Source organism: Cervus elaphus, chromosome 13 (genome assembly GCF_910594005.1).
Source record: "Cervus elaphus chromosome 13, mCerEla1.1, whole genome shotgun sequence".
NCBI lineage: Eukaryota > Metazoa > Chordata > Mammalia > Artiodactyla > Cervidae > Cervus > Cervus elaphus.
Genome location: NC_057827.1, coordinates 26,292,054 through 26,402,236, shown reverse-complemented (window position 1 = coordinate 26,402,236; position 110,183 = coordinate 26,292,054). Strand labels below are relative to the sequence as shown.

Sequence of the window (110,183 nt, the reverse complement as noted above, 5' to 3'; positions counted from 1 at the left end):
GGACTTGTGGGTGTGTTGCTCCTAGAGAAGGAAGAGCTCCAGATAGGGCTGGTGTGGGAGGGTTCCAGAGAAACTAAACCAGGAGGTAGGGAATTCCTGGGCAGCTGAAATGGGGCATCTTCAGGAGGGAGGGGGAAACGCTCAAGCAGCCCCTCTGAAGGGGAAGGGAGAGTGGAGCAGTTTATGGCTAGGGGGTGCCAGGGTCCCCTCTTGCCCTCCCCTGCCGCCATCACCTCTCTGCCCAGAACCTCAGCAACCCATGGGAGCTCCTGCACGGGGACATTCTACGGATGGAGACCGGCCCACTCTCATTGCCACTCTGAGTTCTCCTGTGGACTTTTACTCCAGCGTCTGTTCCTACCCTTTCTCCCATTAATCCCCTGCCACCAAAAGCTAGACCTTGACTTCCTCCTCTCATCCATTAGATCATGCCAGCCTCATCAGCCTGCCAGGAAGGCAGCAGATCTGTCTTCCCAACTGCCAGGAGGAACCTTAAGCAGAGTGCTTTATAAAATAGTATGATGGTGATGCTGAGGTAACACAAGTGGAACACTTAGGCTCAACAAACGCCCCTTTTGTCCCTACCGCAGTCCTTTATTTCTCCCCATTTACTGTCAGACCTCTACAACGTCTGCAGTAACATCTTAAAAGAGATCTGATACTATCATTCTCCTGTTCACCATTTTTAATAGTTCCCAGATGTTTGCAAAATAAAGGCCCTTCACGAACTGGGCCCAGGCTTGCCTTCTGCGGTATCAGCACGCATTATCCTCTGCCCTGGTCAGAAGGAGCCTCTCTGCTCTGCACTCCTTCTCAGCCTTCGCCTGCCCTCCCGCCTGGAACGCCACCTCCGTTTCCGTGCCTGCCCGGGGTTTCAGCCGGGGGTCCGCTCCTGCCCCAAAGACGCCCTCCCTGACCACAGTCTGACCCACCGCCGGGTCCCTCCTCCGCTCTCCAGGAAGTTTTCCTTTCGCAGTCTGGAAAGAGCGTTGGAAGCGGCTTCCCAGGGAACTACAATCCAAAAGGGGATCCCTGATGTCCTTGGAACTTTCCGGAATCCCCGGACGCCCGCGCACTCCAGCCCTGGTCCAGCACACGAAGCAGCCGGTCTAGGTGAGCGCGCCTGCTGGAACCCGGGAGTGGGGTTGGACAGGGGCGCGTCGCGCAGGCTCTCTCCAAGGAGGGGTTCTTTGGCAGAAAAGGAGCGTGGACACCGTAAAGATGGCTTTATTGACAAAGCGCGTTGCCGCCCCGTCGCAGGGGCTTGTGAATGGCGCTCTGTAAGGGATAAACTGAGGCCCTAAGAGCTAAAGGACGTGATCAGGGTCACTAGGTGAGTGGCAAGCTCCGCTTGGACCCCTGGACTCCTGGGGCGGGGGGCAGGGTGCGGGGTGCTGAGCGCGCCCCCATCAGGGCGCCCGGCTCTGGGTGGGCGGCTGAGCCCTCGGCCCGGCCCGCTGGAAGGGGCGGGGCCCCGGGCGGGGCCGACACAGGTGCTTCGCATCCGGCCGTGGGGGGGTGGGGGGGGGGAGCGGCTCGGCGGGGCTTTATAAGCTGCCGCGAGTGCGGCGCTGTGAGCGGCTCGCTGCAAAAATAGTGCCCACGTGTCTGCGCGTCCCTCGCCGAGGCGGTCAGCCGCCCGCCGGCCGGTCCGTCCGTCCCGCAGGGCCACGCCAGCCCCATGGCGTTCCCACTGGTAAGAGCTGCCCGCCGCCCGCCGGGGCGGGGTTGGGCGGGGCCGCGGTCAGGGCCGCGGTAGATAACGGTCCGCGCGCAGCCTCGGCCGGTACCGCGGTCCCCTCCTCCCCCGCCCCCACCCGTGCGCGCGAGTCCCGGGCGGGGCGCGGGTCACGTGCCTGCGGGCGTGGGGCCTCGTGGAGGGGTGTGTGGCGAAGGAGGGGTAGGGAGCCTCCTCGTGACTCAGGGCCTTTGGGCTTAAAGGCGCCGCGGCCCTCCGGGGGCGGCCGGTAAGGCCTCCGAGCTGCGCTGCAGACTCCTGTCGCCCTCGAGTGTATGTCCAGACGGGAGCTGACCAGACGGAAGGGCGCCTTCGCGCCCGGAACTTTTCCTTCTCCCGCAGCCGTCGCACGTGAGAGCCGAAGCCACTGGCGCCGGGAGCTGACTTGCCTCGCCACGTCCCACGCGAGCCTCGTTCGTACCCAGAGGCCAGCGGGGGAGGGTGGGGCGGGGCTGCTGGCGGCATAGGCCCTCGCGCTGGGCCTCGGGTCACGGGAGATCTCCACGACGGCAGTGGGCGCGGCTCCTTTAAGGCGGAGGGATTAGGCCCCTCGTGCCTTCTGCACGCGCTTCCCCCGGCCCGGGAGGTCACGTGGCTTCACACGTTCGGCTGGAGCTGGAATACTGGGGCGTGGTTGGCTAGGTGGGGTCCAGCACCAGTGGGTGGGTCGACCCGCACGTGCAGCGCGGCTTGGAGCTGGGGAGCCGCGCAGGTGAGCTGGGTCCTGGAGGCATAGGCACGGGTCTTGCAAGATAGGGAGGCGCCCCAGGCGTGGAGCCAAGCTAGGCCGTGCCAGACTCGTTTTCCCTAACCCGGGCTCTCTAGGTAGCGGAGAAGCGTGCAAGTGATCTTGGCCTTGTCATTCTCCCCTCAGCCCTGGACCGGACCAGGTGCCCAGACTCGCTTGGGAGGCTTGGCGCGGGACCCCGCTCTGGTTCCGGGTTTGCCTGAGGGGACAGCCGGCTTGCTTGGCCTGGCCAGTCAGGGGTTAGGAAGGCCTGTGCCTGCCTGGAACCCCGGGGAGAGTGGGGACGCAGACCCAGGAAAGTTTGCTCCCCGTGGGTTGTCCCACGTGGCCTCATTCTCTGGCTTTTTCCTCGTGTGGGTGGTGTTTACAGTCAAGGCGACCCTGACTTTCTTGCGTCATCCCCCGAGGGTCCAGGCCAGGGTCCTTGTAAGTGGCTCGGTGCCACCCCCGGCACCTAGAAAGTCCGAGCCGACCTTGGGGCTTTGGAGAACGTCCTGGTGTGCACGGGTTAGTTTTTGGTGGCGCTCAGTCCCCTGCGGGCCTTGCCCTAGTTTACACGATGTTGCCCTCGGGAGGCGGGTGGGAAGCACGAGGACTTGGGAAAGCAGCGCTCAGAGCCCCGGGGTGGGGGTGGGGGGCGGGGACGCGGAGGCCTGACACCCTCCCCCAGCCTCCCCGCGGGCCGGGCTGGGCTGTGCTTAGCGCTGCGTTTTGCTGGCAGCTGCCTCCCTTGGTCTCCCTGGCTACCGATCAGCCGCCTCGCTCTCTTGCTGGCACCTGAGTACGCCGCTGGCCAGCGTCATGTGCTGGTGAGGGGCGAATGGGTCGGAAATGGAAGCCCCAGTTGCACCGCCCGCCTCGGGTCTGCCCCCCAGGTGACAGCAGTGACATGTGTTAGCTGGCCGCGAGTGTCTCCCGAGGAGGGTGTGCACCCTTAGGCTCAGGTTGAGATGAGCTTAGGGACCCACGCTGGGCTAAAAACAAAAATACATCCAAATAAGCAGAAGGAAACCTTGGAAACCTCGGGCTGGCGGTGGTTTCCCTGGTTGGTTGGTTTTGCTCGTAGGTGGAAGGGGAGTGGAAGGCAGTTCTGCTTCTGGAGCTCCGCGGAGCTCTGGGCCGTCGGCTTCCACCCCCCCGCCCCCACCTCCGGGACAGGAGAGTTCAGGGCCAACCCTCCTCTTCGAGCTTGCCTGGGGCGACACTGTGTTCCCAGAGCCCCTTGCTCTAGAGTTTGGCTCTTGCCACGGTGATGTAATCTAAGCTTGAGCAGTGGTCTGGCCGCAGTACATGCTCAGTATGTTAGAAGGAGGATGTGAAGTTGACTGCCCTGTGTGTAGGTCACTCTTTGTATTAACGGTGTGGAAATACTTGCTTTCCCTCCTCCCGTGGGTGGCCTTAGGAAATCTCCCTGGCCAGGCTCCCCTTTGGGGAAGGGGAGCTGTGCCAGCCTGTGCAGCAGGCAGGAGGTTAGAGAGCTGGTGCGTGTGCTGAGGGATCGTGGAAACACAGAGCAGCTTAGATTGGGCCTTGAGGCACTCGATGAAGGCAGGGTTCTATGATCTTGTCTTTGCTATGATATGCACTCCAGTGTCTGTGAGGCAGGAGGTGGAGGAAGGTGATCACAGCAGTAAGACTCCAGGCTAATGATAATAGCGATCTTTGTAAGTATTTTCATGGGGTTACCCAAGTTATTCATTTTGTTTTGAATCATTAAAATGGGTTACAGACCCAAATCCCTACAGGGGCCTGAGGTAACATAAATGAGTATAGGGAAAGAAAGAAGAGCAGTGCCCCCTGAACTACAGAATTTGCGTAAACAGCCAGTAGCTGGTTGGCTGTGCAGAAATGTGGGGCCGGAGTTCATGGATCTTCTGTTTTTTCCTAGCTAAGCTGCCAGTCTCTTAATTCTTAAATGTAACAATTAAAAAATGGACAACATTGTCTGAATCAAAGTCTCTGAAGGTTGTATTCAACCTAAGAGCTAGTTGGGGATCTTTGTCTCAAAAGGTCTCTTTTAGATTTCCCCCTCCCCATTTTGCAGGTGATGAAACAGGCTTAGAAATCAAGTCACAAGGCCACCAAGTGAGAAAACTGGTTGTATGAACCTAGGTTTTTCTGGTGCGGTAGTTCAGCCTATGATACTGTGTGTATTCTAGTATGTTAGAGGGGTCAAGAGGGTTATTGGTGGTATATATTGTACAGAAAAGGTAGTGGTCTATGGGCTGGTCTCACTCACAGGCAAGAGCGAGCTTTAACTGCATTGGAGGGAACCTGGGTTGCTGTGGAAGTCAGTGTGGGTCTTCCGAGCATTAGTGCTGTGGTGCTGATGTCAAGAGGAATGTGCTGTGTCTATCATTCCATGATATGTGTCAGAGCAGTTTAGCCATTCTGAGAGAGCCAGAGGTCTGGAGAAGTCAGGCTCCTCCCACTGTGGGGGTGACCCTCCTAGTCCTCTGCACAAAAGACTGTCCTCTTTCAGGACAGTTAAATTTCAGCCACCTTTTTCCTTCTGAGAAAAGGCATTATGTGAAATCATACGATTGTTGCTGACTTGTAAAAGTAGAATGGGGCATATTAAATCTTAGCTTTTCTGTCTTAGGTAAAATTCCCGTAATCCTGTCTCTTAGATTCCCGGGAAGAATTAATAAGGATTTTAGCAGTGCGTGGTAAAATCTGGAATAAGCTCCTAGGACATAAAAAGAGCTCTGTACCAGAAATGAGGGACTGGGGTTTCATTCTGGACAACAGTTAGAATCCTTCTAGCAATGTGTAAGCCACACTAGCAGATGTAAAAAGATATGTGCCTTTATTTCTGTATCTTATTCCCAAAGGATTTAAACATAAAGAAGTAAAGACCATGTTCAGAGACTTGCCAAAGGGAATTTTTTTCTGTGAGAATGCAGACTCAAGTACAAACCAGATAACTTTTTTCTTTTTTAACCTGTGGTCTGGGAAGTTTTGGGGAAGATGAAAACTTTAAAGTGTTACCTGTCCCCTCCTGCTGTTTTAGTTACCTTTACAGGCCGCTCAGCCATGAATTCACTCTTGTGAATCTGGTGGTGGAGGGGAAGGGTGAGATGACTGAAGTAGGTCTTCCCTGGAATTTTAGTGTTTATTTGCTAGATAATAAGTGTGCAGAATTTCTTATTCATTGTTTTCAGCTAAATGACTGTTTCCTAAAGTTATGTGTTTGTTTAAAGGACAGGTTAATTAGTGGGTAGTATTTCTGCCTTTAAAGTTTGGGATAGAGATGCATACCAAACCCAGATATTCACATTTAGGCTTCTGTCTTCAGTAGCTAGTGGTTGAAGGCAGTGAGAGAATCATGAGATCAAATAGCAAGGTATTTTCTCTGCTGTGGAAGAGCTGTGCTGATCCCATCCTGTTCTGCAAATCTGCTTTTCCTGGGCAGTATCTAAGCTGTATGGACTCTGGGAAGAGCTTGCCAGAAAGCCCTGGGGTAGGGGATGCGGGATAGGAAAGAGGGCTGGGCTTAGAGGTTGGAGTGGAGGAAGTCACATAAAGAATTTTTGCTCCTCTCTGTTTGAATTAAACCAGGAGGCACTCATTGCACCCTTTCAGTATTTGCATTCTGCTGGCCTCACCTCCTTTGCCCCCCACACCTGCTGCTTTGGGAATGCTCTTTGTTTTCTTTCCTGCCAGTGTTGCAGCCTGATTTTAGTTATACCTGCATGAGAGCTTGTCATCCTCTGTAAGCTCACAGATTCCAAATGCTGGAAATTTTTATGTTCAAGATAGGACCGCCAAAATGAGGCATTTTTCAATTACAGTAAACTGGCTAAAATGATTGAACTTGAAGGTATATATAGTAAATAAACATATTTCATATTTCTCATAGGAAAATTATATGATTTCCCATAAAAAGCCATTTTCAAATTTGAGAGTGTTAATTTTACATTGTTGGCATAGTTTTCAGTTTCATTTTTGGGATTTAAAAAGGCTCTTGTTAGGGATTAGTTTGTCTTCTTAATATATTGGTTGGCCAAAAAGTTTGGGTTTTTCTGCAACATCTTTTTGGCCAACCCAGTAGAATGCAATTTTCACTAACGCAGGTGTGGAGGAAATATTCCTGATTAAGTAGGGTTGAGCTTTGCTTTCAGTGATGCAGAAGGACACTTAGGCATGTATAGCCTCTGCATTCTGCTCTAGTTTTCAGTATTTCTGTATGGTTAGAGTACCGTTTTCATTTTCGACTACAGTGAGTTAACACTCTCTTGTGATTTTTAAGGCATTTTGTGATGACTTTCCTTGAAGTAACTGGAGAATTCCCAGAGGACAGATCTGAAGATTGATTTGTGTGCTAAAAATGGGTCACAGTTGCACCTAGCTGCTGATTCTGGGAGTAACTTGACTTCAATAGTGCTACTGGTTTCCTTATTCTTGGCCAGCGTAATATGCTGACAAAGGTCCCATCCTGACAGGTTTAGCACAGTGGCCTGAAATCTCCTTTGATGAGGTGTGGGAGTAGCTCTCCCCTTGTGGAAGCAAAGCAGTTACCTTGAAGGGCAGGTTGGGGTTTTTTGGTGTCTTTTGACTGAACACTTAATCTCTTACTGCTTAACACCTGTGCTCTCTGCCTTCTGGCTTTGTGCTTCTGGGTCTGACACCATCTGTCTCCTGAGTCTGCCCTTTCTCCTGAGACTTTGTTTTTAAGCTGTAATTTTGGAATTGTTTTGAAGCTCAGGAGGTGTTGGAGACCTGCCTGCCTCCCTGGTATAACTGAGTTGACACCAAGTCCAGATGATGGTGTCTCACTATTTTCACGGACAAGAAGATTTAAGCTGAGAATGAAAAGGGGTGATTTATACAGTGAGACGATGATAGAGCCAAAACTGGAACCCAGGTCTCTCTATTTCCAAACAAGTGTTGTTTCTGGAATTCACGCACCTTGTCCTTTGCTATGTAGGTCTCTGATTATCTCATCTTACTTAAAACTTCCAGTTGGTTCCTAAGACTCAATGGCTTCCTTTTCCTAGTTTCTCTTCTTCTGTCTGATCTTTGCTTGGCTTGGCACTTACAGCCCCCCGCCCCCCGGAAGCCCACATTCGTTGTGGCTCATTCTACTGCTCATTTCTCTGCTCTTTCACAGGGGCCGGTGTATTCCTGTAGCACTGCTGCTCACGTTCTAGGCTGAACTCTATATAGTCCTGATTGTTCTCAAGAACCATGGTTCTGATTAGCCTGCTGAATGAATGTTTTTGTGAGGCATGTTAAATGCAGACGATCTCAAAACAGCCAACTTCTTCCCTTTCTTCTCCTCCTGGGGCCAATCTAATTCTGTCCCCTCCAATTACGAGTCTATTTTCTGACTAGATGCTGGTGTCCTCTTGGGGGAAAGAACTGTGGGTGTTTGGGTTTTTTTCCTTTTTTTTTTTTTTTTAACCCTGAAGGCCCCAGTGCAGATGGATACTAGGTAAATAAATAGCTATAGCTTTCCTCCAGAAACCTCTCCCCAGCTCCTGTAACAATAAAGCCTTGATGTGATCTAACTCTTGGCCCATGTATCCTTTCATCTGTTCTCCATTCCCATTGCTGCCACTAGTTCAGGTCTCCCTTGGATGAATATTTTCAGTCTGCTTTTCCTGTCTTCCTCCTTATTTATTCCTGCCTATTCACAGCTACCACTCTTTGTGGAGCTACACCATAGTAATGGCCATATTGTTCCCCAGACATATCCCTCAGACCCTCGGTTCTTGGGTCTTAATGGGTAGTTGTATCTCCCAAGCTGAATGGTAAGCTCTGGATCAGAGGGTCTTTTCCTGTATCCTTTCTAACCCCCTTCCCATCCCTGCACGGAGTAACTACTGAGGTGTCACTGATTAAATACAGGAGTTTTAAGAGGAAATTCAAACTTCCCTTGGATCTCTGGGCTTGAAGAGGCTGAATTTATTTCTGCCGGTCAGGCGCTTATGCCAGCTCCACTGTCCTGCTGCTTTTCCTGCTCCCAGTGCCCTGCCTGAGTTCCGGAGGTTCTCTTCCTGCTGAAGCTTCTGAATGTTTCAGAGGAAGCTGAGAACAGTCTTTCTCTGTCCTTGTAAGAGGCTCCCCCATAGCTTCAGAGTTGTTACAGAGCATTTCCCTGACCTGCTTTTTCCTGTCCTCCTCTCATGTTTCTCAGGCTGACTTGATGCAGGAGGAAGAGGAGATTCGTAGTATGGGATCCTGATTTGAGTCCTAGTACCTTGTTAAACATTGGTTTAAGGAAAGATTTTCAGTTTTGCTAAGCATGTCTTGTAATGAGACTGAGACAGGCTCCGTTCTTGTGATGAACACAAGTCAGAAGGCTCTGGGCGATTGGCCTTAGAGGCCCTGTTTTTGCCCTTTCTAGTTCAACTGAGCTTCGTTTACTGTCCCTTTTCTCTGGCTGTTGAAGGAGTGCCCTCCTCCCTGTCCAAAGAGCAGCTTTGTGTCCTGGTGTCCGTCTTCTCTGATACCTTTGGGACCTCTGGGTCGGTTGTCCCTACCACATGGTTCATCTCTGTCTCTAAACATGGTCATGTCTCTCTCACATTCACAGAGATGTGAGAGCAGTACGTCTTCCTGGTTCAGCAGCCTCCGCCAGCAACCAGCTTCACTGGCTTTCCTTAGCTTCCTACAGGGTAACCCTCCTCCAATCCTGACTACCTCACCCATTAGTCCTCTCTTAAATTCTTCACCTCTGACATCCTATGATCCTCTCTCCTCTCTCACATTCTATTTTGGAACTTTTTTTTTGTTTTACCGAGTTCATTGTGCCGTATCAAATCTTATAGATGTTTTGTTGAGCCTTTCAGGATGTTTGCATTCCTTCCGAGATGTTCTTAAAAGATCTTTGAAAAGTGCAAATTTGATCAGCTACTCCATAAGGCAGTGGTTCTCAAGCATTTTCATCTCAGGATTCTTGTACACTTCTTAAAATTTTGAGGGCCTCAAGAGCTTTTGTGCATGTGGATCATATCTGCTAATACCCATTAGAAATTTAAACTGAAAACATTTATCTACTAGTCATTAAAAAATAACATCCATTACATAGTAACAATTATATTTTCCGAAACAAAAAAAAGAATGAGAAAAGTGAGCATTCTACATTTTTTGCTAATCTCTTTAATATCTGTTGTAATAGCTGAATTTTGTAATCTGCCTTTGTATTTAATCTGTTGCCATGTGTCATTTTAGTTGATATATAGGGGGAAATTTTGCTCTCACACAAGTATGTAGTTGGAAGAGGAAAAATTTTGGAGGGTTACTTAATTTTTATTGGAGCGTGTATGTGTGTTAATCGCTCAGTCGTGTTGGGACTCTTTGTGATCCCATGGACTGCAGCCCGCCAGGTTTCTTTGTCCATGGAATTCTCCAGGCAAGAATACTGGAGGGGATTGCCGTTCCCCTCTCCAGAGGGACTTCCCAACTCAGGGATTGAACCCTGGTCTCTTGCATCACAGGCAGATTTCTTTACCATTTGAGCTATAAGGAAGTCCTTATTGTTGGGATGTAATTATTTTATAATGTGTTTCTGCTGTACAACGAAGTGAATCAGCTTTATGTATCTCCTCCCTCTCGGACACATACATATATCCCCTCCCTCTTGGACCTCCCCCTACCCCACACCACTCATGGAGGCCATCACAGAGCACTGAGCTGAGCTCCCTGTTGCTTTATGGCAGCTTCTCACTAGCTGTCTGTTTGACATGTGGTAGTTTACATGCATCAGTGATACTCTCTCAGTTTATCCCGCCCTCCTCTCCTCCCCTGCCTGTGTCTACATGTCTGTCCTCGTCGTCTGCATCTTTATTCTTGCTCAGCAGATAGGTACGTCTGTACCATTTTTCTAGATTCCACATATATATGTTAGTATACAATATTTGTTTTTCTTTTTCTGACCTACTTCACTTTGTATGACAAATTCTAGATCCATCCATGTGTCTACAAATGACCCAGTTTCATTCCTTTTTATGCCTGAGTAATATTCCCTTGTAAATATATACCACATCTTCATTTATCTATGAATAGACATCTAGGTTCCCTGGAGAAGGGAATGGCAATCTACTCCAGTATTCTAGCTTGGAGAATCCCATGGGTGGAGGAGCCTGGTAGGCTACAGTCCATGGGGTCGCACAGAGTCGGACACGACTTAGCAATTCTCACACACAGACATCTAGGCTGCTTCTATGTCCTGGCTATTGTAAATAGTGCTGCAGTGAACATTGGGGTACACGTGTCTTTTGAATTATGGTTTTCTCAGGATACATGCCTAATGTGGGATTGCTTGGTCGTATGGTGGTTTTGAAGCTTCCCACTTAGCTTAGTTGGTAAAGCATCTGCCTGCAACGCGGGAGAAAGAAAGTGAAGTCGCTCAGTCATGTCCGACTCTTTTCGACCCCATGAACTATAGCCTGCCAGGCTCCTCTGTCCGTGAAATTTTCCAGGCAAGAATACTGGAGTGGGTTGCCATTTCCTTCTCCAGGGGATCTTCCCAACCCAGGGATCAAACCAGGGTCTCCCACATTGCAGGCAGACTACCCTTTGAGCCACCAGGGAGAGCAATGCGGGAGACCTGGGTTCAATACTTGGGTCGGGAAGTTCCCCTGGAAAGGAAATGGCAGCTCACTCCAGTATTCTTCCCTGGAGAATTCCATGGACAGAGGGGCCTGGCAGGCTGTAGTTGATGGGATCACAAGAGTCGGACATGACTTAGCACTTTCTTTTTGCTATGGTAGTTACATTTTTAGTTTTTTTTTTTTTTAAGGAGCTTTAGTACTGTTCTCCATAGTGGGTGTATCAGTTTACATTTACCAGTGGTGTAGAAGTATTCCTTTATTTCCACACCTTCTTGAGCATTTGTTATTTGTAGATTTTTTTTTTTTTTTAATTTGTAGATTTTTTGATGATGACTATTCTGACCTGTGTGAGGTGATACTCTTTGTAGTTTTGATTTGCATTTCCCTAAAAATTAGTGATGTTGAGTATCTTTGCATGTGCCTCTTGGCTGTCTGCATGTCTTATCTGGAGAAATGTCTGTTTAGGCCTTCCGCCCACTTTTTGATTGGGTTGTTTATTTTAATATTGAGCTGCATGAGCTGCTTGTATTTTGGAGATAAATCTTTGTCAGTTGCTTTGTTTGCAAATATTTTCAAATATTTGCGAATGGGTCTTTTTCCCATTCTGAGGCTTGTCTTTTAATATTGTTTGTGGTTTCTTTTCTGTGCAGAAGCTTCTAAGTTTAATTAGGTCCCATTTGTTTTGTTTTTATTTTCATTACTCTTGGAGGGGGGTCAAAAAAGATCTTGCTGAGGTTTGTGTCAAAAAGTGTTTTTCCTATGTTTGCCTCTAAGAATTTTACAGTGTCCAGCCTTACATTTAGGTCTTTAATCCATGTTGAGTTTATTTTTGTATGGTTGGGGAGTGTTCTGATTTCATTCTTCTACATGTAGCTGTCCAGTTTTCTAAGCACCACTTGCTGAAGAGACTGTCTTGTCTTCATTGTATATTCTTGTCTCCTTGTTGTAGATCAGGTGAGCGTAGGTGTGAGGACTTATCTCTGAGCTTTCTGTCTGTCCCAGTCCTTGCGTTTCTGTTTTTGTGCCAGTACCATACTGTCTTGACTGGTGTAGCTTTGTGGTGTATGGTAGAGTCTGACATCAGGGCAGCTGATTCTGCCAGCTCTGTTTTTCTTTTTCAAGATTGCTTTCGCTGTTTGGGGTCTTTGTGTTTTTTAACAAGTTGTAAAGTTTTTTGTTCTAGTTCTGGGGAAAATGTCATTGGTAGTTTGATAGAGAGTGCGTTGAATCTGTATTGCTTTAGTTAGCATAGTCATTTTGACAATATTGATTCTTCCAGTCCCAGAACATGGTATATCTCTTTATCTGTTTGTCATTTTTTATTTCTTTCATCAGTGTTTTACTTTTCTGCTTTTAGTAGTTTTTTTAAACTACTTGTTTAAAAAGTAGTTGTAAAAAAAAGTAGTTTTTTACACTAGAAAAAGGTGGTGTTTTACTACTGTACTTTTCTGAGTAGAGCTCTTTTGTCTCCTTATGTAGGTTTATTGTTGGATATTTTATTCTTTTTGTTGTCGTGGTAAATGGGATTGTTTGCTTAATTTCTCTTTCTGGTCTTGTGGTGTTAGTGTATAGGAATGTAAGAGAGGAAGTGATTTCTTCAGTGATCTCTTGGTTTTTTAGTGGTGTCTTGTTTAGCCTCCATGTGCTTGTGATTTTTATATTTTTTCCCCTGTAATTGATTTCTAATCTCATAGTGTTGTGGTTGGGAAAATGCTTGATATGATTTTAGTTTTCTTAAGTTTCCCAAGACTTGATTTGTGACCCAAGATGTGGTCTATCCTGGAGAATGTTCAATGTGCAATTGAGAAAAAAGTGTATTCTGCTGTTTTCAGGTGGAATGTCTTATAAGTATCAGTTAAGACTGTCTGGTCTGTTGTGTCATTTAAAGCTTCTGTTTCCTTATTTTCTGTGTGGATTATCTGCTCATTGATATAAGTGGGGCGTTAAAGTCCCCTACTATTACTGTGTTACTGTTGATTTCCCCTTTTATGGTTGTTAGCATTTGCCTTATGTATTGAGATGCTTCTATGTTGAGTGCATGAATATTTGTTATATCTTCTTCTCGGATTGATCCCTTGCTGTTAATGTAGTGATCTTGTGTCTTGAAGCAGTCTTTAAAGTTTATTAATATGATATGAATATTGCTACTCCAGCTTTCTTTGGATTTCCATTTGCATGGAATATCTCTTTTTCCACCCCCTTGGTTTTAAGTGTATGTGTTCCTAGGTCCGAAGTAGGTCTCTTGTAGATAGCATATATACAGGTGTTATTTTTGTATCCATTCAGCCAGTCTATATCTTTTGGTTGGAGCATTTAATCCATTTACATTCAAGGTGATTGTTGACATGTATGTTTCTACTATCATTTTCCAAATTGTTTTGGGATTGTCCTTTGGGTCTTTTTTGGAAGAAGAGAAATATTTTAATAGCCTTTTCAGATAATTATGGTTATTGGTGCCAACAAGTGGTAACTTCTTAAAGGTCAGAGTTATCCTTCAGGGTCCAAGGGACATTGGTTCCAGGACCACTGTGGATACCAAAATGCAGATGCTCTAGTTCTCTACATAAAATGACATAGTATTTGCCTATAACATACATAGTCCTGTAAATGTTACACCAGATCATCTCTGGATTACTTATAATACCCAATACTATGTAAATAATTGTAAGTACAATGTAAATGCCAGTTAAATAGTTGCCACTGCACAGCAAAATCAGCGTTCGCCTTTTCGAACTTTTTGGACTATTTCCCCCAATATTTTTACTCTGTGGTTGGTTGAATCTGCAGATGAGGAACTCAGATATACAAAGGATTGACTGTGGTTGCAACATGAAATCTGAAGCCATATGGATGTACTGTTCATGTGGTGTTACATCAAAATGCATTGGTCCATGTTGCGCTTTGGGTGTCTGTCTACTCATGCCTGATTTTGTAACATCATCTGATAAATGTGGGTTCACTAAGTTATGTGGTTATGTCGAGCACTGGTTAATAGCATCACCAGTCTCCTCAGAAGAGTCTTCTAAAGTATTGAGTAAGGTGTCAAGTTCAAGTGGTGGCAAATCCAGGGTTTCCAGAATTCTTATTTTTTCTCCAAGGCTCTAGTTTTATCATTAGCAATAGATAGTGACAGTTACTTATCTTTTGAGGCTACAGGCTTACTCTGTTTTCAAGATATATAATGTTTGCTAAATACCCAAAGTTGATAACCATAGTGTGTCAGTTGTATTTTCAAGTACAAAAAAATGTTTCATTGAAAAAAAAATCTGTTTTAAAAAAATTTATTTCTGGTGGCACTGGGTCTTCATCACTGAACATGGACTTTCCACTAGTTGCAGTGAGCTGTGGCTGCTCTGTTGCTGTGTGTGGACTTCTCATTGCGGTGACTTCTCGTTGCAGAGCACAGGCTCTAGGCATGCAGGCTCCAGTAGTTGCAGCATGCAAGCTCAATAGTTGTGGCTCATGGGCTCAGAAGTTATGACACACAGGCTTAGTTGCTCCGTGGCATGTGGAATCTTCCTGACCAGGGATTAAACCTGTGTCTCTTGCATTGTCAGTTATATTTTTATCCACTGCACCACCAGGGAAGTCCTGAGGTTAATTCTTCTTGAAACTCAAATCACACACACTTTTTCTTGAGACCATGATTATACTTCAGTATCAAGCAGGGGCCTTATACTCTTGTTCATTTGTCTCATAGATATTAGGACGTGTACTCAAGGGTTGAGATTTAATAAAACTTTTCCTGTTTACCCAAGGAAATTTGTAAATAAATCTGGCTTTTTCTGGCAGTTCATAGCATAAAGAATACAGTAACTGCTGCTCCAGTTGGTTGGCATTGCCTTGATTCCTACTAAGGTGCCGGTTTTATCTACTCCTGTTGCTTTTGTACCGTCACTGCAAATGTCAGCATAGTGAAAAAAGAAGCTGATATCTTAGAATTACAAAAAGTTTTTCTGATTTGGTGGACCTCAGAAAGAGTGGGGCCATAGACCTTACTTTGAGAACTGCTGCCACACAATAAGGTCAAGCTCCTTAGTTAGCATACAGAGTCCATGATGGTGTGACTTCAGTTTAGTGGCCAAGTTTTAGCCCTGGTCTACAACTCCTTGAACTTTTAGAAAATTGAGTGAGGGACTTCCCTGGTGGTCCAGTGGCTGTGACTCCACACTCCCAATGCAGGGTTTGATCCCTAGTCAAGGAACTAAGAGTTTGCGTGTTGCAACTAAAACTTGGTGCAGCCAAATAAATACTAAAAAAAAGAAATGTTTAAAAAAATTGAGTGATGACATACTTGAAATAAAAGGCATTAGTTGTTACCGTATGGTTTGATCAACTTTTACATGTTTATGTGTTCTTTTTATGTATCACACAGATGAAGACACAGACCATTTCTAACACTCCTTAAGGCTCCTTTGTGCCCTTTCCACTCCAGGGCCCCACCCCATCCCACAATTAAAATACTTCTCTGATTTCCTTTGTCATCAGTTGATTTTGGCTGTTTTTCAATTACTTATAAATGAAATCATGTAGCATGTACTCTTGAGTTAAGCTTTCTCCCCCCACTTAATGTAGTATCTGTGAGGTTTCTGTAAGATGCGATGCAGTTGTCTTTCCTGTATAGTAAGTACTGCATTAGAGCTGTGAGTAGTTATCTGTCTAGTGCATGTTACAGATGTGGACGGCTTATCTGCACTGAAGCTTACGGATGTGCTGAAAAGACGTAACATGTCAGGCGTCATGGCTGCCATTTGACTAGTGTCTGGGAACTTATATTTTGAGTTCTCACTGTTCCAAGAACTGGTAAGAATGATTTAGTGTGCCTCAACTGCACAGGGAATATGGTTTGTGTTGAATGTCTGCTTTCTTTCCTCTTGGAGTCTGGAATTTTGGTACGTTACAGACACAGGCTGCCTCTGTTGACCAGCCCTCAGTAAAATCCCCGGGTGCCGTGCTGCTTTTGTTGGCAACACTGAAACGTGTTGTCACAGTGTGTTGCTAGGGAATTAAGTGTGAACTGTGTGATGCCCTTGGGGAGGAAGACCCTTGGAAATTTTGCATCTGGTATCTATCCCAGGCTTTGCTTTGCGCCACGTGCTGCTTCCCTTTGGTTTTGCTCTTTGTTCTCCGGCTGTAGTAAGCCTTCCTCATACATGCTGAGTACACCTAAATGCTGAGTCCTGTGAGTCATCCTCCTGAGTCATCGAACCTTAGGGTGGTCTTGGGGACAGGCATCAGTTTTTGTTTCTTTTCAGATTTTGAGTGTAGTGACTAAAACTGTTGTGACTGTTCTTGTGCATGCTCTTGTATCATCGATTTGTATTCATTTCTCTCTCGTACAGGAGACTGCGTGCCGTTGCTGGGTCGGGGGTAGTGTCCCTTGAATTTAATTTTAGCAGTCATGTACTTCCAGTCACCTAAGAGTAGTTCTGGCCTTTGTATGTGTTAACTCTGTCTTGAATGCCCTCCCCATCCTCAGTATGCTTGTTTGACAAAATCTTTTCATCTACTTCAGTTCAGTCGCTCAGTCGTGTCCGACTCTTTGTGACCCCATGGACTGCAGCACACCAGGCTTCCCTGTCCATCATCAACTGCCGGAAATTGCTCAAATTCATGTCCATCAAGTCAGTGATTCCATCCAACCATCTCATCCTTTGTTGTCCGCTTCTCCTCATGCCTTCAATCTTTCCCAGCATCAGATTCTTTTCCAGTGAGTCAGTTCTTTGCATCAGGTGGACAAAGTATTGGAGCTTCAGCTTCAGCACCAGTCCTTCCAGTGAACATTCAGGATTGATTTCCTTTAAGATTGACTGGTTTGATATCCTTGCAGTTCAAGGGACTCTCAAGAGTCTTCTCCAACACCACAGTTCAAAGGCATCAATTCTTCAGCACTCAGTTTTTTTCATGGTCCAGCTCTCACTTCCATAATGACTACTGGAAAAACCATAAGCTTTGACTAGACAGACCTTTGTCGGCAAAGGAATGTCTCTGCTTTTTAATAGGTTGTCTAGGTTGGTCATAGCTTTTCTTCCAAGGAGCGAGTCTTTTAATTTTATGCCCGCAGTCACCATCTGCACTGATTTTGGAGCCCAAGAAAATAAAGTCTGTCACTGTTTCCATTGTTTCCCCATCTATTTGCCATGAAGTGATGGGACCAGATGCCATGATCTTATTTTTTTGAATGTTGAGTTTTAAGCCAGCTTTTTCACTCTCCTCTTTCACTTTTATAAAGAGGCTCTTTAGTTCTTTGCTTTCTGCCGTAAGGGTGGTGTCATCCGCATATCTGAGGTTATTGATATTTCTCCCTTTGATCTTGATTCCCACTTCTGTTTCATCCAGCCTGGAATTTCACATGATGTACTCTGCAAATAAGTTAAATAAGCAGGGTGACAGTATACAGCCTTGACGTACTCCTTTCCCGATTTGGAACCAGTCCGTTGTCCCATGTTTGTTTCTAACTGTTGCTTCTTGACCTGCATACAGATTTCTCAGGAGACAGGTAAGGTGGTCTGGTATCCCCATCTCTTCAAGAATTTCCCACAGTTTTGTTTTGATCCACACAAAAACTTTAGGATAGTCAGTGAAGCAGAAATAGATGTTTTTCTGGAATTTTCTTGTTTTTTTCTATGATCCAAATCCAACAGACTTTGGCAATTTGATCTCTGGTTTCTTGGCCTTTTCTAAATCCAGCTTGAGCATCTGGAAGTTCACAGTTCATGTACTGTTAAGTCTGGCTTGGAGGATTTTGAGCATTACTTTGCTAGCATGTAAGATGAGTGCAGTTGTGCAGTAGTTTGAACATTCGCTGACATTGCTTTCTTTGGGATTGGATTAAAAACTTTTCCAGTCCTGTGGCCACTGCTGAGTTTTCCAGATTTGCTGGAAAGTGCAGCACTTTCACAGCATCATCTTTTAGGATTTGAAATGGCTCCACTGGAGTTCCATCACCTCCACTAGCTTTGTTTGTAGTGATGCTTCCTAAAGCCCACCTGACTTCGCATTCTAGGATGTCTGGCTCTGGGTGAGTGGGCACACCATTGTGATTATCTGGGTCATTAAGACCTTTTTTGTATAGTTCTGTGTATTCTTGCCACCTCTGCTTAATATCTTTTGCTTCTGTTAGGTCCATACCATTTCTGTCCTTTATTGTGCCCATCTTTGCATGAAATGTTCCCTTGGTATCTCTAATTTTCTTAAAGAGATCTCTAACCTTTCTCATTTTATTGTTTTCCTCTATTTCTTTGCATTGATCACTTTGGAATGCTTTTTTTTTTTTTTTAAATCTCTCCTTGCTGTTCTTCGGAACTCTGCATTCAGATGGGTGTATCTTTCCTTTTCTCCTTTGCCTTTCACTTCCCTTCTTTTCTCAGCCATTTGTAAGCCCTCCTCAGACAACCATTTTGCCTTTTTGCATTTCTTTTTGGGGATGGTTTTGATCACCACCTCCTGTACAGTGTTACGAACCTCCATCCATAGTTCTTCAGGCACTCTATCTATCAGATCTAATCCCTTGAATCTGTTTGTCACTTCCACCATATAATCGTAAGGGATTTGGTTTAGGTCATACCTGTATGGTCTAGTGGTTTTCCCTACTTTCTTCTATTTAAGTCTGAATTTTTATCTACCTATCTACTACTCTTTTAGTTGTTATGTGTATGTATTATTAGGCTTATGTGCATGCTAAATCATTTCAGTCATGTCTGATTCTCTGCAACCCTATGGATCGTAGCCTGCCAGGCTCCTCTGTCCATGGGATTCTCCAGGCATGACTACTCGAGTGGGTTGCTATGCCCTCTTCCAAGGGATCTTCCTGAACCAGGGATCGAACCCACGTTTCTTATATCTCATGCATTGGCAGGCAGGTTCTTTATGACTAGTGCCACCTGGGAAACCCAGGCTTACAATGTAGCATATAACCTGTTGATGTGCTTATGTTCCCACTGGACTAATTTCTTGGGAGCTGGGATTGTCTTCTTTATCCTCTGTCCCCAGAATGGCTCCAGGTGTGTGAGAATGAAATCAGTAATTATAATTTCTGGGTCCCTAGGCATGAGGTCATATTGTTCATGGGTTCCTTGTTTTTCATTCACGTGGAATTGTGTCTGCTCCAAGCTTAAAATCACAAATCCTGAAATGAGTGGCCAAGAGCTTTGACAGTGAAAAGAATTGATGAGTGAATAACGATTTTGATTTTGATTTTCTTGGGCAGTTTTGCCATTAAAATTTTCCTTAGTGTTCTTATAAGCCTGTCCTTGAAATTGTAGTATTTCCTTTTTCAGACTGAATTTATAGAGCAAAAGGAATATTGAGCATTAAATGCATCCTGTAGAAACCGAAGGATAATCAGAAAAGTAAAGGGAGAACCAGGAAGGAGAAAGTGGTTCCTGAATTAAATGAGTAGAGAATAGCTGAGGATCAGATCCCCAAAGATGCCAGGCAAAATAGATTTAAAGTGTGGGTTGGGTTTGGCAACTCAAGTGATTAAGCACAGTTGTGTGGTGTCTTTTGAAGGGGGAGAGGGACATGCTGGCAGGGTGTTGTGGGTTGAGAGGAAGGATGAACAAGAGGTTAAGAAATAGACGTATTTTCTAGGTGGTAGAGCAAAAGGAAGAAAACAGTGGTGTAAGAGAGTGTTTAAGTCAAGGCAGATGTGGTTTTTTGTTGTTGTTTTTTTAAGATGAGAGAGCCTTGGGCATTACTTAACAGACTGACGGGAAGGCACCAGTGGAGGAGAGAGGGACGTGAGATCATTAATGAAGAGGAGGGGTCTCTCTGAGTCTTTTGTCTGGTAATGGGCTCACTTTCTCTTTCTGGATGGATTCAGCTTTTCTTCCTGCAGGTGAGGACCTGCTGCCATTTCTCCTGCATTCCTGGCAAGCCTTCCTGCCCAGCCTGGCCTGCCTTTCCTTTCCTTGAATTTACTGTTCTGAGTCCACTCTGTGCTTGTTTTCTGCCTGTCTGTTATGTTCTTTCTCAGATTTGGCTTATTGAAATTCTGCTTTTTCATTATTCTTCAATTTAAAAGTCTGAGTTGTCAAATAATTCCAGATACCTTAATATGTTCCTCTCTTCTGCAGTGTTTTGTACAAACTTGTCTTCATTTCCACTTACCTAGCTGACTTTTATTCTTTTCCCCCACTTATCTAGTTCTCCCTAGGGCCCAGATTATGTTTTATTTATCTCAGTAATTTCAACATCTGACGTAGCAGGTTTTTTAGTATTTGTGAAATATTGAGCTATGTTAAGCTGTTATTTTGTTGGTCAGAAAAGGGAGGATATTGACAGTTTCATATGGATCAAGTGAATACATTTGTATTTCTTATATTCTTGCACAGAAGACTTGAGGTGAAAGTTCAGTTAAGAATGGACAAGAACCAAAAAGAAAGTTAGAGAAGCATTTCTTAACAACCGTCTAGTCATGTTGAAATTCAAGCAAAACTGGCTTCAAGTGACCAGTGACAAAAGCAAACATGGGAACTTGGCTAGATTTACATTTTCCGTGAAGAATGAATGTAAAGAAGATATATCAGTTCCTCAGAGGAAACTGGCATTTCTTGATCTTAGTCTGAGTGACACTTTTCTGAGTGGGTGGTCATGTAAGTGTTGTTCAAATTGTTGTAGACGACATCTTTAAAATACTGAGTTGTCATTACTTACTAAAAACTAAAATCAGATTTCCAAACTACCTCACAGAACCAGTGTTTTGGGGCTATCTTAAGTATATTACTTTCTACTGCTGTATAATAAGTTAAAAAAAAATGTTGGAAAACCAGTACTTTTTTTCTTCTTTAACTTTTTATTTTGTGTTGGGGTATAGCCAGTTGACAATGTTGTGATAGTTTCAGGCTAAGAGCAAAGGGACTTGGCCACACATGTACATGTATCCATTCTCCCCCAAATTCCCCTCCCATCTAGGCTGCGACACAACATTGAACAGAGTTCCCTGTGCTATACAGTAGGTCCTTGTTGGGTATCCATTTTAAATATAGCATGTGTATATGTCAACCCCAAACAGTTAGCAACCATACAAGTTCATTCTCTGAGTCTTGAGTCTCTTCCTGTTTTGTAAGTAAGTTCATTTGTATCATTTCTTTTGGTTCTACATATAAGTGATGTCATACGGTATTTCTCCCTCTCAGGTGCTTCACTCAGTATGACAATCTCTGTATCCATGCATGTTGCTGCAAATGGCATTATTTCATTCTTTTTAGTGGTTGAGTAATATTTCATTGTATGTATGTACCACATCTTAAATCCTTTTACTTTTTGGCTGTGATGGGTCTTCATTGCTGCATGGTGGCTTTCTCTGGTTGTGGCACATGGGGCTACTCTTTGTTTCAGGGCATGGACTTCTCAGTGTGGTGGCTTCTCTCGTTATGGAGCACCAGCTCTAGGCACTCAGGCTCAGCAGTGGTGGAGCACAGGCCTAGTTGCTCTGCGGCATGTGGAATCTTCCTGGACCAGGGATTGAACTGGTGTCCCCTTCACTGCAGGGCAGATTCTCAACCACTGGACCACTAGGGACGTCCTGTACCACATCATCTTTAGCCATTCCTCTGTTAATGGACATTTAGGTTGCTTCCATATCTTGGCTGTTGTAAACGGTGCTGCAACGAACATTGGGAGCATGTGTCCTTTTGGATCATGTTTTTCTCCGGATATATGCACAAGAGTGGGATTACAGGGTCATGTGGTAGCTCTACTTTTAGCTTTTTAAGGAACCTTTAAAAACCTTAAAAATCTATACTGTTCCATAGGGAGAGGGGTTTGGGATGGGGAACACATGTAAATCCATGGCTGATTCATGTCAATGTATGGCAAAAACCACTACAATATTGTAAAGTAATTAGCCTCCAACTATTAAAAATAAATGAAAAAAAAAGTTAAAAATGCAAATTAACATTTGGGAAAAAAAAAACTATACTGTTTATAGTGACTGTATCAGTTTACACTTCACACCCTCTCCAACATTTATTGTTTATGGATTTTTCGATGACAGCCATTCTGACTGGTGTGAGCTGCTATCTCATTGTAGTTTTGATCTGCGTTTCTCTAATAATGAATGATGTTGAATCATTTCATGTGCCTCTTGGCCATCTGTATGTCTTCTTTGGAGAAATGTCTGTTTAGGTCTTCTGCCCATTTTTTGATTGGGTTGTTTGCTTTGATGATGATAAGCATCTTGAGCTGTTTGTAAATTTTAGAGACTAATCTCTTGTCAGTCACATCATTTGCAAATATTTTCTCCCAATCCGTGGGTTGTTTTTTGTTTTGCTTATTGTTTCCTTTGCTGTGCAAAAGATTTTAGTAGGTCCCATTTGCTTACTTTTGTTTCCATTATTCTGGGAGACAATAAAAAAAGATGCTGTTTTGATTTATGTCAGAGTGTTCTGCCTATGTTTTCCTCTAGTAGAAGTTCTATAGTGTCTGGTCTAACATTTAGGCCTTTAATCCATTTTGAGCTTATTTTTGTGTATGGTGTTAAAGGATGAGATCTAGTTTAATTTTTTTACATGAGGCTGTCCAGTTTTCTCAACCCCATTTGTTAAAGAGACTTAAAGACCAGGGCTTTTAACTAAAAAATAAGTGATTAATTAGAAAATTTTATCCTCAGCAACACTTTTAGGATGAACAGTTTTGCCAGGGGCCTTCGTGGATTCCTGTCCATGGAAGCCCATGCTAAAACTCCCATCAGGAGATAAACCGCATGCCATTCAGTCAGCCTTCTGTAAATCTTTCACCTGGCTTTTGAAGACTCCATAACAGATGATTAACAGTAATAGTCTTGAAGTGGTCTGCAGTGTAGATATTTTTTGTTGTTGATTAAAGACAATAAAAATAAACCAGGGATAATAAAGTTGGCATTCATTTATGACAATTAAGTATTCCCAAACCAGGATTTTGACCTAAAATAATGGCCATTTCATCACCATGTTGATTGTAGGTTATATGGTATGTGAAAGCAAGGCTGGGGGTTTCTGAATAAGGCAAGTCTAGATTTGTAATAGCATACAAATAGGTATAACATTTTGAGATTTTATTCTTGAATAGACAAACATAGCTGCATGGTGAGGGTTCAGATTTTAAAGTATTATGAGTAGTTTCAAGCCACAAAGGCAAACAACCTTCAATTATGTGCTGCAGGCTTCTTGGTGAACTTGACTAGGATAAATTGAAAGAATACTTCTGAATAACAGTGATGGAGTTGGGATACATTTGCCCCTAATAAGTAATTGAGTGTTTTCAGGTACTTTATATATTTCTCATTATCACAAAATCTGCAAATAGGTAGCACTCCACTTTTGTACCTGAGCCAATGGAAGCTAGAGAAGATACTGAAGCGGTAAACTTAGTGTTTGTGTTCCAGGGGCTTTCTTTCTGCTTTTCAAAACAGTGATTCACAGTTCTGAGGGAGGATTCTTCCTTTGTGGAAAAGGGAAATGCTCTTTTCAGATTGTAGGCTGTTTGCCTTCCCCCCTTCCAGTTAAGGATTATTGCTAAAGAAAGCCACTGTTTCATGATGGGGGTGTCAGCCCTTTTCTATTGAAGAGGCAAAAACTGTGACCTGCCATAAAATAGCTTCTATTAGTAGAAATTCCTAGTGAACCATTTTTTTTCCCGATATGAGTAAATATAGCTATCAGTAGTTTTATCTTGAGCCATTTTTAGCTAGTAACAGTAAGAATTACTGTTTTTAACAAATTTATCTTGGAGTATAGTTGATTTGCAATGTTGTATGTTTTTTAGATTCTTTTCCCATATTGATCTTTACAGAGTATTGAGTTCCTGTGCCATACAGTAAGCCCTTATTAGTTGTCTATTTATATATAGTAGTATGTATATGACAATCCATCACATCCACTAGCTTTGTTTGTAGCGATGCTTTCTAAGGCCCACTTGACTTCACATTCCAGGATGTCTGGCTCTAGGTGAGTGATCACACCATTGTGATTATCTGGCTCATGACCAGAGGTCAAATTGCCAATATCCGCTGGATCATCGAAAAAGCAAGAGAGTTCCAGAAAAACATCTATTTCTGCTTTATTGACTATGCCAAAGCCTTTGACTGTGTGGATCACAATAAACTGTGGAAAATTCTGAAAGAGATGGGAATACCAGACCACCTGACCTGCCTCTTGAGAAACCTGTATGCAGGTCAGGAAGCAACAGTTAGAACTGGACATGGAACAACAGACTGGTTCCAAATTGGAAAAGGAGTACGTCAAGGCTATATATTGTCACCCTGCTTATTTAACTTATATGCAGAGTACATCATGAGAAACGCTGGGCTGGAAGAAGCACAAGCTGGAATCCAGGTTGCTGGGAGAAATATCAGTAACCTCAGATATGCAGGTGACACCAGCCTTATGGCAGAGAGTGAAGAGGAACTGAAAAGCCTCTTGATGAAAGTGAAAGAGGAAAGTGAAAAAGTTGGCTTAAAGCTTAACATTCAGAAAACTAAGATCATGGCATCTGGTCCCATCGCCTCATGGGAAATAGATGGGGAAACAGGGTCAGACTTAATTTTTTGGACTCCAAAATCACTGTGGATGGTGACTGCAGCCATGAAATTAAAAGACGCTCACTCCTTGGAAGGAAAGTTACGACCGACCTAGATAGCATATTAAAAAGCAGAGACATTACTTTGCCAACAAAGGCCCATCTAGTCAAGGCTATGGTTTTTCCAGTGGTCATATATGGATGTGAGAGTTGGACTGTGAAGAAAGCTGAGTGCCGAAGAATTGATGCTTTTGAAGTGTGGTGTTGAAGAAGACTCTTGAAGAGTTCCTTGGACTGCAAGGAGATCCAACCAGCCCATCCTAATGGAGATCAGTCCTGGGTATTCATTGGATGGACTGATGCTGAAGCTGAAACTCCAATACTTTGGCCACCTCATGCGAAGAGTTGACTCATTGGAAAAGACCCTGATGCTGGGAGGGATCGGGGGCAGGGGGAGAAGGGGACGACAGAGGATGAGATGACTGGATGGCATCACCGACTCGATGGGCATGAGTTTGAGTAAACTCCGGGAGTTTGATGGACAGGGAGGCCTGGCGTGCTGTGATTCATGGGGTCGCATAGAATCGGACACGACTGAACAACTGAACTGAACTGGTATGACAATCCCAGTCTCCCAGTTTATCCCTTCCACAATCACTTCTGGTAACCATAAGTTTATTTCCTACATTTGTAACTCAATCTCTGTTTACCAACATTTGTACCCACCCCCTTTTTTGAACATTTCACATATAAGCAATATCATATGATATATGTCTTCCTCTAACTTGTCTCAGTGTGACAATCTCTGGGTCCATCCATGTTGCTGCAAATGGCAGTATTTCATTCTTTTTATGGCTGAGTTAATACTCCATTGTCTATATGTACCGTATCTTTTTTATCCATTCTTCTGTTGATGGACATTTAGGTTGCTTCCATATCCTGGCTATTGTGAATAGTGCTGCAGTGAACATTGGGGTGCATGTGTCTTTTTGAATTAAGATTGTCTCTGGATATATGTCTAGAGAGGGATTGCTGAATCATATCGTAGCTCTATTTTTAGTTTTTTAGGGAATCTCCATACTGTTCTTCATAGTGGTTGTAGCAGTTTACATTCCCTCCAACAGTGTAGAAGGGTTGTCTTTTCTCCACACACTCACTCTCTAGCATTTATTATTTGTAGATCTTTTGATTGATGGCCATCCTGACTGGTGTGGGGTGATACCTCATTGTATATTGTTTTGATTTGTATTTCTCTAATAATTATTGATGCTGAGCATCTTTTCATGTGCTTTTTAACCATCTGTATGTCTCCTTGAAGAAATGTCTATTTAGATACTTCCCCCACTTTTTGATTGGGTTGTTTTGATATTGAGCTGCATGAGCTGTTTGTATATTTTGGAAATTAATGCTTTTTCTTTGTTTGCAACTATTTTTTCCCATTCGTAGGGTTGTCTTTTCATCTTGTTTATAGTTTCCTTTGCTCTGCAAAAGCTTTTAAGTTGATCCCATTTGTTTATTTTTGTTTTTATTTCCATTTCTCTAGGAGATGGGTCAAAGAGAATCTTGCTGCAATTTATGTCAGTGTTCTGCCTGTGTTTTCCTCTAAGAGTTTTATGGTTTCTGGCCTTATATTAGGTCTTTAATCCATTTTGAGTTTATCTTTGTGTATGGTGTTAAGTATTTTAATTTTATTCTTTTACATGTAGCTGTCCAGTTTTCCCAGCACCACTTATAGTATTGAAGTGACTGTCTGTTCTCCATTGTATATTCTTGCCTCCTTTGTCATAGATTAGGTGACCATAGGTGTGTGGGTTTATCTCTGGGCTTTTGTCTATATTCTGCTCCATTTAACTATATTTCTGTTCTTGTGCCAATATCATACTGTCTTGATTACTGTAGCTTTGTAGTCAGGGAGCCTAATTCTTCCAGCTCCATTTTTCTTAAGATTGCTTTGGCTCTTCGGGAGGTTTTTTTTTTTTCCCCCTTCGGGATCTTTTGTGTGTCCACACATTTAAAAATTTTTTGTTCTCAGTCTGTGAAAAATGCCATTGGTAGTTAGGGAGTTTGCATTGAGTCTGTAGATTGCTTTGGGTAGTATAGTTATTTTGACAATATTCTTCCAATCCAAGAATGTGGTGAATCTCCCCATCTGTTTGTGTCATCTTTGACTTCTTCCATCCATATGTTATCGTTTTCAGAGTACAGATCTTTTGTCTCCTTAGGCAGGTCTGTTCTTTGATATTTTATTCTTTTTGATGCAGTGGTAAATAGGGTTGTTTCCTTGATGTCTCTTATCTTCTGTTAGTGTATGGGAATGCAGTAGAGTTGTGTGCATTAATTCTGTATCCTGCAGCTTTACCAGATTTATTGATGAGCTCTAGTAGTGTTCTGGTATCATCTCTAGGATTTTCTATGTATAGTATCACACCATCTGCAAACAGGGACAGTTTCATTTCTTTGCCAGTTTGGATTGTATTTCTTTTTCTTCTGTGACTGCCATGACTAGGACTTACAAAACTTTGTTGAATAATAGTGGCAAGAGTGGACATCTTTGTCTTGTTCCTGATCTTAGAGGAAATGCTTTCAGTTTTTCACCATTGAGAATGATGTTTTTTGTGAGTTGGTCATATATGACCTGTATTAAAGTGAGGTAGGTTCCCTCTAAGCCCACTTTCTGGAAAGGTTTTATCATAAGTGCATGTTGAATTTTGTTAATAGCTTTTTCTACATCTGTTGAAATGATCACATGGTTTTTATTCTTGTTGATATATTTCACAGTGATTTGCAGATATTGAAAAATCTTTGTATCTCAGGGATAAATTCCACTTGATCATGCTGTGTGATCCTTTTAATGTGTTGTTGAATTCATTTTGCTAGTATTTTGTCAAGGCTTTTTGCACCTACGTTCATCAGTGATACTGGTTTGTAATTTTTCTTTTTTGTGATATCTTTGTCTGTTTTGGTATTAGGGTGATAGTGGATGAGCTTGGGAGTGTTCCTTCCTCTGCAGTTTTTTGGAAGAGTTTCAGAAAGGCAGGTGTTAGTTTTTCTCTAAATGTTTGATAGAATTTGCCTGTGAAGCCATTTGGTCCTCAACTTCTGTTTGTTGAAAGATTTTTAATAATTGTTTCAATTTTGGTACTTGTGATTGATCTGTTCATGTTTTGTTTCTTCCTGGTTCAGTCTTTGGAGGATATACCTTTCTAAGAATTTGTCCAGTTCTTCCAGGTTGTCAATTTTATTGGTATATAGTTGCTTGTAGTAGTCTATTATGATTCCTTGTATATCTGTGGTGTTAGCTGTAACTTCCCGTTTTTCATTTCTAATTTTACTTATTTGAATCCTCCCCTTTTTTTTTTTTTTGTTTGACAAGTCTGGCTAAAGGTTTATCAATGTTTCTCTTCTCAAAGAATGAGCTTTTAGTTTCATTGACAGTTGCTATTTATTTTCTTTGTCTCTATTTCATTTATTTCTACTCTGATCTTAAATGTTTTCTTTTTTTTTTTTTAAAGTATTTTTTTTATTGGAGTATAATTGCTTTACAATGTTAAGTTCGGCTGTACAACATATATCAGACATGTCTACATATATCCCAAGCCTCTGAAGCTTCCCCCTCCCCCATCCCATCCCTCTAGGTGGACTATAGTTTTTTTTTTTTTGACTTGTTTTTTTTTTTTTTTTCCAGTGGGTTTTGTCATACATTGATATGAATCAGCCATGGATTTACATGTATTCCCAATCCCGATCCCCCCTCCCACCTCCCTCTCCACCCGATTCCTCTGGGTCTTCCCAGTGCACCAGGCCGGAACACTTGTCTTTAAATGTTTTCTTTACTTATACTGACTTTGGGTTTTGTTTTCCTTTCTCTGGTTGCTTTAGATGTGAAGATAGAGAATTACTGTTTGTTTTTTTTTTCTAGCCCTACCAAGTAATCCTTCCTATTGATCCATGGTTCTCAGTAGTATTAATGTTTGTGTTCTCCTTTGAGTCTGTAATGTGTCTTTAAAGCTTGCTTTCCTGACTATAGTGAAAGATAAAGTTCAAAAAAAGCTGCACGTGATCTCACTTCATGGCAAAAATGCCACAAATAGCAGTGAAATCTATCAGGCAGTAGTAGAAAGTCAAGGAAAAATGTAATCAAATGATTACATTTTTGGTTATGGTAAAACATGGATATGAACTCAGACCTATAAATTGATCAGAGTTATTGATCAGAATATGCAGAGTAATGGGCCTGTTAAGGGTAGGGATGGATAAAATGTTTCTGTTTAAAAAATGAGAAACTAAGAATTATGTAACTGAAGAATTTTAAAAGGATCACTGTATTCTGTGGTAGGTTCAGCTTTTGGGCAGTTTGATCTTTTTTTTTTTAATCATGTCTTTAGTCTTTTTTAATTAAGTTTTTAAATTTTTATTTACACCATGCGGGTGGCATGCAGGATCTCAGTTCCCTTACCAGAGATCAAACCCTTATTGCCTGCAGTGAAAGTGCAAATTCTTAATCACTGGACCACCAAGGAGGTTCCTAATTAAGCTTTTGAAATCAAATGATTACAGAAATTAGGCATGGAAAGGCTTGGGGTCTTCAAAGGAATAGTTGACATAGGTTTTTAGTTGTTTTCTCCTTTTAGTGAGCAGGTAGATTCTTTTCTTCAAGGATCCTTGTGGCGGCTTCTAACCCCTTGGTATAATAATAACACTACTGAGAGCCAGCATTTATTTGTTCAGCACATAGTTATGTGCCAGGTATTGTGTGAATCACTTTATGTGTATTAAGTCACAAAAAGCCCTCTGAGATAATATTGTTACTTTTATCCCTGTTGTACATGTGGGGAGAGTGATACGTCTGTTCCCCAGTGGATGTTGCTGGATTTGATCTTTTTTTTTTTCTTCGGACCTAATCTGCCTATCCTTAGAATGCTACTGTGGACAGCAGGCAGTTGGTTAATGTATGTTAGACAGTGAATGAGTGAAGCATGTAGCCTTAAGGTATGCAGATTGGTTATAAATCCTTGTATCTTAGCCTTTGTGAAGTTGCCTTAGTGAAGTTGAATATTAACCTTAGAAATCTGCAGTTGTGAAAACGGCCTGTGTCAGTGGATTTAACCATTCTCAATGACACCTCTCTGGAGGGCTTGGGAAACAGAACTGTGTTCTGGTTATCTTCACAGTTTGCAAAGAATACCAACCAGTCTTTCAAGAGCTTGAAAATGATGTGGAATTCAAGTTTGTTCCTTTAAGGCCATGCTGCAGAGTTTATAGTCTTAAATATTTCTGGTCATTCTCATGCTTACACCTGGATTTTAATAAGTTACACAGAATAACACCAGGCTTTAAAAATTTTGTTTTGACGTGTTCAGCTACAGGGTCTTAGGTTCTAGTTTCCTTTTTTGTTAGTCGCTAAGTTGTGTCCAATACCTTGTGACCCCGTGGATGGTAGCCTACCAGGCTCCTCTGTCCAGGCAAGAATACTGGAGTGAGTTGCTATTTCCTACTCCAGAGGATCTTCCTGAGCCAGAATAGAACCTGCATCTTCTGTACTGCAGGCAGATTCTTTACCACTGAGCCACCAGGGAAGCCCTACTAGTTTCATTACTTGGACTTTTTTTGTTGTTTGTTTTTGTATATTCCCCAAGGTAATTGGGAATGATAGAAGCAATGAGTCTGACTCCCTTAGAATATTCAGTCTGTCAGCCAGTATTTCTTTGCTTACATATTGAATGTGGTTAGTGAGGGAGATTGAATAGAGAAGAATGGTACCTAGATTTCTGTCTCGGGCACCTGGAGGATGGTGGTCTTATTGACTGAGATAGAGAACACCCAAAAATCACTTGTGTGGGGGTTCAGTTCACTTTTATGTACCTGTGAGTCTGTTTTTCATTCAGTGATGTCTTACATGAGTTGTGGGCACTTTTAATGACCATATAGATTGTATCAGTTATTTAAACATCCCTTTGGGTGGTTTTTGAACCACTTTGATCCTGCCCAAGTCTTTTCCTGTAGGTATATCTTAAAGTGTAAAAATAGTAGCTACTGTATGCCAGCACCATGCTGAGTACTGTATACATCCCATCAAAAGGTTGGTAGGTACTCTCCCCCACTCTACAAGTGGGGACTGTAGCACAGACATTAGTAACTGCCAATAAATGGCAGAATCAAACTTTTGAAACAACTGTATTAATATATAATTTACATAATTGTAAGGTTCACTTTTCAAGGTACAATTCATTTATCTTTAGTATATTTATGGAATTTTGCAACCCTCACAATGATCTAATTTTAGAATATTTTCATCATTTGAAAAAAGAAACCTTGTACCCTTGAGACAAACTGGCTAACCACCTCCTCACCTCCCCAGTTGAAGGCAGCTAATCTGCTTTAGATTACCTCTTCTGTACATTTCATATAATTGGGCTCGTATAGTATGTGGTCTTGTGTGACTGGCTTCTTTCACCTCATGTTTTTGAGGTTTACCCATATTGTAGTATATATCAGTACTTCATTCTTTTATTGCCACATAATCTGTATAGGTAAACTCAGAATTTGAACCAGGTGTGTATGGTTCTTAATGCTCATGTTGCTGCCATTCTACTTCTATACAAGTCCCATTATGTTAGAAGGTTCTTATAGCTTACATGTCAGTGTTTTTTCCTCTTACTGTTCTCTCAGGGTACCTTGCTGAGAGTTAAGTATGTTAGTAAACAGGCAAGAAATTCAAGTCTTTGTTACTTTATCTAACTTGTATTGGGCTAGAGGAAAGGAGGTGTGAAGTCTCTATCAACAGGGAGAATAGAAAACCTAAACACCTTTTTTCTGTGTCTAGGAAGAAGAAGCGGGAAGGATAAAAGATTGCTGGGACAACCAGGAAGCACCTGCACTCTCCACGTGTAGAAATGCCAATATCTTTCGAAGGATAAATGCCATATTGGATAATTCTCTGGATTTCAGTAGAGTCTGCACTACACCCGTAAATCGAGGAATTCATGATCATTTGCCAGGTGACTTAGATTTGAAAACTTGGATGTGCTAGACATGCACGCATTGCTGTTTCTAGGCCGCTTCCTTGTGAAGTCTGTGAATGACCTTGAATCTCAGGTTGCACTTCACCCCTTTCGTCGTTTGTTTGCCTTGTGGATTGGGTCGCCAGTGGGGTGAAGACATCCTTTGATTATAATACCTTCACACAACAATTATGTGAAAAAAAAGTAGGTCAGAGGTGACAAGACTATTTATATATACAATTATGAGTTACATGTTACGGTAGATTTTCTTATAGCTACATTGGAAACATTTCAAAAAGTGATTAATACTTGATGTAACCCAACATAGTCAAATAGTGTGTCATTGTATAATCCGTATAAAAGCTGTTAATGAGAGATTCTTTTGTTAGTGTTATGACTTCAAAATCCAATGTATATTTTACATTGACAGTATAGCTCAGTTTGAATTAGCTACATTTCAAGGGCTCAGTAGTCACATGTGACTAGTGGCTACTGTACTGGATGGTGCAATTCTTGGGTACTTTAATTGCTTTTAAAAAGTGTGCAAGTCAACAAGCATTTGGTTTTCCTGATATTTAGGGTGTTCCACAGAACAGTGGAGGGAGAGGGCAGTGTCTCCTGAAGACAGTTCTTCTCAAGGAGGCTTGGATGTCCCAACAGTGTTTCATAATCTTTTTGTGGGAGTTGCAACATATTATAGGAATGTTGTTGGACTGTCCTTTGTTTGACTTATTTTAGATGAAAGCGAACATGTTTTTAATTTTTTAAATGGACCTTCAAAATGTTTGATAAAACAGGGATTTTCAGAATAAGGACTGGCAATTGCTGTTTATCTAGTTGTAAATTCATTGATTTATCTTTAACTTTGCCTTGGAAATAAATCCCACAAAAATGCAGAAGCATGTGAACATAAAGTAAGTGTTTAACAGGGAAGTTTGTTAGGAAGGAGATGGCCCCATAGAAATTTATTTATTAAATTGTGCTGGGAGAAAAGTGAGAGAAGAAAATGGGAACTGAGGGATAAAGGTGGGTCTTGTCTCTTCTGACTTCCAAAAAAGTATGTGTATAATATTTCCTGTTAATTGGAGTAAGCCATGAGCTAACTCTTATTCTTTATTAAGCTTCTGTCAAGTGAAAGATTCAGAGAACCTGCCTGGTTCCATGTGTGTGTTTTTCTCTTTTCAGAAAGTTTCTTGAGTTATATTCCAATAAGAATGACAGTCAACAGTGACTTAAATCTCGCTGGATTGCTTCAAACATGCTAGAACATTTATGGTTTATATCAGAGCGTTTTTCAGCTAATGCTAGGTTGTCAACCTGAGTAAGGGGAAGGACTCCTGGTCAGTGAGACAGGAGCTTTGAGGTGTGCATGTTCACAGTTGGCCGGGGCACCCAGTGGCCTCAGTGGTAAGACCCAGGCTCTGGTCACTGACTGGCCAAACTATAAGGTGTAGACTTCTTGAGCTCCACAGGGGGGCCTTTTCAGGGCACAGGTTCAGGAAGTGCAATGGGAAGAGTACCTGGAAGAATAAGGGAAACCTGGGTTGTAAGGTTGACCTTGGGCAGTGGGACAAAGGAGATAGATTTTTCCAGCTATAGGACAGGATGGTGCCTGCCCCAGATGCCTCGCAGGGCTCCCCTTGGTGGGGGCTGGTGGGGATGCTCAGTAAGGAAGCAGTGCTGCCGCTTGAAGGGACCTCCCGGAATTGTAGGAGAGGTTCTGGTCAAGGTAGCTGGTGCTCTGTGCCCTTTGCACGTACCTAGCCCCTGCTGTGTGGTCAGCTCTGTCATTGTCCCTGCCTCAGATGCTGGTTCGGAGTGTGGGCTCTGGATCTTGAGAGGTGAGGCAGGGCTGCTGGCCTGGAGCAGAGAGCAGCATTCCCAGGCTTCCGCAGCAGAGAAAAACCCACCTTGTGGTTAATGCACAAGTAAACCTGGATGTGTATTTTCCATGAAGCACTTTAACCTGAATTTGTAGCTTCTGGTCAGAAGTAATCTTGTTACCTAAGTAGATAATCAGCATTATAGAAACCCAAGAACAAGATTGGTTATAACCGTGTTACAACTAGGGGCAGTCCGGTGACAACAAAAGGTAAAGTAGCCATACAGTGGAATGTCCTGCAGTTATTAATATGTTTGTAGTAGACTACTTAATGATGTTGATAGTCACAGTACCTGAAGTGAAAAAGCAAAGTACAAAACAGTGTGGTCTCAGGGATGTATATATATATAGAAAGACTGGAATGATAAGACGTAAATGTAACAGTGAAGGTGTAATGGGCAATTTTTTTTTTTCTGTGTGCTTTTCCCCACTGATTCTTCTGTAACAAACATGTTTTATAATAAGAACAACTTGTTAAAAAAGAGTATATCTTGGCACAGTGTTTCAGCATTGATATTTGGATTTTGCATAGGTACATTTAATTGTGCAACTTTCTTCATATAGGTACACTTACCTTTGCAATAGTTATATGCTATTTGTTTTTTTCACTTGAGCAAATGTTTGGTTTATCACTTAGAAGGCTTGTGTTAGCTGTGACAGAATTTCATTGCATATAGTATGCAGTGAGAGTCATATCAGAACTTTGCAAGTCAGCTGATAAGGTGTTATTGGAAAAGTGCTGTGAACAAGGTCCAAGGAGGGAGAGACTGTTGGTTAGGGAGCGAAGAAACACTGTCTGAATGAAGCAGCATTTGAAATAAGCCTTGAAGAAGAAAGTTACTGCAGTGTAATTGGATATTGAGTAGGTTTGTTGTTGATTCAGGATTGACATTGGGGTCCAAAGCTGAGGTGGAAGATGTGTTAGATGACCTGTGGTACAGTGACAGTCCCCAAGAGTGGGAGCCAGATACCTCACTGAGGGCTTCCAAAGAGGCCACAGAGCTGTCCCTCTACCACAGACCTCACCTCAACCTTTCCCTGGGCTGTCTAGGAAGACTGCTTGGGGCGGGCAGCATGCAGGGTGACTCTCCCCGCTCTTGGTGGAGCACAGCAAGGCGGGCACTGCTCCCGCTGTCAAGCCATGTGAGGGGAGTGTCTCCAGAGAGGAGCATTTGTGTAGATGGAAATTGCTTCTAAGAAGGAACACAAGGTTGTTGAACCCCTTGTAAGGCAGCAGACTTGTCTGTCCTTGACTGAGGAGAGGTGAGAGAGAACTTGAGAGGATGATGTGGGGCAGGGAGGGTGGGAGGGAGGCTGGAGCTGTCTGAATGCCCCTCAGTTGACGCACAGGGAAACGGTGACTTCCCCTGGTTCAGGAGACATTAAGGGAGGCTGGAGTTCTCTGGCTGGTATTGTGTCAAGACCCTGGTTGTTGTGGGCGGGGCTGGGGTGGGGCTGGGAGGTTAGGCCAGAGCTGGACCCCTCATCCAGGCAGCTCCTCACAGAGGGTGCCTGCCTCCTCAGGGGCCCTTTCCCGCTCCCCGCCTAGTCCTTTAAAATTCTGAGGAAGGAAGGAAATGGGCCTAAATGGATATGTGATTGAAACATAAATGAACTGAGTTATTGTTAAGTGTCTGTCAAGTGTGAAAATTGTTAAGATGACATTAAGGGACTTGTTAACTATGGGATGGGCCTGAGGCAGTGTCTGGAGGGAAAAGTTTCATCTTAGCTCACTGAGATGAGACCTCTCAGAGACTAGTTAAAATAGTTGGAAGCTCAGAAGAGGGATAGATAAGTTAAAGTAGTTCACAGCAAGTAAGGTGTGGGACTGAAACGCTGATTAATATTTTTTTTTTACTGTAATACACATTCAGAAAAGTACACATCATAAGTGAAGAGCTCCCACTGTCTCCAGCTGAACACAGGCAGGTAACCAGCAATGCGGATCTAGATGAGCTGCCAACTTTCAGTTTAGGGCCAAAGAAGTGTATAATTGTAGCCGGATATATTGAATTTCTGGCTGAGATGGTTTCCTTTTTTATTCTGCGAGTATCATCACTAAATTATCTAAAAAGCTGTTCTGAAATAAATTTTAATATATTCAGTCCCAGCTAACAGGAGACAGCTGAAATTACTCTTGGGAAGTCTTACTTCCCATAAAATAATTTTTTTTTCTGAAACCTTTAATGTATGGCTTTAACAGTTAAATTTTTAACTTTCAGTCTGAGTATAACACTATATACAGAAAAGTATGAATGATATATACCTAAAAGTATGATACTTTTATTAGGATAAATATGCGAATTTAGTGAGATTTCACGCACTGAACAAATCTTGTATATCCACTTGTATGTAGAGATGGTAGACCAGAAGCCCCCGGCAGCTCTACAGTCTCTGAACTAGTGAAGGGTAAACCACTGTGCTTTTAAATGCGTATGTTCTGCCTGTTTCTAAACTTACATACATAGAACCATAAATGCGTACTCTTCAGCTGTGAGATTCACCCATGTCACAGCCAGTGGCTGTGGATCATTTGTTCCCATTGCTGTACAGTATTCTGTTGTGTGAATATATTCCAGCTTATTCTACTGTTAATAGACATTTAGGGCTATTCTGAGTAGTGCTACTCTGAACATGTGTTTTGGTGAACTTACTTCTATTGGGTGTATCCTGGGAGAGTGTTGGCTGGTAGAGTATCTGTGATTTCAGCATTAATGGATGCCAGTTTATCACAGCAGTTGCACCACTTTACACTTGTGACACTCAGACTGTCAGATGGTTTGGGTTAGTTCTACATCCTCACCAAGATTTGGTATTGTTTTTTTTCCCTTTGACTATTTTGGTGAGTATGTAGTGGCATCTCTATTGTGGTTTTAAGTTTCGTTTCCCTGATGACTTATGAACCTGAGCATCTCTTTATAATGTTTGTTGACCTTCACATATCCTCTTTCCTTAAGTGCCTCTTCAAGTCTTATATACTAATATTTCTTTAGAATTACCTGCCTTTTTCCTGTTTAGCTATAGCTATTTTTTGTATACTCTTTTATATATTCTACACTATGAGTTCTTTGTCTGATATATATAATAAACAGTCTTTTCTCCAAACCTGTGACTTGTCTTTATACTCTTAATTGGTATTTTTTAATAACATAATTTAAATTTTATGGAGTGCAGTTTATCAACTTTCAGTTATGGCTAATGCTTTGTTGTGTCCTGTTTGAGAAGTGTTTTCCTATTCCAAAGTCATGAAGATATTCTGCATTTCATTTAAAAAAACTTACTGTTTTACCTTTCAGTCTTAACATCTGCAACCTGTCTTAGATTTCATATTGTACACAATGTAGGGTGGAAGGTCAGGGTTCATTTTGTTCTGCATTGATAGCCAGTTGACCCAGCACCACGTTGGGGAAAAAAAAATCTCTTTTCACTGTACTACTGAAACCTTTCTCATAAGTCAGGCATCTGTATTACATGTGCACATCTGTTTCTGGAGACTTTTCTCTTCCATTGTTTATCTGTCCTCGTGTCTTAGAGACAATAGCTTTCTAGTTGATTTTGATACTTGGTTGTAAAGTGCTCTATCTTTGTCTTTCGTGATACTTGGTTCCTCTTGGACATTTGCATTTCCACATAGTCATGGGGTGAACGACATGACACTTCACAAGCTGAATCCATGACTATGTGAAGATGCAAAAGTTTTTGTTTATATTAAAAAATACTTTGTGTAGTTAAAAGAATACATGTAGCATATATGCTGTGGTATCAACCCTAAAAGGTCTCTAGAACGATGCCCCAGAGTTCTTTTCCTTTATATTGTCTGATGTGTTTCTATATGTTGTATAATTAAAATTGCCAACTTAGATGAAATCATGGCAGGAATGCTGTTCTGGTCCTTAATTGAATGTTCTCTACCTTTAAAAATCCTACCCTTATTTAAGAGTGACTTGGTTTTCATCTCTGAAAAGCTTCTCACATGTTCTGTTGTCTGTTTGGCTCTATCAGATGGAGCAGGATCATTCTTGGCTGTTGCAGGTTGTTACTGACCCACTATGTGATGTTATAAATATAAACATGTATATTCTCTAAGTGGGGAGGTTATAGTTTTGAAGAAAAGCATATTCAGTTTGCCCATCTCATAATAAACCTACACAAAGTAAAGTGCAGATTCTGGATGCAGGTTCCTTGAGAACAAATCCTGGCGGTGCTACTGACTTGCTCTAACCTTAAAGGTTAAGTTTTCATTACACAGGAGTAGTAATAGTACACATTTATAGGATTTTTGTGATGCTTGAATAAGATACGTGTATTGAATACCTAGAATAATGCCTGTAACTGCACTTACTAAATGCTGGTAGTATATGATTATGATGGTGTGTGTATATAGCATGCAGTCATGAGAGCATTGCTGTGTTGATGTATTTTTTTTTTATTGAACTTTTTTTTTCTTTTCTTTTTTTTTTTTTTATTGAACTTTTTATTTTGTAAAAGAACCCACCTGTCAGTGCAGAAGACAGGGTTCGATCTCTGGATTGGGAAGATCGCCTGGAGGAGAGCATGGCAACCCTCTCCAGTATTCTTGCCTGGAGAATCCCATGAGCAGAGGAGCCTGGCAGGCTACAATCCATAGGGTCACACAGAGTCAGACACAACTGAAGTGACTTAATAGGACACACACAGCTTATTAACAATGCTGTGATAATTTCAGGTGGGCAGCAGAGGGACTCAGCCATACATACACTTAAATCTGTTCTCCCCCAAGCTCACCTGGGTCATGTCTTTTTAAAAGGTGAACTTCTGAGCCTTCCCTGGTGGTCCAGTGGTTAAGACTCTCCACTCCCATTGCAGGGGGTGCAGATTCAATCACTGGTCAGAGAACTAAGATCCCACATGCTGTGCAGCGTAGCCAAAAGAAAAAATTTTTTATGTTAAATTCTGTTCGCACATTCAATGTTGATAACATCTAGGATTTTGTTTATTGTGGCAAAAATAAAATTTACCATCTAAAGTATTTTTGGGTGTACAGATCAGTGATACTAGATACATTCACATAGTTGTGCAAAAGCCACCACCATTTATCGGCCTAACCCTTCATCTTGTAAAACTGAAACTCTATACCTATTGAGCAGTAGTTCCCCATGCTTCCTTCCACTAGTTGTTGGCAGCCACCATTATACTTTGTCTTTATGGTTTTGACCAACCTCAAATATGTGGAATCATACACGTGTTTGTCTTTTTTGTGACTTGCTTATTTCAGTTAGGATAATGTCCTCAAGGTCTATCCATGTTGTAGCATATAGCAGATTTCTTCCTTTTTCAGGCTGAATAATATACTCCGTTGTACACATGCAGCACATTTTGCGTATCCATTCGTCCATCAGATGGGTACTTGGGTTGCTTGCACATTTTACCTATTGTGAGTAATGCTGCTGTGAATGAACATAGGTGTACAAGTATTTCTTCGAGATCTTGCTTTCAACTCTTTTGGGGTATATACCAAGAGGTGTAATTGCTGGGTCACACAGTAATTTGTTTTTTTAATTGCCATACTATTTTCCACAGGGGCTGTACTGTTTTTCATCATCTCCTAGTAGCCTAAGGGTTCCAATTTCTCCACACCCTCACCAACACTTTTCTCTTCTTTTTTTTTGATAGTAGCCATCCTAATGGGTGTAAGGTGGTGTCTCAAAGTCATTTTGGTTTGCATTCTCTTGTGATTAGTGTTGTTTAGCATATTTTCATGTGCTTATCAGTCATTTCTGTATCTTCTTTGTAGAAGTATCTGTTCATGCCTTTTCCCACTTTTAAATAGAGTGGTTTGGTTTCTCGTTGAGTTTTAGGAGTATCTCTCTGTATTCTGGTTGTCTATTTTCTTTTGTTACTTGTGCCTATGAAGTCATATTCAAGAAATCATTGCCAGACCCAGTGTTGTGAAAATTTTGTCCTATGTTTTCTACTAAGTTTCATTGTTTTGGGTTTTATATTTTGTTTGTTGATCCACTTTGAGTAAAGTGGCATTGGGTGAGAGTCCAACTTCATTCTTTTGCAAGTGGATGTCCAGTTCTCCAAGCACCATTTGTCGAAGGCTGTTCTTTCCCCTATTCAGTAGTCTTGGCATTCTTGTTAAAAGTCATTTGACCATGTCTGCAAGGGTTTATTTCCAGACCTTCTCTTCAGTCTGTATGTCTGTCTTTAGGCTAATACTGCACCGTTTTGGTTACCATATCTTTGTAGTAAGTTTTAAAATCAGGAAATGTTGAGTCCTGTTTTGTTGATCTTTGTCAAAATTGTTTTGACTGTTCAGGTTACTTGAGATTCCGTATGAATTTTAGGACAGGTTTTTCTGTTTTTATGACAAGTTATTGGGGTTTTGATAGGGATTTCATTGAATCATTTTGAATAGCATTAACATTTTAACAATATGAAGTCTTCCAATTCATGAATGTGGGATGTGTTTACATTTATTTATGTTATCTTTAATTTTTTTCAGCAGTGTTTCGTAGTTTTCATTTACAAGTCTTTTACCTTCTTGGTTACTTCCTAAGTATTTTATTCTTTTTGATGTTGTTATAAATGGAATTGTTTTTGTAATTTCCTTTTCAAATTGTTCATTGTGTATATGAATGCAGCTGATTTTGGTGTATTGGCTTGGTATCTGCTGGCTTTGCTGAATTCATTTATTAGCTCTAACAGCATTTTTTGTGGAGACTAGGATTTCCTGCATGTAAGAGTGTATTCTCCTCAAACAGATAATTTTACTTTTCCTTTCCAACTTGGATGCCTTTTATGTTTCTTGGTTAATTAATTGCTCTGGCTGAAACTTCCAATAATATGTTGAATAAAAGTGGTGAAAGCAGAAATCTTTGTCTTGTCCCTGATCTTAAGAGAAAAACTGTTAAATCTTTCACCATTGAATATGATGTTTTCTGTGGGTTTTACATATATGGTGTTTATTATGTGAAGGTAATTTCATTCTGTTCCTATTCTGTTAAAAAAGAGGGTTTGTTCAGGAATTTTAATAACATTTATTTACTTATTTGACTGCATTAGGTCTTAGTTGCAGTTAGGGTGTTGCTTTGAGATCTTTCTTGTTTTTTAATGTCATCTTTTCTAGATACAGATTTCCTTCATTGCACCGCTTTTGCTGTGGCCCTTAAGTCTTTGTATGTTGTGTTTTTGTTCTCATTTGTCTCTGAATGTTTCTCATTTCCCTTCTCAGTTCTTCTTTGATACCTTGGTTGTTTAAAAGTGTTACTCATGGAGAAGGAAGTGGCAACCCACTCCAGTGTTCTTGCCTGGAGAATCCCAGGGATGGGGTCGCACAGAGTCGGACACGACTGAAGTGACTTAGCAGTAGCAGTAGCAGTGAAGTCTACTACTACTTTATTTAGAGGATAGGTGTAAGTGATAGCAGGAGAGAGTGGGGTAGACACGCCTGTCCCTGCTTTCCTCATCCCATCTGGACCCTTCTTTGCCCTCGAATCTATTCCTCCCTTTCCCCAGCAGTCTATTTATTAACTAGCAAGAGGGCAAATAAGGGATCTTCTAGGATTGATTTTGCTAATTTTTTTGAGGATACTGAGCACCATTTCACCATATTCTGTACCCTTATCTGACAGTCCCTCCCAGAACTGAGTTTTCTTTTCATCCAGGGTTCAGAAGGAAAAACAAAAAACAAATCATATCATCACGCACCAATAAAAAGTAAGCTGTCCAGATGGAAATAAAATCTAATTAGGCAATTAAAAAAAAAAGTGTTACTCAGTTTTCACAGTTTTGTGAATTTTTCAGTTTCAGTTTTGTTACTGATTTCTATGTCCATCCTGTAACAACAGGGAGAAGATACTTTGTATGATATCTTTAAAAATCTATGGAGACTTTATTTGTTGCCTGAAGTATGGAAAATGTCCCATAGGCACTTGGTAACATGTATTTGTGGTTGGGTAGAGTGTACCATAAGCTTTCCAGGTGGCACTAGTGGTGAAGAATCTATCTGCCAGTGCAGGAGACACAAGATGAGTAGTTTTGATTCCTGGGTGGTGAAGATCCCCTGGATGAGGAAAATGGCAACCCATTCCGTATTCTTCCCTGAAAATTTCCATCGACAAGAGAAGCCTGGCGGGCTACAGTCCATGGGGTTGCAGAGTCTGACATGACTGAACACAGTGAATGTTCCATATATGTCTGTTAAATCTAATTGGTTAATTTTGTTGTTCAGCTGCTGTACTTTCTTATTTAAATATCTTCTGTTATTTATTCAGTATTCTGAGTGGGATATTTAAGTCTCTGTTATTGTAGAACTATTTCTCTCTCTTCAGTTCTTAGGTTTTGCTTCATATATTTTGATAATAATTATATATTGTGTAGTTATACTGAGGGTTTTATTAACATATAAAGTCTTGTCTTATCTGTATTAACTTTTTCTTAACTTAGTCTGTTTTGTCTGCCATTAGTGTGGCCACCCCTGCTCTCTTCTGATGACTGTTTGTATGTAATATCTTTTTATGTTCTTTCACTTTCCTTCTGTTTCTGTCTTTGGATCTCAAGTGAGGCTCTTGTAGATGAGACCGATGGGATCAACTGTTTTTATCCATTCTGCATATCTCTGTTTTTTGATTGGAGAGTTTAATCCATTTACATCATTTAATTGCTGATAAGGAGAAGACTGAGATCAAATTGCCAACATCCATTGGATCATAGAATAAGCAAGAGAATTCCAGAAAAACATATGCTTCATTGACCACGGTAAAGCCTTTGACTGTGTGGATCACAACAAACTGTGGAAAATTCTTAAAGAGATGAGAATACCAGATCACCTTACCTGCCTCCTGCAAAACCTGTATGCAGGTCAAGAAGCAACAATTAGAGCCAGACCTGGAACAATGGACTGGTTTCAAATAGGGAAAAGAGTACATCAAGGCTGTATATTGTCACCCTGCTTATTTAACTTATATGTAAAGTACATCATGCAAAATACCGGGCTGGATGAAGCACAAGCTGAAATCAGGATCAGAGGGAGAAATATCAGTAACCTCAGAGATGCACATCTGCATCTCTTTCTGCCACCCTTATGGCAGAAAGTGAAGAACTAAAGGGCCTCCTCATGAAAGTGACAGAGGAGAGTGAAAAAGCTGGCTTAAAACTCAGCATTCAGAAAGCGAGTCCATGGCGTCCAGTCCCATCACTTCATGGCAAATAGATGGGGAAACAGTGGAAATGGTGATGGACTTAATTTTCTTGGGCTCCAAAATCAATGCAGATGGTGACTGCAGCCTTTAAATTAAAAGATGCTTGCTCCTTGGATGAAAAGCTGTGACCAACTTAGCATATAAAAAAGGAGAGATGTTAATTTGCCAACACAGGTCCACATAGTCAAAGCTATAGTTTTTCCAGTAATCATGTGTGGATGTGAGAGTTGGACCATAAAGAAGGCTGAGTGCCAAAAGATTGATGCTTTTGAACTGTGGTGTTGGAGAAGACTCATGAGAGTCCCTTGGTCTACAAGGAGATCAAACCAGACAATCCTAAAGGAAATCAACCCTGAATATTCACTGGAAGGACTGATGGTGAAGGTGAAGCTCCAGTATTTTGGCCACCTGATGTGAAGAGTTGATTCATTAGAGAAGACCCTGATGCTGGGAAAGATTGAAGGCAGGAGGAGAAGGGGACAACAGAGGACAATATGGTTAGATGGCATCACCGACTCAATGGATATGAGTTTGAACAAGCTCTGGGAGATGGTGAAGGACAGGGAAGCCTGGCGTGCTACAGTCCATGGGGTCGCAAAGTGTCGGACATGACTGAGCGACTGGAAAACAACAACAAAGGAGAAGACTGACTTTTACCATTTTTCCTATATGCCTTATAGCCTTTTGTCTCTCATTTCCTGCATTCTTATCCTCTGTGTTTAGTTGATGTTTTTGTAGTGACATGTTTAAATTCCTTCTTAATTTTTTGGTGTGTAAATTCCGTAGCTATTTTTGTGGTTGCCATGGGGATTACATTTAATGTCAAAGTTATAAGACTATAATTTGAGTTTACAGCAGCTTAACTTCAATAACATAGAAAAACTTCTGCTCTTTTGCAGCTCTGTCACCACCCCTTTCCGTTTTTGATGTCATAAAATCATGTCTTTATATTAGTGTATACCTCAAAAGATAAACTGAAAATTCTTTCAGATGTGTTAGTCCCCTAAATTGTGTAGACAATAAGATTGAGAGTTATAAACAAAAGTTACAGTAATATTAGCTTTTACATTGTTTTTTTCCCTTAAATGTAGGGCTTCCCTGGTGGCTCAGAGGTTAAAGTGTCTGCCTGCAATGCGGGAGACCTGGGTTTGATCCCTGGGTTGGGAAGATCCCCTGGAGAAGGAAATGGCAATCCACTCCAGTATTCTTGCCTGGAGAATCCCATGGACGGAGGAGCCTGGTGGGCTATAGTCCACCGGGTCGCAAAGAGTTGGACATGACTGAGCAATTTAACTTAAATCATGTAGAAAAAGGGTACAGCTACCAACCGTTAACAGTCATGCTTGCTTTTGTAATTGCCTATATATTTCCCTGTATTGAGATCTTTTTTCCTCCATGTGGTTTCAGGTTACTGTCCAGTGTCCTTTCATTTCCCCTTGCTGGGCTGTTTTGAGCATTTCTTACAGGGCAGGTTGGTCACAAGCTCCCTCAGCTTTTGTTTATCTGGACATATCTTGATTTCTCCCTCACTTTTGAAGGACAGTTTTGCTGGATACAGGATTCTCAGTTGAGAATTCTTTTTCTTTTAACAGTTTGACTCTCAGCCCTCAGTTTTCTGGCCTCAATGGCTTCTGATAAGAAATCTGTTGATGATCTTATTGAGGATCCTTGTATGTGATGATTTGCTTCTCTCTGCTCCTTTTAAGGTCCTCTGTGTCTTTGTCTCTTAAAAATTTGATTATAATGTGGCTTGGTGTGAGTCTCTTAGAGTTTACCTCACTTGGAGTTTTTCTACTTTCATTGTTTATATTCATTTTAATCAAATTTCAGAAGTTCCCAACCATTATCTCTTCAGATAATTCTCTCTGCCTCCATCCCCACATCCCCTCCTTCTCCTGGGCTTCTAAGGATGAATTTGTTAGTCTACTTGATGGTGTCCCACATGTCCCTGGTGTTCTGTTCACTTACCTTAAATCTTTTTTAAAAAATATTTATTTACTTTTTGGCTGTGGTGGGTCTTCGTTGTGGTGCACAGGCTTTCTCTAGTTGTGGCGAGTCGAGGCTACTCTCTAGTTGTGGTACGTGGGCTTCTCATTGCAGTGGCTTCTTCCATTGCAGAGCACAGGCTCCAGAGTGCATGGGCTTAGCTGCAGCACGTAGGATCTTAGTTCCCAGACCAGGGATAGAACACATGCCCTTGCATTGCAAGGTAAATTCTTAATCACTGGACCGTGAGGGAAATCCCTTAAATCTTTTTTCTTTCTGTTCTTAAGTCTTGACAGTTTTCATTGTGCTATGTGTAGGTTCACTGATTCTTCAGCTTGGTCAAATGTGCTGTTGAAACTATCTAGGGAAATTTTCATTTCAGTTAGTGCATTTTTCAGTTGCAGAATTTCTTTCTTTCTTTTTTTTTTTTTTTGTAGGTTTTCTTTCTCTCTCTCTCTCTCTTTCTCTTTCTTTCTCTCTCTGTCCATGCTGTGCAACTTGTGGGATCTGAGTTCTCTGACCAGGGATTGAACTTGGGCCCTTGGCAATGAGAGTTCAGTGTCCTAACCACCAGACTGCCAGGAAATTCTAGGTTTTCTCTCTATTGACATTTCCATTATTCATTTCACACATTGTTTTCTTGACTTTCTCTACATTCTTTTTTAGTTCTTTGAGTATTTTCAAGATCATTGTTTAAGTTCTTTGGCATATTTGCTATTAGGTCTTTTTCAGGGACAGTTTTACTGATTTTCCTTTGAATGGGCCATACTGTCCTATTTCTTTGTATACCTTGTGATTTTTTTTCATTGGATGCTGTATGTTTGACTCTAATAATATGATAAGTCTGGAAAATTAATTCTCCTCCTTCCCCATAGTTTGCTCTTTTTTATGGTTTTGCTTTGTTTTGATTATTGTAGCCTGCTTCTGTCAAGGATCAGCCTGAGGTGTCTTCTCAGGTGTTTATTGAGCCTTTCCCTGGGCACATGCAGCCGCATTCTAATTTTCCCCATACATGCAGTTGTTTTAGAATGCACTAGTCTTTAATATCTGGCTCCCATGAGAAAAAGTGAAAAATAAAGGATGAAAGTGGGAGGCAGGGTTGGGGGAATGGCACCAACCCATTTAATCTTCTGCAAGCCCCTTCAGCTGGAGGCGGCGGGCTGCAGCAATTGGATAGTGCGACAGCAAGGTGCAAGAGTGGCTACCTACCATGCCTCTGGACCTTTGTGATCAGAAGGGGCAGTCAGTGATCAGAGCACAGATTGTAGTATTTGCAGGAGATGGTCCTTTTTGCGTACTCTTACTCCCACAAACTGTGTCCTAACTGTTACAGGAACATGTGGGCATAGATGGCTTTTACTGTGCTGAGAGCTGAAATTGACTAAAATTAACAGCAATTTACCTTCTGAGTTTTGCCTTTGAAGTTGCAAACCTTCAACAGACTCCAGGGTCCTGAAATAGTCGCATCCTTATAGATTCAGCTAGTACAGTTGTTGCCTAGCTGGTGAGACAGATTCCTGGTGCTTCTTCCTCTTCTGTCTTCCCAGAACCCTCCTAACACTTAGGATTTTAGTTGTAGTTTTAATATGTGTGATATGCATACATCATGTATTTAGATTTTAGTAACTTCCACTGGTTTCTTAGATTATCATTTTTTACTTGATTCATTTTTGGACTGGTTTGCTTGACTTTCCTAAATTAAGGGTAGCATACTTATCTAGGAAATTGCTAAAGCCATTGTACACACTAATAAATTATACAGTACCCACATAAGTACTGCTTACATTACCAGTACCCCCAAAGACCCCCATGTTTTCCCTAAAACATTTCCCTTTCTCCAGATACAACCATTATTTTTCTGTGTTTTCCTTGATGTATGTTATTCCCATGCCTATAAAACTAAAATGTGTCTAAAATTTGAACTTTATTATATGCTTTTATGAAACTCATCCATGTTGCATGCAACTGTAATTTGTTAACATTGATGGCTGTATACAGTGTCATGAAATACCTAACAGTTTTTCAGTTTTGATGTTCAGCATTTAGGTTGTTTCTAGTTTGGGGCTGTTAAACAGTGATGGAATGAATTTTATTGGGCATGAGTCCTGGCACGCAAGCTCCCTAAGTTTTATTTTATTTTATTTTTTTAAACATTTATTTTTATTCATTTGGCTGCATAGAGTCTTAGTTGTGGCATGTGGGATCTAGTTCCCTGACCAGGGATCGAACCCAGCCCCCCTGTATCAGGAGCGCAGAGTCTTAGCCACTGGACCACCAGGGAATTCCCGCTCCCTAAGTTTTAGATTCTTTAAAATTAATAGATAATTCCAAACTTTCCCCAAAGAGGCTGTGTATTTTATAGTGCTTTCCCACCAGCAGGGTGTGTTAGTGCCAGCTGCTTCATACCAGCATCAAGTACTGAAATTATCAACTCTTCTTCATGTAGCTGTTCTCGTTATGGTTTAAAGTTTGTATCTTCCAAATACCTACTGAGGTTTTAACATGTGCATGCTGTTGTTGGCCACTTCAGATGCTGTTCTGCCATGTAGTTATGCAGAGTTGTGGATGCTGTTCTCGGCTGGGTGAGTCAGATTTGTAGGCAATGTTTATTCTGGCGGAGACCTTTGTTGGATACATGCATTGCTAATATTACCTGCATTTGGGGCTTATCTTTTTAGTCTCCTCATGTTGTCTTTTGATGAGGAGAAGTTCTTTATTTTAAGATGGTTCCAATTAATTGATTTTTTAAATTTTCAGTTAGCATTTTCATGCCATACTTCAGAAATCTTTCTCTTTTTTGAGGAAATGAGGATGTTTCTTGTATTAATCTTTGAGAAGCCTTCTTGGTTGACTCTTTGGATAATATTGTAGATGGAATTATTTAAAAATTTGTTTCCTAATTATTTTCTAGTACATAGAAAAACTTTTTGCATATTACCTTCAGTGAACTTGATAAGTTTACTTATAGATTGTTAAGGAATTTTCTGTGTACACAAATACGTTGTCTGCAGAGTATGAATGTTTTGTTCTTCCTTCCCAGTCCTTCTACTTTTTTCCCATTACTTATTTCACTGGCTTCGGTTATGCGGTAGAATGTTGAATAGAAGTGACAATAACAAACATCTTTTGTTTTGTTTCCAGTCTTGTGGGAAGGGTTACAGGAATGGGCATCTTCAACATTTCACCATTAAGTATTAGCTGAAGTTTTTAGATAGTCTTTTACTTGGCTAAGGAAATTAATTTATTTTTAGAATTTGCTGAGAAGGCTTTTTGAAAGTCATGATTGGGTGTTAAATGATTTCAGGTTTTCCTGCATCTGTTCATTTGACTTTTCTCATTCTAAAAAAAAAAAAATATGTGGGTTTGGGACATTCCTGGTGGTCCAGTGGTTGAGAATCTGCCTTTCAATGCAGGGGATGCAGTTCCATCCCTTGTCGGAGAACTTGAGATCCCATGTGCTGCAGGATAACTAAACCTGCAACAAGAGATGCCTGCGTGCTGCAGTGAAGACCCAGCAGAGCCAAAAAATTTAAAGCAATTTAAAAACAAAACACGTGTAGATAACATTTAGAAAAGAATACCCAAGTAAACCCAACTTGGCATTAAACCACACTTGGAATAAACACAACTTGGTGATTAAGTATTTTATTTAGTGTATTGCTGGAATTGATTTGCAAATGTTGTCTTTAGGATTTTTGTATTAATACATTTAAGAGATCAGCTTGTAATTTTCCTTCCTTAAAATATCTTGGTATCAGGGTTATACTGGCCTCTTGAAACAAATGAGAAAGTTCCTTTTTCTCCTGTTCTTTGGGAGAAAGTTTGTACAGTTTACAGTACTTGTCCTTAAATTTTGGTTTTATTTAGTGGGGAAACAACCTATGCCTGGAGTGTTTTGTTTATTTTTTATTTTTTGAGGGAATGGTTTAAATTATGGGTTCAGTTTTTTCTTAACTAGATAAAGAATTATTTATATACTTTTTCTCTTAAGTTTTGGTAAGTTGAGTTTTTCTAGGAATTTCTCCATTACATTTAAAATTTCAGGTTCATTGGCATAAATTTATATATAATAGCCATTCTTTGTTTTAAAGTTACCAGTATTCTTTATTTCCTTTTACTTACTCAAGCATAATTGACATTTACAATGTTACTAAATTTAGGTATATAACCGTATTTGATATTTGTATTTATATTGTGACGTGATCACCACAGTAAGTCTAGGTAACATATCCTCATACATAGTTACAGAATTTTTTCCTGTGATGAGAACTTCTAAGGTTTATTCTCTTAGCAGATTTAAAATATGCAGTGCTGCTGCCTCTGTTTAGGCGCTAAGTCATGTCCGACTCTTTGCAACCCCGTGAACTGTAGCCAGCCAAGCTCCTCTGTCCATGGGATTTCCCAGACAAGAATACCGGAGTGGGTTGCCATTTCCTTCTCCAGGGGATCTTCTTGACCCAGGGATCTAACCCACGCCTCCTCCTTGGCAGGCAGATTGTTTACTGCTGAGCCAACTGTGGTTACCAGGCTGTACATTACATCCCTTTGACTTATTTTGTAATTGGAAGTTGATACCTTTTGATTTTCTTCACTCATTCCCCATTTCTTCCCACCCCACATCTGACAATCTCCAATCTGTCTTTGTATCTGTGAAGTTGGTGGCAATATTTTTTTTTCATTTTTATATTCCATGTGTAAGTGAGATCATGTAATAGTTGTCCTTGTCTGATTTATTTCCCTTAGCATAATGCCCTCCACACATGTTGTCACAAATGGCAAGATTTCTTTTTTAATATTCGGGCTTCCTTGGTGGCTCGGACGGTAAAGAATATGCCAGCAATGTGGGAGACCTGGTTTTGACCCCTGGGTTGGGAAGATGCCCTGCAAGAGGGCATGGCGACCCACTCCAGTGTTCTTGCCTGGAGAATCTCCATGGATGGAGGAGCCTGGTGGGCTACAGTCCATGGGTTGCAGAGTGGGACACGACTGTGCAACTAAGCAGCAGCAATATTCTGGTGAATATTCTATTTACATTATATTTATCCATTTATCTATTGATAGGCCCTTTGGTTGTGTCCATATTTTGGCTCTTGTAACTAATGCTGCAGTGAACCTTTGGGGGTGCATGTGTCTTTTCAAGTTGTGTTTTCATTTTCTTCAGATAAATAACCAGAAATAGAATTTCAAGATCATATGGTAGGTCCAGTTTTAATTTTTAAACCTCCATACTGTTTCCTATAATGGCTATACCAGTTCCCAACTACAGTGCACAGGGGTTCCTTTTCTCCACATCCTCACCAACACTCATTATTTCTTATCTTTTTGATAATAACCCTTCTAACAAGTGTGAGGTGATAACTCATTATGGTTTGGGCTTGCATTTTCCTGATGATTAGTGATGTGTAAAGCATCTTTTCATATACCTTTTGGCCATCTGTGTATCTTCTCTGTAAAATGTCTGTTTTGGTCCTCTGCCCATTTTTTTCTTTAAAAAAATTTTTTTTTTGGCTTTTAAGTTGTATATATTTTCTATGTATTTTGAACATTAACCTCTTACCAGATATATGATTTGCAAATACTTTCTTCCAGTCAGTAGATCACTGTTTCATTTTGTTGCCAGTATATTTACTGACATCTTGACAATGATAATCTGTACTTTTTTTTCCTTTTAATTTATTGTTTTAAAGATGAACTTTTGGCTTTGAATTTTGTACCCCACACTAGTGTATTTTTATGTCAGTTAGTTTTTTTCTTTTCTTCCTGTTGCTTTCTTTGGGTTTTATTTATTGTTGTTGTTCTAAGTTCTTGAAGTGGACGTACTTAGAGTATGGTATTTTAGATACCATATATAATGGTTGACACATATATAATGTGTTGACCATTTTAAAATGTACAATTCATTGATTTTAGTGTACTCAGAAAATTGTGAAACCATATCACTCCTTTCTTAGTTCCAGAACATTTTCATCACATCAAAAAGAAGACCCCATACCTATTAAATGTCACTCCTATCTACCATTCTCCCATACCTTGGCACCACTAATATGCTTTTAATCTCGATGGATTTGCCTACCCTGGGTATTTCATGTATGGAATGATGGAATATTTGGTCTTTTATGTTGGGCTTCTTTCACTTAGCATAGTATTTTCAACATCATCCATGTTGTACCATGAATCAGAACATCATTCCTCATTCTGGTTGAATAATATTTCATAATATGGACTTGTCACATTTTCTTTATCCATTCATCAAAACGACTGTTTTGGGTTGTTTCTGCTTTTGGCTATCATGAATAACACTGTTAAGAACATTTATACAGAAGTTTTACATGGAAATATGTTTTCAGTTTTCTTAGGTACATACCTAGAGTGAGTTTTTGAGAGCTTGTTTGGAGGTTCTAGCAGGGGAGCGCAGCTACTCGTATACCCTTGACCGAAGACCGGTCCTCCTCTATCTGGGGTGGTCGTCCTCTTCAACCGAGCGCGCAACTTCAGGAGGGACGCACATGGAGCGGTGAGGGAGGAAGGGGACACCCGCCTAGCCAGCCAGATCAGCCGAATCAACCCTGGCGATCAGTGGGGTGACAGATGTCGCAACCAGATCGCCCTCAGATCCTAGAGTGAGTTTTTGGGTCATGTAGTATCTCACTGTTTAACTTTGTGATAAACTGCCAAACTGTTTTCCAAAGCAGCTGCCACATTCTACTTTCCAACCAGCAATGTATGAGGGTTTTGATATCCTCATCAGTACTTTTAATCATCTTTTTTATTATAGCCATTAGTAGGTCAGTTTTCATTACAATCCCAAAGAAAGGCAATGCCAAAGAACGCTCAAACTACCGCACAATTACAGTTGTCTCACATGCTTGTGAAGTAATGCTTAAAATTCTCCAAGCCAGGCTTCAGCAATACATGAACTATGTACTTCCAGATGTTCAAGCTGGTTTTAGAAAAGGCAGAGGAACCAGAAACCAAATTGCCAACATCCGCTGGATCATCGAAAAAGCAAGAGAGTTCCAGAAAAACATCTATTTCTGCTTTATTGACTATGCCAAAAGCTTTGACTGTGTGGATCACAGTAAACTGTGGAAAATTCTGAAAGAGATGGGAATACCAGACCACCTGACCTGCCTCTTGAGAAACCTGTATGCAGGTCAGGAAGCAACAGTTAGAACTGGACATGGAACAACAGACTGGTTCCAAATTGGAAAAGGAGTACAGCAAGGCTATATATTGTCACCCTGCTTATTTAACTTATATGCAGAGTACATCATGAGAAACGCTGGGCCGGAGGAAGCCCAAGCTGGAATCCAGATTGCCGGGAGAAATATCAATAACCTCAGATATGCAGATGACACCACCCTTATGGCAGAAAGTGAAGAAGAACTAAAGAGCCTCTTGATGAAAGTGAAAGAGGAGAGTGAAAAAGTTGGTTTAAAGTTCAACATTGAGAAAACTAAGATCATGGCATCTTAATTTCATTTTCAGGTTATTCATTGCTAGTGTATAGAAATTAGAACTATTATTGTGTATTGATGTTGTATTAATACCTGCCACTTTGCTAAACTGTTAGCTCTAATTGTGTTTTCTTTTTTTTTTGTGGATTCCTTAGGACTTTCTTTATCTAAGATCATGTCTTCTGCAAGTAGTTTTTTTTCCTTTCCAATCTAAATGTCTTTTTAGATTGCTGCCCAATTGCTCTCACTAGAACCTTCAACGCAATTTTGAATAAAAATTATAAGGAGTAGGCATTCTTGTCTTATTCTAGTCATATGGGGAAAGTTTTCAGTCTTTGACCATTAAGTATAAGGTTAGATAAAGGGCTTCTACAAAAACCCCATATCATGTTGAGGTTGTTCCTTTTTGTCCTTAGTTTATGGAAATTTCTAAATCAGGAAAGGGTGTTTTATTTTGTCAAATACTTTTTATGGGTCTGTTGAGATTACTTTCTGTCCTAGTATGGTATATTTCACTGATCAGTTTTCAAGTGTTGAATCAGCCTTGCATTTTGGGGAGAAGTCTGATTGGGTCATGATGTGTAATCCTTTTATATGCTGCCACATTTGTTTTGCTAGCATTTTGTGAAGGATTTATGTGCTCGTAAGGGCTGTAGGTCTGATTTTCTTGTGATGTCTTTGTCTACTTTTGGTTATCAGGGCATACTGACCTGACGACTGAGTTGTTAAGTATTCTCTCCTCTTCTTTTTTTTTTTGGGTGGGAAGATGAAGAATTGTAATTTGAAGAATTGTAATTGTAATTATGAAGCATTGTAATTTCTTTTTAAGCCTTGAATTCACCAATAAGGCCATTTGTTGGCCCTGGACTTTTCTTTGTGGGAAGTTTTTTGATTATTGTTCAGGCTGTTTGCTTATTGTAGATATATTCAAATTGCCTATTTCTTTTTATATCAGTTTCAGTAATTTGTGCCTTTGTAGATATTTATTTCACATAGGTTTTCTAATTTGACATACAGTTATACAAGAGATAGTGACCTCTTTTAGTTTCTGTAATCCCTTTTTATTTCTTTTAAGGTTGGTAGTAATGTTGCCACTTTTATTACTGATTTTAGTAATTTGAGTCCTTGATCCTTTTTTTACCCCCATGATCAGTCTAGGTTAAGGTTTGTCAATTTTACTAGTGTTTCAACTTTTGGTTCTATTGACTTTCTCTATAGTTTTTCTAGTCTTTATTTCTGCTTTAACCTTTGTTACTTTGTCTCTTCTGCTTGCTTTTTGGTTTTGTTTGTTTCCTGGCTGTTTTTCTAGTTCCATAAGGCATAATGTTAGGTAATTCATTAAAGGTCTTTTTTAGTATAGGCACTTATAACTATAACAAGTATTGCTTTTGGTGTATGACTTAAATTTTAATATTTTGTTTCTTCATTTTGTTTTTTCCATGTGATTTCTTCTTTGAGCTCCTGCCTATGTTTAATTTTCATATATTCATGAATTTTCCATTTTTTTCTTTTACAGATTTCTGACTCTGTTGTGTTCAAGAATATTCTTTGTATGATTTGAGGCCTTTCAAATTTGTTGTTGTTTTATGCAATTACATTTGGTCTGTCTTGGAGAATGTTCAGTATCCACTTAAGAAAGCTGTGGTTTCTGCTGTTATTGGATGGAATGTGTTAGAGATGGCTTTTGTTCTAGCTGGTTCATAGTGTTCACATCTTCTTTTTCCTGCTGATCTTCTGTCTCCTTGTCCTTTTCACTGTTGAAATTGTGGTATTGATGTTTCCAAGTATTACTGTGAAATACCTGTTTATCCTATCAATTGTCAGTTTTTACTTCATATATTTTAGTGTTCTGCTTTTAGGTTCATCTGTGTTTATAACTGTTATATTTTGATGGATTGACCCTTTTATCATTATAAAATGTCCTTATTTGTCTCTAATAACAATTTTGTTTCATGGTTTATTTTCTCTAATATTAGTGTAGCCACTCCAGTTTTCTTTTAGTTACTCTTTGCAGGATATATATGTGTATGTATTTCCATCTTTTTACTTTTAACCTGTTTGTTTCTTTGAACCTAAAGTGTCTCCACAGCATATATTTGGATCATGGTTTTCTAAAATCCATTTAAACAAATCTTTTAACTGGACAATTTAGTCTGCCCACATTTAATGTAATTAATAGTAAAGTAGGATATACATCTAGGGCTTCCCTGGTGGTTTAGTGGTAAAGAATCCACCTGTCAAGCAGGAGACATGGGTTTGATCCCTGAGTCGGGAAGATGCCCTGGAGAAGGAAATGGAAACCCACGCTAGTATTCTTGTCTGGAAAATTCCATGGACAGAGGAACCTGGCGGGCTAAGTCCATGGGGTGGTGCGAGTCAGACACAACTTAAGACTAAATAGCAACAGCAGGGTATGCATTTTACCATTCCGCTGTTTGTTTTCCAGGTATCATGTTTTTTTCTTTCTCTGTGTCTCATTAACTGCTTTAAGTAGATACTTTTTTAATTCCCTTGTCTTTATAGTATTTTTGTTTTGGCTGCACTTTGTTGCCTCAGGCGGGCTTTGTCTAGTTGCAGAGAGCGGGGGCCGCCTCCAGTTGCAGTGTATGGGCTTCTTACTGTGGTGGCCTCTCTCCTTGAGAAGCATGGGCTCTGTGGTGCCTGGGCTTCAGTAGTTGCGACTGATGGCCTCCAGACCACAGGCCCAGTAGTTGGCACAGGCCTTGTTGCCCAGTGGCTTTGGGATCGTCCTGGACCAGGGATTGCACTGGTGTCCCTGGCATTGCAAGGCACATTCTTAACCACTGGACCATCAGGGAGGCCCTTTTATGGTATGGTCTGAGTTATTTTCTCTGAGTTATTTTCTTAATGGCTGCCTTGGAAGTTACAACTAGCATTTGAATTCATGACAGTCTAGTTCAGGTTAATAATAATTTAATTTCAGTAGTACAGTTGACCCTGAACATGGGTTTAAACTGCATGGGTCCATTCATATGCAGATATTTTTCAGTGTTGGTTGAGTTCTGGCAGTGTGGAGGAACTATGGAGATGGAGGGCTGAATAGAAGGCATGTGAAGGTTAACCCCTGCATTGTGTGTAAAAACTCTTCCAGTATTGCTGCATTCCCTCCCTCTTCTGTGCTGATGTCATACAAGTTACATTACATGCATTGTATGCCCATCAACAGATTTAAAATTATTATTTTATTCAGTTATCTTTTAATAAGAGAAAATTTTAAACAAAGATACTTTTATGGTGTCTTTAGCATTTACCTATGTAGTTGCCTTTTGTGATGTCTTTGTTACTTTGTGTGGGTTAAAGTAACTGTCTCGGTTGTCTTTTCATTTCAATCTGAAGGACTGACTGCCTTTAGTATTTCTGTAGGGGCAAGTTTGCTAGCAACAAACTCTTTCTGGTTCTATTTGGGAATATCTTTATTTTCAAAAGATTGTTTTGTTTCTAGTCATAGAATTCTTGGTTGAGTTTGTTCTTTTAAACACTGTGACTATGCCGTCTTACTGTCTCGTGGCCTCCATGATTTTTTATGAGAAATCAGTTGTTAATCTTATGGAGGCTATATGATGAGTTGGTTTTCTCTTGCACATTTCAAGATTCTCTTTGTCTTAGGGTTAGGTTCTCTGTGAGTTCATCCTACTGTTCATTTAATTTCTTGGATGTTTCTATTGATTTTCATCAAATTTGGGATATTTTTTGTCATTTTTCTTCACATATTCTTCTTCTCCCTTTTTCTCTGTCCTCTCTTTTTGGGACTTCTAGATTGTATCCCAGAGGTATCTGAGACTGCTCATTTTTCTTCATTCCTTTTTCTTTCTTTTGCTCAGACTGGATAATCTCAGTGGACTTACCTCCAGATTCACTGATTCTTTCCTCTGCCTGTTTAAGGCCTAAGACCCTCTAGGGAATTTTTCATTTCAGTTGTTGTACTTGTCAGTATAGTACCACAATTCCTAATTGGTTCTTTATATATATATATATATATATATATGTATATATATATATATAAAATTTATGTTTGTTTAGTGGTCTTCTGTTTGGCATGTCTGCCAAGAAAAACGGAAGAAAAAATAAGAGTTTACTTGGAGTCTTAGTAATTGTAATTTAGGAGACACAGATTTAGGTAAAACTGAAAGAGTGCTCCAAAGAAGAGAAGTAGTCGGGATGACAATGGCAAAAGCCATAAGGGCTACAAGGTTGTCAGGATTGTCTAGCAAAAATTGTGATTGGCCCTGACACAAGAAAGGAAATATTTGCTTCTAAGGGATAGGCTGTCTAGAGGGTTCAGTAAGTATATAGAGTTGAAACATGGGCAAATGTTCTGGATGCCTATGTTAAGAAAATACGGTCAGAAGGTCAGGTTCCATTTAGGCTGAGGCATTTATAAGTCGCTTGCTCAGTGGCTTCTGGCACTGTTGTAGAGAGCTCCTTTAGCAGTACAAACTCCATATTGATTTTCCTTTCGCAGGTAAGACATTGTTCTTATACTAAGTCTTTCTGCCATTTTCTCTCTTAGCTCTTCAAACATAGTTAAAATAAGGACTTCCCTGGTGGTCCAGTGGTTAGGACTTCACCTTCTGACGCACAGAGTGCAAGTTCAATCCTTGATTGGGGAGCTAAGCTATCACATGCCCTCTGGCAAAAAAAAAAAAAAAGTAAAACAGAAGCATTATAACAAATTCAATACAGACTTAAACATAGTTAAAATATTATAGCTGATTGAAGTCTTAATACTTGAAATGCCTAATCGAAGTCAAGTCATCTCTTTCCCAACGCCCCCCCCCCCCCCCCCCCCCCCCCCCCGGTAAATGAGAAAAAACATTTTCTTTCTTTGCATATTTTGTAATTTTTGAATTGAAAGGGGGACACTAAATTATTTAAATGACAAGTCTGAAAATCAGATCACCTGTTCTCAGAGTTTGCCGTTCTCTTTGTTGTTACTCAGTGACGTTTTCTCAGCTAATTCTGTGAAGTTTTTTTTTTTCTTCTCTATGTGTCCACTGAAATCTTTTTGGTTATCTTAGTGGTCAGCTAATGACTGGACAGAAATCTCCTTACATGCCTAGAACTGGTCAGTCCCTTGGTCTTTGCCAAGGGGTCCAGCGTGCCTTCCTCACTGAGCCTTACAGCTTATTGACTCTACAGTAGCCTTCACTTCCCTGCTGGTGCAGAGCCTCAAAGCTAATCGAACTGAGAGCTCAGGGCCTTCCAGATTTCACAAGTCCCCTGTGGGTATCTTATTCCCCTGCTTTTCCCAGTAAACTTTATTGGTAGTCTGTTTGCCTGAACTGTTATTTACTACCTGAGGCACCAGATGTTTAACAGTTGTCTTTGATTGTTTGACAAACTTAACCTAGAGAAAGCTTTCTCATTCTTGGTGAGCTCCAAAGACGGCCTGGAAAAATGGAAACTTCTACAGAACTACCAGAAAAATCAAGTAATGACAACCTCTGGGAATGGGATTTGAGCTCCAATCCTGTTCTGCCCCTTCTGGTAGCTTCCAGGATGCTATTAATAATCTTCCCTGTGACAGTGAGCTCTTGGTTTTCAAGCTTGCTGGAGAGCTAGGGAGAAGGAGATGGGAATAGTCCAAATTAAAAGGCCACAAAGTGTGCTGTTTTTACTGGGATTCAGATCTTTTGTAGTTGTGATTTAAATCATGTTTTCAATCCCTGCAAGCCTTTGTTTAATTTTCAGAGTTCTGAAAAAGTTCATCTGACAGTTCCTGCTGATTTTCTTGTCACCAAGTCCAAGCTCAGTCTTCTTGCCACACAACAGGCCAGGAATCGGGAGTTGAGGTGTTGAGGCAAGGGATAGCAACTGCATTTGGAAAGCTGGGTGTCTGAGAAGATACTGGACTTAAAAGTCCTAGAGTCTGGGTGCCAGTTTCTTCTTTGAAACAGAGAAGGGAAGAAGGAAGTAAAGTAAAAAGGCCATGAGTCTTGCAAAGTATCTCCTAATTTAGCCAACCTCTGGAAGGGGATGTGTTCATTTCTTCTTCTTGCAGGCACTCACAGGTGGGCAAGGCCAGCTGAACAAAGGCACTTTAGTTTAACATCAGGTGGAGGGCAGGGTTCCCTGAGGCAGGCCATTATGTATGCTTACAGCTACAGACAGCATCCTTTGAGTGATGAGAGTATCAGTAACAAAAGGAAGCAAAGGTTAAAGTGGAAGAAACAGATCTAACATGGAGTCCGGTTTTGTTCTTCACTGTTACATTGCCACTGCTTTTATGGAGGAAAGAATTTTCAAGAGGTCCTTGCTGTGCCATTTCACTGACATCATCCTGATTTTTGATCTTTCAAATACTAGCACCACAGGCTATACATTTCCTTCTGAACATGGGTTTAAGTGCATTATATGACTTGTGATGTCTTATAATTCTCATTCAGGTAAAAACACTTTGTAAATTCTATTGAATATCTTGTTAACACCTAAAGAATGTGTGGTTTAACATCAAAAAATTTGGAACTTTGTTGTATGCTTATTTTTAAAATTATTTTAAAAATGTTTGTTTATTTAGCTGTATTGGTTCTTAGTTGTGGCTGTGGGATCTTCGGTCTTTGCAGCATGCAGGTTCTTCAGTTTTGGCATGCAGGCTCTTAATTGCAGCTATCGGTATCTAGTTCTCTGACCAGGAATCAAACCCAGGCCTTCTGCATTGGGAACGAAGTCTTAGCCACTGGATCACCAAGGAAGTCCCTTACTGTTGTCTTTTTATGATGGGATTTTAGCTTAATTCTACTGTGTTCATAGAAAGTGTGATTCTGGTCTTCAGAATTTGTTGAGACTTCCTTTATGCCCTTTGTTAGAGGCTTTGCAGTTGTAGAGAAAGTGTGTGGACCACATTTGGTGCGGTGCTGTGTTTTATGCTGGGCCAAATTTGTTAATTTTATGTTTAATCTTACAGATCCTTATTTTTGGTCATCTTATTCTGTCGGTTGCCAAGAGAAATGTGTTTAAATTGCTAGCTTTTATTGTAGTCTTGACTGTTTTCTTGTTTTAGATTTGTTGATTCTTTTTTTTTTTTGTCCATTATAGATTTTTGTAGACTGTTAAATTTTAGAATTGTTCCTCTGGGATTGTCCCCTTTATACTTGTGAAATGCTCCTCTTATCTCTCATGGTTTTGCCTTAGCATTATTTTGTCTGATATTTGTTCAGTTGCACGAGCTTTCTTTGATTAGTTCTGGCATGGTATATCTTTTCTCACATTTTTCAACTTGTCAGTAACCTTGTATATTTTTAAGATGTGACTTTGGTAAGCAGCAATACAGTTGAGATTTTTGTTTTTAACTCATTCTTCTAAAAGGTGTCTTAATTGCAGTTTGGGTTTTTTTTTTCTTAACGTGTAGTTGAACTATTATATGTGCTGTGCTTAGTCACTCAGTTGTGTCTGACTCTTTGCAACCCCATGGACTGTAGCCCACCAGGTTCCTCTGTCCATGGGCATTCTCCAGGCAAGAATACTGGAGTGGGTTGCCATTCCCTCCTCCAAGGGATTTTCCCAACCCAGGGATCGAACCCAGGTCTCCTGCATTGCAGGTGGATTCTTTACCGTCTGAGCCATCAGGGAAGCCGAAACTATTAGTATACTTTATGCTTAAATTTATCATCTTTATTGGGTCTTCTCTTTGTACTTCATATTCTGTGTGGCTTTCTTTTGCATAATCAAGTGTTCTTTATTCAAACTTACCCTTTCTGTGATTAAATATTGTTTTACTGTTCTTTTTGTGGCTACCTTAGGGATTACATCACATATCTTTGACTTCTTAGTATCTCACAAATTTAGTGCTTTCATTGCCTCTGGAAAATGGGAGGACCTTATGGAACTCCAGTTACCTTGTCACCACAGCTTTTGTGCTGTTGCTAATAGGCATTTTAATTGTATATGTATTTTTAAATTCCATAAGGAATTATTTTACATAATCATTATTTACTTAGTCTTGCTCATATATATTGTTTTTTCATCATGCTTCTTTTTCTGATTTTCTGTGCTTTCATGTGGGTTTATTCTCCTTCTGGCTGAGAAACATCTTTTGTGTTTTCTTTAGTGTAAATATACTGGTAATGAATTCTCTTATTTTCCCTGAAAATGTCTTTATTTCATCTTCCTTTTTAGACTGTTTTTGCTGGTTATAGAATTCTTGCTTGGCATTTTTCATTCAGTCTGTATAAGATGTTTATCTTAGGGTTTGCAGGATTTTCTTGACAAATCACTCTTTTCTTTTTGAAATCTCTTTTCATCTCCATCTCTTGTTCTGTTTGTTTTACTTCTCCCTATGTCTTTTCTGCTGTTTCACTCTTTAGTCTACATATGATATCTTTGTTTTCTTGCTTATGAGTTCTTGGGCTTCTTATATGTATGGATTGGTATCTTCAGCACTCAGTTTATAGCCATTATCTCTTCATGTATTTTCTGTTTCATTTTGCTGTTTTCTTCTGTGTGTCTGATTAAACATGTATTCAACCTTCTCATTCTGTCCTCTCATCCTCTTTGGTTTTCCCCCTCCCTTTTTTTTTTTCTTGGTTTCTCCCTTTCATTTTGGACATTTTGGTCCTATGCTCTAGTTTACTTCTTTTGCGGAACTGTGCCTCATTTGCTGCCACAGTCCAGCTTTGAGATTTAAATTTCCAGTATCTTGGGAGAAGTTTTGGGCCTTGACTTCTTTCTGGTTCATTTTTACCTAAGGTACTCCCAGGTCTCAGCTCAGTAAATACTGTGTCCTATTAAGACTTGATGCTGGGACAGGCTTTGGGTCTTGACTTCTCTCCCTTTGTCTCTTCAAGCCTCAGAACCGAAAGCAAACTTGGCTGAATGGGCAGATACCTTCATAGGATCAGTGATTTTGGTGTTCTGGTAATTTGCTTTCTCTTTTGGATTTTGGCTTTTTTTTCTCCCCAGGATTAGACTGGTAAGATCTATAGTGATTTTTTTTTTTTAACTTACGACTAACTAATTAAAGGATTTTCTACTTTTAGGATGAAGATAAGTCTGAATAAACTTGCCAGTCATTACTGCAATTTAAATTTGAATGGTTTAAAAATTACTAACCCTTATTTTAATTGTCCTCTGGTACTTGTACTTCCTGTGAACAGTTGCCAGAGAAGTGAGACAGCACCAGTGAAGAGCTTAGAAGTGTCCCCCTGAGGGGAAGTGTCCAGTGGGCAGTGAACAGTGTTTGCAGTGTTCTTTCACTTTTCAACCTGCATTGTCCTGCTTAATATAGTTCTGGGAAAACTACTTTGTGTTTCCGCCTCACTATTACATTCTCTTGCTCTGTCTTTCCTACCAGTCAGACCACATACTGGCTTTATTGCATAATCAAATGTTACCTTTCAGTGTCTCCAGTGGATCTTCTAGTATCTTTCTGGGAATACAGTAATGACTTGGAGTTCAGTACAGTCGCTTAGTCGTGTCTGACTCTGTGATCCCATGGACTGCAGCACGCTAGGCTTACCTGTCCATCACCAACTCCGGGAGGTTGCTCAAACTCATGTCCATCAAGTCAATGATGCCATCCAACCATCTTATCCTCTGTCGTCCCCTTCTCCTGCCTTCAATCTTTCCCAGCATCAGGGTCGTTTCCAGTGAGTCAGTTCTTCGCATCAGGTGGCTGAAGTATTGAAGCTTCAGCTTCAGCATCAGTTCTTCCAATAAATATTCAGGACTGACTTTCTTTAGGATGGACTGGTTGGATCTCCTTGCCGTCCAAAGGACTCTCAAGAGTCTTCTCCGACACCACAGTTCAAAAGCACCAGTTCTTCGGTGCTCAGCTTTCTTTATGGTCCAACTCTCACATCCATACATCACTACTGGAAAAACCATGTCTCTTTTTGTGACCCCATGGACTAAGCAGTCCATGGAATTCTCCAGGCCAGAATACTGGAGTGGGTAGCCTTTTCTTTCTCATGGGGATCTTCCCAACCCAGGGATCGAATCCAGGTCTCCCGCATTGCAGGTGAATTCTTTACCAGCTGAGCCACAAGGGAAGCCCAATAATTATTTTAAAATCTTGTTTTTGGCTTTATGATCCTTTATTTCCTCAAGTATGTTTTATGGTAAGATTGCTGCTTCATTGAATCTGTTGGTTTTCTGAAAATACTTGGTCAATACTGCTTGTAATTTGTTTTTTTTTTTTTAATTTTATTAAAAAAGTTTTTTTTCTGGAGTATAGTTGCTTTACAGTGTTGTGTTATTTTCTGTTGTACAGCAGAGCAAATCAGCTATCCATATGCATATGTCCCCTCTTTTTGGATTTCCTTACCACTTAGGTCACCACAGAGCACTGAGGAAAGTTCCCTGTGCTGTGCAATAGGTTCTCATTATAATAATTTGTATTTTAAAATGGTCTTTTGTATTGGAGATTGCCTGAAAGTGTGTTTGCAGATAGTGTATAAGTTTACACCAGCCTGCCCTCTGAATGGGAAGAATATTCCATAATGGATACTGCATACTTCTGTAAAGTGATCTTGGCAGCTCTTGATCATTACTAATTTATTAGGGGTTGCCAAATAGCAATTTTCTAATTCTCATGCATTCATTTATTAGCTGACATGCTTTTACAAAAGTAAGCTTACTTTCATCAACTATTTGGTTAACCTGAAAAGATGACCCTTAGAAAAGGCAGATAAATGCTTAATTATCCTTCTCTATTTTCTTTCAAAATATTGAGCTGGTTTTCCAGACTTCTCCAAAGCTGACCAGTCAGTTGTTTTTCAGTGTCATTGAGGACTCATGGATTTAGTGTGTTTGTGTCTTGACCCATTGCAGTCATCCTTTTTGGCTCAAATTGTCTAGTGTTTGAACAGTTGAGCTTCTTCACACCCAATAGGATGGCTATAAGAAAGGGGGGGAAAAAAGACAGGTAATAAGTTGTTAAGCTAGAACTCCCATACATTGTTGTTCAGCTGTTAAGAAGTTATGTGTGACTCTTTGCAACCCCTTGAACTGCTGCATGCCAGGCTTCCCTGTTCTTCACTATCTCCAGGAGTTTGCTCAAACTCATGTCCATTGAGTTGGTGATGCAATCTAACCATCTCACCCTCTGCTGCCACCTTCTTTTCCTGCCCTCGATTGTATGGTAGTTTGAACACTTTTTGGCATTGTCTTTCTTTGGAGTCATGCATTGCTAATGCGAAATATTACAACTGCTTTGAAAAACAGTGTGGCAGTTATTCCAGAGGTTAAGCATAGAGTTACTGAATGACCCAGAAGTTTGTTCCTGAGAGTAGTGAAAACATGAATCCACACAATACCCAAAACATGGAAACAATTCAGATGTCAGTTGATGAGTGGTGTGACAAAGTGTGGTATATCCATAGGGTGGAATAGTTGCCATAAAAAGGAATGAAGACCAGATTCATACTAAAACATGAATGAACCATAGATAGTGTGCTAAAGTGAAAAAAACTAGTTAAGGAAGACCACACGTTCTCTCATTCCGCTTACATGAGATGCCCATTGTAGGCTAATACAGAAAGAGATGAATGAGTTGCTCAGGGCTGGGAGAGGTAGGAGGGAAAGGGAGTGACTGATGAAGGGTTTTCCTTGTGGGGTGGTAGAATGTTCTAAATTTAATTGTGATCATTGCACAACTGTGTGGAAATATGAAAAGCCTTTGAATTGTGTGCTTTTAATGGGTGAATATTTGATCAAGGAGAAAAGATACTTGCATTACATAACAGAGGGTTAGCTTTCTTAGAGTATCCTTTTTTTTTTTTTTTTAGAGTATTCTTATGAATTAATGAGACTAACAACCCGGGTAAAATGGTTAAGACACACATGAAGAGACAGTTTTTAGTCAACATGTAATAAACTGCGCTAGGTGCTATGAATACAGTTGTGAACATCTGTGCTTCTGTAAAGAGGTATGAACTATACATAAATGTAGAAGTATGGTGGGGAGTAAGAGACATAATATTTCGGTTTATGCTAAGTAATAGGAAAAGAAACTACACAAGGGGACATGATAAGGAATGACTTATCATGGGGGTGGGGATTAGTGGTTGCATAAATTATTTCCCTATGTACTACTGAGGGAAGGCCTGTCTCTAAGGACGTGACGTTTCAGCTAAAGACTGGAGTGATGAGCCAGCCATGTAGAGAAGAAACTGGATTAATACCAGGAGAAAATCAGTATAAGCAGAGGGAACAGCAAGGCCTTGGAGTAGGTGGATGGGCCTGAATCTGGTGCATTTAAGGGGTGGCAGGACTGGGAGGGTATGGGAGGTGATGAAGCAGAGAAGGGTCAGGAGGCTGCCACAGGAAGTGTGTGTGGACTTGGACTGGTTTGGTGATAATGCAGACAAGGTAAGCGGACAGATTCAGTGTGGATTTCAGAAGTCAGTTTAACAAGACTTGCTGATTGTGAGGGGGAATCAAATTTTTTCTGGCACACTTAGTGGATCATTTTATGAGATAGAAATTATAGGGAAAATGGGGACAAATAAATGAAAGAATGCTGAATTTTTTAAAAGTAAATTAAGGAGGTATGGTAGACCTTTGCCATTCAGTCTCGGAATCTTATCACAAGCTTGAACAATGGTATTTTAGTTTTTTATTTTATTTTTTTTTATTTTTGGTATTTTAGTTTTTTACCTGTCAGATTCATAAAAAGTAAAGTTTGCCAAAGCCATGGAAAAATAGTGCTCATGTAGTTGAAAATTTAGACTGGTTTGACTTTTGGGGTAATTTTGGTCAGTGCCTTATCAAATGTAAACCTATTGGTATCTGCACTTATCAAGTATGTTTGCCTGAGAAAGTAAAAATAAATATGGAGGAATGTTTATTGCCCTATTATAATTTATAGAAGAAGAATAACAGCTACTAGGATCAACCTGAATGTCCATCAGTAGAGAAATAATTATATATATTATCAATATTATGTTCATAGAATGAACATAAATTTTTCTTGTCACCAAAGAAGAAAGACAATCTCTATGTGCACATATGGGAAGCTCTCCAAAATACATTATTTGGGGGAAAAAAAACTGTGAAATAATATATTTGATGCTTTGTGTACATTAAGAAGAGAGATGTTCATTTATATGTTTGTGTGCTTGAAAGAATCTTTGAAAGGCACCTCTGGGCTGGGGAATTTGAGGAAGGAGATTATTCTCACTTTAGGTAAGAAAGAAGAATATGAAGTTGTGCCTACTGTTACTAATAACCTTTTTTAAAAAGATTAACTTTCTTGTTCATTTTGGGCTCTGCTGAGTCTCTGCTGGTGCTCAGGCTGTCTAACTGCAGTGAGTGGGGGCTGCTCTAGTTGTAATGCACAGGCTTTTCATTGCAGTGGCTTTCCTTGTTGCGGAGCACAGGCTCTGGGGAGTCAGGGCTTCAGTAGTTGTAGCACATGGGCTTAGTTGCTCCACAGCCTATGGGATCTTCCTGTTCCAGGGATTGAACCCATGTCCCCTGCATTGACAGGCAGATTCTTAACTACCAGGGAGTCCCACTGATAACTTTTTAAAAATTTGTTTATTTGGCTGTGTTGGGTCTTAGATGCACCACACAGGATCTTTTGTTACAGTGCATAGACTCTCTAGTTGTGCCCCATGGGCTCCGGATTCCCAGACTCTGGATTCATAGACTCTCTAGTTGTGGTGTGCAGGCTTAGTTGCTCTGCGGTATATGAGATCTTAGTTCCCTGACCAGGGATCAAACCATGTCTCCCCTGCGTTGGAACGTGGTTTCTTAACTACTGGACCCCCAGGGAAGTCCCACTAATAACTTTTCATGTGGCAAAGCTTCCCTGTAAGAAAGTCTTTGTATTTAATTCTAATAGAATCCCAGAAGTACTACACTACTAACAATTTGTTCTGAATATAAAGAGACTTAAGAGCATCTCAGAAGTTTTACAAAATTGTTTCTTAAAAGAAGATAGTTCATTTTTATTTAAATGTTCTGTTTTTTTTTTTTTTTTTTTTTTTTGGTTTTTGCTTTACTTTATTGTGAGTTCCTTTGTCAGAGAGTCATACCCAGATTTTAAATTCTTAAAATCATCTTCTGAATTGATTTTGTAATTTACCTTTGCTGTAGACAATTTGGAAAATCCAAGTACAAATGTACCCTACAGTCTTGTTTCAGTTGTTTAGATGACTGTTAGTCTGTTTGTATGTATTTCTGGATATTTTTATGCAATTATGATCATGCTTTCTATAGTTTATTCTCTGTTCCCAACTCTTATTGCATTCTCATTTCATCATGTGCTGAGGTATGAATTTTAATGTTTTTAAGTTCCTACTCCATTATGAAGGAATTAATTTTTCACCATCTGCCTTTGTGACAAACATCTTTATAGGTAGATATTTCTCTGCATTTATGAGTATAATTAATTAGAGATTTTTTTTAGCAATAACATTACTAAGTTGAACAGTTAATATTTTTAACATTTTGGATGTTTTTTGGATATGTTGTCCTTTTATGAGCCCTCTAGCAGATGAAAATGCTTGTCTCACCACATATGCAGAGAAGAAAACTATCAAAGTGACTATCAAATGAGCACCATTGACTATCATACCTTTAGTTTTCTGGTTTGGTAACTAGAATTCTTATTTTAATTTCTGTTTCTTTTAAAGTGGAATACAAATTTTTAAAAAACCAACACTATAAGTTTGTTATTTTTCCTTGTTGAATTTCCTGCTGAACTTTTTTTTTTCCTTTTTTCTTTTTGGCTGAGCATCACGGATTGTGGGGATTTTCCAAGCAGGGATCAAACCCATGCCTCCTGCATTGGAAGCGTGGAGTGTTAAGCACAGGACCCCCTGGAAAGTCCCCAGACCTTTCTTTTTCCTACTGGCCTGGAAACTACACTGGGCACTGAAAAATCAAACGACCTTAAAGATAGTTGTGATTCCTTCCTTTATTAAATAGTTAAAACAAGGTATGTAGGTTTTTAATTCATTGTTATCCTATTTCAAATGAATCAAATCTCAGGGAGAAAATGCTTTCAAGTGGGTTTAGAGTGGAGATACTACTTAAAGGCAGCTTAAACTCTGAAATGTTAATGATGGCTGGGAATAGAAATCATTTTAAAGCCATACCTGTGTAGTTCTGTATCCCTGTGTACAAAAGTGTGTGTACAGGTGAGAATCCAAATTTAGAATAGCTGTGAAATCAATTTTAACTATATCCTTAAATTCCTTTCCCCTTAAACACAAAAGTACAAGCTGACTTGTAAGTGGTACTGTTTATTCTTATGCATCAGTTGAGTTTTGGTTTTTACCATCTATCTGGCTATCCTAGACAAAATGTAACTTAAGTAACTTTTCATTTTGACCAAAACCCAGAGAGGGAGAGATCAAATTTATTTAATGTGCCCTTTTAAAAAGGGAATTAATATTTAAAACTAGAGGCTTCTAGGACAGTGCTATAGTTTAAAGTGCTTTAAATCTTCTAGAGTGCTTTGAAAAATGTTGTCAAAATATTTTTAGAATTTTGTTTGTAACCTTACAGAACACAATAATGCTAGCTTGCTAAAGTAGAGGAAAGGCCGCCAAGTAAGAACTCATCCTCAAAAGAGGGCAGAGGAAATTACATTGATAGCTACTGTCTATTTTTATTTCTTCAGTTTGGGGTGGGGGGAATGCCTCAACTATCTAATATGGGATGTTATAAGTTAGATTAGCAAGATATTTGAAAAGCGTAGTTAGGGAAATCTTAACCAACATTCCTGTTAGGCCAGGGACCCTGTTAATACTTTTATATCATCATGTCTCTTTCCTTCCTTGCACTTGGCTCACATGATAGTTTATCACTTCTGTGATTATGTAGGTTGTCTTTACCACTAGATTGTAAATCCATACAGGCAGGAGCTATAGCTGATTTTCCTTATTTACCCTATTCCTGTTGCCTAGCTAGTACCTGACTAGCTAGGAGACTAGAATCTCCTTTAATAGGTAAATACATTTTTTAACCCGTTATTTTGGCAGAACTTAAAGTTGGATAGTATCAGTGTTGATAAGAGGTGTTCAAAAATGCATAGGAAATGTTATGAGAGGAATACAGAGTAAACTGTTAATTCAGAGACTGTAGAATTGAGGATGGAGAAGTGTTGCAGGAATGTGAAAGTGATCTTTTACTTTTTACACGACTTGTGTGTTGTCTTTTTTAAAAACGTAATGTGTATGTCCACACTGAGTGTTAGCTTCACCTTGCTCACATTACTTTACTTCTTTTGAGCCTTGGAATCAGTACCTGTAAAATGGGTTTAGTGCCTTCTCCATATGGTATTTTTAAAAATTTAATAATATATTTTATTATATTCATTGGTTTTTATTTTTTAGATTTCACATGTAAGTGATATCATACAGTATTTATCTTTCTCTGACTTATTTCACTTGACATAATACCCTCCAGGTCCATCCAAGTTGTTGCAAATGGCAAAATTTTATTCTTTTTTATGGCTGAGTAGTATTCCTGTGTGTGTGTGTGTGTCTGTGTCTGTGTCTGTGCATGCGCGCGCACATATACACCACATCTTTATCCATTCATCTGTTGATGGACATTTGGGTTGCTAATTAAAAAAAAACAAACAAACATGTTCACAGATGCAGAGAACAACTGAACAAACTGGTGGTTACCAGTGTGTATGGAGGGAGAGATAAGATATGGAGTTAAGACATACAAACTGTAATGTATAAAGTAAACTGCAAGGATATATTGTACAACACAGGGAATATAGCCATATTTTTTTTATAGCCATATTTTATAACAATTATAAATGGAGCATAACCTTTAAAAATTGTGAATTATTGTGTCATACACCCTTAATAGTGATGAAGACTCCACCTGCTGGTGCAGGAGACACAGGTTTGATCCCTGGGTCTGGAAGACCCTGTGGAGAAGGAAGTGGCAACCCATTGCAGTAATTCTTGGTTGGAGAATCCCATGGGCAGAGGAGCCTGGTGGGCTACAGTCTGTGGGGTCACCAAGGGTTGGACGTGACTGAGCACGTACCCATGTGCCACACCTGTAGCTTATATAAGATTATACATCAACTATACTTCAGTTAATATATATATGATTCAATGTAAAAATACCAACATGTGTTCTATATAGAAAATTATTGAGATTTTTTGATTTTTTATACTGTGTCTTCAAAATGCAGGAATTTTAAAAATTGAGATAATTGATATAACATTCTATTAGTTTTAGGTGTACAGCCTAGTGATTGGACACATGTTTATTGTGAAATGATATGCGACTTATTCTCATGATATGCATTGTATGTTATACTCACAGCTCATCTTAATTTGAACTATACATTTTCATCAGTAGTTGGTTATGATTTAGGTGTCATAATGTTGAAAATGTAGTTTCACGCCTTTAAGTTGTTCTGAAGCATACTGAAAAGTTTTCTGGTAACAGACTAGAACTGCCAGATATTTAACTTAAATTTCAATGAATTAAAGTTTATAATTCATTTCCCACTTGTCACAGCTACTTTTGAAGGGCTCAGTGGCTTCTGAGTTGACGCTGACGGCTCCAGAGGAATGTATATGAGGCTGGCAGGACAGCAAGCAGCCTCCACTCTCCGCCTTGGGGCTCTGCAGCCCAGGCATGCTCCTGCCCTTGGCTCTCTAAGAGAGATCGGCGGCTGCCATGTTTCCTGTGGGAATGACTTCCATCGCACTAGTGTCCTGATGGTCAGAAGGCAGAACCACAATGAATATTATGAACTAAGGGATTTGTTATAGGACCTTCTCGTTACACAGTAGAGAGAGGAACAGGGGTTGCTGAAAGACCAGGGTGGTTTCACCAGCTGACTTCCTGAAGCCCTGGTACAGGTGGACGGTTGGGGCCCACGGGGCACTCCAGAAAGCTGGGCCCCTCCAGCTGTGCAGTTGGGCCTCTGGGGGAGGTGGTTGCCGCTGCACCTGGTGGCAGTTCTGGGCTCACTTCTGTCTTCAGGGCCTGCTATCGGCAAGAGGAGCGGAGAACAAGCAGAGCTGGATGCTGCCAGCGTCTCTGGGTCTGACCCTCACTGTGTCAGCACTGCTGACCTGATGCCCTCTTACGTTCTCAGCCACTTCCAGGTAGTGGGCAGAACAGCACTTGGACTTGAGAAGTACAAAGGTGGAAGCGCTGCAGTGGAAAGTAGGAGGGGGCCAACCTTAAGACTCAGGCCATGAAAAGATACATCTTGTGTGATTGTTCTAGAGACTTTCCACAGGCTGCTCCTTTTCTCATTAAGTAGGGAATGTAGTGTTTAATTTCTGAGAGGCTTGTTCTTTGTAGTACCATCCCCACCTGCTGGAATATCAGGGCTTTGCCACGAAAACCCTAAGGCTTGGTTATGTCTTGATCACAGGTAGAATTAATACCATTTTAGTGTGTGCTTTCCAGTTTCTGAATGTAGATGTTTTTTTCATCTTTTTGACTGAAGAAGAAATGAGTACAGTTTAAGGGGAAGAGGGAAAGTGTAGAGGTCAAGGATTGAGGCTTCTGGAATAGGTTCTAGATAGGGTGTTTCTACTGTGAAATAAGGGGCTTAGACTAAGTAGACTCCAAAGTCTCTTCTGTTTTTAATATTCTGTGGTTTAGTCTAGTTGAATAGGATTTTAATCCTAATTGATATTGTCGTTGAACTTCTAACATTAAATTTGAAGTCTCAGTATAGACTTCTATATAGAAATTTTTAATTTTTCAAATTGATTTTGGGGATATTAAGTTTGAGTTGCCTTACCCTTCTTAATAACTTACACTTTTTTCTGGCTATAGTAATATGTTCACTGTAAAATTTTTGAAGAAAACGTATATTAGAAGGAAAAAACTCATATGTAATCCTACTATCCAGTTACAACTACTGTTACCATTTTAGTACCTCTCTCTAATATTTTTAAAACATATTAAAGAGAAAGCTTTCTGAACGTACTATATAGTAATTTGCCTCTTTAGAGTGCAAATCTAATTTCCTTTTATCTTTCTGTGTCATTAACTTTCTTTTTCAAGGTTGCATATATCTGTTTGTAGGTTTCAGCACATTGCCAAATGGTTCATAGTACAAAAAGTTAAGAATTTCAAATTGTTAGAGATAGTTTACTTAAATAGGTGTCTACTTTAAAGACTAGTAGAAGTACATTTGCCTATATCTGTGATTATTTGGACATAGGATAAATCTCTAAAAGCAAAATCTTTTCATCAAATAGCTATTTTTAAAGCATTTAAGTGCACATGTTAGGTTGCCCTTCAGAAATGTACCAGTTTGCTCTCTTACTTGAAACACCCAATTCTTCTTACTTTTTTTTTTCCCACAGATGGTAAAGAATCCACCTGCAATTCGGGAGACCTGGGTTCAATCCCTGGGTTGGAAAGATCCCTGAAGGAGGGAATGGCAACCCACTCCAGTATTCTTGCCTGGAGAATCCCCATGGACAGAGGAGTCTGGCAGGCTGCAGTCCATGGGGTCACTAAGAGTCAGATGCGACTAAGCACAGCATAGGGCATGTGAGATCTTACTTCTCTGACCAGGGATCAAACCCGTGCCCTCTGTGTTGAAAGTGTGGAGTCTTAACCACTGGACCACCAGGGAAGTCCCACACTGTCCTTTTAAAATCACTAGCTTTTATATTCTCTAGAAGCCGATGCTCCTGTGCTTTGGCCACTCTTGAGAGTCCCTTGGACAGCAAGGAGATCAAACCAGTCAATCCTAAAGGAAATGAACCCTTAATATTCATTGGAAGAACTGATGCTGAATCTCTAATACTTTGGCCACCTTATGCAAAGAACTGACTCATTTGGAAAAGACCCTGATGCTGGAAAAGATCGAAGGCAGGAGAAGGGGACGACAGAGGATGAAATGGTTGGATGGCATCACCGACTCAATGGATATGAATTTGAGCAAACTGCAGGAGATAGTGAAGGACAGGGAAGTCTGGTGTGCTGCAGTCCATGGGGCTGCAAAAAGTCGGACACAACCGAGCAACTGAAAAACAGTATTATTGTTTGGCCCTGTAAGAGGTCTCCAATATGGTATAATGTTCAAGGAACTTCTACAAACCCCAAATTTGAACCAGCATAGCATCAGGGAAAGTAACAGTTCATTGTGTTCAGATGTTAGTCACTCAGTCGTGTCCAACTCTTTCCATCCCCATGGACTGTAGCCCACCAGGCTCCTCTGTCCATGGGATTCTCCAGGCAAGAATACTGGAGTGGGTTGCTATTTCCTTCTCCAGGGGATCTTCCCAACTCAGGGATTGAACCTGCAGCTCCTGCATCTCCTCCACTGCTGGCAAATTCTTTACCATCTGAGCCACCAGGGAAGCCTAATTAGGTTATACTATATTTTAGTGTAACATAAAACTAGTGTAGCGGATACCACATGGACAGCATGTTGTATTCCAGGACTCTGGACTGGAGTCTTGAAAACATTCTACTTCAGAAACTCCATACCAGAAGCCATAAATTAGGTGGAGCTAGACTTCAGTCATCAGTCTTCTTTTTTGTTCTTCACCAGGAAGAAATTAAATTGTCAACTTCAAAAACTGTGTATGTACATGGCAGTGGAATCTTGGAAACACCAAAGTGTGAAGTTGACATTTTACTGGATAAGTAGGTGATTGGGGCAAGGATAATAAGAATAGGGAGGAGCTAGTGTTAAGAGTTGAACTCCTGGTAGGATGGGATGGGTTTAGGACAAAGCTCCATGGGGATCTAACTGGTGAGAACAGAATCCATTAGTAATTTAATGATGGTAGGAGTGCCAGATTTGAAAGGTGGCTAGAGAATGCATGAGAGAAAAAGCACATAGCATGTAGGGGAAAGGCACGAGTACTCAGGTTTCCACTGTGGCTGGCTTGTTTGTCTGAATCCGCTCAAAGAAACCAACTCTACTGAAGTTGGTTAGAATTCTTTGTTTTCAGAAAATAATTTACTGATAAAGCAAGTCTGAGCTGGGGCATATGTGAGTGTAGACCTGAGTCTGAGAAAGTGCCCAGAGTAGGGATGAGGCAGGAAGGTAGGTTGGTCCCTGCATTATGATCCCACCTCTGCCACTTAGCAGCTTTGGCACTTTGGCCTTGTCTGAGCCTTGTTTGCTCACTAGTTAAAAAAGAAAGAAAGGGGGGAAAAAAGATTTAACCGGGTGGTCTTCCAGCTCCTTTGCTGCTGACAGGCCATCAGGGACTTTTGTCCAGAGATTCTCAACCTGCCTGTAGCAATTACTTGTTTGGTCAGTCCTTGTTGAGGGGCTTGAATTACACAGAACAGTCTTAATTTGCAAATGATCACACGCCTAATTAGAATTAACTTGAGCAGAATGTGGGATGTGTTGGGAGGCTGTTGGTATGAAGCTCACAGAATAGGAAGATGTTTTGTCGAGATTCTGTTTCTTTGTTGCCTCTCTCTGAGTTTCATTTTCGCCCTCTCCACAGTTTTGTGTTAACTGAGGAAGGGGCTCCATTCACATCTTTTGGCATCATGAGGTCAGGAAATGCTTCTCCCTTTCCAGTACCCAGTTAGAAAAACCTTAGGGAAGGAGTCTCAGCTTGTCTTGAGCTGTGCCCATACTAGGAGTGGACTCTTGTAGTCACAGGGACGGGTTACTATAACCCAGGTTGACTCAGATGCCCACCTGTGGATCATCACTGTATTGAATGATGCAGAAACCAGCAAGAAAGGTGGCATTTGCTGTTAGGACCACTTGGATGGTATAGGAAGAAAAACAGTTCAACAAAAGCCTGGGGTGTAGCAGAATTTTAAAAGCATCATCTTTGGGGAATCATAGACTAGGCAGCAGCAGTCTTTGAATACTTGCTTGTATATATCCAATTTAAAAAAACAATGTATCCCTCAATGAGATCTGGTTCTCATCACCCACCCCGCCCCGCCCTGCCAAAAAAAAGCCAAACCAGAAAATAGTAAGTGGTAAGGATGTAGAGAAATTGAAACACTTGTGCTTTTGCAGAATGCAAAATGGTATAGCTGTTGTGGTAAATAGTATGGTGGTTCCTAAAAAAAAAATAAACATAGAATTACCATATGATCCAGGAGTTCCACTTCTAAGTATGTATATGTAAAAGAAGTGAACTCAAGGATGGAAAAACCTGTTTGTTTGTACACTGATATTCATAGCAGCACTGTTCACAGTAGCCAAATGTGGAAGGAACTAACCCAGATGTCCATGGACAGACGAATGGATAAACAAAATGTGGTATATACATCCAATGGAAAATTATTCCTCCTTAAAAGGGAAGGAAATTTTGATACATGCTGCAATATGGATAAACTCTTGATATTCTGCTAAGTGAAATAAGCCAGACATAAAGGACAAATACTGCATGACTCCACTTCTTGGAGGTACCTGGAATAGTTGAGTTTAGAGACAGAAGATGGTTATCAGGCACTCTGGAAGGGTTAGTGGGGAGTTAGTGTTTGATGGGTATAGAGTTTTATTTTGATATGAAAAAGTTCTGACAATGGTTAGTGGTAATAGGTGCATAAAAACGTGAATGTACTTAATGCCTCTAAATAATACACTTCAAAATGGTTAAAATGTTTAAATAAAAAAGTTTAAAAAATACAATGTACACCTTGCACGTTTAACTTTGTATCTGTATTTTCATTGGAAAAAGGTATCTAGTGGAATCAAAATTTGTAGAGATTTTTATACTTACTATGTTTAGAAACCTGTAAATTAGCTCTTTAATCATAGAGAATTTCTCATTATTCCTTTTCTCCTTTATTTGTATTTCTAGTCTACTTCTCCCACAGAATTTTATACTAATGAAATGTTACATATAATGAAATCAACAGTCTTCTGTTGATCCCATGTTATACTTCTCTGCAACAAAAGCAGTACATAAATTGAAATTTTAAATTATTTCCTGTGACTGAAAGGCTTATAAGTGTTTTGGATTGCTGTGGCCATTGATGGCTAGGACAATTGATTAAGACAATCTAAAGGTTAAAATTTTTGATAAAAATTTTCTTTAGTAATTATTTATTGGAACTGCTTCTTAATGAGATAAATGAGGCATTTTTATAACTCATGTAATTTTGGATGACTCATTGCCAGAATGACTCAGGATTTCAACACCAAATACATTCCTATTTTCTGTTTTTTATAGATCTGTGCCCTATTGAGCAAACTTGTTCACATAAATAAGTAGAGGGGACATGAAAGCATTGTTAGAGCAATGTCACTCAACTGTTTGAACTGCTTAACTTATATGCAAAAAATTAGTTGTCTATCTATTTTTAGTCATTTACTTGCTGACAGTTCCATTCACTCCTTCATATTTATTGAAGGAATTGGAAACCATCTAACTTGTAAAAAGATTTGTTACTTGAGACATCGGTCATTGAATTTCTCAGTTTGGGGAAAGTATACCAAAAATGCTTAATGGAGATTTCAAATGACTATTGTTATTTTTTCACTTAGAGACCCTGTTTAACTCAGATTACTTAAAGGATTGAGAAGATTAAAATATTGTTAAATTTAAAATACACCTTTACAAATACAGTATTTTAAAACAAAAAAAATTTTTTTTGGCTGTAATGTGCAGCTTACAGAATCTTAATTCCCCAACCAGCATTTGAACCCAGGCCCTCAGCAGTGAAAACATGGAGTCCTAACCATTGGACTGCTAGGGAATTCCCTTAAAATGCTTTCTATCTTATCACTTGCTTTAATTATGTTTTTATGTTTTGTCAAAACCTTGGGTCTATAGATTTTAACTTGTTCTGCTTATGGAAGATGTCAACTGTAAAATCTGATTTAATGAAATTGGTTCTTACCATCAGACCAATTACTTCATTCAGATTTGCTTTTTGTCAGAAAAAGTAACTTTACCCCCCCCCACCATTTTATTGTGAACATTTTCATGCATACAGAAAAGATGAATAAGTCGTGAAGTGAGCACCCATAATACTTAGCACCTAGATCCTACAATGAACATTTTGTCGTATTTGCTTTATGACATGTCTGTTTATATATCCCCCTAATCATTTATTAAGTATCCTTATATATCCCTCTAACCATTTATTGTAGCCCAGGTGGCGCTAGTGGTAAAGAGCCTGTCTGCCAGTGCAGGAGACGTAAGAGACACTGATTTGATCCTTGGGTTGGGAGGATCTCCTAGAGGAGGAAATGGCAACCTACTCCAGTATTCTTGCCTGGAGAACCCCATGGCCGAGGACCCTGGGGGGCTACAGTTCATGGGGTCGCAAAGAGTCAGACGTGACTGAGTGACATGTGCAGTCACACAGCCATTTATCAGTCCATCTCCTTTTATGATGCATTTCAAAGTGAATCGGGGACATGGGTGTAATTTACTCCTGATACTTGAGTATGCATGTTGACTCGAATGTTCAGTATTTGTTTAGAGGTTCTTGGAGGTAAAATTAATAAACAGGGAAACGCACAAGACTTGAAGAAGAATATGTGTCATTAGGTGCATTCTGACGAATGTGTGGATGAAACTCCCCACAAAATGTACATTGCTGTCACCTCAGAAAGTTTCCTCATCCCATTTCCCAATTGGCTCCCACTTTTCTCCCTTGGAGGCAACCACCTTGTTTCACTGTTTATTAGCTTTGCTTCTTCTAGAACTTCAAAGAAGTGGAATCATAATCCGTAGGTACTTTTACATAAGGTTTTTTTCACTCAGGGTAGTGAGATTCATCTCTGTTGTTGCATCTTGTTTTAGTTGCAGTTTCTTCTGACACTTTGTGACCCCATTGAATGTAACTTGCCAGGCTCCTCTGTCCATGGGATTTTCCAGGCAAGAATACTGGAGTGGATTCCATCTCCTCCTCCAGGGCATCTTCCCAACGCAGGGATTGAACCCACATCTCCTGTATTGGCAGGCGGTTCTTTACCACTGAACCACCTGGGAAGGCTGTTGTTGCATGCATCAATAGTCTATTCCTTTTTATTGCTGAGAAATATTCTAGCATATATGTATAAACACCACATTTTATTTTCCTGTTAATGGTCACTTGAGCTCTTTGCAGGTTTTGGTGATCAAGCATAAAGCTTCTGTCACTATTCATGTGCAGGTCTCCTTGTAGACATACTCTTTCATTCTTTTTGGTTGAATACCTTGGAGTAGAATCGCTGGGTCATAGAATTGTATATGTTTAGTTGTATAAAACATCAGCAGAGCTTTTCTAAAAGCGATTGAACCATCATACAATAATGTATGGAAGTTCTGATTGGCAACACCAAATGTTGGCAAACTGGAGCAGTCTTTTAATTTTAGCATCTGGTGAGTATGCAGTAGTGTCTCATTGTGGTTAAATCTGCATTTGATGACTAATAATGCTGAGCAGGTTTTCAGGTGCGTACTGTCCAGTTGTATGTCTGTGTGTGAAATGCCTTTCTGAGGATTCTGTGCTCTTCTTAAGTGTGCTTTTTAAAAAGTTTTTTTGAGTTGTTAAGATTTCTTATATACTCTAGATACTAGCTATTTGTTAGGTATGGTTGCAGATGTTTTCTACCATTTCGTAGCTTGCATAATTATTTTCTTAATGGTGTCTTGATGAGCAGACATTTTTAAGCAGACATAAGTCCTGTGTATCAAAACTTTCTCTGATGATGATTGCTTTCTGTGTTCTCCGTAAGAAACCTTGTTATGCATCCCCCCACCCAAGCTCACAAAGATAGTCTACATTTTCTTAGAGAAGTTTTAAGAAGTTAAAACTTTTAGATCTCTCTGATTCATACTAATGTTTATATATGGTGTGAGTTGGAGATCAAGGTTCATTTCCTACCCCTCAGCGATATTTGGTTGTTCAAGCACCATTTGTTTAAAAAGCCCTCCCCCCTGAATAACCTGAAGGCATGTATATTATTGGGGTTTCATTGAATATATGAATCAGTTTGGTAGGAATTAGCTTTTTAATAGTATTGAACTTTCCACTTTGTGAACATGGTGTATGCCATTTTAAAATTTAAACATTGTTAGTATTTATTTCCAGAAACATTATAGAAATTGTTTTGAAATAAATTGCAGAATTCATTGGAAGATTATTAGTGGGGTCAAGACTAAAATAAGCCAATGATTGTACTTTTGTGGTCAGAAGTACAAAGTGAACCTAGCTTCTCTCGTACCTTGATCTGTGATGTGACTTAGGGTGAAGCCGAAATTACAGGGAAGGTTTCCTTGAGCATCTGTGCATCATGCGTTCTCTATCTTCTGAACTACTATAATTAACACTCAGGTTAACAGCACATTGTCTCTTAGAGTGTGAACTTCCAGGGAATTGTGATTGACTCAAGTTTAGCCTTTAAAGTTTGATGGTGAGTGTGAGGAAAGATTAATAAGTAAGCTGCAGCCTGAAGATAGGCTTTGATGAGAGAGGCAGCGGGAAACTGGTCAGGGCACTGTTGGGGAGAATGAACACTGTGAGGAGGGGTGTTGAGTAAGAATGAGGTGAATTACCTGGAAGAGAGAGAATAGGGTAGGAAGACCATTTTAAACTCGCACTGCTCAAAGTGTGGTCAGCACGTGAGTAGTGTAGGCATCACTTGGGAGTAGGTTAAGAACACAGATTCCAGGGCCCAACCCACACCTACTGAGGCAGGGTCAGTGTTGTCGATTCCCAAGTCATCCCTATGCCCTTGAAAGTCTGAGAAGCACTGCTTTAGGGGAACATGCAGTCTTCCTGGCGTGAGTGGTCAAGGGCCCCAGTGCACGCAGTGGTTGACATGGTATTGACAGGTGTCTGACTTCTTGCATGGTGGCTCTTTCACTTCAGGTTACCAAAATGGATTTACAGAATCGTTTCTGTTTTCCTGATTTGGCAGAAGTGGCAGGGTTGGGGGATAGTCTTTCAAATGGTCTTTTTACAAATACATTCTTAGAAATGCCACTTTATGAGCTTTAAAAAAACTTTTAAGAACAGAAAGCATTGATTTAAGTAACCTCAGCTTACTGTAAAGTCAGTTATTTAGAAGAAATCTAATGGGGACCAGTGATGGAGCGTCCTTCTCGCCTGTTCCCAGGGACAGGATTTGGAGGTGAAGCTGAGATTTTGTAAAAGAGTTCAAAAAAAAAAAAAAATAAAATAAAAATAAAAAATAAAAAAAAAAAAGAGTTCAAGTATGGTTGCTGTATAGACTGTAATAGTGTGCTTGTCGAAAGTCTAAAAAGGAAAAAGAAAGGAGAACACCACTTTGGTGATACTGTTTGTACAATGACTAAAGGAGGATAAATCCATGAGTGGCCTGCTACCCTCACACATTAAGCTGTGTTCCCTTAACAACATCTGTCAACAAACAACATTTTCACATAGTTACAGTTATGATGTAGATGCAGCTTTGTAGTCTGTTAAGTCATTTAACATATTTCTCTGCCCCCAACCCCTTCTCTTCCCTCCTCATCCATCTGCTTTTATGCTGTCTTCCTCCTCCTTCCTTTCATCCCATATACCCTTGACCGCTTCCCTAGCTCTGATCTCTGGTTCATCCTGAGCCCTTTACCACATTAATTATTGTTTAACAGTGTAAAGAGACAGTTCACTACACTCCTGAGCATCTGTTTCATTGATGAAATCAGTTTCATTTTCCTGCCTCAGTTCTTCCTGGCTTGGTTGGCCCAAACAAACCTTGCTTACCTTCTCTCCTGTTAACTCATCTGAACTAGATCCTCTTTCCCCTAGGATCAGCTCATGCGGCATCTGCTCTGTGAAGCCAGCTTGTGTATCCTGGGGGCCTCAGTTGACTTCTTGCAAGCACCATGGACCTTATACTATGGAACCTGCCTAATGGTTTCATAAATGGAGGCCTGAAATCACTCTTCTCTCCTTGTTTCACCTCCTTAGTTGCCAGATACTCAAGAATGATAGTTGCAGAGGACCATGAGCAATGTCATGCCAAGTCTTGTTGACAGAGGAGTCATCAGCGGACAGACAGGTTCTTAGACTGAGGATTGAAAAGATTAGAGGTGAGGCTGTACTCCTCTGGAGGGCTTCCCAGGAGGTTCAGTGGTAAAGAAGCTGCCTGCCAATGCAAGGAGACCCAGGTTTGATCCCTCTGTCAGGAAGATCCCCTGGAAGAGGAAATGGCAACCCACCTGTGTTCTTGCCTGGAGAATTCCATGGACAGAGGAGCCTGGTGGGCTACAGTCCATGGGGTTGCAGAGAGTTGGATAAGACTGAGCATGCCTGCATGCATACAACTCTCAGCCCTAGAATTAGAGTCCTTGGGTCACCTCTGCATTTTGATCTCCTCAGCAGTCATTCTGTTCTAGACTGTGACAAACTTTGGACTTTGGGTCAGTTTACTTGAGTTTTTCAGTTGCTAAGAAATTTGGGCGATTATGAAGAAAGTAACATATTTTCAAAGGGAGATCATTTTAAAATTCTGAACCAAATCAAGAAACTTAATCATAAATGTTGTGTAGGTATTGATATGGAAACTTGCAGGGTTAGGGTTGATATAGAAAGTGTTTAAGCTGAGAGTCTTTGTTCAAAGATTGCCTTAGAAGTAGTCTCACCTCATCACATGCTGGTTCCAAGCTTTTAGTATCTTCGGAGTGTCTGGTGTGTGCTTGGCTAAAGATTACAAGGAATATCCTCCAATAAAAGAGGTCAAGTTCCTGCCCAGCATCAGATGTGAGTTTGAGAAGCAAAGACAGGCTTTCCTCAGTAAAATCAGCCTTTGAATTTCACACCTTTCAGCTTACTGAGCATTCGCCCATGTTGACAGTTTGCTTCTCAGACTTTCTGTCAATACAGAGCAAAGGGGTAGAGCACAGTGGGTAAATTTGGAGAGCTGGGATCATTAGAAAAGAGGCTTTGGGGGTAAAATGTTTCTGAACTCAAATGGCCACAGATAAGACTGAATCATGCCTGCCAGTCCACCTAGGACAGTGTCTGTTTGAACTTGCTGCATTGGTAGGGTTATTAATATTTGCCCCCTTTCTCTCTCAGAAGTGCCTTGGTTTGGATGATAAATTATATGGTCACCTACTGAAAGCAAAATACCAATACAATACTTTGTGCCAGACACTGTACCAAACTCTGTGTGTAATCCTCAACAAAACACCTGAGAGGTAGCTGCTGTTGCCACTTTACAGGTGAAAGATGCTCAGAAAGGTTTAGTAACTTGACTGAGATCACGAAATGGCAGATCTTGTGAGTAAAGCAAGATCTATAAAACTTTTAAAGCCACTTAATTTTTCCTAGCCTACCACACTAAAGGTTTAACAGGTATGTCTTCTGTTAATTGGAGGAACTAGTGAAGGAATTCTACAATGGTAGTGCAAGCCTTTATCTGAAAGAAACAGTGGGATGGAGAATGTCTGGATGAAGGTATAGGTGATGTGTCAGTGGGAGTGCTGGTAGTAAAAGGAGAGGTATGCTGTACTGGGACCGCCAAGCTCCGGGACCGCTTGCAGCCATTTGTTCCTAAGTGACCTTTAGTGGTCACGCATTTGAAAAGACCCTGATGCTGGGAAAGATCGAGGGCAGGAGGAAAAGGGGACAACAGAGGATGAGATGGTTGGATGGCATCACCGACTCAATGGACATGAGTTTGAGTAAATTCTGGGAGTTGGTGATGAACAGGGAGGCCTGGCGTGCTGCGATTCATGGGGTCACAAAGAGTTGGACATGACTGAGCAACTGAAGTGAACTGACCTTTGATGAACCTGCTGCTCAGGACTGGAGTCTTTCTGCTTGGGTTTGGAAGTTTGTGGTAGTTGTATAGACCACTGCTACTCAGACTTTTATGTGAATTAACATAAACTGGGAATCTTATTAAGATGTAGTTCAATTCCATAAGTCTTAGGTGGGGGCTGAGAGGCTGTATAACAAGATTCTGGTGATACTGATTTTGTTGGTCGGCCATGCTAGACTTTGGGTAGCAAGAGCATAGTTGATGGCTAGATTCTCTCTGCCTGTGGCATGGAGTCCCCATAAACACAAAGGCCCTGATTTTAGCCGGGGATGGGAGAAATGATTGCTTCTAGATGTGGGTGTGCTCACAGTGTGGTGGAAGGGACCATACAGAGAGTTTGTAAGGGGGAATGGGTACTTACATGTGGATGTTTTTAAAGGAAGCATTGTGTTTTTATAACTATTATATATGGATTATTTTTAAAGTATATCATAAGCTTGGGGGAAGGGTGGACAGAGAAGCTGCTGGGGGAGTGGTCTGGGGTGGGGGCAGCACCAGCATGGGTGGGTTCTTGCTCAGCCTGTGCAGTGGTGAAGAGGTTTTGACAGACACAGGTTTGGAGCAGGCAGAGTATCTACAGCCAGACAGGAATAACGTGGATGGATGACACAGCAGCAAAGCTCTTTTTAAAAAAAAAAAAAACAACCCTCCAAGAGGAGGAGTCCCTCCCACAGACTGGCCGTTCTCCCCTTCTCAGCTGTGCCTGAGCGCCTGTGGACAGAAAGGGACACTCTGGAGGCTGTGGCCAGCCGTTCCTGTGGCTAACAGCAGTAGTGCCCACTCTGCCCACCTTGTACCCTGTCCGGGGTGGTCCGAGGTGGGCATGCTTCCTGTGTCTGGTTGCTCGTCGCTGTAGCATGGCGGAGTGAGCAGGGTCCCTGGTCTCAGTGTGAGCAGCCTGCCTGCCATGTGGCTGGGACCCTCACTGTACCCTCCTGTCTAAGGACGAGGCCTTGTAACTGGAGGTCATGTTGGAAGAGACGCATACAGGGGAGTACGTTGGCAGATGGGAAGTGGCAGAGGTCCCAGAGGCTCTGGGCAGAGCTGGACTTGGTGCTGGGGCTGTGACTGGTCATGGGAATAGGGCTGTGGTCCCAAGCAGCTCCCCTGCCTGGAGAGAGGGTCTGGGTAGCCAGAGGCCCCAGGGCCCCTCCCGTGGCCCGTGTGCTCTGGAGGAGCAGGGCCAGGGGCTGTGAGCTCCCAAACCTGGAGCTTCTGACAAGGCACGTACTACCTCCGAGATCATTTCTGCTGTTTTGGTCTGATCAGACTCTGTGAGGGGAGTGTTTCCTTGTCTGCGCCTGCAGTTGCAGGAGGGGGAGCTGGTCCTGCTATGAGATTGACGCCCACCCTTTTGGAGTGAGGGAACTTGGGAACAGGGAGTATGTATCCTAGTCAGGGGACTTCCCTGGTGGCTCAGATGGTAAAGAATTTGCCCGCAATGCAGGAGACCTGGGTTCAATCCCTGGGTTGGGAAGATCCCCTGGAGTAGGGCATGGCAACCCACTCCAGAATTCTTGCCTGGAGAGTCCCCATGGACAGAGGAACCTGGCAGGCTACAGTTCATGGGGTCCCTCAGAGTCGGACACAACTGAGCGACTGAGCACATCCTTGTCAGGACAGATCTTACTCTGGCGTTTGGGTGGCCCAATGACTCCCCCGCCCTCTGCTGAAACTGACCCCCTTCTTGGTGATCAGCTGCTGCTGACAAGCCTGGAGCACCAGGTGTCGTTCCCCAGGGTCCGAGCGAGCTGTGTTTTCTGAAGCCTGTCCCACCCCTGCCGGTAAACACTGCTGTGTCAGGGTAGGGCTCAGGGGCCACTTGGAGCACACAGATTTTTGCTAGCAGAATTGTGAAGCTTTGCATTGGGCTGCAAAACCAGGGCTTGAGCAAGCAGCTGGAGAGAGTCCAGGACTAGAGTGTTTTTGGGTTTGGGGGCGGAGAGCAGAGGGAGGGGAGGGAGGGGCAGGAGGGCAGAGCTGGCCGAGCAAGCAGCCTGAGCTTCGGCTCCGCTGTCAGCAGAGAGGACTTCAGTTGTGCCTCGGGCCGCTTGGCCACCATTGCTGGAGACCGGAGGGCGCTGCCTCGCAGCCAGACTTACCAGCACCGCACCCGGACTGTTCCCAGCGGCTGTTGTGCCGTCTCTTCCCTGGGAGGCAAGTCCCCTCCCTGCCGTCCCCTGCTCCTCCCCGCTCTCTGAGGGGTGATGCCGCTCTCCATTGCACGGCTCAGCCGGCTGATGTCACTGGCAGCGGGGAGCATCAGCAGCCTGATCACATGCTGGCCCAGTCTGTAATGCAGACGGGATAGGGGTGTGTGTGTGGGGAGGGGGCTGTATGGCAGCCGCTCCTGCTTTAACACCCCCAAAAGTGCAGAGGCAGTGGCTGCAGCATCCGGCCAGCTTGGATGTCTGGTCTTCGAGCCTGAGGAAACTATTCTTAATATTATTTATTGTTGATAATCCTGGGGAAACAGCCCTTAACTCTGGGCTTCTGGTGTTTTCCTGTCCAAAGCAGACTTCCAGGACTCAGAAGAAACAGTCACAAGCAGGATGCTTTTCCCCACCTCTGCGCAAGATTCTTCCCGTGGCCTCCCAGATGCAAATGACTTGTGCCTTGGCCTGCAGTCCCTGAGCCTCACAGGCTGGGACCGACCCTGGAGCACCCAGGACTCAGACTCCTCAGCCCAGAGCAGCACACATTCGGGTGAGTGCGGAAGATGAGCTGGCGGGGGGAGGGGGCGCATGGGGTGTGGAGCAAGGATATCCACAGCAACAGTTGTTCTCTTCCCCTTTGCATCCCCCACTGCCCCCCCCCCCATACAACATGGAGCTGTTTTGCAAAAGATGGAAATGCTGGCTGTGAGTGTGGCAGGACAGATGGTGGCTCGTAAAGGCAGGCACTGCTTTCCCACTTACCCTGATAAATTCCCTGGAGTTGTTAGTCTGTACCTGAAGTGGCCCTGAGAAGGGTCCCCAAGGTGATAGCCTTATGCAGAAAAGATCCAGCGAACCCCCTAGTGCCCAGGCCTGCCTTGGAGATGATGAAGCAAAACACTTTTAGGCGGGGGAGGGGACTTTAGGGGCTGATGACTGGATGTCCAGATTCTATTTCCCAGTGGCTTTTAAAACTAGGGGGCTCTGTGTAAAGGATGGGTGGTCCCCGAATCATGGCAAGGGAAGTATTTTAGCCATAAGTGAGGCCGGGTAATCCTAGGGTATTGGAATTGGCTTCACATAAGGCTGAGAGCATTGATCCTGGAAAAGGGGGTAGGCAGGGTGAGCCGGGTGGAGTAACTCTCATCTATGGAGGCCTATTTTCTTTCTTTTTTTTCTGTGTGTTAAGGGTGACCAAGTGGATGAAGGAAGAGCCATTCCCCTTAGGGTCGCTTGTCATCCTGGAAGAATTCTATGGGGACAGATTGAAGGGGGCTTCTTGGCAACCCCTCTAACTGTTTCTGCTCAGACCTTCCCCACTGCCCATTATTTCCCTCTCATGGTTCAAGGGGGTGGGTTGGCCAGACGCAAATCCTGGAGCATTCAGGAAGAAATGTGAACTTAAGAAATAACTGTAACTATACATAAAAATCTTAAGTATTTTGCTTTATGTGAGTTACACCTTAATAAGGAGCATCTTGGCAGCAGATACTTTAAATGATGGAAAGCGAGGGTGGGGGCACCCATTTACCATTGGTGCTGACAATGGGGTTCACGGAGCCTGCTGTCCCCCGCTACCACCTCCGCTCCAGAACCTGGCAGCAAGGTTCCTCTGGCCTCCACCCTGTTTGGCGCAAGTCTTTTTTTAGAATGCTTTGCAGAGCCTAGGACTGTTGTGTCTGTTGGCATTTCAGTGCCCAGTTGTTTTGGTAAATCCCATTTGATTGGGGGGATTGGGGGTAGAGGCTGGGTTTTTTTTTTTTTTTTTTCTTCTCTCAGGTGAGGAAGAGCTTTACCTTAAGTAACTACCTCTGGGTTAAGGTAGACTTTCTTGAAGTACTAGCCTTTAGCTGACTCAGGATTTTCTCTGGGCTGGGAAGTGTGGTGTCACTGCTTGGTGTCCTGTGCCTGGATATCTCGGCTTTAAGGCCGTGGTAGTTTGTTTCACATTGGTACCCTGAAGCCGGCCAGGGGGTGGTGGGCGTGTGAATCTGACCTTGTTGTCCCCACCCTCACTGCTGACTGAGCAGAAGACCGAAGAGCCCACTGCACAGGAGGTGACCAGGGCACCGTCCTTCCCTGGTCTCACGTTGGGTGTGGCCCTTCCTTGGCTCTGGCTTCCCTTAGCTACAGGGGCCCTTCTGGAATGCATTATAGCACATAGAAATGCAGGAGAGGCCAACTTGGGGCTTGGAGAGGTTGGCCTGAAAGTCATTCTGAAATCAGGCTGGGAATAAAAAAAGCTTGTGTCCAGCCACAGTTTCCTCGGCTTCCCCAGCAGCCCACCTGCCTGTGCTCGTAGCTCTGTCTCTGAAGTGGAGATGGATTTACTTCCCCACATCCCAAGCCCACTTTAGTTATAAATATTATGTGATTTTCTGCATCAGAGAGATCCTATACTCTGTGGCCCTAGCATCCATGGGGAACTCAGGTTATCCCAGTGGGATTTAAATGGCCCTGGGCAGGGTTAGTGTGGGTATGTCTTCCTTTCCGAGGGCTGAGGACACACCCACCCATCCCTGATCCCCATGTTATCCTTGGACTTGGGAGCTGGGGTGATGGCCATCTCTCTTCTTTCCCTGAGCCCTGGGCCTTCTTGGAAAGCCCACAGGAGGGTACTGCCTCCTGGAGTGGGACGCAGCCCTCCCACCAGCCAGCTGCACCCTTGCCAGCGATGCGGGAACATGCAGCCCACATTCCAGTGCCTACACTGCCTTCCCATCTGAAGAGCAGCCAGCTCGGTTTCTCCAGGGAGGGAGGAGGCATTTCAGCAGCTCTGGACAATCGGGGAGTCGTCCTTGCAGACAGCCTGGTACCTTCTGTTTCTGTGAGGAGCTCATGGTGCAGGCTTCTTCCTTGGGCTCTGCTGGGTGATATATTGCCCCATGTGGCTGTTGGCTCACATCTGACCATTTTCTACAGCTCTGAGGTTGAGCAGCATGTAGGGGGCAAGGTTGGAGGTAGCAGGGCTCTTGCCGGAGAAATCTTGGCTAAATTCATTCAACACATACTGAGCACTGGCTGTGTGCCAGGCAGTGTGTTAGGCACTGAAGGTGCACCAGTGATAAAATTGTTTCCCTTAAAAATGCCCTTGACTCTTGAGGAGAAATAAATGGGATATATACTGAACATGGCAGCTGCTCTGCTCAGGGGCTCCATTTTCTCCCCTAAGGAATTTTTTGGCATTGGGGCAACATTTTATTGGATTCTCCCATGGGGACCTGTCTCCAGGGGCTGGAGTCATTCTGCCTTGTGGGTTTCATTGGCCTGGGGGACCTGCAGGAAGACCCTGGGGTGGAATCTGTTTTTGAGCATTGTGCCTACAAGGCCAGCATTGGTTGGGGTGTGGTGCTGTGTGAGGCACCTCCCTTCCAGACTGTGCCTACCCATGAGGCCTCAACTCAGGCTGGGAAGGAAGCCTTCCTGTCCATGAGGGCAAGATGAACTTTGGAAGTGACCCCAGTGGCATGTCCTGCTTGCACTGTCTTAAGTCCTGTAATAGAACAGGAGGGCCGTGAAGGCCCTGATCCTTAATGTCCTGGGATTGGGGGGAGAGTGACTAATCACCATTTAGCGACTGTTTCCTATGTGAAGTGTGTCATGTGGCTTTAATGTTTTCATAGTCCTGTAAAATGGGTACTATTATTGTTCCCATCTCAAAGATGAGGAAGTAACGCTCACGGAGCTTGTGGAATGCCAAAAGCGACACAGCTACCGGAATTTGAACCTGGGTCTCTTTGATCCCAAGCCTCTTGTGCTCTCTCTCCTACCTGGCTCCTGTGGGCAGAGCCCAAACTCTTGAGCAGGAACACTCAGAGTGGGTTGTCTCTGTGTACAACTCCAGGGCTGTTTGGCCACGAGGTCTTCTTTGCAGAGGTCCCCAAGGCCAGGGCACGAGGCAGATGGTTCTGACTACTTCTTCACCCTGTGTCTCAGCCCGTCAGCTGTGCACCTGATGTGTTTGTCTCCCTGCCTTCCCCCAGTGACTCTTTTGCACGCAGCATTACTCAGCAGGAAGTGGGGTGACTGAGAACCTACTTCAGGGGACCTGGAAATAAGGGCTCCTAACGAATGCCTTGTGCAGAAGCACAGTGGGCTGACCAGATGCTCAGTCTGAGGGTGCCAAAGGACACGTCCTGTTCCCATCCACTCTCCTTAGAAGTCCTTGGGGATTAACCTGTTCACCCTCCTTGGTTTCTGTCCCGGCTGCTCACTAGTGAATAGCATGTTCCCTGTGCTGGAGAACTTGCAGGCTCCCCCCTGTCTGCAGGCCGATTGAGCCTGGGATGAGAGGGAAGTCTTCAGCAATTTGTTCCTGCCGCTGCTCTGCTTCCAGATAACCTTTCTGAGGCAACATTCAAAACAGGGTTGGGTTCTTCCCTGTGGAAAATGGCCTTCTGGGCCCAGCCAAGTTTCCCTACATCTACCTTGGCTGTCCAGTTCTTCACCGCTCTGTTCCCGGTAGGTAGCACAGTGCCTGGTCCTGGTGTTTTAGCACGTATTTATTGAATGAATGATGAGTGCTAAGTTAATTCTGGGTAAGTTTGAACTGCAGAGTTCAGACAAGGTCCCTCTCTCTTCTGCCTCTTACTTGGGTTGATCATCCTGACGGACAGATGGTTCCAAACGATCAGTATCTCTGAGCCCCCACAGCTTTTAGGGCATGATGGTGCCCTTGCAGAAGGTTTCTGTCATGCTCTGGACCGTGAATTCTGCTGTGGAGTCAGGTAGTTTACTGAGGAGTAACTTTCAGTGCAGAGAGGAGGGGGCCTGAGAAGCACTGACAACAGGACACCTCCCTGCAGAGAGGGAACTTGAGGAGCTTGGGTGCAGGGACCAGGTACTGCTGACCTTACCTGGGACTCAAGCAGGTCATTTCTTCAGGTGATGAAACTTGTCCAGTGACTAAGACGGGCAGAAAGGCTGTGTTGGGTACCACCTTGGACCTGTGGGGATCCAGAGTTGGTGGATGGAGTTCAGACTCACAAGAGCACCGGCTGATCTGGGGTGTGATGTGGAGTTTCAGGGTTGGGGTCACAGGAAAAGAGCATCTGTTAGCTTTCTGTTATGTCTGCAATGTGTGCTGCTCTCCCCGCCTTTGTCCTGTGCATTCAGGTAGATTTTGAGCAGGCAGCCTAGAACCAAGGGTTGGTACAGGGAAGAAGGTTCCAGGTATGTGGCCTTGTGTCTCAGACTAGGGATCTTCCCAGGTGGCTCAGTGGTAAAGAATCTTCCTGCCGATGCAGGAGACACGGGTTGCATTCCTGGGTCAGGAAGATTCCCTGGAGGAGGAAATGGCAACCCACTCTAGTATTCTTGCCTGGGAAATCCCATGGACAGAGGAGCCTGGCAGGGTATAGTCCATGGGGTCACAGAGAGTCTAGACAGGACTGAATGACTAAATAACATCATCATCATCTCAGGCTAGAGATAATGGCTCCGGGTCTGGGTGTCTCTCACGACTTCTCCCATTGGACAGGTGGCACGCAGCTGTGATGGGCTCTTCCGAGCTGAGCTCAGGCCCAGTGTCTGACAGTGTGGACCCCTGTTTCCTGGCTGCCACTGCAGTCAGACTCTGATGCCTTTGTGCTCTCAGGGAAGGCTTCCGAAAACTCTAGCCGTGACTCAGCTGTAAAACCCACAGGAGCTGGCACAGAAGGGTGAAAGTGGAGAAAGTTAACAATCAGTCTAAAAATACTACTGCTGATTTGGTCTCTTGTACCCTCTGAGGTAGTGCTAATGAGCTGGAACCCTCTGCCAGGTCCTCTCCTCCCTGTGACTTCGCCGAGAGCCGTCCATAGCCGCTGTGGATTCCTGCCAGTGTGCGGGTAGGGTGGGTCCTCGGCTCCAGCAGAGCACACGGTTCTCCTTAGTCACATTTGCAAAATGAGGATCCACCATCCACTTGGCCACCAGGGCCGGGGGCACCTGGTAAACCTCAAGACTTCCGTGTTCCCTGAGTTGTAGAGGTCAGGATAGGAACAGAGCAAAGAGATCAGGGCCTTGGCCTTGGCCAGAGCAAAGAAGTCAGAGTCACTGGAAGGTGACTATAGGACACCCCCTGCTGCTGCTGCTGCGTCACTTCAGTCGTGTCCGACTCTGTGTGACCTCATAGACGGCAGCCCACCAGGCTCTCCCGTCCCTGGGATTCTCCAGGCAAGAACACCGGAGTGGGTTGCCATTTCTTTCTCCAATGCATGAAAGTGAAAAGTGAAAGTGAAGTCGCTCAGTCGTGTCCGACTCTTAGTAACTCCATGGACCGCAGCCTACCAGGCTCCTCTGTCCGTAGGATTTTCCAGGCAAGAGTACTGGAGTGGGGTGCCATTGCCTTCTCCGAGGACACTCCCTACCCCACCCTTAATCCATCTAGGTTAACGTTCAACATCTGACCTTGATGAAGCACTCTGCCCTCTGATGGGTAGTGGAGGTTGAGATCAGTCATTGGCCTCTAGCATAAGGGACCTGTCACTTCCACTGGATTTTAGGTTGTATGGCTTGAAGAGAGTGACTTTCCAGTAGGTACACTTTATTCTTAAAGTTAGGAAGACATGGCGGCTCCTTCCATCTCGATTCCTGGCTGGTGGGAACCAGTGCTGCTCACTGAACATCCTTGTAGAGGGGAGATGTGGTCTCATGGGCTGAGGTGAGGTGCCAGCTCCCTGAGGAGCCCAGTGTCTCTGCTGCTCTCCTACCTTTGATCTGTAGGTGCTCAGAGAACTGTCTGGCCAGGTCCTTCGTGAGATTGGGCTGAAGACACTCAGGCCACCATAGAGCATCAGATCATGAGTGACAGTTTCTGGAAACTTGGCTCCTTCTGTGGGTGGAAGGAAATATCAAACCCCCTAGAAAATCCTTGCCTCTTGATAATAGGTTTTCTTGTCTTCCTCGTATCTTCTAGTCAAACTCCTCTATTCTTGGCCCCTTCCAGTTTAGTATTTGCAGGAAACTGATGTGTGGAGGTGCTGACAGAACTAGGTGTGTTAACTCTGGTACACGCTGATCTTACATGTTTGTCTGATGGCACTGCCCCCTCCCGTTTGCCTGTGTGGCTGGTATAATGTTCAGTGGGGGCTCTTCCGTGCTTCTTGTTTCTCGGTGTAGAAGTGTTTTTTCAGTGGCTGTGAGGATCCCGGGGAGAGTGACCCTCTTCAGCCTGTATCTGTATGTGTTTAATTCTCTTTGGAGAAAGTATTTGAAACTAGCAGAAGGAATATTGTCACAAATTTGATATGTAACTGTTCTTCTCTCAACCTCTGTTTTGGTGACGGGCAGGGTCAGGATGAAGTAAGTAAGGTTTTTTCCTCTTAATTCCAAATTGTATCTAAGGCAGCACTGTGTCCTTAAATTGAGTAACCTTTATAGGAAAGGGCATAGCTTCAGTGAGCACACTGCTCCTGGGGATACAGTACTGCTTTTCTTGCAGGGCTGCTCAGCAAGCATTGATCACCTGCTTTCTGCCAGCTGTTGACTAGTTACTAATGGAATGAGTGGTAAAGATGGTCCTTTGGTGTGCTTCATAGAAAAGGCAGAACTCTGTACCCATGTGTGCCTGCAAATATCTATACAAGTGTTTTTGACCCTTTAAAAAGCTAGTTTATTTTTTTCCCATTTATTTTTATTAGTTGGAGGTAAAAAGCTAGTTTAAAAGAAGATTTCTCTTATAGGCAGAGGCTCTAAAGGTACTCTGTTGCCATTTTTCCCCTTGGGATTCTAGTCCCAGTTAGTTGTGCTTGATTTCCCTTTTCTGGTCAGATCAGTTGCCTTGAAAAAGATGAAGAAAGTCAAATGAGAATTGATTAGTTTTCCTTCCTGTCATTAAAAATTTTTTTCTGTTTGGAAATTTCAAATTTACAGAAAGTCACAAGTATAAAAATTATACAAAATTCTTTTATTCAGATTCTCCTGTTGACATTTACCTCATTTGCTCTATCATTTGCAATTCTCTCTCTTTATGTATCTCTTTATATAATTTCTTTCTGTACCATAAGGACTAGAGATGTTCTAAAATACACTGACATACAACAAAAGCTATGAACATCAGTCAACTTAAAATTGGTAAGCGTACTCTCATTAAATTCATGCTCTCATTGTTCACATTCCAGTTTTGCCCAGTGACCCAGTAGTGTCCACACAGCATTTTTCTCTTCCTTGTCTCTTAGCAGTTGTCTGCCTGAAGCATTAGGCCCAGGCTCTCTTTGTATTTGCTCCATTTGAGGGTGTGAGCTTACAGAGTTCTTGTCTTGAATGTTTTTCACAATGTTCAGCTTGTTCCTGGCTGTCACATTTCCTGAAACTATTATCACAATCCACGCCAGTCTTTTTAAAATTCTTTATTTGTTCCTGGTTAGGCCTCTCTCCCTCTTTCATCTCCCCCATAGTGTGGGTGGCAGGCTAAGGGGATGTCTCAGAGATCAAGCTCCCTGGGTCATGTCATATGTAGCCACCTTGGTTTCTTTTTTCCTCCTGGATGTCAGTTGCCGTTGTGCTGTAAAAGCTGTATTTGAATAATACAGTTTTTTTAAGTCAGGCGAAGAATTACTTAGGAAAGGTTTAGGGGTGTGGTAAAGGGGAACTGATTAGAAGCTTGAAGTAGCAAGCCTCGGGTTTTTCTAGATTAGCGCTTCTCAGACTTTAATGTGCACACAAATCTCCTGGGGATCTTGTTAAAATGCAGGTTCTGATTCCGTAGGTCTGGAGTGGGGCCCAGGATACATTTTTAATGAGTTCCTACAGCAACAAGGTCCTAGAGAAGTTTTAAGACTTGGATGATTTAGATCCCAAGGTACTGACCTCTGGAATCCAGAGATAGCTTATCTGTAGTTGATGATCTTAAAGGAATTTGAACAGAAGTGTCAAGACCAGAAGATGTAAAGTCCTGAGTATTTAAAAAAAAAAAAAAAGTAGTGAATGGTGTGTTGCAGAGGATAAAGCAAAGAATCAGAAAGGATTGGGTCCCACTCTGTTACTCACTACCTGACAAACTCACTATAAACACTTGGCCTAAAAAAAAACAAAAAACACTTGGCCTTTGAGCCTTGGTTTCCTTTTGTTAAGGTGGGGCAATAATACCCCGTTCTTAGGATTCAGCTTAAGAGTATTTATCTAAAGTGGTCCTGACTCAGTATCTGGAATATCCTAGATGTACAGAGAGTGGAAGCTGCTGTGAGTGAGTGGTTGGAGCTTCCTTGAACCTGGTCCAGATTGTCGAACAGATGATTTGACCATGAGCTCTGAGCCCTTAAGGAAGTGGAGTTCATCAGTAGCCATCATCGGTTGTCATCCCATTTTCTTCTTAGACAGGCTTATTATCCAATTGGAGTGTTACAGACATGATCTCTAGCTTTGACACAGGAATTTGACAAAGCCTCAAGATATCTTTGTGAGCATGTCAAAGAAATTTGTAAGCTAGTTGAGGTGGATGGGTTTGTGACTATTAGATGCATCAATACAGTCGTGAACACAGATTAACATGAATGAGAAATGTGGTTTACACTGGCACGCACATTGCTTTCAAATACACCTTTTTAAAATGTTGGCTGAAGACAGTCACTGTAGTCCATATTTGTCATCCTTGGTGCCTCCAGACACAAGTCATTTGGGCCTGACATCTCCTTAAGCATTTGTCTGCATCCTGCTTCATGCCGTTTTTCCCTCGACAACTCTTGGAGCGCTCTGTAGTGCCACCCTTTTCTGGGATCAACAAACTGCCCTTTATCTTGTTTGTCCCTGGGGGATGGATGGATGGTTGTTCCCTTCAGGATGCTGTTTTCTTGGGTGGAGACTTCTCCCCCAAGCCTCGTCTCCCTCACAGACATTGTTTCCGTTATTCTTACTATTCCCCAGTCCTTTACCTTCTCTGAGGAGCTCAGTGTCCATGTTACGTTTTAACCCCAGGCCTGCTTGTCACTGTGGGTCCGTTTAAGGATGCCGTCCAGCAGTGTAGCCTCCACACACCCCTCTCAGCCACCTCTGATCACACAGGCTGACGGCACCATCCTCGGGACCCAGTCTTCTCGGTCCCCTTCCCCTGTCTCTCCCATCTGCCCCTCACTCCCCTGGTAGCTGACAGCACGTGGCCACTGCTGGTTCTCTGTTTGCCTCTAGTGTCGTTCACCTGTGACACATGACTGTGTCTTCCATCCTCTCTGTGGCTGGTCCATCAGCCCATCGATGGACATATTTCCTCCTCCACATTCTCTTTGGAAAGACCCCACAGCCCGTGTCTAAGCAGGTTCCTGACACCGCCTGTGCAAGCCGCCCATGTCTGACTTGACCTTCAGCCTCAGCCGGGTGCTGGCTGCCCGCCCCGTGTTCCCAAGGTCCCTGGTCAGCCCCCTCAACTGTCCCCGTAGGCGCTGACACGTGTCTCCACCCTCCCTCAGGATGAAGTCTAAACGCCATAACCTGGCTTTCAAAGCTCTGTAAGATTTGATTGTTACCTCTTCATTCACCACCATAAACTTGTTTCCGTAAAATGTGAAGAAAGATGAGGCCCTTCAGGGCAGTGGTAGCACTTTTTAAGACCAGTACAGGTGATCTGTATTGTCAGAGAACTGTCTGTTTTCACAGTGCTTTTTGTTTGTTTGGTTTTTTCCACATCTTGCAGCTCCCAGGAATAGCCTGGACTAAATCTTCACATTGCCCACCCTCCTACCCCCTCAGCATGAATTCCAGGGGCCTGGACTGTGTGTGTCATTGAGACAGGGCTTCGTCAGGCGTATTGAGAAACTTGACAGATAATTTCTGATGGGTGTCGGAATTCAAGCTTGAGAGACACTTGGTTTCAGTATGCAGTTAAGTGCTTGTGCTCAGGAAACTAGTTAAAAGAATGTTTCCTTAAAAGATGAAGTCTTTAAGTGATAAGCTCCCCAACACACACACATACGAGACTGGCCTCCAGCCCTCTTGAGTGTTGGCCAGCAAGTGGAGGCCCTGATTCTCCCCCGTGCGGGCGGGAAGGTAGACTGGTATGTCTGCTTTGGAGGACGGTAGGATGGTTTCGTTAAACGTTAAGGATAAATGCAACAAAATAAAGAAATGCATCCAAGACCGTTCCCTGCATTTAAAAAAAAAAAAAGTAAGGATACACTGTCTTCTCTTGATTCTCTCTGTGGATCAAGTTAAGGATACCCTACCTCTCTTGATCTGAGAGGGACGCGTGGTTGGCTGAGAGGGGAGCAGGCCGATCTGATCCTGTACAAATGCTCTGTGGTGAATGGTGTACCCTGGAAGCATGCTTTCACTTTGATTTCATGCTTGGAGAGGTTTATTCGTGCCTCCCAAGACCCACCACAGCCCCAGCCAGACACTCAGACTGACTTGTATCCCTCGAGGAAACCAGCTTAGGTGACCTGTGTCTCACTCAATCACTAGTGACTAATTGTGAGGTGGAGCCACTCACAGCCACCGTATATTGAACAGTTTCACACGTAAACACATTATTTTGGTTTCACTTCATAGCCTTTTTGAGGGGAGTGTTTTCCCCTTTCTGCAGATGAAAATGAAAAAATCAGAGTAAGGAGGCTTCTTTCTAACCTCAGTGCCACCGTACCTCTATGGCCAAAGCCTTCTCCCACCCCCTCACCCCCTTTTAGTGGATAAAAGCGTGTTTTGCTTTGCTCTGGATTCCTTTTTCCCCAGGGCCAAGTGTGGGAAAATGCTGCTGTCTTCTGCTGTCCACTTACCTCTCTTATCTCTCCTGGCCTCGGATTCACTCTTTTTTTTGATATTTAATATTTAAATATTTATTGTGCACTGGGCTCTGCTGTGCTGAGCACTTTCCATCTGCTATCTTAATTACTGACCCCTCCTGACCATGTTACGGAGCAGTTGGTATTCCACCCAAGATTCCATGAGAAAAGGGAGACTCAGAGCTTCCCAGAGCAGGCAACTGTATGAAGCTGGTATCAGGCTCAGCCAGGATTGCTGTCAGCCAGAGCAGCTTAACCACAGCGTCACTGCTTCTGTCCTAAATGTTTGAAGTCCAGGGTTGTCTAGGAGAGATTCTGCATGGGCTGGAATTCTGCATACAGGAGCCTCTCAAATGAGATGGATGCTCATGCTCTGCCGGACTTCTGCGGCATAGCATGAAATTCTGTGTTTTAGCTATATAGTGTTAGAAAGAAGGAGGGGGGATCATTCTTCTGATAGACACGTTGGCAGGCAGCAAGGAAGGAGTATGGTTTGGGCTTCGTAACTGTCCTGATGGTGTCTCCTGTGATGACATGGGCATGTGTATCCAGACATTGGTAGTGGCTTTCACGAGGGCCCCCCAGTGGCACAGAGTGTCCCAAATGCTACTGACCCAGGGACTTGGGTCTTCAGAAAGCCATCCTATTCCTGCCTCTCATTAGATACCCTGGGTGTACATCTGCTCATTGTGCTCATCACTGTGGTCCTCTCAGGCTTTTGGTGGTCCTGCCTCAGTGTTTCTTGCTCTGGGTGTTAAAGGGAAAGCTCTTGTCTGGGAAGAAGACTAAGAGGTCATGAGATTTTTTTCCCCCCCTCTTCCTAGTACTGAGCATGCTCCATAACCCACTGGGCAATGTTTTGGGAAAGCCCCCCTTGAGCTTCCTGCCTCTGGACCCGCTTGGATCTGACTTGGTGGACAAATTTCCAGCACCCTCCATTAGAGGACCACGCCTGGACACCCGGCCCATCCTGGACTCTCGCTCTAGCAGCCCTTCTGACTCAGATACCAGTGGCTTCAGCTCGGGATCAGATCATCTCTCAGATTTGATCGTATGTAGCTTACTTGAGGGTTGGTGGGGAGGGCAGGTGAGCTTGAGCATGTGGGGTGCGGCTGCAAGGTGGGGTGATGGGAGGCACTAGGACTTCTGAACCTCGGCAGAACAAAGGGTGCCCTGTGTCCCCACTCCTCCCAGTGAGCAGCGCACTCGGAACCTGAGCTGAGGCCTCTTCACCAGTTACTGCATGAGCTGTTAGGAAACAGTTTTGAGAGTAAATAGGAGAGTCCTGGCAGGATTCTGAAGTGTAATTTGTTCCCTAACAAGTTAAACGGTGACCACAAACAGGTCCCTTTGATTTTATGGCTGCAGTTTATTCCGCTGTAAAGATTGGGCTTCCCTTGTGACTCAGCTGGTAAAGAATCCGCCTGCAATGTGGGAGACCTGGGTTCGATCCCTGGATTGGGAAGATCCCTTAGAGAAGGGAAAGGCTACACACTCCAGTATTCAGGCCTGGAGAATTCCATGGACTCTATAGTCCATGGGGTCACAAAGAGTCGGACATGACTGAGTGACTTTCACTTCACTTCACAAAGTGGAATTAGATGAGATGCTCCTAATTCTGTTCGTTGCTTTAGATGGGGCTCAGTCTTAGGAATCTGCCTGGTAACCAGCTTTAATATTGATACTTTGAGATTTTTGTTTAAAGAATTTTCTCAGATCCCTGCCCCAAAGGTTGATTGATGAAGGGATATGGACAGACAACTCACAGAAGAGGAAATAGAGGCAGTATTTCAACTTACAGGAGATACTTTATTGAGTAATTATTTCAGTTTATTTCTTGATAATGTGGTATATTTTTACCCACTTAAATTAGTAGAATTTAAAGCCTTGACACAAATGTGTAGTGAAACTTGTGTTCTCACACGCTTTTGACAGAACACACAATCCTCGTAAAAAGCATTTTGACATCTTATGTCCAGGACTGTGACCAGAGAAGACACAAAATAAGAAGAAGCTACACCTTAAAGTTTTTATTTATAATCCTGAAAACTTGGAAAGTATCTAAATGTTTAGCAGTAGATGGAATAGGTCAGTGAACTGTAACTTGTTCCCTAAAAAGAATATCATAAATTAACTGAAAATGGTTATGAAGATTGGCAATATGAAGGAAAAAACGAATTGGGGAGAAAAAAAATTATTTAAATTATGATATAAGAGCAGCTCTTAAAAATGCATAGGAAGAAAGTCTAAAAGAAAATGTATCAAATACTAAATGGTATTTTTCATAATTTCTATAGTGTAATTATTACTTTATAACACCTGTCATTTAAAAACCTCTGTCTTCCTTTTTCCTTCCCTAGTCAAGCCTCCGAATTTCCCCTCCCCTGCCCTTCCTGTCTCTGACAGGGGGCGGCCCCAGAGACCCTTTAAAGATGGGGGTTGGGTCCCGGATGGACCAAGAGCAAGCTGCTCTGGCTGCAGTCACTCCCTCCCCAACCAGTGCATCAAAGAGATGGCCAGGAGCTTCTGTGTGGCCGTCCTGGGACCTCCTCGAAGCTCCCAAAGACCCTTTCAGCATAGAGAGAGAGGCCAGGCTACACAGGCAAGCTGCAGGTAAGTGTGGGCGTGCACCTACGGTGGGGCCTGAGCCCTTGTTCTCGGGGCAGGCAAATGAACTGTCCAGAAGAGGACTTGATTGCATGGTGAAGTCTCTGCATCTGCACAGAATGATCTGTTCTGAGGAGTAAGTGCTAATGGGGACAAACTCGGGAACGTCTTTGAGTCGGAGCAGAGAGGGAACGAGATGACCGAGAACCACAGGGTCATGCCTCTTAGCGTTTGGATCCATCTGTGACTTGTTCTCTTCCATGGAGATCATGCACTACTGTTGCTTTTAAGTTTTTGCCTGGGTGGATGCCTTAAGAGAAACCCTGGCAGTGGTGCCTAGAATTTTGTCTGCCTCCCCCCCCACCCCTCCCCATTCAGAGACATGTCAGGCACAACCCACACTGGAGCCTCCTTCCCCAAGACTTTCTGATTGGTATCCAAGGGATGTGTGGGTTGTCCGTTTGTCCACCTCCAAGGTAACGGATGTCTGTTGCCATTGCTTCCCTATGAAGTAACTTTACCATGCTTTTGGGTGAGGCCATTTTATCGACTTCTGTTTTTGTTCACAAAATATTGCTGATGGTGCCTAAATTTCCTGCTGTAGCAACACATTGGACCTGTGCCTTTCAGAGAGTGGCCTTCTGTGTCATTGTCCTGAATGAAAATGATGGTTCATTTCACTGGCTGTGCAGTCCAGTTGTGGAGGAGGAGAGTAACACAGGCAAGGACTAGTTGGTACCCACTGAGGTCAGTCTCTGATCTGCAGGGGCACAGACTGAGTGGGGACAGGCTTGAATACTGGTACGATAGAAGGCTGGACTGGTCAGTCACCAAGAACAGCAGGAACTTGAGAAAGTTTAGGGCAGGCCAAACAAAAGATAGTTTCAACTCTATACAGCGACAAGGGTTTCTTAAGGGTTTCTTAACTGAGTCAGAGAAACTTTATAAGAGGTGTGGACAGAGTTCTGTTTGGTATAAACAGGAAGCTGAGAGATTGGGAGAAAATCTCTTATCTTACAGTGCTGGCATCAAGAAGGCCCAGTGTCTCCTTCAGCACCATAAGGATAGGTCTAGGGATGGTGCGGAATGGTTCTGACTTGAAGCAGTTGTGACCACATACTTGTCTTGCTGGTGGTGGTTCTTACTGTCAGTGTCCTGACTTGTGTGAGTGATGAGCTCACGGAGCAGACAGGAGAACAGAATGATGTTCCTTATTGGAACATTTGCAGAGAAGGTCCATTTGGACCAGGAAGCATTTAGGATGTTGTATGAAAAATTGTCCAGTTTGCTTTCAAGTACAGGTGTGCCTTGTTTTATTGAACTTCACTTTATTGCACTTTACAAATACTGAATTAAAAAAAATTTTTTTTTGGAGTACAGTTGATTAACACTGCTGTGTTAGTTTCAAGTGTATGCAAAGTGATTCAGTTATAGGGGTGTATGTATCTATTCTTTTTCAAGTTCTTTTCCCATTTAGGTTATTACAGAATATTGAGCAGAGTTCCCTGTGCTATACCGTAGGTCCTTAATGGTTATTTATTTTAAATAGAGCAGTGTGTACATGTCAATCCCAAACTTCAAATCTATCGAGATTGCTTTTTTTTTCCCTAACAAATTGAAGGTTTATAGTGAGCTGTGTTGTCAGATGATGATTAGCATTTTTTAGCCAATAAAGTATTGTTTTTTTTAAACATAATGTGGTCACACACTTAATAGACGAAAATATAGTATAAATACAACCTTTATATTCACTGGGAAACCAGAAAATTTGTATGATCAGCTTTATTACAATGTTCGTTTTATTGTGGTGATTTGGCACAGAACCCTGAAATGCCTCCGAGGTATGCCTATAATTCTAAATTCAGATTAATTGGTATTGTAAGCAGTGACTAGATAGAACGGTCTTCTGGTGAGTGTGTCAGTTTTATGTTTGAAAATTGCTCAGGTTGAGATCGTTTTCACCTGCACGTATGGTTTGCCGTTCGTCCCAGTTTTAGTGGAGAAACAGAACTGGTGAATCAGGGTTACCATCCTGGGCTGGCAGGTTTGGAGAGGTGTCCGGTGTCTTGCCTTTCAGAGTAGTCATGGACGTTCGCCCAGCAGCCAGGCTAGGGACGGTGGCCTGTCTCTCCTTCATAAGCAAGTTCACCATGGAGAAGGGCAGTGCCTCTGTGGCTTCTCTGACTCCTGTTTCTCTTTGTCTTCTGCCAAAGCTGTGAATGAAGCCACCTGCACGTGGAGCGGCCAGCTCCCTCCCCGGAACTACAAGAACCCCATCTACTCTTGCAAGGTGTTCCTAGGAGGCGTCCCTTGGGACATTACGGAAGGTGAGCTCTGAGTCCTTCTGCTTCAGGTGTTGAAGGTGGCCCTGTGTTTCCAGAGCATGAAACTTGGCCTTGAGGCCAGACCAGGAGCTGAACCTCTGCCCGGGCCCAGGGTGTGGCAGGAACAGCTGTGAGGGGAAAGGTGCCTTCATAGACCCTGCAGTGCTGCTGGGTCTGGTGCCCACATGTGTCGCTGGAGACCTGGGCCAGTTCAGAGTTGTTTGTCCAGGAGGACAAGCGACACTGGTGGCCCTGTGCTCGTGCCCTCCTGGGGAGAAAGCTGCCTCAGCGTCTGCCATGCTTTTCCGTCTCTCTGCAGCTGGATTGGTTAACACCTTCCGTGTGTTCGGCTCTTTGAGTGTGGAGTGGCCTGGTAAGGATGGCAAGCACCCCCGGTGTCCTCCCAAAGGTAATATGCCGAAAGGTAATGCAGACATGGTAGGAGCTTTTTCTCCCTCCCCAGTACCTGATCGCACTGGGGGACGCTGGGATGGCACATGCATGCTGGTAATGTGGTTCGGGTGTTCCAGAGCACAGAGCTCTTGGCACTTCTCCTCACCCAGCACGCTCCTGTGTTCCTTCTGAGCTAATGTTTCACCTGTCCATCCAGACTCACACTGCAGTGGGGGCTGCCTGGAAAAGCCCGTGCACACCTCCCTCCAACCTGAACCCCAGCAGTTCCTGTTCTCTCAAAGCGAGGTGTTTGAGAAGCTTTCCTGTACTTGCCTTTCCTGTACTTGCTGTCGCCTGACCTGATTCTGAGATCCCTCTGGAGTTAGCAGGAATGAGGACCAAGTGTCTGAGTCCTCACTGGTCTGAAATGAGATTCCCTCCCTGTAGAAAGGAGCAGGTGCTATTTTCATGCTGCCCCATCTTCACTGATGTACTGAACCAGTGATCGAACTAGGCTTTTAAAGAAGTACCTTCGCCCCCTCGCCACAGACCCGGTGTTGCTCCTTCCCCCAGGAAAGCCAGGCTTGCTGATGTGAGCATGCTTTGTGCTGTGATGTGAAGAGCTGTGTGGTGACGATGGGACCCTCTGTCCTGCCGCACCCACCCTTCCCTTACTAGATGGGAAATGGTGAGCATCCCTCCCCGCCATTGGAAGTAGGACACAAATGTGTCTTACCCATATGCCATCTTTCTTGGGGGGAAAAAAAACCAGCAACAACACTCTGCCGTAAATGCCCGGCTGAGGAGTAGCCCCCCCAAGGGATGTTAATGCAGTTTCTCCTTCCCTGGTAACAGGGTATGTGTATCTGGTCTTCGAACTGGAGAAGTCTGTCCGGGCCTTGCTTCAGGCTTGCTCTCATGACCCGCTGAGCCCGGATGGCCTGAGCGAGTACTACTTCAAGATGTCCAGCCGGAGGATGCGCTGCAAGGAGGTGAGCTGGTGCAGAGCCCTTGCTGGATCAGGGGCCTGGCTGTGAGGAGGCAGGCTTCATGGGGAGGTGGGTACGCAGGTGCAGACGCGAATTCCTACTGAGGGGAGAGGGCTGCTCTTCTTGCCCAGCGGTGAGTGCAGCAAACACTCTCTGAGGTATTAAAGCCGCCGCTGCCACCTCTGGGCATTAACGGTCTGTGTGTGCTCCTGCTCATGGAAATCAGACTGTGTCCCAGCTCTCACTCTCCTTCCTACTCTAACCAACACTTCCTTCCCAAACCTCTTCTCTTAGAAATGAGATGGGCTCTGCTTGGTCTTAACATCTACAGGTGTTTCTTCTAGTCCTGCCCTCACGCTGTGCCTGCTGACCTCCCAACCTGTGGTGGGTAAAGCCCTCTGTAGCCGCCGCCCCCCGCGTGGTGACTTCTGCACTGCCGTTCAGGGCTTCCTTAGTACGTGGCTCTCTCCATCTGATTCTCTCTCCCTTTGCATCTCTGCTGTGTCAGCCTTGTATGCGATTAGCATCATGAGTCTCAAGCGAGGAGTCATCCTACCTGGGGCCTCACTGCATGTTCTTGGACCCTGCCTCAGGATTTCTAAGTCAGTTTGGTTGGAGCTTGAGAGTCTCCACCTTAACCAAGTTCCCCAGGTGGTGCTAGTGGGTGGTGTTTGAGAATCACTTGTCAAAGAAAGTTCTGAACTCAGGAATCGGTGTTACTTTTAAAAATTTGATTCTAGAGTGTATTTTGTGATATTGGACTAGATAGTCAATATCGCTCAAACCTCATTCCCTCATTTATAAAATGGAAAATTGAAATGCCTGTATTAGTAAAAAGATCTGCAGTTGCCAGGACTTACAGGGTTGAGGATGAACATGCAAAGCATAGAAGATTTTGAGGATGGTGAAGGTGGTGAAGGTGCTGTCTTACGATATTAAAGTGGTAGATTGTTGTTGCTCAGTTGCCCAGTTGTGTCCAACATGCCATTATACAGTTGCCAAAAACCCCATAGAGTTCCAGTGGGAAAACAGACACCAAGTGTGAACCCTGATGTAAACCGTGGAGTTGGGACAATGATGTCAGTGTAGCCTCCGTGATTGGAACAAACATACCACTGCGGTGCGGAGCATTGAGAGTCAGAGAGGCTGTGGAGGCAGTGGGTATACAGGGACTCCACACTTGGAGCTCAGTTTTGTTGTGAACCTAAAGCTGCTCTAGAGAGTGAAGTCTACTGAACACTGTGGGGTAAGGGGGAAGATGCCTGCTTCACTGAGATGGTCACATTGGATTAAAGTAAGAGGTCCACATTACAGAGCTGACTCTTGGTTTTACAGATGTTTCCTGGTGTTGGTGCGCATTTTGTCCTCTGGCTGCCCGCAGGGACCCACAGCTTCCCCACCTTCTCCCCTTTCTTGCTGCGTGGAGTTCATACAGCTATCACTGCTTTTGCGGTGAGAGGCTACCACGGACCCTCCCCTGCTCCAGTGCCCCTGCAGACACCTTCCTGCCTCCTCATCACCTGGCAGTGCTGTAGTCTCTCTTGGGTGCACGGACTGTGGGCTGCCCTGGTTCTCATCCCTCTCTGACTCTCTTACTTCCTTGTATCTCCCCTCCATAGTGGTAGGTATTCGATGCCCCCTCTTCTTTCCCAATCAGACACACTACCCACTTTTGTGGCCCTCCTCGTACCTTCGATCGAGACTCACCTCTCTAGGCTCATGTCCTGCTTGAGCCCCACCATCCTACAGGGCCTTTCTTCAGGATGTCCTGTGATCGTGTACTCTGACGTTTAAGGAAGAGACTTCCCTGGTGACTCAGTCGGTAAATCGTCTGCCTACAATGCAGGATTCCTGGGTTCAATCCCTGGGTCGGGAAGATCTCCTGGAGAAGGAAATGGCAACCCACTCCAGTATTCTTGCCTGGAAAATCCCATGGATGGATGGAGGAGCCTGGTAGGCTACAGTCTGTGGGGTCGCAAAGAGTCGGACACGACTGAGCAACTTCACTTTCACTTTTCACTTTGGAAAGCTTGGTGGCACCCGGGATGTGATACTTTCCCATGGGAATGGAAAAAACAAGATGGGCTTTTGCATCTTCAGTGAAATCGGCTCCCCATGGTAATGAACTTCTGCCAGGGTCTCATTCCAAGGTTACCTCAGTCTGCAACCCATCAGTCCTGATTCTTCTTGTTTTCCCACCATGCCCAGGTGGTCTGGATTCTGCAGATTTTCCTCTAGAAGAATATTCTTGGTTGTGGCCTGTTCTGTGCCCAGCTCCCCCAGCCTTCTCCTGGTCTTCATCACCTGTCCTCTGTACTACTGTTTTGCCTCCTTGCTGGTTTTCTGCCTCAAATCTCCTCCTGCTTTGAGACCTTTTTTTTTTTTTTTAAAAAAAAAAAAAAAAAAACAACTTCACAGATTAATCTTCCAAGAACACTTAGTGATCATCTGTCAACCCACTTCATTCTGGAGCCTCCTGCCTGCTTTGCCAGATTCTGTTCTAGGCTCAAGGGGTTTGGAGGCAGAGGGCAGAGTCTGCTCCTGCCCTGGTGTCTTTCTGCTCTGCTGAACCACAGTGACCTCCTGTATGTGACCGTTGACCCTGCGTCTCTCTGGCTATCCCACTGCTCCTGTCCAAGCCCTCTGATATGCATGTTGGGCCAGTAACCATTCCACACAGATACCTTAAGGGTCCCCACCCTCTGTCCTTCAAGTTCCTGTCCTGTCATTTCTCTGTGAGCCCTTCCTGTCCAGGGACTCGGGACCATGCTCTGTGTTCATCAGTGTCCATGGTCCTTCATTGGAACCCCACCGTTGAAGTCTGTGACAGAGTACCAGGATCCTGGGTGTGATAGTTCGGGACAGTTCTTATTCTTCAGGATGAGTGACTACTACTCTACCATTTGTTGTCTTTGCACCACTTTGGACTCACGGCCTCAGTGAGATTCAGGTCTAGCTGTACTGGGGTTGAGGGTGCCTGGGACCGTGTGGGGCTCAGCCTCACGTCTGCAGCACGGGCCTCCCCCTGCGGGAGCCCCACCATGGCTCCCTGCTGGAACTGACACACCTGTGGGTGCTTTCAGGTGCAGGTTATCCCCTGGGTCCTGGCCGACAGCAACTTTGTCCAGAGTCCCTCCCAGAGGCTCGACCCCAGCAGGACGGTGTTCGTGGGTGCTCTGCACGGGATGCTCAACGCCGAGGCCCTGGCTGCCATTCTCAACGACCTATTTGGTGGTGTGGTGTATGCTGGGATTGACACAGATAAGCACAAGTATCCCATTGGTGAGTGTCCCACTTCTGTGTGGGACAGCTGGGCGGCCCCCAGGGTGTAGACCAAGATTGTGACACTCTCCTATGGGAGTGGAGGCGAGGCCTGACCCAGGCCTACTCATCAGCATATACCAGCAGTATAGCATCTTTTTCTAGATACGCTACCAGTACTGATCTCTCTGTATCCACCCCTCTCCCCCCGTCTCCCTTGAAGGGGAAAGAAGTTGATAGGAGCCCTATAGGAGGTGATAGGAGGTGAAAACAAAACAGGAGTGTTGGTTTGAAGGCCAGCATTCACAGCCAAACCATTCTGAGACAGACAACAGGTAACACTTTATTAAAAGGCTGGGACTTTCCTGAACTTGCCTGGTTTCCTCTATTAAGAGGCCTTGAAAAGTGGTCTTGTTCAGGGTCAGAGACCAAGCCAGGCTGAGGCAGGACTCAGGGTGACCCAGGCAGCAAAGTGTGGTCACAGCTCACGCTGTCCTAGCGGAGGGGAGTCTGGGGGCCTGGCCACTGAGAAAGGTCAGGTTCCCAGTCGTGACAGAATCGTCTCAGTGCTGGGGCTCGAAGGTGGAACAGAGCCTGGCCTTCCTGATCAACAGCAGCTCCCCCCGCCCCCACGCACCGTCTGCCCACCCACGGCGCGTCTGGGCAGGAAGGAGCGCGGTGTGAGCATCGCAGTGGAACTGCACACTGTGGGGGGACCTCAGAGCCCTTGGGGCGGAGGCGGCGCTGGGCAGAGGTGCTGCTCTGACTCCCCTGCCTGGCCTGCCGTCAGCTGTGCTCTGCCTGTGTCTGGCTTTCCGCTCTGAACTGGAATAACCACGCCTGTGGGTTTGCCCACACAAAGGAGTCTCTTTCGTCCCCCGAGGGGCCATTCCTGAGGGGCTGTGCCACCATGGTCTGCAGTTGCATTCTGACGTGGTGCCACCAGCTGATCATGTTGAATGCCACCTGTTGAAACGATGATATGTTGGGTTAAAGAAAAAATATTACTGAAAATATTACTGAGATTAATTCCCCTACTTTTCATTCATTCCACTACATTCCTTAGACGTGGTTACTGGGAATTGTTAAATTTACACAAGTAGCCTGCGTTTACGTTTCTGTTGGGCAGCACCATGCTGATCTAGGAGCAGGTTTTCCTGAGTGTTGACATGCGGCCTTTGGGAGACTTGGGCTCAAGGGTGAGTTTCTCGTCTTCCGTAGGCTCTGGTCGTGTGACTTTCAACAACCAGCGCAGTTACCTGAAAGCAGTCAGTGCTGCTTTTGTGGAGATCAAGACCACCAAGTTCACCAAGAAGGTGAGTGAGCTGGTCTGCACCCTCCTCTGGGCCATCTGAGAGGTCTGGGTGGCCACCACTCAGGGCCGGCCCAAGACGAGAGTGGTGCCATGCTGGCTGTGAGCCGGGCTTCCACTGACGCACCTGAGGGTCAGGGTTGGAGGTGGGCCTGGTCTCGGCTGATGAGAATGGATGAGAGCCTCAGCATGGGGTCACCTTCCCTCACTGTGGTCCTTGAGCAGCATTGCGAGCTAAGCTGACTTCCATCCTGACCTGCATCCTCCAAGCACTTGCTTTTTGCTGGGTGGTAGCGTTCCATGTCAGGTTTGCCGAGAAGGCCAGGCAGTAACATGGGGTGGCCATGCTGTGCACAGCCAGCCTGGAAGCTGCTGCGGTGATCTTGTCTCTCTTGAGGATCTCTGGGTCCTCTGCCCTATTTCTCTCTGGGCCCCTTAAAATAGGAACCACCTTGTGCTCATATAGGTGACCCACACCCACCCTCCTCTTGTGGCCCCTCTGGCTCCCAGTGAGAAGCAGCCCCTAGTGACCCTGCTCTGCCTCTGTCTGCAGGTTCAGATCGACCCTTACCTGGAAGACTCTGTGTGCCATCTCTGCAGCTCCCAGCCTGGCCCGTTCTTCTGTCGGGATCAGGTGAGGCCCCTGGGCACGTGAGCGGTTTACAGAGCCCTTGCCCTCAGTTAGACGTTGTGTCACGTTCGTCACATGGAGCATGGAGGTCTCAGGTTCCTCGTGGTTGTCTCAGAGCGCAGCAGAAGCAGCAGTGATGCTGACCCTGAGCTGCGGGGAAAGCCCATGGAGCTGTCTTGGTGCTGTGGCCTCCCGTCCTCGGGGCGTGCTGTGCAATGCGGCACTGCTGCTCATGGGTGGTTTTCAGGATAACAGGGACCCAGGCAGGTGTGGCCAGCACTACCTGTGAGCCAGCCAGGTCCTGCTGTTCTGGCTCTAAGCCCTTTAGGTGGATTCTTCCTAGGCGAGGCATCTGTCTCTGTTGACTTCTGAATCTCTGGGCTGCTTTGGTGCTGCTACCTGGTTTGTACCCAGTTGTCAGAAGCAGGCGGAAAGCAGCCCGGCAGCTTTGTTGCATGCTTCTGGGTGGTGGAGCACAGATCTGGATTTATTGGACGGAGCTTGTCGTCCTCTGTGTGTGTGTGTACTCATGCCCTGAGGATCTGTGCCAGTGCACAGTCTGATTCAGCAGGTTCAGAGCATGGCCCGAGACTCCCTGTTTGTGACAAGTCTCCAAGTGGCGCCTGTGTTGCTCTTGACAGGAGTTAGGGACCTGGTCAGGTACCAGCGCTGTGTCTGTATTTGCAGCTATGTTTGCAGTGGAGCTGTCAGGTTTGGAGTCTGAGTGGATGGTAGTTAAACCGAGGCTGCAAGAGGAGGATGTGAAGTAAATGTGGGTTGCTGGGGAGAGCTTGAGATCACGTGTGAGCCTGATGAGCCTCTTCTCACAGGCTTGTGGGTGTCAGTGTGTTTCACAGATGGTCCCCATTTTCAGATATCTGGAAGTTAGTGGCCTGCCTGAGGTTACACAGCCAGCAGGAGTGAGGGGCTGGGACTGAGATGTTGATCTACATGAGCAGTCACCTCTCCTCACTGAGTGTGACGACGAAGCCACACTGCCTCGCCTTAGGGCCTGGAGTCACTGTCTTTGAACGCTCTCCTGTATTGTGTGTGGCCGTGTGACCCACGTGCCCCACAGGAGGTAGGACGGGCAGGGACTGGAAGAGCACCTGGTGCTCAGAACTGAGGAGGGGAGTTGGCGTGGCCGCTACACACTAGGAGCCCAGCGTGCGCAGTTGAGTGCAGGCGCCCGAAGAAGCCAGCCACGCCTCGTGTTGGGGATGAGAGGAGTCCCCGGGGCCCACAGAGGCCATGAGGAGTGCCCACACCCTCGCGGTTGCAGCGGGCAGTGCACGCGGCCGCCCCGGCGGGTCTGACCCAGGCCTGGCTCCCCTCCTCTCTCCCCTCGCAGGTGTGCTTCAAGTACTTCTGCCGGAGCTGCTGGCACTGGCGGCACAGCATGGAGGGCCTGCGTCACCACAGCCCCCTGATGCGGAACCAGAAGAACCGCGACTCCAGCTAGAGGGGCCTGTGCGCCCAGGGCCGGCCGCCTCCACAGCCGGCCCACCTGCCACCGGCGACCAGGGAGCTGGCTTCCCAAGGACAAGGGAAATCGTAGTCACCTTTGCACTTGCTGAATCTGTCTTTGTTTCTGCACTAATTAATGCACAATGAGTTTTGTCGGGTTTTGTTTTCAGAGGGTGTGCCAGGGCAAGGACCCTCTGGCTCGCCCTCCAAGCGACTCTGTAGTTTTCCCAGATTTTAGTTCCTCATTTTGCCGATGAAAAGCAAAAAAAAAAAAAAAACAAACTACGTGTCCAGAAGGTATTGACACGACACCTACATCTAGGTTTATTTATTAAAAGCGCTTTTTTACATTCCTTGCAATACTGATGGTGATGATGTGCAGGTCTCATTGGTTTCATTCTTGCAGTTGCCATACAGTGCCTTTCCATTTATTTAACCCCCACCTGAACGGCATAAACTGAGTGTTCAGCTGGTGTTTTTTACTGTAAACAACAAGGAGACTTTGCTCTTCATTTAAACCAAAATCATATTTCATATTTTACGCTCGAGGGTTTTTACCGGTTCCTTTTTACACTCCTTAAAACAGTTTTTAAGTCGTTTGGAACAAGAGATTTTTTTTCTTTCCTGGCAGCTTTTAACATTACAGCAAATTTGTGTCTGGGGGACTGCTGGTCACTGTTTCTCACAGTTGCAAATCAAGGCATTTGCAACCAAGAAAAAAATTTTTTTTGGATTTGAAACTGGACTGGATGAATGATGTTTGAGCAGCTGCTGTATATAGTTTTAAAATGGTTTATTGCACCTTCTTAAGTTGCACTTACGTGGGGGGGGAGGGTTGATAGAAGTTTTTAATCACAAAGTCACAGGACTTTTTTCTTTTGTAACTGAGCTAAAAAGGGCTGCTTTCTGGTGGGGGCAGATGAAGGCTCACAGGAGCCCTTTCTCTCAGAGGGGACAAGTACCCTACCCTGATTTCCTTCGTTTGAGAAGCATATGAAGCAACAGTTGCGGTCGACTGAAATGCTACTGGAATTTGAAAACTTGACTTTTTCTTTCTTCTTTCCTTCCTTTTTTTTTTTAAAAAAAAAAACAAAACTACTTGCCCCTCTTTGGGAAGCTGTGTGCCAAAGAACCAGTGTCATAACGCCCCTCCTCCCTCCTGCTGAGCTGACGTTGCATTGTTGCATATCCCAGCTACTCTGTGGGTTTCGTGAAGCTGTGTGTGAAGTCTCTACCTCATTGTAGTATATGCAGGCAAGACTGCACTCTCCTACAGGTGTGTGGAGTAAGCTGTGGTGTAGTTTTTTTGGCACATAATAAACACGTTGCAGCAGAGTTCCGGTTCTGTCTCTGTGTCTGAGGTGGGGGAATGGGGACAGTGAGACACTTAGGATTTCAGAGTAAAAATGCACATTTCCTTGGATCTTCTGTAGTGGATGGGATTCCTGCCCAGGTTAATGGAGGGGCCATGTGGGGACCTGCCCCTTTAAGTCATTCTTGTTTACTTCGTGCACCTTGAACGTGCCTTTCTGGTAAGTGGATACCTTTGGTCCAGGTATGTAAAAAGGCCGCACAAATAAACTTTCTCGGGCTCCTCTTGGGCTTTCCAGGTGGCGGTAGTGGTAAAGAACCCGCCTGCTAATACAGGAGG

General features: G+C 43.0%; 1 protein-coding gene across 16 annotated transcripts; it reads left to right on the top strand.

Annotated features, from left to right (window-relative positions):
* The first annotated feature begins 980 nt into the window (after positions 1-980).
* On the top strand, positions 981-109,867 carry CPEB1 (cytoplasmic polyadenylation element binding protein 1). Of its 16 annotated transcripts, XM_043922216.1 has the most exons (13): positions 1,516-1,696; positions 1,942-2,151; positions 31,371-31,545; positions 84,217-84,408; positions 96,373-96,599; positions 97,909-98,161; positions 100,369-100,482; positions 100,799-100,888; positions 101,728-101,864; positions 104,945-105,143; positions 106,344-106,438; positions 106,988-107,068; positions 108,417-109,867. In XM_043922216.1, exons 2-13 carry the CDS (start codon positions 2,014-2,016, stop codon positions 108,525-108,527), a joined length of 1,812 nt encoding a protein of 603 aa, XP_043778151.1. In that variant the 5' UTR covers positions 1,516-1,696; positions 1,942-2,013; the 3' UTR covers positions 108,528-109,867. The 16 variants fall into 16 exon arrangements, with proteins under 16 accessions (XP_043778160.1, XP_043778161.1, XP_043778155.1 ...); XM_043922225.1 differs by lacking the exons at positions 1,516-1,696; positions 1,942-2,151 and adding an exon at positions 981-1,113 and having other exon boundaries at positions 84,220-84,408; XM_043922226.1 differs by lacking the exons at positions 1,516-1,696; positions 1,942-2,151 and adding an exon at positions 1,166-1,333 and having other exon boundaries at positions 84,220-84,408.
* The last annotated feature ends 316 nt before the right edge of the window (positions 109,868-110,183 follow it).

Bases quoted from the DNA above. Each gene is read 5' to 3' on its own strand.
- CPEB1 (XM_043922216.1), top strand. From the start codon at position 2,014: ATGTCCAGACGGGAGCTGACCAGACGGAAGGGCGCCTTCGCGCCCGGA. The intron at 31,546-84,216 runs GTGACTTAGATT...TCCTGTCCAAAG, and splicing joins AATTCATGATCATTTGCCAG to CAGACTTCCAGGACTCAGAA. The intron at 100,889-101,727 runs GTAATATGCCGA...CCCTGGTAACAG, and splicing joins CCCCCGGTGTCCTCCCAAAG to GGTATGTGTATCTGGTCTTC.